Consider the following 135,075-nt stretch of genomic DNA (forward strand, 5'->3'; position numbering starts at 1 on the left):
ATATATATATTATATGATTATATATTAGTTAATTTTTTTGGACGTATATGTATATATATATGATTATCATATATAGTATATGTATATATATATGATTATATATATATATATATGATTATGTAATATAATAAATTATATTATATAAGGTAATATTATAATATACGTAGTAGTCAGTTAGGATTTAGGATTTATATATATGTATATATATATATAATTAAAGTAATAATAATAATAATAATTATTATTTTTTAAGAAAATAAGTAGGATTAGGGTTTGAGTTTTTATGCTTTGGGTTTTAGGGTTTAATTAAATCATATATAAGCATCCCCTCCTCTTCTTTTAACGCTTCTTTTCTACTCTCCCTCCCCCATCCCTCTCTTGGTTTGAAAAATTCGTAGCTCCAATTAGGTATGCTTTCTTTTCTCTCTCGCTCGGATTCCTTGAAAACGATTTCTTAAAACGCTTGTGCTGGTTTCAAAACAATTGTTTTTGCGTTGATTCTTTTTGGAAACGTTAGTTTTAAGTGTCTTCTATCTAAATCTGCAATCGAAAAATATTTTTATCAAATACAGAATATTTTCCGATTATTTTCAAATCAGCGCACAGACCTGAGACCTATTCCCGATTTTCAGACTTTAAACGCTTACTGTTGATTCAACAAATTTGGTTTTGCGTTGATTCTTTTTGGAAAAGTTAGGTTTAAATGTCTTCTATCTAAAGCTTTAATCGAAAAATATTTTTATCAAATATAGAATATTTTCTGATTATTTTCAAAATTGTACGCAGACAGTTTTTGACAAAAATTTTAAAGTTAGATTTTAGCACTTCTTTTATTTTTAATAAATAGTTAAAAAATTATTTTGGCCGTGATGCCTTTACAAAAAGTGATCCAAATTTTGGTTTATACGTGCTGTAATTTTTACAGATGTTTTCTCAGAGTTTTAGTTTTTCACCGAAACCCTAATAACCAAGGGTATTTTCGTAATTTCACGTTGAATTATGGAGCTACGGAGGTATTATGGAGAATTTCTCGGGCTACGGAGGTATTATGGAGAATTTCTCGGGCCGAGGCTCAAATGGGGAAATTTCTCGGGCCGAGGCCCTAATAAGTTTATTAGCTAGATTGAGCGAAGTGTGGGCTTTGCAACCCCATATCTTCGTCTCTAAAGTGATCACTGAAATATGTATGACTACCCTAGGGGCACCCCGAACTAAAAGTTGATAGGAGCAAGAAAAGAAAGATCAAGTCATCAATTAGTTTAAAATACTAATAACCGGTTCATGCATTGCATTACTCTTTTTTGTGAGCTTTATATTATTCTCGCTGAGCGTAAGCTCATCTCTTCGAAAAAAATATACGTCTGTGTTGTAGGTAAACAACTTGCAAGGAACTGAGCAGGGTGGACTAGCGGCGTCGATAGCGAGAGGGCGGGTCATGGTTTCCATTCACGAAATAAGTCTTCCGCTACAAGTTATTAAGAAATAAATTTTAAGGTTTTTGTTTTCTTTATTAAGAAATAAGTCTTCCGCTACAAGTTAAGATTTTCTAGTTCATTAAAGTTATTTTATGGATTACGTTTTATTTTTCTAGTATGTTGGTTTAAATTGAGTATCTCATAGTTTTCATATTTGGTTAAGTACTTCTCAAGATATTTTGAAATGCAATCTATATGTTTCTTTAATGCTTTTGTTTCTTTTTAAAATCTTTAAAATTTTGGTTCACCTTTGTACGATGCGTTTTAAAAAAAAAATTCCTCCAAGTTTTCTAAAGGATTTTCGAAAGTTTAAAAAGTAAGATAAGTAAGACGGTCCGAAAAGTCGGATCGTCACACTTTTGTCCACACTGACGATTGAGCTCATGAGATTGGGCATGTGGTTTCTTAGAAGGGATTAGCCAAAAAGATTGAATCATCTTGCACTTTCTACAGACCCAGCAAGAGTACATCTATAACGAAATAAAAATTTCTTTGATCGAACTCATTGTGAAAACAACACAAGCCCTGGAAGACTTGACGGGATATCCTCATAAAACGCTATTTTACTTGTTGAGATGTGAAATATAATTCAATTTGGGCAAAAATACTTGAAAAATATTTCATCCATGATTTAAATAGACCCGTGTGATTTTTTTAATTCATCATAAGTTGCATGTACTCTATCTTCTTTTGTGAAATCAATTTCTGAAATCTAGATTTATAAGGAAAAGTTTTGATTAAATCTTGGCTGATTTTTTTTTTAAAAACGAAATAAGAACTGAAGTCACTTTTAAATAAACTAACATCCAAAAAACTGCTCTTTTAAAAGATTTGACGTCGTTTTTTTAAAAAGCGACGTCTAAACCACTGTTTGGTGTTTTGGTGGGAAGGCTATTGGGTGCGACATGTCAAATTCCCGCCTTATTCTTGATTTCCCACGGAAAAATAGGTCCGACTTCAAGTGCGATAAGTCGCACCCAATAGTGTCGCACCCAATAGTATTAGCTGCGGACTATTAGGTGCGACTTAGTCGCACCGAAAGTCGCACCCGGTAGTACTATCGGGTGCGACTTTGTGGGCATCAGGTGCGACTTTTGTCGCACCTGATGCCCATATTTGTAGTAGTGCAACCCAAATCAATATACCATAACCTCTATCGTCGGGGCTCTGCTATAAAAACAAGGACACGAAATCAGTAACCCAAAACAACAACAAAGACGAGAATAGGAAAAATATCAATTACCTTGTATCTTGAACACCCATAAAAACGCCGACCAGGATGATCACATTTCCACGGCGTCCGCAGAACACACGCCATCTTGCATCGACACCGCGGCCTCTGCTTGTCATCGGAATGGCCATCGTCGACTCCGTCAGAGAAATTACTCATGGAAGACGACGCCATTGACGAACAACAAATTGGATTAGGGTTTTGTTTCGGGAAGAAGGTTTTTTTTTCGCGATCTATCGTTCAGCGGAAATTGCGATTTAGTTTTGATTTGGGATTTTCGATTTAAGTTCTTTCTTCTATTTATTATTCCAGCTTATTTCATTTAGATTTTAGTTTTCAATTTCTTTTTCACTTCAAATAAACTAAGTCAGGGGTAAAATCATAATTCCACCAATAAAGGCTTTAAAATCATGCCACATCATCAAACCGTTATAATTTAACGTCCAAATACTGACGGAAGTAGCAAGTTGTAACACGTGTCTAAGTTCTGAGATTAGTTCTGCAACATTTCCGAATCCAGGGGGTGAAATGTAACTGAGGTACGAGTCCAGGGGATAAAAATGAGATTATTACTAAATTTTATAATTTAGCTATTTACAGAAATTAATATTTTGAGAACATCATTTTGATACGCTCTAAAAAGTATATACATTCATTGTTCGTTAAAATAAATGTCTTTGCAGGGTACCTAGGCACATATGATCATTTCGCCATTGACGTGCTTCTCAACTACTTGACTATCTAGCGTTAAGAGTGAGAATATTGATATCATCACACTAAGATTTTTTTTTCTTCTTTTCTTATCTGTCTTCTTAAACATGTATTGTTTTATTATGGGATTGACAGGTATATAGGAATCCAATACCTAATTTTTTTAGGGTTCATTAGCTTAATAGCCACATTTATAGTTTGACATTGCTAAATAGCCAAGGTTTCGTAAATCTTAGATAAATAACCAATTTCATATATTTACAGACCTAAATCTTAGGTATATAGTCATTTTCATTTATTAGGTCACGTCATCTTTATGACTATGTACCTAAGATTTATGAAACATTGGCTATATAACAATTTCAAATATTTTAGTTAGCTATTTACCTAAATTTTTTTAATTTTTATCGGTCCTTTTAGAAAAATAGCCAACTTAAATGTTTGACATTGCTAAATAGCAATGTTTTGTAAATCTTAGGTAAATAGCCACAAAGATTATTTGACCCTATCATAAAATTTTATGCTTTCCAGGTTTGTCCCGCCTTTTTATTTATGAAATTTTATTTAAATTTTGATTATTAATTCGGTAGTTTATGTAAGACAATTTTTTTAAAATTTGAATTTTAAATTCTCTCTTATATTTTAAAAATATAGGAAGCAGTTATTTTTACATTATTTTGTAGACTCTTAACAGCATATCAATGCCCAAAATATACACAACAATTATTTTTATGATTTTGTGTTCTTTAAAATCGTAGTTCACATTTATAGGTATTAATAGATATTTACAAAATATTTACAGTTATTAACATATATTAACAGATATTAACACATTTATTATATGTTTTTATTTGAATATTTGGCAGTTATTCATTTAAATTTGAATTGTGTTATGTGTTTAGATTTAGAAAGTAATTATTTAGTTGACTTAATCGTGTTAAGAGTCATTATTCCCAAAATTATAGCAAATAATTATTTTCTACATAATTACGTGAATTGTGGAAATCATATTAGTGCCCAAAATATATGCAGTAAGTGTTTATACTATTATGTACACCTATTTAAAACTGATTACAACTATTATAAATTACATAAATTTACAAATTTTTACAGACGACACAAAACTCTCTATAGAGACTCAATATGCTTATTCCGGGAAGATCGTAACTGATCTCTGTCGTTCGCTCGATGGAGGCGTGCCTCTCCCCAATGAACCTATGTCAGGAATACTGTAACCTCGTCGGATCCCGCAGTCCTCGCCCTCTATCTGTCCTCATCAGATCACGCAATCCTTCGCCTCAGCCCTCGACCTCGGCCTCGTCAGATCTCGCAGTCTTCATCTCAATCATATGCCAGGAAGACCGCAATCGGCCTCAGCCCTTGGCCTCGTCGGATCCCGCATTCATGGCCGCCATCGACAAGTGGTACAAGACTATTTTGTCGTGAAAAACAGAGAAAAAACCAAGATTATTGATCACCTGTGCTTTTCGTCGTCTCTAAGATTCTAGTCGACGGTGATTAATCTTCGTCTTCTTGGTCTTTCTCTTTCTTTTTTTTTTTTCTATAGAAGTTCGTCATTCCTAAGATTCTTCTCGGCGGTGAGATTTTTTTTTCTCCGATCGTCTTTTGTTTTTTTATTTCTTTTCTTTGAAATCTAATGAAGTCGAATAAAGTTTAACGTGTGGTAATTGATTTGGTCCGTTAATGTCCTGATTTGCGCAATCTTTACCGATTTAAATTGGTTATTTTTTTTAATTTAAAATGAAAACAAAATCAGTTTTGGGCGGGAGTGCTATATATGAATATTCTTGTAAAATTACGCTTGCAAATAAAATATAGTGGCTATTTACCTAAAAGTTACGAAATGTTGGCTATTTAGCTAATTATTTGAATTTTTATTCCATGCTCTCACAAAATTTTTATTCTATTTTTAATATCTTATTTGTTTTTCTGATTTGCATCCTCCTATTTTCTAATTTTATTTTATATTCTTATCACTAGTACCTTATAATTATTTTCGTCTTTTAATTTATATTTTCTTTCTTCATGTTGTTCAATATATAAGTACATAAGAAAATTGCAAGATTGTCATGCTATAAATTTAAGTATGATTATTTCTGGAATTGATTGAAATATGAGTTTCAATCTTTATAATATTAAATTTTATATTTTTTAAAAGTTCTAAACTCATTTACCTTTTAAATATATTTCATATATAATTAAATTCACATCTTAATAAACATTTCAAAATATGTATTTTAATAAATTTAATATGATTAATCAAGGATTTTTTTTATGTATATTAAAAAAACAAATGTTAATCTTTTTTATTTTAACATGAGTCGTATTTTTAAATTTTATTCTTATCTCTTAATTAAAAATTGTTAATAAGCCAATAATTCACAGGAACTACACTGACTTGCACGTGGGGCCCACCATGTGCATCTTAAACATACTATAGAAGAGCGTATGTCAATACGTTTCGTAAGTTTTTTTACGTTTCCGTGTGCCACGTCACTACTGTTTTTATTAAGTTTTTATACAATTTTTTTTTTCGTTTTTTCACTTAAAAAATAGACTTAGACCACAGACCGAGAGACGACGAATTAAGATGACGACCGAGAGCAACAACGCCAGATAAAGAGGGGAGCCAGAGAAAGGAAGAAGAAGGAGGGAAGGGAAAGAAAGAGGATAAACTTTGAAATACAGACAGTGGTATAAAAAATTCATGTTCTTCATGAATTTCGTTCATTGTTTACGGTACTATTCTTTAGTCAGATGGCTTTTTGCTGATTTTTCTTGGATTTGCTTTCACTAAAATCGGTTTTCTGTGATTCTTGTACATTAAGCTTGGAATTGTGAATTTCAATCACTTAGTTTAAAACTCGAATTTAACTTGTTCATGAACGCTCATGAGGTGTTTGATAAAATGTGTACACAGTTGTGGTAACTCATTTTCCCTTTTAAATATAAACAGATTTTATACTGGATGATGAAATCAATATTTTATTTAAAAAAAAAACCCTTAGTCATTAAAGAGTAACTTTTTCATGAACGGTGAAATCTTATAGAAGCTTACACACGAGTACGTTGGGTTTTTTTTTTTTTTTATATATTTAAATTGTTTTTCAGCATTTTATTTTTATGTGTGTAACTCTAGGATATTAGGAAGGCCATGCCATACAAGTGAGGCTACGCCCAAAGGTACAATTGACACAAGGGATGCTCAGGTACTTGGTAAATTTTAATGTCTACTTTTTTTTTTAACTTTACCACTGAGACATAGATCATACCCTGCACTGTTGTTGTAGATGACTAAGGTGGATAACATAGTTCAGGTTATTAATAATTTTATTTTTCAGCCAACTCCTTCTGTTAATATATTCGCCAACTATATTACTTCAGTTAAAAACTCATTTTTCCATGATTTAAATGACATTCATAACATTTAACTTCAATTTTAACTTGAGTCTTTAATAGTTATGCTAGAAATCCAATTAACAACGAATCAATACCGATATGGATTGTAGATTATGTATTTGAAAGGTCTGTTCGCCTAAGCTTTGAAAAATTCTTTGTTATTTATAATGTAAAAGTGTACCATATTTACTTATATGTTATTGCTAGAAAATAATATTTAGGTATAACTCTCAAGTATGATTTAGTCGTTCATGCAGTTATGGAACGAGATCAATCAAAATGATATCTCAGTTCGATGGGTTGTGACGCCAGATGGAAAAACTTTATGACTCTGGAAAAGCTTTTCAAATGAATGCGTAGTTGTAAATTCTTCGAGTTCAATATCTGAACTTGATATTAATAACTTGTCTAGCAAAGATGCTACCTCCAAAATAATTGAATGGGCTGAGATAACTGGATAAGGAAAAAAAAATAGGTAATTTTTACATATCTAAGTTTTACAATTTATAAATTATGCGATTAATACGTTTAGAACAAACAAGTATTATTTTTACATGGCTCAAACTCTGCAATGTTTTTCAAGGATAAAGAACGCTAACACAATTATAGCTATTTCAAAAGGAAAAAAACAAAAAAATAAGTCTTGCTTATTTCACCACCGGCTTAAATTTAGTACACAATTCTGTATTAATATGTTGGTTTTGTAGTATGAAATTTGATTATGTTTTAATTTCACTACAGATATCCATGATGAGTTAAGTTAATGGAAGATGCTCATTTGAAATGAAGTTGATGTTTATCGACAATATCTCCAATGAGGTGATTTTTTTCCCCGTCCTACTTTTGATGTTATTCATATATGAAAGACATGTCTTTTGGCTTTGTGTCTTAAAAATAAATTACATTACAGGGCCATTAATTCTCTTTGACGCACGATAATTAAATACGATCATCTTTTAAGAAATTCGGCTTCGTCAACTACTTCAGGAGTGTTCAGAAAAAGTTGTCTACTCTTCTCAATGGCAGACCCAAACAAGTTATTCGATCTTATTGATGACAATAGTATTCAAATAATCATTCTATTACTCATCTATCCGAACATGACACTACTACACCGAACGACTCTCGTTATACTATGCAAAAGGATATCAGCAAAAATACAGTGCCACTCCAAAGAAAGTGGCGCTTGGTGCGCTCGTCAAAACAGGCGTCGCATGTTGGATATGAGACGAAGGAAAATGTTGCAAAATCGTTTACCTGCCGTATCAAAACACTATGCTCTTGCAATGAATGTTGAACGCAAATTAGCATACGCTAAACGAAAGACTTCTAGCAGCAATGGACATTACACCGCTGAATATGATACACTTTACTCAAAGAAAAAATGTAAAACATTATTTACACAACTATTCACTGCTGCATGTATTCGTGGCATTATTTTACCGTGGATCTAATAAAGATATAATTTCGGGATTTATTTTTACCTACTGTATAATTTTTGTAATTCTGCAGGCTGTTTGAACTTTTTTTATTTAATTCATGGTTCGATAGATGTTCTTAGCAGTAGCGACGTACCATCTTCATCTACAAATTATCAACAGATTGATCCTATACAACCACGAACTTCATTCATGTCTGATCATCCTCGTAAGTGATGTGGAGTTATTTACTTTTATACTCTAAATGTATTCCACTTAAAACTAAATGTATTCAACATATAGAGGTTTCTCTGCCTTCATAATCATTCTACTGTGGAAATAATTCTAGCTTTAGATTCTTGACCAAAAATAATAAAAAAAGAGAAAAAAAAGGTAAATGGATGGATCATGAACTGCTGCGTGACTAGGTTTTTGCCACTTCTTTTAATCTGTCTCTCAACTCTCAATTAATCAAATTGTATGTTGAGCAAAAAAAAGAAAATGCGCTTCTAGATATTTCTCCTATCCCTACAAAGTACGAACACATTTATATACATCTTATATTTAAGGTTAACTATTTTAAATAGAATCTCCAGCGTAATAGCAGCGTTAGTAGAAAGTTTGATGTATAAGTTGGAAATCTCTGCTTTATTCCTATTTCATATTAATTTTTACTTATTAAATTTCACTTGAAATTATACGCTATAATGACAATATACCATCTTCGTATGCCGATTCTGAATATCATAATCCTCGGGAAGCTCAGCCTTTACGCTTGTCCAAGCATCCTGGTAAGTCAGTGTATATTAATTACTTTACATATTCCATACTTAATTACGTTGATGTTATATTTTCAGTTAGGCTTATTTTGTTATATATCTGCATCGCCATTAAAGTTTTATTTTCATAATCTTTATATGCTATAATCCTTTACATCTCTATTTTTTTAGCCATATTTCTCCATTATATTCCTCTTTTTTGGGTTTTTTTTACTCAATTGAATTTTATTTTATGTTACCGCATGCCAGTTACTGCGATGAGACGAACTGTGAGATCGAAAAATAAAACAATTCAATCAAGGAATATTCCTAAAAAAGTTCATAAGCTTAAAGATCCCTGTTTTTGTCATCATTGTGGGGCCATGCTATTTCAATTCGAAAGCATCAAATCTTGTTGCTGGGAAAATTGTCTTGCAAATGAACATTGTCCCTCAACAACTGTTGGAGTTATTCCTTTCACAGACTACAGAATCACAACGATTCAGGCGATGTATAAGAATATACAATAGTAGTTTTTCACGTCGCTCTGTGTTAAATATGACATAGAATTGTGTGGTATGCACAAATGAATATACACTTTCAGAATGCAAGGTCAAGTGTATCATAATATTCAGCAGCTTCTCCCGTCTCAAAATTCACCATCTTTCTTCCAATTATATTTCTATGATACAGATCATGAACTATAAACCAGTATTTCACTTAATCAATCACACTTTTATATATTTCTTGAAAACACAAAATAATCAACTTCTCAATCTATAATATATTACACAATAATTATATCAGTATAAATTATATTCTCTAACAAAAGATTTATGGATTTCTCCCATTTTGATTTATCAATTTCTTACCTCTTATTTGTATAAATTTACTGCTCTTTATTATTGTACTTAAAATAAATTTTAAATTTTAATTCTAACTTACTATGTATTAAGTGAAAATATCATAATTTAAAGACATTTAAGTTTTCACACATATTATATTATATTTTTTTTTTTTGGGAGATTATATTATTTTTCACTATATTAATTTTTATAACATATGCCAATCAAATCATCAATAAAGGTTATAGCTACAAAATATAAGTAAATCAATGCCATGCGGGGCATGGCACAGCAACTAGTAGAAAAAAAAGCCAATATTGCTTTGTGCTTCCTTTATATTTCAAAAAACTAGTTTTTAATCGCGTTTTTGGATTAGCACTAAGAACCGTCCGTGGTTCGATCTAGGGCAGACCATATGACCGCACGTAGGTTGGGTTTGGTGAAGTTCTTCTCTTCTCGTCACGTTCATCATGTTCTTCAACCTTAATTTTTGGTAGGGTCTGACCATGCACAATGCTCGAACCTTCCTTGCCCATGGCAAGGCAGGGGTTTTCCTGGCCCTTGGCAGGGCTTAGATTTTTCCTTCCTGGCCCTTGGTCGGATTGGAGTTTTCCTCCTGGAGGTCGAACCTGGCCTGGAGGTCGAGCCTGCCTGGAGGTCGGGCTCGCCCGGAGGTCGAGGCTGACTGGAGGTCGAGGCGGACTGGAGGTCGAGGCTGACTGGAAGTCGAGCCTCACTGGAGGTCAAGCCTGGGCGCCAGGATGAGAGGTCCCCTCAGGGGTGAATGGGGGGTGTGAATGGGGGGTGTGACCGTGCTCCTCGTGAGCTGCCTACATACCCGCTTTGCGGGATCAGGTCATGACGTAGTTCAGGGCGAGTGTGTTTGCTATGTGAGTGGATTCTGCCTGGAGGTCGAGCTCGCCTGGGGGTCGAGATCTCCTGGGGTGTCGAGCTCGCCTGGGGGTCGAGCCTGCCTGGAGGTCGAGCTCACCTGGGGTGTCGAGATTGCCCGGAGGTCGAGCTAGCCTGGGGGTCGAGCTCGCCTGGGGTGTCGAGCTCGCCTGGAGGTCGAGCTCGCCTGGGGGTCGAGCTTGCCTGGAGGTCGAGCTCGCCTGGGGGTCGAGCTCGCCTGGAGGTCGACCTGGGAGTGAGCTCGCCTGGGGGGCCGAACTCGCCTGGAGGTCGAGCTCGCCTGGGGGGTCGAACTCGCCTGGAGGTCGAGCTCGCCTGGAGGGCCGAACTCGCCTGGGAGTTGAGCTCGCCTGGGGGGTCGAGCTCGCCTGGGAGTTGAGCTCGCCTAGGGGGTCGAGCTCGCCTGGAGATGATTTTCCAGATATTGAGAAGTACTCATGGGTCATGGGACCTGAGAGGTGGTCATGGGACCTGACGACGTGGCGCTTTGTCTTGATAGTTTGTCATGAGACCTGAGAGGTGGTCATGGGACCTGACGGCGTGGCACTGGTCTTCATGGCGGTTCACCGGCGTGGGGCTTTATGGTGGTTCGCCGGCGCAAGACTTCGCATGGCTTGCCGATCCGAGGCTTCACGGTGCTCGTTGGCCCGAGGATTCTCAGAGGATTCTCAGTTGTCTCTCCCTCTCCCGTCGAGAGGTGGCTCTCGGTCTTTGTTTACGACTCGGGATAATTTTGAAGTTGGGAGAGCATTTGGCTGAGAGAAGTCTGGGGTTGAGAGAAAAATAAGAGTTGAGAGGATTCCGAGTTTTTTTTTCTTGAGTTGAGAATGAATGAACTATTTATAGGAGAAAAATCGGTGCTTGGTTGGCACTTGGTGCTTGGCGCTTGGTTGATGCTTGGTTGGCGCTTGGCGCTTGGTTGATGCTTGGTTGGCGCTTGGCGCTTGGCGCTTGGTGCTTGTCGAAAATTCGCTTGTTTTTAGTCATGCATATTTTTAGCATTTGACTAAATTGTCCTTTTATATTGTAACGTCGTTTTTGCAATTGAGGCGTCGTTTTTACCATAAGAAAAATACGGCAAGTCACATGCAAAGTCACAATCTTGTTCTTTTGTCTTCTTCTTCTTCTACTTTCCTTTTACTATCCTCACACAAAATCTAATCTGCGCTTCAGGGAGCGATCGAGATATCGCCGATCTTGATAATCGTCTTCTCACAGATTCTCGGAGGTGTCTGGATGAGCTTAACCATATAGCACATTGCAAGAAGACCTACAAAGTGGACCCCACAAACATACGGAGCCATCTGGGAAGCCACAAAGCTGCGTTTTCAAGACATCAAAGGCGCTTCAGATCGAGAATCTCTGAAAATCACTGCGAATTAATACGGCTGGGATTTAGGGTCGAGGTAAACTGTTTTACCTTTACATATTAATCGCTGCGAATTTGTTTTTGTTGATGCAGAAACCTGAAGTCGAAATTTTTAAAGATTTTTTCAATGCGTGTATATGACAAATAACAAAACTAAGGGAGCAACTGCTTTTTATTACAAGAAAGTAAAACACTACTAAAAGTAAAAAAAAAAAAAAAAAAAGTAGAGGAGCGCACCTATTAATTTTATTGTTATAGCAGTAAACTATAAGCTTATATGTTCACATTATAAACTAATTACCTTCCATTTAATTTGCATAAACTAACTTCACAAAAAGTCACGATCTAATAAGCTTTTCTTTATATCAGTTGATATTTTTGGAGGTTGATCACTTATGGCTTCTTCTTCGAGTACCTCTGTAAAAACATACGATGTCTTCATCAGTTTTCGAGGCACGGACTACTCTGGGGCTTTACCAACACTCTTCACAAAGCCTTAGGCGAGAATGGAATTAAGGCCTTCATAGACTCGGGTGACCTCAAGAAAGGAGACGAGATCTCGCCTGTGCTTCTAGAACCAATCAAGGCATCGGCGATCTCGATAATCGTCTTCTCAGAGAACAATGCCCAATCTCGGTGGTGTCTGGATGAGCTCAACCACATCGTCCGTTGCATGAAAGAAGATAAACAGCGTGTTATACCCGTGTTCTACAAGGTGGAGCCCAGGAATATACGCCACCAAAAGAGAAGCTTCGAAGTTGCATTCTCAGAACTCGAAACATGCTTCGGACATGACTCGGAAAAGTTGAAGATGTGGCGGGAATCTCTGAGAACCACTGTGGATTTATCCGGATTCAATTCAGCAGACACGAGGTAAATTGCGCGTATTTGATATCGTTGAAAAATGAATTTAGTTGTCATAAACCTTAAGTACAGCTTTTAAATGATTTTTTCTATTATCATTGTGATTATTAAAACAAATAATTAGCTGTTTAGCCATCTAAAACACTAGCAATTTGGTTTTAGCCAACCTTTCGTTAATTTCCCGTAAATAGCCATCTTGCTTACGTGGCAGCTTATTAATTGATTTAGTTTTACCTTTTTGTCCTTACGCTATTTTAATTAGGCTTTTTTTTTTAAAAAAAATCGAATTAAATATTGAAACCGAATAGGGAAGTTTTCAAATTTGAAATTTGAATTTTGAGCAGATTTTGAAAGATATCAGCCATTAATTGTTATGTATTTGGAAATTTTCAACGTTGACTTGAGGTAATTAGTTTCTATTTTCGTTGCAATTCATTAGGTAATTAATTTCGAATTAATTTTTCATTCATTGATATTATTTTGTCTTCCATATATTCATAATTTCCAGAATTTTCGTGCTCAAAATATTTCCAGAATTTTTCAGTTTATTTATACGAATACACTGTAAATAGGCTTTGTATTTACAGTGAATATACTGTAAATAAGCTTCGTATTTACACGAATATACTGTAAATATGATTTCTATTTACACGAACATACTGTAAATAGGCTATCTATTTACACGAACATACTGTATTTAAAAAAAAACAACTCAACTCCTCTCTCACATGGACACAAAACAGGGAAAATGGCGTCCAGTTCAATCTCGCTCCTCTCGCCGCCGTCGCTCCGCCTTAGCCTGCGCACCCAGACGACCCAAGACGACCTCAGAAGGCTCGCCGCCGACAAGGCCGTCGAGTACGTCAAGTCCGGAACAGGCTCCACCGCCGCATTCGTTGTCGCCAAGCTCGGCGCCCTCCTATCCTCCGGCGAGCTCTCCGACATAATCGGCGTCCCGACCTCGAAGCGCACGGAGGAGCAAGCCAGATCGCTCGGAATCACGCTCTCCGTCCTCGACGACCATCCCCGCCTCGACCTCTCCATCGACAGCGCTGACGAGGTCGATCCTGACCTGAACCTCGTCAAGGGCCGCGGCGGCGCTCTCCTCAAGGAGAAGATGGTGGAGGCGGCGTCGGAGAAGTTCGTCATCGTGGCCGACGAGACCAAGCTCGTGGCGGGGCTCGGAGGGAGCGGATTGGCGATGCCTGTGGAGGTGGTTCAGTTCTGCTGGGAAGTACAATCTGCTGCGGCTTCAAGATCTGTTCAAAGAGCAAGGCTGTGAGGGTAAGCTCAGAGTTGAGCCCGACGGAAAGCCGTACGTCACCGACAATTCGAATTACATTGTGGATCTATATTTTCAGACGCCGATCAGGGACGCCGGAGCGGCGGGGCTGGAGATTTCGGGGTTCGTGGGCGTGGTTGAGCACGGGCTGTTCTTGGCTCTCTTTCTTCTTTCTTCTTTCTTAATGGTCTTAATTAATGATCTTAATGACATTAATGGGCGGTTATATCAGAATATTTTGTATTAAATGTTTTATTTTCAGCATGTTAATGGGCGGGAACGGTTGGGAGGTTATTTTGGTATTTTTATCTATGTAAATAAATTGGGCTGGCTATTAACACGAAATTAACCAAATGTTGGCTAAATCCAATACTGTCTAAATATGGGAGGCTATTTAGCTATATTACCCTTATTAAAACACAAAATTACAAAAGTTTTATTACCCAAAAAGAAAAAAAGCACATTATTAGAGGAGGTCGAATTAGTGATTATTTAGAGTATATTCGATCCAAATATTTTGAAATGCAACACAATACTCCATTTTTTTTAATCTAAATTCTTCATCTCTCTCTCTCTCTCTCTCTCTCTCTCTCTCTCTCTCTCTATATATATATATATAATATATATATTTTAAGTTTTAACAACTTTCTATTCATTAATTATTGTTCACATATATTTAACCTTTATATTTGTATCCAAATATGATAATATTTATATTTTTTTTAAGAGAAACTGAAAAATATATTAAAAAAGAGGGGAACAAGAAAGCTTCATCTAGAACGAAGCAAAATACATACTAGTTAGCACTTGGCCAATCGTGGGTAAGACAGAGAGGCTAAAACTCGAAAAATCATAATTTAGAGTAGATATCCAAAGACCAATACTCCTGAAAATACTGTCCCAGAGATATTCGAGGTGGAGATATATAATATTCTATATGAATTTACAAAAATTTTGTAGTTCTTATATATATATTGTGATAATTAGACTATAATATTAAATGAAGGACGCTATTTGACTAATTCATATAGTTTTTTTTTATTTTTATTATTTCATTAATTTTACAAGGTTTGACTATTTTACAAATCAAAAAATTTTAATTGGCTATTTAGTCGCAAAACCCGGTTTTTAATGCATATTCATTTTACAACGAGTAATAGATGTCTAGTTTTTTTTTTTTTTTTTATTTAATATTAATAAATATCTTTAGTTACTCATAAGGGTTTTTCAATACTGACCCTAAAAGTATAAAATATTTATATAAAAAATAAGTATAAAATAATTTAAAGGTTTGATATAATACAGTCATTAACTTTGTAAAAAAAAAAATTCGATGATATGTTTATTGACTACAGATAATATTACATTTTTCAGGTCCGGGTTCGAGTTGATAAAAGAAATTGTTGAATCTGTCATGGAAGAATTAAAAATGATACCCTCTACTTCTAGTTACGAGACAAATGGTCTTGTTGGAATTGATAACAATTTGCATGTTATAGAGCCATCTTTATGTGTCAACTTAACGAACAAGGACACTCGCGTCATTGGAATTTGGGGAATGGGCGGCATCGGAAAGACGACAATCGCCCGTGTCATGTTCAACAAATTCTGCAATGGATTCTCTGGTTTCTCTTTCCTTGAAAACGTTAGAGAGGAAGTTACGAAGCACCAATCCTCGGACCTGCAAAATAGAGTTTTCACGGAACTGTTGAAAGAGAAGAACTTGACACGCGTCACTCCTCGCGAAAAGGATAGACTCCGCCAAAGGAATGTTTTTTAGTCCTTGACGATGTCGATAACGTAAAGCAATTGGACCTTCTGGCCATAGATCGTAAATGCTTCGGTCCAGGTAGCAGAATTGTTGTGACGAGCAGAGATTCACAAGTGCTCAGGGCTATCAAAGCCGACGTGTTAGGAATCCCACATAGAAAGTGAATGGGAACTAATAAGAGCTTATAAAGATCATGAGTTACTCCTCTCATTACCAATTGGTTTTGAGATGGAACCCCATGATACTTTCACACGACGAAATACACGAAATTAAGGACTTGAGTTTTGGGGATGCTAGTCGGCTCTTTCTCTCGAAAGCTTTTGTAAAGAAGGAGATGAATCTCGTGCCAAGAGATACATGGAGTTGGCGGAGACAATTGTCAAGAAATACGCCAAAGGCAATCCGTTGGCTCTCACGGTTTTGGGTCAGCACTTGTGTTCAAGGAGCATCGAAGAATGGGAAAGCGGAATAGACTTACTTGACTCAACTCCAAACCATGAAGTCGAAGACATACTGAAAGTGAGCTACGACGGACTGAGTCAGAACCACAAGGACATGTTTCTCGATATTGCCTGCTTCCTTAAAGGTAAATATAGGAATGAGACCCAGAAAATACTCGGGTACAGATATAAAGGAGAACTTGTGGGAATCAAAGTTCTAATTGAAAGGGCTCTCGTAACTGTTAATGAGAAGGGTCAGATCTGGATGCATGATTTGATCCAAGAAATGGGCCAAGAAATTGTTAGTCGAGAATCAAAGGATCCGGGAGAGCGCAGTAGATTGTGGTCTACATCAGATATTTGCCATGTCTTGGAAGAGAATCGAGTAAGTCATGCTTATGAATATCAAGATCCTTTAAAACTTAATTGCAGTCACACTTTATTATCATATAATAATCATAACGTGGTCATTTTTTTGTATGAATTGTGATTAGGGGACACCAAAAATTGAAGGAATTTTCTTGAAGTATATGCCACAATCTGACATAAGCCCTCTAGTCTTTAAAGAAATGCGCAATATGTGGTTTCTCTATATTGATTGGTTATCGTACAATGGCGAGATTTTATTCCCTAAATATCTTGATTTCCTTCCTGCTACACTGAGATATTTCCGATGGACGGGTTGCCCCTTGAAATGCTTGTCAGAGAGTTTTAATCCGAAGAATCTTCGCGAGGTGTGCATTGAAAGTGGCAAACTTGAACGGGTTTGGAGCCAGAAATACAAGGTATTGTTTTCAGGTATTTTTTAACACAACAGTTAATATATTCTAGCGTTCAAATTATTGCAATTTGACCCTTAAAAGCTTTTTTTTTCTAGCGTTTACCTCCTTGAACTTCAATTCATATTTTCAATAAAAAGGGCACATTCCGAATACATAATAAATTTGTAATCCATTTTTTAGAAAGTATCTATTTATTCAACATAAATGCTAAATAGATGTTAAATAATTAGCTTATTTTATTTTTTTGTATAAAATAGTTAGTTATATCACTAAAGTATGCTAGAGAAGTTTGGTATTGGTTCGAATCACAATTTTTTAAAACTTCAAGGTTACTAAGAAGCGAATTTGGTATTTTCAATCACTTATACTGCCTGATTTATCACATAAATCACGGTTACTTTTCATATAGGATTTGGCAAAGTTGGAAATCTTGATTCTCAATGGTTGCTACAATCTAAGTCAACTCCAGGACCTCTCACAGACCTCAAACCTCAAGCACTTGAATCTTGCTAATTGCACCAAACTGAGTCAACTACCGGATCTCTCTCGCTGCTTAAATCTCGAGGAGTTGAATCTTTTTAACTGCAGGAGCCTGAGTCAACTATATCGGATCTCTCTCGCAACTCAAATCTCATAGTCTTGATTCTTACTAATTGCACCAGCCTGATTCAACTACCGGATCTCTCTCGCTGCTTAAATCTCAAGGAGTTGAATCTTACTAATTGCAGCAGCCTGAGTCAACTACCGGATCTCTCTTGCTGCTTAAATCTCGGGTACTTGAATCTCACTGATTGCAGTAACCTGAGTCAACTACCGGATCTCTCTCGCTGCTTAAATCTCAAGGAGTTGAATCTTACTAATTGCAGCAGCCTGAGTCAAATACCGGATCTCTCACGCTGCTTAAATCTCATAGTCTTGATTCTTACTAATTGCACCAGCCTGATTCAACTACCGGATCTCTCTCGCTGCTTAAATCTCAAGGAGTTGAATCTTACTAATTGCAGCAGCCTGAGTCAACTACCGGATCTCTCTCGCTGCTTAAATCTCAAGGAGTTGAATCTTACTAATTGCAGCAGCCTGAGTCAACTACCGGATCTCTCTCGCTGCTTAAATCTCGGGTACTTGAATCTCACAAATTGCAGCAGCCTGAGTCAACTACCGGATCTCTCTCGCTGCTTAAATCTCAAGGAGTTGAATCTTACTAATTGCAGCAGCCTGCGTCAACTACCGGATCTCTCGCGCTGCTTAAATCTCATAGTCTTGATTCTCACTGATTGCAGCAACCTGAGTCAACTACCGGATCTCTCTCGCTGCTTAAATCTCTGGTACTTGGGTCTCACTAATTGCAGCAGCCTGAGTCAACTACCGGATCTCTCTCGCAACTCAAATCTCATAGTTTTGATTCTTACTAATTGCACCAGCCTGAGTTAACTACCGGATCTCTCTCGCTGCTTAAATCTCAAGGAGTTGAATCTTACTAATTGCAGCAGCCTGAGTCAACTACCGGATCTCTCGCGCTGCTTAAATCTCATAGTCTTGATTCTCACTGATTGTAGCAACCTGAGTCAACTACCGGATCTCTCTCGCTGCTTAAATCTCTGGTACTTGGGTCTCACTAATTGCAGCAGCCTGAGTCAACTACCGGATCTCTCTCGCAACTCAAATCTCATAGTCTTGATTCTTACTAATTGCACCAGCCTGGTCAACTACCGGATCTCTCTCGCTGCTTAAATCTCAAGGAGTTGAATCTTACTAATTGCAGCAGCCTGAGTCAACTACCGGATCTATCGCGCTGCTTAAATCTCATAGTCTTGATTCTCACTGATTGCAGCAACCTGAGTCAACTACCGGATCTCTCTCGCTGCTTAAATCTCTGTTAGTTGGGTCTCACTAATTGCAGCAGCCTGAGTCAACTACCGGATCTCTCTCGCTGCTTAAATCTCGGGTACTTGAATCTCACAAATTGCAGCAGCCTGAGTCAACTACCGGATCTCTCTCGCTGCTTAAATCTCAAGGAGTTGAATCTTACTAATTGCAGCAGCCTGCGTCAACTACCGGATCTCTCGCGCTGCTTAAATCTCATAGTCTTGATTCTCACTGATTGCAGCAACCTGAGTCAACTACCGGATCTCTCTCGCTGCTTAAATCTCTGGTACTTGGGTCTCACTAATTGCAGCAGCCTGAGTCAACTACCGGATCTCTCTCGCAACTCAAATCTCATAGTTTTGATTCTTACTAATTGCACCAGCCTGAGTTAACTACCGGATCTCTCTCGCTGCTTAAATCTCAAGGAGTTGAATCTTACTAATTGCAGCAGCCTGAGTCAACTACCGGATCTCTCGCGCTGCTTAAATCTCATAGTCTTGATTCTCACTGATTGTAGCAACCTGAGTCAACTACCGGATCTCTCTCGCTGCTTAAATCTCTGGTACTTGGGTCTCACTAATTGCAGCAGCCTGAGTCAACTACCGGATCTCTCTCGCAACTCAAATCTCATAGTCTTGATTCTTACTAATTGCACCAGCCTGGTCAACTACCGGATCTCTCTCGCTGCTTAAATCTCAAGGAGTTGAATCTTACTAATTGCAGCAGCCTGAGTCAACTACCGGATCTCTCGCGTTGCTTAAATCTCGGGTACTTGAATCTCACTGATTGCAGCAACCTGAGTCAACTACTGGATCTCTCTCGCTGCTTAAATCTCTAGCAGTTGAATCTTACTAATTGCAGCAGCCTGAGTCAATTACCGGATCTCTCTCGGTGCTTAAATCTCATAGTCTTGATTCTCACTGATTGCAGCAACCTGAGTCAACTACCGGATCTCTCTCGCTGCTTAAATCTCGGGTACTTGAATCTCACTAATTGCAGCAGCCTGAGTCAACTACCGGATCTCTCTCGCTGCTTAAATCTCAAGGAGTTGAATCTTACTAATTGCAGCAGCCTGCGTCAACTACCGGATCTCTCGCGCTGCTTAAATCTCATAGTCTTGATTCTCACTGATTGCAGCAACCTGAGTCAACTACCGGATCTCTCTCGCTGCTTAAATCTCTGGTACTTGGGTCTCACTAATTGCAGCAGCCTGAGTCAACTACCGGATCTCTCTCGCAACTCAAATCTCATAGTCTTGATTCTTACTAATTGCACCAGCCTGAGTCAACTACCGGATCTCTTTCGCTGCTTAAATCTCAAGGAGTTGAATCTTACTAATTGCAGCAGCCTGAGTCAACTACCGGATCTCTCGCGCTGCTTAAATCTCATAGTCTTGATTCTCACTGATTGTAGCAACCTGAGTCAACTACCGGATCTCTCTCGCTGCTTAAATCTCTGGTACTTGGGTCTCACTAATTGCAGCAGCCTGAGTCAACTACCGGATCTCTCTCGCAACTCAAATCTCATAGTCTTGATTCTTACTAATTGCACCAGCCTGAGTCAACTACCGGATCTCTCTCGCTGCTTAAATCTCATAGTCTTGATTCTTACTGATTGCAGCAACCTGAGTCAACTACCGGATCTCTCTCGCTGCTTAAATCTCTGGTACTTGGGTCTCACTAATTGCAGCAGTCTGAGTCAACTACCGGATCTCTCTCGCAACTCAAATCTTATAGTCTTGATTCTTACTAATTGCACCAGCCTGAGTCAACTACCGGATCTCTCTCGCTCCTTAAATCTCAAGGAGTTGAATCGTACTAATTGCGGCAGCCTGAGTCAACTACCGGATCTCTCTCGCTGCTTAAATCTCGGGTACTTGAATCTCACTGATTGCAGTAACCTGAGTCAACTACCGGATCTCTCTCGCAACTCAAATCTCATAGTCTTGATTCTTACTGATTGCACCAGCCTGAGTCAACTACCGGATCTCTCTCGCTGCTTAAATCTCTGGTACTTGGGTCTCACTAATTGCAGCAGCCTGAGTCAACTACCGGATCTCTCTCGCAACTCAAATCTCATAGTCTTGATTCTTACTAATTACACCAGCCTGGTCAACTACCGGATCTCTCTCGCTGCTTAAATCTCAAGGAGTTTAATCTTACTAATTGCAGCAGCCTGAGTCAACTACCGGATCTCTCGCGCTGCTTAAATCTCGGGTAATTGAATCTCACTGATTGCAGCAACCTGAGTCAACTACTGGAACTCTCTCACTGCTTAAATCTCTAGGAGTTGAATCTTACTAATTGCAGCAGCCTGAGTCAATTACCGGATCTCTCTCGGTGCTTAAATATCATAGTCTTGATTCTCACTGATTTCAGCAACCTGAGTCAACTACCGGATCTCTCTCGCTGCATAAATCTCGGGTACTTGAATCTCACTAATTGCAGCAGCTTGAGTCAACTACCGGATCTCTCTCGCTGCTTAAATCTCAAGGAGTTGAATCTTACTAATTGCAGCAGCCTGCGTCAACTACCGGATCTCTCGCGCTGCTTAAATCTCATAGTCTTGATTCTCACTGATTGCAGCAACCTGAGTCAACTACCGGATCTCTCTCGCTGCTTAAATCTCTGGTACTTGGGTCTCACTAATTGCAGCAGCCTGAGTCAACTACCGAATCTCTCTCGCAACTCAAATCTCATAGTCTTGATTCTTACTAATTGCACCAGCCTGAGTCAACTACCGGATCTCTCTCGCTGCTTAAATCTCAAGGAGTTGAATCTTACTAATTGCAGCAGCCTGAGTCAACTACCGGATCTCTCACCCTGCTTAAATCTCATAGTCTTTATTCTCACTGATTGCAGCAACCTGAGTCAACTACCGGATCTCTCTCGCTGCTTAAATCTCTGGTACTTGGGTCTCACTAATTGCAGCAGCCTGAATCAACTACCGGATCTCTCTCGCAACTCAAATCTCATAGTCTTGATTCTTACTAATTGCACCAGCCTGAGTCAACTACCGGATCTCTCTCGCTACTTAAATCTCCAGGAGTTGAATCTTACTAATTGCAGCAGCCTTAGTCAACTACCGGATCTCTCTCGCTGCTTAAATCTCATAGTCTTGATTCTCACTGATTGCAGCAACCTGAGTCAACGACCGGATCTCTCTCGCTGGTTAAATCTCTGGTACGTGGGTCTCACTAATTGCAGCAGCCTGAGTCAACTACCGGATCTCTCTCGCAACTCAAATCTCATAGTCTTGATTCTTACTAATTGCACCAGCCTGAGTCAACTACCGGATCTCTCTCGCTGCTTAAATCTCAAGGAGTTGAATCTTACTAATTGCAGCAGCCTGAGTCAATTACCGGATCTCTCTCGTTGCTTAAATCTCGGGTACTTGAATCTCACTGATTGCAACAACCTGAGTCAACTACCGGATCTCTCTCGCTGCTTAAATCTCAAGGAGTTGAATCTTATTAATTGCAGCAGCCTGAGTCAACTACCGGATCTCTCGCGCTGCTTAAATCTCATAGTCTTGATTCTCACTGATTGCAGCAACCTGAGTCAACTACCGGATCTCTCTCGCTGCTTAAATCTCTGGTACTTGGGTCTCGCTAATTGCAGCAGCCTGAGTCAACTACCGGATCTCTCTCGCAACTCAAATCTCATAGTCTTGATTCTTACTAATTGCACCAGCCTGAGTCAACTACCGGATCTCTCTCGCTGCTTAAATCTCAAGGAGTTGAATCTTACTAATTGCAGCAGCCTGAGTCAACTACCGGATCTCTCTCGCTGCTTAAATCTCGTGTACTTGAATCTCACTGATTGCAGCAACCTGAGTCAACTACCGGATCTCTCTCGCTGCTTAAATCTCAAGGAGTTGAATCTTACTAATTGCAGCAGCCTGAGTCAACTAATGGATCTCTCGCGCTGCTTAAATCTCATAGTCTTGATTCTTACTGATTGCAGCAACCTTAGTCAACTACCGGATCTCTCTCGCTGCTTAAATCTTTGGTACTTGGGTCTCACTAATTGCAGCAGCCAGAGTCAACTACCGGATCTCTCTCGCAACTCAAATCTCATTGTCTTGATTTTTACTAATTGCACCAGCCTGAGTCAACTACCGGATCTCTCTCGCTGCTTAAATCTCAAGGAGTTGAATCTTACTAATTGCAGCAGCCTGAGTCAACTACCGGATCTCTCTCGCTGCTTAAATATCGGGTACTTGAATATCACTGATTGCAGTAACCTGAGTCAACTACCGGATCTCTCTCGCTGCTTAAATCTCAAGGAGTTGAATCTTACTAATTGCAGCAGCCTGAGTCAACTACCGGATCTCTCGCGCTGCTTAAATCTCATAGTCTTGATTCTCACTGATTGCAGCGACCTGAGTCAACTACCGGATCTCTCTCGCTGCTTAAATCTCTGGTACTTGGGTCTCACTAATTGTAGCAGCCTGAGTCAACTACCGGATCTCTCTCGCAACTCAAATCTCATAGTCTTGATTCTTACTAATTGCACCAGCCTGAGTCAACCACCAGATCTCTCTCGCTGCTTAAATCTCAAGGAGTTGAATCTTACTAATTGCAGCAGCCTGAGTCAATTACCGGATCTCTCTCGCTGCTTAAATCTCGGGTACTTGATTCTCACTGATTGCAGCAACCTGAGTCAACTACCGGATCTCTCTCGCTGCTTAAATCTCTGGTACTTGGGTCTCACTAATTGCAGCAGCCTGAGTCAACTACCGGATCTCTTTCGCAACTCAAATCTCATAGTCTTGATTCTTACTAATTGCACCAGCCTGAGTCAACTACCGGATCTCTCTCGCTGCTTAAATCTCAAGGAGTTGAATCTTACTAATTGCAGCAGCCTGAGTCAACTACCGGATCTCTCTCGCTGTTAAAAATCGTGTACTTGAATCTCACTGATTGCAGCAACCTGAGTCAACTACCGGATCTCTCTAGCTGCTTAAATCTCAAGGAGTTGAATTTTACTAATTGCAGCAGCCTGAGTCAACTACCGGATCTCTCGCGCTGCTTAAATCTTATAGTCTTGATTCTTACTGATTGAAGCAACCTGAGTCAACTACCGGATCTCTCTCGCTGCTTAAATCTCTGGTACTTGGGTCTCACTAATTGCAGCAGCCAGAGTCAACTACCGGATCTCTCTCGCTGCTTAAATCTCGTGTACTTGAATCTCACTGATTGCAGCAACCTGAGTCAACTACCGGATCTCTCTCGCTGCTTAAATCTCAAGGAGTTGAATCTTACTAATTGCAGCAGCCTGAGTCAACTACCGGATCTCTCGCGCTGCTTAAATCTCATAGTCTTGATTCTTACTGATTGCAGCAACCTGAGTCAACTACCGGATCTCTCTCGCTGCTTAAATCTTTGGTACTTGGGTCTCACTAATTGCAGCAGCCAGAGTCAACTACCGGATCTCTCTCGCAACTCAAATCTCATTGTCTTGATTCTTACTAATTGCACCAGCCTGAGTCAACTACCGGATCTCTCTCGCTGCTTAAATCTCAAGGAGTTGAATCTTACTAATTGCAGCAGCCTGAGTCAACTACCGGATCTCTCTCGCTGCTTAAATCTCGGGTACTTGAATCTCTCTGATTGCAGTAACCTGAGTCAACTACCGGATCTCTCTCGCTGCTTAAATCTCAAGGAGTTGAATCTTACTAATTGCAGCAGCCTGAGTCAACTACCGGATCTCTCGCGCAACTTAAATCTCATAGTCTTGATTCTCACTGATTGCAGCAACCTGAGTCAACTACCGGATCTCTCTCGCTGCTTAAATCTCTGGTACTTGGGTCTCACTAATTGTAGCTGCCTGAGTCAACTACCGGATCTCTCTCGAAACTCAAATCTCATAGTCTTGATTCTTACTAATTGCACCAGCCTGAGTCAACTACCGGATCTCTCTCGCTGCTTAAATCTCAAGGAGTTGAATCTTACTAATTGCAGCAGCCTGAGTCAACTACCGGATCTCTCTCGCTGCTTAAATCTCGGGTACTTAAATCTCACTGATTGCAGCAACCTGAGTCAACTACCGGATCTCTCTCGCTGCTTAAATCTCAAGGAGTTGAATCTTACTAATTACAACAGCCTGAGTCAACTACCGGATCTCTCGCGCTGCTTAAATCTCATAGTCTTGATTCTCACTGATTGCAGCAACCTGAGTCAACTACCGGATCTCTCTCGCTGCTTAAATCTCTGGTACTTGGGTCTCACTAATTGCAGCAGCCTGAGTCAACTATACCGGATCTCTCTCGCAACTCAAATCTCATAGTCTTGATTCTTACTAATTGCACCAGCCTGAGTCAACTACCGGATCTCTTGCGCTGCTTAAATCTCAAGGAGTTGAATCTTACTAATTGCAGCAGCCTGAGTCAACTACCGGATCTCTCTCACTGCTTAAATCTCGTGTACTTGAATCTCACTGATTGCAGCAACCTGAGTCAACTACCGGATCTCTCTCGCTGCTTAAATCTCAAGGAGTTGAATCTTACTAATTGCAGCAGCCTGAGTCAACTACCGGATCTCTCGCGCTGCTTAAATCTCATAGTCTTGATTCTTACTGATTGCAGCAACCTGAGTCAACTACCGGATCTCTCTCGCTGCTTAAATCTCTGGTACTCGGGTCTCACTAATTGCAGCAGTCTGAGTCAACTACCGGATCTCTCTCGCAACTCAAATCTCATAGTCTTGATTCTTACTAATTGCACCAGCCTGAGTCAACTACCGGATCTCTCTCGCTGCTTAAATCTCAAGGAGTTGAATCTTACTAATTGCAGCAGCCTGAGTCAACTACCGGATCTCTCTTGCTGCTTAAATCTCGGGTACTTGAATCTCACTGATTGCAGTAACCTGAGTCAACTACCGGATCTCTCTCGCTGCTTAAATCTCAAGGAGTTGAATCTTACTAATTGCAGCAGCCTGAGTCAACTACCGGATCTCTCACGCTGCTTAAATCTCATAGTCTTGATTCTCACTGATTGCAGCAACCTGAGTCAACTACCGGATCTCTCTCGCTGCTTAAATCTCTGGTACTTGGGTCTCACTAATTGTAGCAGCCTGAGTCAACTACCGGATCTCTCTCGCAACTCAAATCTCATAGTCTTGATTCTTACTAATTGCACCAGCCTGAGTCAACTACCGGATCTCTCTCGCTGCTTAAATCTCAAGGAGTTGAATCTTATTAATTGCAGCAGCCTGAGTCAACTACCGGATCTCTCTCGCTGCTTAAATCTCGGGTACTTGAATCTCACTGATTGCAGCTACCTGAGTCAACTACTGGATCTCTCTCGCTGCTTAAATCTCCAGGAGTTTAATCTTACTAATTGCAGCAGCCTGAGTCAACTACCGGACGTTTCTGGCAAAGTGTTATTTACAAAACCGAAGGTATTTACATTTCTTTGTTTTAAGACATGACAATTAAGTTTTAGTTTTTTACAAATATTATCTCCAATTAACAAATGATATTTTTTATAAAAAAAAATATACATTGACGTGAAAGTGCTGCTGCTTTGAAACCCAAAGTTAAAAAGGTAGCTGTAGTTCTCTATAAATCAATTTTTTTTTAGTAATATCTGGTCAGAATATATATTTATTTTTTTTACTTGTACTCTCAATACTGAAGAATTTAAGTGAAAGTGGTAGGACACAGGTTGAAACTAAAGTTTTTAGTGAAGTATTAAAAGTGAAAAAACAAAATTAACGAATAAATAAAAAAAAAAACTGTTTCATCAGTATTCATAATTTTGGATTTTATATATAATTAAAACTAGAAAGTTTGATACATGTTCAACGACCAATGTCTATTTAGATTAGTGTCCACAATTTCTGTTAATTATATAAATGTCCTGTCTTTCTCTTTGCTAAATCTGAAAAAATCTTAGCATATTATATACACCGCCATTTTCAATAAATCTGCTAACACTGCGAACTGCAAAGGTCTCAACGAGACAATTATTTTGATACAAATGAAGATATAGTTCTAATTACGTGGTATTTTTTTTTATTAACGGCGGGAAAAAATAACAATTTAAAAAAAAAGTGGATTTTTACATAATTTTTAAACATGCGATTATTTTCATTTTGTTATCTGGAAATAATAGTATATCTCTAATTTTGTGAACAGACATGCTTCGGTCCTTGAAGGCTTAGAGTCACTTACCATTCTAGTCTCTAATTAAACATTCATTGTCTGTATGTCACCATCTGAAGTAACAGATTAAGCCCTTCGATGTTTACGCGATTGTTGATCCTTTGAGCTCTTGATGCTGAGGTATGTCCAGTGGAATTATTGGACGTTGAAATCCTTGACAAACATGTAATCCGAAGAAACTCTGCGAACTAACCACTATTGGACGTTGAAAGTTTTAATGAATTTGGAACAGAAAATACAAGGTATTATTTTTAGCCTTTTTTAGCTGAACAGATGGCCCGTGAACTTCACTTTGACTCTCAGTTTTTTTTATTTTTCTTTTAGTGTTCACCCACTACTACAAAATACCCTTTTAGAGTCGCTCAAAAAGCGACGCGTTATATTTTGGGCGTCGCTTTTTGAGCGACGCATATGTTAGTGACGCCCAAAAGTTTGGCGTCGCTTGTGATCGAGCGACGCTCCACGTAAGCGCCACGTTGGATTGGCGGGTTTTTTTAATTGGGCATCGCTCGTTTTATAAGTGTCGCATAATAACCTGGCGTCGCTCATTTTTTAAGCGACGTCAGCTTGGCGTCGCTCATTTTTTGAGCGACGCCAGACTGGAGTCGCTCAAAAATTGAGCGACGCCAGACTTTTAGAGTCGCTCAATTTTTGAGCGACTCCGGGCTGGAGTCGCTCAAAAATTGAGCGACTCTAAAAGTCTGGCGTCGCTCAAAAAATGAGCGACGCGAGATTATTATTATTTTTTTTTAATATTTAAAAACTATGTTTTACCCAATTTTCCTGCTACAAAACAGACGAAACAATACTCAAACCAAGCAGAAAAACATATAGCAGCTCAAATTTTTCATGCTAAATTTCAAAATCAAGTTTTTGAACATAACGTAAATAACAGTTAATGCAGTTTTTACAATCAGTTACCATTTTCAGAATAATTCTAGTTCAATATAAAGACATTTAGACTAATTCTAGTAACTTAACGCATCATAGTTCATAGAAAGACATCAACATACCATCCACAATAATTCTAGCATAATCTTGTCGAAGTTCGTCCATGTCGGTCTCACTGTAAGTTTGCAACGATCGCAACTGAAATCAAAATAAATAAGCATATTAATATACATACATAACATACTAAAAAACTCTATTAATTAGATACTTACATGTGCGAGGGTATCACGGAATGATCTCCCTCTAAAAAAATCTCTCATCATTAGTAAGACAAAATATCCGCACTCCGTACTTGAAGGTTGTTTCGGGCCCTATATATGATAAAATACATCATTTTTATGAACATGTTTATATTAAAATTATGTATGTTTTATAGTACCTTTTCCTTATGCCAAGTGACCTTCAACGGCACGTTAAAATATCTTCCAAACGCTCTACATAAGATAAGTTTAATAAGTCTAAATGCACAATAGAATTGTAGTTGAAAAATGTCATATACGATAAAAAAGTTACTACTTACGTTGAGAGCACGGATTTGAGATCACTCGGAATAGCATGATGAAGAGGATCAAAATGGTACACATGACCATCTCCGTCCATGACCAAAAGTATCCAATGCCTCCTAAATAAAAAAATTCTTAACTTATAAACAATTTGAAAAAAAAAAATATAATAACTCATTAACGAACTTACGAATAGTTCCATGGCATAAGCAACATTTGTGTTCCTCTCAAAGCATCCAACCGAGATGCAATATGATTCACTCGATCATCGAAGCTCTTAGGTCTAACATCGATTGCAACTTCCACCGGGTTCACAAATCGATATTCGGCTTGTCGATTATTCGCGTACAAGTCCCTAATCAATGAACAAGTTATATACGATTTTTCGTTATTAAAATAAATAGTTTTTTTAGTATACATACCTCATGTATATCATAATAGTTGTGGCTCCAATCTCCTCGGATGCTAAGAACTGTTCAATATCTTCTTTTAAAACCATTAAATCCGCAGGAGTGCCAAATACTACAGGATCGGTGTCCATAGTGTATAAATGATCGTCTGTAGTGTTTGCCACAATATCCAACAACGTCGTAATTGGATTAGCGACATCTTGAGTGAGTGGGACAGTCGGAGGAGGAGGTGGGTGAGATTTTGGTTGCGTTCTAGGCGCGATCGGAGTTGATTTGCCTTTCTTCTTCGAGCTTCGTATGAGAACCTGCATACACTTTCAATTACATCTATAGTAATATAATATAACCAAAAACCAAAATATACTTACATCTTCATCATCTGGTATAACTAGTCTCTTTGGCCATGCAACAATAGATTTTATCGCGTCGGATAGAATCACCATCTCGTCATCTACAGGAATGGGAAGTGGATCGTTCATGTGCTTGTCTTCTACAAACATCACTGCAACTCTGACATTTTCTGCATCTAGACGCCTCGTGTGCATCATGGGATTCGGGTTCTCATCGACCATTAAAATTCCCGATGCGACGATATTGTCGATGTTCCCAATTGCAAGCAAACAAGTAGTTTCCTATAAGACAATAGACAATAATTATATTCTATTTGAGCGCTATTACGAACAAATCACGACAAATGTACTAACCTTAGTAGACGGAGTACGTGTCGCATTTTCAGCAATTGGAGATGGCACGTACGGCTCGGCTCCATGTGGATTAACAGGTTTTTTGGGTCTCTTAATCTTAGATTTACGTGGCGACGGTTGTGGCGAGACACCTTCGGCGACCATAAATTCTATTAACTCCTCATCTGTGAAATCCGGAGGATTATGAGAAACAAAAGGTGTGCGAGGTGATCCTTGTTCTTCGGATTCTGGATGTGGAACCTTCTTTTTCGATCCTTTGGTCGCCTTTTATTTTCGCATCACTGAGGGACCGGGTTCTTCCGTACACGTCTCCTAGTTTAAACAAGATAAAATTTATATTTTTATTTGATCCATGATAGGAAGGATATACCAAAACTACTTGATTTTATTACCTGACGTGGTTGTGAAGTTTGTGGTGTTTGTGATGCAAACAATGGAGAACTAAAAGACGGAGGATTAGGAGAAACATGAGGTGTGTGAGGTGGTCTTTGGTCCTTCTTTTTCGATCCTTTGCTTGCCTTTTGTCCGTGCCCGACTGAGGCTTCGGGTTCTTCCACAAACGTCTCCTAGTTTAACGATAGTAAAATTTATATTATTATTTGATATATAATAATATGATGTACCAAAACTACTTGATTTTATTACCTGATGAGGATGTGGAGTATCATGTTGTTGCGGCACCTGAAACGGAGTACGTTGGGGAGTATAGTGTGGTTGAGGCATATGAAACTGAGAACTGAAATCTCCATGATAGGAAGGAGCTTATTGCCATTGTTGAAAAGGAATACTGAAAAGAAGACAGACAGTACTCCACGATCCGGTATAGTTCCCTCTGGATGCTTCTTCCTCTATGTTAAGAACATGAATTATAGTAAATATATAAAAAATGGGACGATACATATACTATTAATGAAAAATAAGATACCATTTTCTCTCGTAACTCCGCGTATGATGTTTGCCCTAGTCGATGTGGAGTACTGTCTGTCTTCTTTCTCCCTTGTTGCACTTTTCGAAGTTCCTAAGTCAAAACGTAAATTTTTAGAACTAGATTGTATTTAAGAAAAATGGTTACATAATAACTTACCGCAAATTCTGAACTTAGCCGCTTCTTCACATATTTGATCCAATCATCTTTTGGAATACCGTACTCATCTTCGTGAGACTCTGCAAAACTTTCCGGATTAATGTCTTCTTTAACGATATCGTAGATCTCGCGTGTCAACCTATTCTTGAAATTACGCCACATTTTTCCAATTTTTTTCATTGCCTCATGTCGGTAAATATCGTCGATGTCAAAGGTTGTCTGAAAAATGAGTGTTAGATAATAAACAATTATGTAAACATCATACAAATAGTTGTATACTAAAAGAAAAACTTACATGAATAACGTTCCACATTATGTTCTTAAGGTGGAGAGGAACTTCGCGCCAATCATCGTAAAGAATGGACACTCTTCTAGCTTGAACACCCAAAAAGCTTGCAAAGCTTCTTGCCTTATCACCGATAGGCGCTCCGTACTCATCCACGTCAACTTCGAGTCTAGTTCCTTGACTCCTCACATGTACTATTGCCGGGAGTTTTGTTGGACCTCTTTTTGCTCTCTCACTAGGCGTAGCATCATCGGAACCGGAAGCTTCATTGTCGGACATTTTAAACCTACACAAACAATCAAATAATTATTAATCGATAATAATTCTATAATAACATCATACTGTTCACGATTCTCTTAAACAAATTAACTTACTTCATCATATGTTTAATCTACATAAATGCCCTCTCCATTCTCACGTAAATACAATAACTCCTCGTTGTCAACCAGGATATCATCTTAACATAGACCTTTGATAGGAGTTAACGTTTTAGCTAAAATATCATCATCATGCCCTTCATCCTGAAGTTCCTTTGCGTAATATTTACTCTGCGTAGCGAATACGTATGACCATCTTGACTTGCTCTGACTACGAACATAGAACACTTGTTGTACGTGTGTCGCCATCACGAACGGTTCTTTACGATGACCGATTCTATTTAGATCTACCACTGTAAATCCATTCTTGTTCACTTTAACACCATTATTACTCTCAACCCAATCACACAAAAAAACCGGCTGACGAAAGGACACGTAATCGATTTCCCATATCTCTTTGATAATTCCGTAGTATATCATGTCTGAATATATGGGATTTGTGTCTTTTGCACTCGATATCTGCATAGTCTTCGCAACCAAACTCACCCCGCTATTTTGCGTGACTCTCTTACGATCACGTTCCTCTGTGCTGAACCGTACACCATTAATGATGTAACCTGAATGCTTGATAACTTCTGTACTCGGTATTTTTGATAAACAACGAAGTGTACAAATAGCATCGTTCTTTGTCAAAACTCTCTCTTCTAACCATTTTGAGAATCTGCGCACGTGCTCGTTTTGTATCCATTTCGGAGTTTTATTTGTCGACGTATGTTGCAATAAATTCATGTGTTCTCTGCATTTTTTAAGATAAGAAGTTAATATATATATATATATATATATATATATATATATATATATATATATATAGAAGACTAAAAATATAGGAAAATATAAAATATGATAACTTACTCGATAAATGGCTGAACTAAATCGGAGTTCTCTAAGATCATATGATGCGCTTGCAAAAGCTGTGTATAGGAAACCGAACAAACAACCCCATTGTTTAAGCCTTTACTTGTAACACTATCTCGAACAACATCAGTGCGAAGTCCAACAGCTTCCAAATCGTGCAAGTATTCAGAACAACATTCCACAGATTCTTCAGCCAAGTACCCTTCAACGATACATCCTTCAGGCCGATTTCGATTTCTTACATATCCTTTTAACACTTGCATGAATCTCTCAAAAGGATACATCCATCGAAGATACACAGGTCCGCACAATTGCAGTTCTCTCACCAAATGCACTGTAAGATGAATCATTACGTCGAAGAATGATGGCGGAAAATATTGCTCCAATTTACACAACGTGGTCACAATGTGAGATTGAAGCTCGTCAAGTATCGATGTATCAACAACCTTGGAACAAAGAATGTTAAAAAATGCACAGAGTCGTATAACGGCATCTCTCAATCCGTCTGGGAGCATCGACTCAATGGCCACGGGCAAAAGATGTTGCATCAAAACATGATAATCATGAGACTTGAGTCCAAAGACTTTCAACTCCTCCAAAGAAACATAGCTTCGGATGTTAGCTGCATATCCCTCGGGCACCTTAATATCAAACAACGTTTGACAAAACTTCTTTTTCTCCTCTCTCGTTAGAGTAAAAGAACATGGTGGTAGATATGTACGATTTCCATTCTCCTTCGGAGCTAATTCAGTTCTAATTCCCATATGAACCAAGTCTCGCCGCGACGATATACCATCTTTTGTTTTTCCCGGAATGTTAAGCAGTGTAGAAATGAGACTATCGCACACATTCTTTTCAATATGCATGACATCAAGATTATGACGCACAAGTAGATGCTTCCAATACTCTAACTCGAAGAATATCGATTTCTTCTTCCAACTTCCTTCGACTTTCTCCCCTCTTCTCCTCTTTACAGACGTATCACTCTTCGACTTTTTCACAATTTTTCCCAGAGGCCTAAGTTTCATCTTCGACAACATATTAAAGGTTTCAACTCCTGACAATGGCTTTTTAACTGTACGAAACTCTTTTTTGCCATTAAACGCCGCTTGACATCTGCGAAAACGATGATTTAATGGTAAAAAGCGTCTATGATTCATATACACAACTTTTTGCCCATATTTCAGGTATTGACCTTCAGACCGTCTGCACAAATCGGACATCCCTTAAAGCCTTTGACAGAATAACCAGATAAATTTCCATAAGCCGGGAAATCATTTATGGTCCATAACAGAACAGCCCGAAGTATGAATTCCTCTTTAAGATGTCCATCAAAAGCTTGGACACCATTTTCCCACAACAACTTCAGTTCGTCTATCAATGGAGCCAAATACACATCAATGTCATTACCTGGTTGTTTGGGACCAGAGATGAGTAGAGATAACATCATGAATTTGCGTTTCATGCACAACCAAGGCGAGAGATTATACGTCACAAGAACCACGGGCCAACAACTGTATCTACTGCTTTGTAGACTATGTGGATTAATACCATCGGATGAGAGAGCGAGACGAAGATTTCTAGACTCTTTGCCGAACGTCGGCCACTTTGAATCAACATGTTTCCAGGCATGCGAATCTGCGGGGTGTCGAAGCTTTCCATCATCGATCCTTTGGTTAGCATGCCAAGTCAAACTTTGAGCGTGCTTAGGATTTCGTAATAATCGACGAAAACGCGGAATGATTGGTAGGTGCCACAATAGTTTTACAGGGATTTTAGATTGCTTTTCTGTATCCTTTTTCTGCTTCCACCTAGAAGCTTCACACATGGGACACTGCTCAAGAGTTTCATACTCATTACGGTAAAGGATGCAATCATTTGGACATGCATGAATTTTCTTATATCCCAAACCAATAGCCGCTAGAGTTTTTTTTGCCACATATACAGACGAGGGTATCTGATTATTTTCTGGCAATATATCTCGTAGCAAGCCAAGAAGTTCTGAGAACATAACATCGCTCGATCCGTATTTGGCTTTTAAGTTGAATAACCTTATTAAGGTTGAAAGTTTGGTGAACTTGACACAACCAGGATATAGAGGAGTTTCGGCGTCACTTAAAAGAGAATAAAGCTCGTCGGGATTGTCTTGAAGTTCATCTTGCAAATCATTAACCATCTCAGCAATGTAAGGGGCATCAACGTCTTCTTCATCAGAATTATCTTGAACGACAACATTATGTTCTGCCACATAATTTTCCCCATGGTGTATCCATATCTTATAGCTTTGATCGATACCCTTACATATCAAATGTTCTTTTAGGGTAGTAATGTTACCAAAGCTTAAATTCCCACATTTGACACACGGACATGGAATTCTCTCTATGTTTTCACATACACTAAGACAATGGTCCAAGAACTTTCTCACACCATCCACATATTGGTTTGAATCTCTACGAGCCGACATCCATAACTTATCCATAATAAAGCTATACACAAAAATTAAACCCAATTAAAAAAAAAGACATCTAAACTACATAACATATATGATCATCTCAACACAACAAAATCACACACAATTCACGTGCAAAAAAAAAAAGCGACATCTAAAGTCAAACCTACTAGGAAACATAACTTATATCATTACAAAACAACAAAATTCGCACACAATTCACACACAATTCATGTCCAACAAAGAAAAAGCGACGTCTAAAGTCTATAAACTACTAGTAAACATAACATATCAATACATATATCAAAATCACAAAAAAATAATCATTTTATATTATTAGTGACACACAATTTTCAAGCGACGCCCAATATAATATGTACAAAAAAAAAATTGACATTTTATAAAATAAAACAAAAAACTTACTTGGATGCTAACACGGGCGGCGGCGGCGACGGCGAGTGAAAACCGGATTAAAGGTGTCCACAAGCTAATGAGAGGCTGAAAATATGTAACAAAAAATTTAATAAAATGTTTATTAAAAAAAAAAAACTCTACCCGACGACGGCGACCGGACGAAATCGGAGTTGCGGAGTTACCGGCGGCGACTATGGGCGCGGGGAGGGCGGTAAATAACAACAAATGCACATCTTCACACCGAAATCAATAAAAAATAACCTAAGAATCTTAATATCATGAAATAAAAAAAAAACAAAAAAAACCTAGAGAAAACCCTAAAACTAACATCTTACCCGTGCGTCACGACGGAAAACGTTCACCAAAATCACGACGCCGGCCGGAGTAGAGTGCAAGAAATATGTAATGGTGGTGGAGGTGGTCGGTGGAGATGTGTAATGGTGGTGGAGGTGGGTTTCAATGGAGGTATTTGGGGGTTTTGGAGAGAATGTCGAATGAGGAAGATGAAGTGAGGAGAAAACTGTTGGGCGAATGGTTTTGTGCATTTTTTTTTAAAAAAAAAGGGGGGGCGTCGCTCGCTTTTTGAGCGACGCCAGGCCACGTGGCCCAATCAAATTAAAGTTGCTTAATTTTAATCTTTTCCACGTCAATTGAGCTCCAAAAAATAATGTTACGCGTCGCTCAAAAATGTACCCGACGCAAATATAGCGACTTCTAATAGGTATTTTGTAGTAGTGACCTCCTTCAATTCTCAAAAGTATCAACCAATATGTTATGGCTACCTATAAATTTCCGAAAACATGTTGTCAACCCCTTTGATAAAATGGCTAGGAAAACATGGGATAAAGTCATCCGAAGATAAGTGGCGGGATGGGATTTTGGAGATTCGAGGATATGAATGTGGTTCTTATGGCTGCTCAGACAGAAATATTTCCAACTCTTGTTATGTGATTGGGAGTGGTAACGAGGTTGGGGTTTTCACTGATTTCAAAGACCGGCTCGTTCCTAGTCTTGATCTGAATGCAGGGCAAGGCTTCAAGGTGACCGATATTATGGTTTCTGGAGATCGGGAATGGTATTCCAGGTAAGCTCCCTGACTGTTGACTTTATACGATAATTATGTTAGCGCGATAAGTTCTTGATTTGGCGATAATTATGTTGGAGAATCGTGTCAGATTGCTCGACAGGGAATCGTAGATTGCTGTCAAGTCTGTGGCAGTGAGGATGAAAGGGCTTCATTTGGCGCTGCTTCTTGCAAAATTTTCGCAATACTAAGAGAGTTATTTTCAAAGGTGACCGATATTATGGTTTATGGAGATCGGGAATGGTAAGCTCCGTGACTGTTGACTTTATATTATGTTAGTGCAATAAGTTCTTGATTTGGAGAATCGTGTCTGATTGCTCGGCGACTTCCTGGAAATTGTGTGTGGTTCAGTGAGGCATTTGGTTATGGAGGCTGAGATGAAAGGGCTTCATTTGGCTCTGATTCTTGCAAAATTTCACAATACTAAGAGAGTTATTGTCAAAGGAGACAATCAGGCTTTCATGGATAGCTTTATGAACGACAAACCGAGTCCAGATTGGAATAGCTTTGCTCTCCTTTTTACTTTAATTTTAAGTTTGTTAGTTGATTGATTTGAGTCTTGTAAGTTGTAAATGGACAGTGAGGAAGTCGATTTTCGTAGCTCATTCGCTTTTTAAATGGGCCGTGAAATTACGACTTTCCGATTTTGTATCCTTACCCGACAACCGGAGTTTTAATGAGGTGGTGGGGTACACTTTCCTCTTCGTCACACCTATTTGGGGACGGGGAGGTTTTAATGAGGCCCTGTTTTCTTAAAAAAAACAAAAAAAATCGACAACCCAATATCAACATTTTGTAGTAGTGTACGTTCATATTTTCAACAAAAAAAAAAAAATTGCATTCTTGGCACATAATTGTATTATAATGGATATTATTGAGATTATTTTATTATAAAAATAGGTAAAAAATCTGTTATAAATATGACTCATTTTATTTTAGTGTTTTTTTTTTTTTTTTTTTTTGTGTATTGATGAACTAATTAGTGACATCATTAATAGAGCTTGAGTTGATAACTTTTGTAATATTTCGGAACAGCAATTTTTTATTTTATTTTTTTAATATGAATGTAAGTTAATAAAGATGCTACCGGAGCAAAAATCAATAGCTCAAGAGGCCAATGCGAAAATGAAAAAAAAAAATCAAGGGTAAAAATGAAATTATCTGACAATTCAAGTTTTACCGTTGCCGAAAAGCCTACCTTAAATTTCCGGACGCTTATACTTCCTTACTAGTTTTCACATTTTTCTTTTCAATATTTTAAAAACTTTAGTCTTTGATCTCTCATAGCTTCCCAGAGCCTGGGTAAACTCTCGGATAATTTAAGTCTTGAATTTTTGTTTATCCAATAAACTACGAGAGCTTTTTTTTTTGGGGTAAACATGATCAAATGGAACGGACAGACGGGGACCGTTTATCCGTTTGATCACCACATGATATTTTACTGAAATAGAATTTTACTTTCATCTATAATTACTTAAACTCTAATATTTTTTTTGAAACAGTGACATGCCTTTATACACCCTGAATCATAGACCATGCACAAGTTGATATCAAACCCAAAATATTTTTATGAATCTAAGCAAGAACTTTGCTCCTATGCATATAACATGACACGAAGAGTAAGACATGATGTGAATGAATTAAGAATATAATCCACCATATTAGCTCTATTCCCATAAAGAGTGTTACAAGCTGTGACTTTGGTTTGGAACGCGGATTTTACTAGGAAGAATGCGGTAAGTAAAGGTTGGAAAAAAATTATATTAATAATTAGTACAATAAACAAATCACTCACATTTTATTAAAATTATAGAAAAAATTTAAATAGAACAACAATGAATATATAGCTGTATCAATATTAGATATAAACGTAATTTCGGAATTATTGACATTTGTTTGTATGAAAGATTTTCGGATACTCATATAACCACAATCATAAATCAACACTGAAAAACGCCAATATATATAAACTAAAACCAAAGAAAACCTTGAACAAATTTTTTCTTCAATATCCAAACACATCATAAAAATGAATAAACATATTTTTACTCCATCGTTCACAAGATTAATATGGATTTACTTAATAATAATCCATATAAACATGTTATTCCTCTAATTATTAAATAAACCTTCTCTTACTCTTTAAAAATCAAGTAAAAAAATCAATATCCAAAAACATCAATAATAGTTTATATTAAACAACACTAACCATCCATTCCCAGAAACAACTACAACAAAATCAGTCTATATAAACCTGATGCAACAATATGATAGACATTTCTAATGCAAAAAATATAAAAGCCATGTGTTAACACAAAAAAATAACGATCCTTACTCATAAAAAAATGGTAAAAATTGTATAACAATTTGTATATATAAAAGAATTAATGACATTTTTGGCCCCTCGTCTTGGACCTCTTTAACACTTTGGTCCCTGATTAAAAAACCCTGCAGTCTTGGCCCATTATGATAGTCATTTTTTCACTTTCAGTCCTTCTGTTAAAAAAACCGTCAAAACAGATGAAAAATGGATCATGTGCGTATCACGTGCCTTTTAAATGAGGACAAAATCGTAATTTAATAATAAATTAAAAAACAAATCATATTACTATTAAAATTAATAAAATAAAAAATAATAGTTAAAAAAAATAAAAATATCTTCTTCTTCTTCTTCTTCTCTCTCTCGCGTTGCTTCTGCGTTGCTTCTCCGTCGACGCAGACCATGATCATCGAGAACTAGGCTGGCTAAATCGAGCTTCGTCGGCCTTTGACTTTGATTGGAAAGGCTCGAAGAGCCCCGAAGAGCCGGTCTTCTCGTTCCTGATCCCGAGCGTGGCCCTGAATTGGGGTTTGGTGAATTGGGGGAAGACAGAGGCCAAAAATGACAGAGGTCAAAGACGAGGTCCAAGACGAGAGGCCCGCGAAACCCTCTCCACGATCCCGACCCCGACCCCAACCCCGATAACATGGAGACCTCGGTCTTCCCCCAATTCACCAAACCCTAATTTTGCTGACAATCCTATTTTCCGAAGATGAAGCACACGAAGAAGAACGCAAAGAAGAAGCGGAGCTCGCAACCGCCATCTCAGGCTCCGGCCAGCAAGACCATCGACGAACGGAGAAGCGAAGACGCCGGAGAGACGGAGATGAAGAAGAAGAGTGCGATCCACGCGCTCGCGGAGGCTTTCTGCTCCGCGTCGCTCGACGAGGCTGCGATGGCCTACGACGAGGCCGGCGGCGATGTCCACAGGGCGGCGGAGATCTTATCTGTGGAGATGTTGGAGAGCTCCGACGCGCTGTCGACGAGTTCGGTCTCCGGCGACGCCTCGAGCTCGAGCTCAGGATCGGGATCGGGATCGTCGGACGGGTTCGCCGAGAGTCTGGTTAATTGCGAGGCGGACTTCCGGAGGAGCAAGCAAAAGCGCGTGGTTGCCGCCACGGGCATGGTCTCGACTGTCATTGGCAGGCAGTACGCTGTGCCGAGCCCGAGGAAGTCGAAGCTCAAAGGTTTTGACAATGGCGTAAAGGACAGAGAAAGAGCTGAGCAATTTCTCTGCTCTATGCTTGGAGACGAGTCCGAGCTCAGCTTGGCCGTCGTTAGAGACGTATACTGTAAGTAATATCTGTTTCATTGGTTCACTGTGTTTAGTCTCTCCTTTTTTCGCTCTTTCCGAATAGTACCATTGAGCTGATATCAGTTATTCGACAAGATGTTACGCTAGATGTGAAACTAATCACGAGTCAGTCGTTTTGTTTTCATTGAGCTGATATCAAATTTGTTTTATAATCAAATGCTGACTTCTCCATTTTATTTATTTTTATTTTATTAATTTTAATCGTAATATGATTTGTTTTTTAATTTATTATTAAATTACGATTTTGTCCTCATTTAAAAGGCACGTGATACGCACATGATCCATTTTTCATCTGTTTTGACGGTTTTTTTAACAGAAGGACTGAAAATGAAAAAATGACTATCATAATGGGTCAAGAATGCAAGTTTTTTTAATCAGGGACCAAGGTGTTAAAGAGGTCAAAGACGAGGGGCCAAAAATGTCATTAATTCTATATAAAAAACAACTTCTAGTAAAAAAAACCAACTTTTTTTTTTATATAAATAAAGGGTGCAGTAGCAAAATAACCAAATGGAAATATTGAAATTTTAATATAGCCAACGTTTCATAAGTTTTAGTTTAGTAGCCATTCGCTGATGTGGAAAAATTTCAAAAACGTGTAAAAAAATCGATGTTGTCCTTAATTAGAAAAGGACATTTTAATTTATTAGTTTTCAGAAATTAAATGAAAGAGCGTCATAATTAAATCCCGCAATTTATGTAAGTGTCCCTAATGCACACATATTAATTTCTGAAGAAACAAAATTAATATTGAGAAACAAACTGAGTTTGAAAAAAATATTCCCGAAGAAGAAGATGAAGACGATTATGGGCCTCGTAAGACTCTTCGTCGGTCTCCTCCACGTCTGACGCCGTTTGGAGCCAAATTTATTCAAAACTTTTTTATAGCGATTATGATTATGATAAAAAAAAAAAAAAAGAATTATAGAGCTTATGTCGCAGTGACTTGAATTTGAATGTATTAATACGTGTAACATGGTGTGAACGGTAGATATTGTTTCTAAATGATCACTCTTTTTTTATATCACCTATCTTTTTTTCTTTTTTTTTTTAAATTTGAGTGAACCATTTCATTAATTTAGACAACCAAAATCACTTGCTATGACATGTTCGATACAAAGCTGGTACTCAGAGAGGCAACAAACAACGTTGGAATAATTAAACAAAAAATTGTCTGCGTAACCATCTTTAAGCCTAGCGATTTGGTTTTAGCCACCCTTTCGTTAATTTTCTGTAAATAGTCATCTTGCTTACGTGGCAGCTTATTAATTGAAATACTTTTACAAGTTTGCCCTTATTTATTACCTATATTCCCTAATTATAATTAGAGATTTTCTTATAAATTTTGAATCTTACCGATTTGGAAACATTGTTAGTGTATTTTGAATTTCTGGGCGTGAGGATATGGATTTTTTCAGCGTTGACTTTAGCAAATTAGTTTTTTCGTGGCTATTAATTATGGATAAAATCTGTAAATATATTTTTTTTATTGAATATATCTGTAAATAAAACATACATTTACGTGACTCATTAACATATTAACAGATATTTGTACTGTAAATTTCTTCCTTGCGCATTTACAATACTCATTTACAATAAACACTGTTAAAAAAAAACAAAAAACTCTGCCGTCCTTAAAAAGGAAACAAAAAGTGTGTATCGATCGATCGATGGCGGCGTGCGAGCAAGTGTCGGGCCTTCCTTCTTCCCGACGCCGACGCCGACACCTTCCCCAACGGGTTGAACGGCCCACCCAGGTGAAGCTCGCTCGCCCCCAGCGCTCCTCCCCCGGCAACCTCACCGTCGGCGACCTCAATGTCCTCCTCGACCACCTCGCCACGACTTTCGATTCGTGACGCGCCGCGGCCTGGAAGAGCTGTGACGGTGGTGGTGGTGGGGGAGTCGGTGTTTGTGCATGGAGGGATCCTGGCGGAGCACGTGGATTACGGCTTGGAGCGCATGAACAGAGAGGTGAGGGAAGAATTCAAATTTCTGAAGATTTGATTTTTCTTTTTCTTAGTTTGAAATTTATGGTAATTAATTAATGACATTTAATTTCCTTCATCGAATAGCGAGAACAGTTATTATGACCAAATTTATGTATTAATTTTTTAATTATTCTGCTTCAAAATGGGCGGGATATTTTTTACGTCTGTTTGGTCTTTTAACTTCTTGTTAATTGATGGGTGTTGCTATTTATGAAAAATTAACTAAAGGTTGGCTAAAACCAAAACCTTTATAGCCGTGTGGCTATATAGCTATATAACCCATAATTAAAAGATGACCTAGCCAGTGTGTGAGTCGCTTCGTTTATCTTGGGGTGAAGAGACTCGAGCAAGCACCAGCTTCAGATTGGCTATTTAAAAAAAAAAATTGAAATCTTGGTTGGAAAACAATTCCAACGTTTGATGTGGCTTAGTAAGTATAATTTCTCTTTTATAAATGCATTCAGCCAAATTGTTTAGACCACGATTTGGTTTTTTAAGAAATAATTTTATATCTTTTTGGACTGAAAAAAAGAAGGGAAAATGACACATATATTCCCTGTATTTTAGTGAAATATCGAGTTTAATATTTGATTTTAAAAAATGTTAAGTTCATATCCTCTGTTAAACTTAAATGACGAATACAATTCTAACGTTTGATGTGGCTTAGTAAGTATAATTTCTCTTTTATAAATGCATACAGCCAAATTGTTTAGACCACGTTTGGGTTTTTTTAGAGGGTTAAATAATTTTATATCATTTTGGACTAAAAAAAAGAGAAAATGACACATATATACCCTGTATTTTAGTGAACTGTCGAGTTTAATATTTGATTTTAAAAAATGTCGAGTTCATATACTCTGTTAAAGTTAAATGCCGAAATTATACCTTGAAATAGATAACAGTGACATTAATCTCCCTTTCATTGATGTTGACACTTATATAAGAAAAATCGAACCAAACCCCAAAATAATACCCTAACCTCCAAATCCCAATTTTGAAATAAAAATAGCCTTAAATCGAAATAAACCAATAAAATTCATACTTCTCAAGAGATGGTTTCACTCCCTCTTCGAATCGCAACTCCGAATCTTGGATTCCTTACTTGAATCTGTGATTTTGATAATTATCAATTGTCGATTTTTACCTCTTGACTTTATTTGTGTTCTCCACGATTCATAGACTGTTGTTTGTTTTCCCGTTTTTAAATAAATTACATATAAAGCGCGAATGAATAAAGGTAATTGGTATTTACATATAAATATTATAGTCAACGTAGATTGTGGTCTACAACGGATATTTGCCACGTTTTGGAAGAGAATCGAGTAAGCCTTGCCAATTATCAAGATCTGTTAAAACTTGTTTGCATCAACATTATACTATATCATCATATTATAAATATGCGGTCATTTTTTTCTTCTATAAATTGTGATAAGGGGACAAAAGAAATTCAAGGAGTTCTCTTGACGTGTATGTCACCATTTGACATAGCAGATCCATTGACTATAAGCCCTCTGAACTTTAAAGAAAACGTCCATTAGGAAAATAGTCAATTTAAACGTGTGATATTGCTAAATAGCCAACATTTCGTAAATCTTAGGTAAATAATCACAAAGATGGCATGGCCCTATCAAAAAAATTTATATTTTCCAAGTTTATCCCTCCTTTTTATTTCCGAATTTTCATTATTAATTCAACAATTTATTTAAAGCAATTTTTTTTTAATTTGAATTTTAGATTCACTTGCTTATATTTCCAAAAATATAGAAAGTAGTTATTTCTACATTATTTCATGGATTTCTGATAGCATATCAATGCTCAAAATATACGTATTTACAGATATTTATACGTATTTACTATGATTTTTACATTATTACTATGATTTTGTGTTCTTTAAAATCATAGTTCACATTTATACGTATTTACAGATATTTACAGAATATTTACAATTATTGACACATATTAATAGATATTAACACATTTATTCTACGTTTTTATTTGAATATTTTTGTGAGTCATTCATTTAAATTTGAATTGTGTTATGTGTTTAAATTTAGAAATTAATTATTTAGTTGACTTAATCGTGTTAAGAGAGGCGATTGATCAAATTTATTTAAATAGTCAACGTTTGAGCGGGAATGATGTGTATGGGTATTCTTGTTAAACTGCGCTTGTAAATAAAAAACAGTGGCTATTTACCTAAGATTAACAAAACGTTGGCTATTTAACAATATCAATCGTTTAAATTTGCTATTTTCCTAATTAATTGTTAAAAATGTGTAATCTATGGTTTCTTGATATTTATCGTGTGAGTGGAAGAAAACACTACTTACCGGAAGATCAAGATTCTCTTCCCGCTACGCTGAGATATATCCACAAGAGATGTTCTAACAATGCTTTCTCTTGTACGACAGTCGATATATCAGAGTAGTTTTGCCATCAAGGCTTCGCGGTCTGTGCTGTCATCTCATTCAGCCCAAATTTTAGCTACACACGAGCTAGCCTCGTGTGGGAATCACGTTTCACAATCGATCACGAAGAAATTAGCGCCGATCCACATCATATTTTTAACATGATCTCAGTCGAAGGCTATGGTCGTGTTGTGATGCAATCCTTTCACGTGGACTGCAGCGATATTTCTGGTGCAACGCAAGTATCGTTCGAATTCGCTGGAGTTATATCATGGACAATCTTGGGGTCAAGAAGGACTCCCAAATGAAAGCCAGAAAATGTGGGGTCCATTTGCTTTGTCGCCAAGATGCGGAAGAATTTCGAAGAGAATATCAAAAGGATGAGATTTCCCATTTGGCCGTTGCCCAAGGCCGGTCAAGTGGAGAAAACAAAAGAAACGAAAATGGAAAGAGAGTCTGCGGAGGAAGACGAATAAATCTGCGGCCGAGTTGGAATTTCAGATGTCAAATCTGCGGCTTTGAATTTAAAAGTGAGCAGAGAGTTGTGGTAATGAAGTCATGAAATATCAAGTGGTGGGACTTTACATATTGGGTTCATATATTTATATATATGTTAAATAAATATATTTCGTCCACAATTCATATACTACACAAGGATCGCCGTACTGTTATCGTTACCGTACCGGGACCCCAATTTTGGGGAGATACCGCGTACCGGAGAGGAAACCGAGGGGGATTCAGACAAAAAAAGGAAACCGGTACCGGTAGGAAACCGTGTACCGTAAAGGAAACCGACAAAAAATGTAAGAACCCGAGGGGTATTCAGACAAATATTTTGCAATAATAAAAATAATTTTCATAGTTCAAACTTCAAACAAAGGTTCATATCAAACATAAACTGAGTTGTTAAACAAAAAATACCATAAGTCCACAAAAAGATCTGGATGCATGATTTGATCCAAGAAATAGGCCAAGAAATTGTTCGTCGAGAATCAAATGATCCGGGAGAGCGCAGTAGATTGTGGTCTACATCAGACATTTTCCATGTCTTGGAAGAGAATCAAGTAAGTCAGGCTTATGATCACGATCCTCTAAAACTTGTTTCCAGCAATATTAAACTTTAATATCATATCATAAATTTTTGGTCATTCTAGCTTTATATCTTTTCGGCTTTGCCGCTCGATTAATAAAATGTCCCGTGTTTCTCTATTAGAATATAAATAATTTTGTGCTAATATTTTTTCTTCTATGAATTGTGATCAGGGGACACAAAAAATTCAAGGAATTGTCTTGAAATGTATGTCATCATTTGAGATAACCGTTTCATTGATAATGAGCCCTCTGGTGTTTGTATTGATTGGATTTTGTATGGAAGTAAACATTTGTTCCCTGAAGATCTTGATTTTCTTCCTGCTGCGCTGAAATATATCCGGTGGAATGATTTCCACTTGAAATACTTGATTTCCACTTGCTTGTAGCTCGATCGCATCACCGTAGCGACTGAGTTTCAGACCAGAGTTCTGGCTAGAAATTTCGAACCGGTTTCGTCAGAACCATTAAAGGTACTTGCTTTGATATGTTTTTAGACATGATAAATTTCTTTGAGTGTTGAAATAAGATCATCACTAATGTTATTATATACTACGACTAACATTATTATTTTGACTTTTTTTACAATATTTCCCTTTTGTGCACTGAGCATCTGTTGTAGCCGAGTGGTAAAAGTCTGATTAATTGCCAGAATATCATAAAACTAAAATCCTTCATTGCGGCACAAAAACTACATAACATTCTGAAAGTTCTATATCTTATCTTTAGAAGATGATATTGTCCAGTGGAGACAGTCGTTTTTTTTTTATTATTATTTTTTATATTTCCACTTGTATTGATACAATCCGTGTCTCATGCAAAACTTCATATAAATCTTGTATTTGGTATTTTTTATTTTACTATCCACAAAAGTTGTTCTTACAATTGTTTTTCTCTTGTACAACAGTTGAGAGGTGTTCCTAGAATCGGCATTTGTTCTCCAGGGAAAGAAATATCATAGTGGTTTTGCCATCAATACTTCCTGGGAATCCGGATTTCACAGGCTTCGCGGTAACGCACGAGGTAGCCCCGTGTGGGAATCTCTTCGGTGCAACACAAGTGTCGTTTAAAGTCGCGAGAGTGATTGACCGTTTTCGCGTCCAGAGGGACACCCAAACACAAGTCAGAAAATGTGGGGTCCGCTTGCTTTATCGCCTAGATGCCCAGAAATTTCGCAGAGAATGTCAAAAGGATGAGCTTTCCCATTTGGCCTACACCCCGGGCTGGTCAAGTGGAGAAAGTCAACAACAGAAAGGAAAACGAAAGAGAGTGTGGATTTCGGAGAAAGACGGATCTTAAAGGCAAGAGCAGGCTGAGAGGAGCTGAAGAGTCGTCAATGGCTGAGGTGGAATTTCATATGTCAAATCTGTGCCTTTGAATATAAGACTGAGCACTGAGTTGGGGTAAATGAAGTCACCAATGTCAAATGGTGGGACTTTTACATGTTGGGTTCACATAATTCATATAGTATACTACGTGTACGAAGTTACATCCTTTGACAGATTCACGTATATTATTATCCTAAACAGGCAAAAGCAAAAGAAACAAAAGACAACTAGGTTCTGATTCACCAAATAAACAACTGAGAGAGGGAGAGAGAGAGACCGCTGCAAACACTTATAAAAAAATCTTAAAAGTTGGTCACTGTCACCTTTTACACGCCGAAATAGTTAAAAAAAATTTCTTTTCAAAATTGGTTTTAAAACTATTATGTGAGTATAATTAAATTATTTTGGTTCTGAGCAACAACAGTATAGAATTAAAGACTGTATGATACTTTTTTTTTCTTCTGCATATAAAATAGTCCAGAAAGTGCTTCATAAACTTGTATCTACTATAAATTATTTTCCTGTTTCCAGTATACTACAACGTTTGATGATGTAAAAAGATAAATCCAGCTACTACTTTGTTTTGATTAGGTTCTTTCATACTAAACAAAAAATAATTAATGACTTAATTTTGAATCAGCTTTTTTACTTCTACGAAGGGTTTGTTGTACAAGATCTGAATCAGTGAACAGAGTTTAAAAACAGAACAATTCACAAAATAAATAACCAAGAATATATGAACACGTTCGATATGGTTATTTGATTAGTTAAATGCCCTATATAAAAAAGAAATAAAGAAAAAAAATTAATTCATTGGTGCTACGATCACCATTTCTGAGCAAAAGCGAAATGGTAAAAAAAAAATGAACAACAGATCCTCTTCTTAAAAACAATTTGACTGAATAGATAATTTTGTAACAATTTCAATTTTAAAGTAAACGTTTGTAGAGTTTGAAAATTATAAAGGCAGTTTATTAAATGTGTTGGAATTCAGTGAAAAATTCTGTAATTATTCATCTGCTATATTTATGTGGTAATTAGGCTAGTTAACAATATATTAGTTTTTGTTCTTTAGAATTTACATTTTTTTTTCAAGAAATTGGCTACGCAAGCCACTTAAACTATAGGAATTGTAAATTAGCCAACCTTTGGTAAATAAGTTGTAAATAGCCAATTTACATACGTGGCAGCCTATTAACTACCTAAAATATATGTTTGGTTGTGTTAAATAAGGCTTTTATTAATCTGTTAATAAATTTATTTGACTATTTACAAAAAATTAATCAAAGGTGGGTTTTATCTCAATCCACTATATCCGTGTGGCTATATAACTCAATAACCTTTTTTTTTTTTTTTTTGGTGGCAATTCCGTTAACAATTTATTATTGTTGGTAAAACATTTGAAGTTCAATAAAATCTGATCAGTCGACAACTGGGTTGGGTTCCGGGTCAGAAGAGACGGACATATATATGGGAATCACGACTGTCGTTTCGGAGAGTCCGTATCGGCCAAATCAAACGACTGTCGTTTTGGGCTGTGGGAGTGTCTGTTTCGAGCCTAACGACGGCGAAGCGGAGGCCAAAGCTTCTGGAACCACCGCGAGAGAGATCGGAGGCTTCTCAAGCTCAGAGAAGACAAGCGAAAGAGGGATTTAGATCGCCGGAAAACTCAGCTTTCATTTGGTCCTTCACGCGCATTACGATATCGTCAAATCAGGCAATTTCGAGTTCATGTTCTTCAATCATCAATTGAAAAAGGGCGAGTCTTTGATATGATATGATATGATGATGATAATGTGTGTCTGTTGTTTGATATCGCAGAAATTAGGTTTACTTTCTCGGTGCCGATCAGGTAAATTCAATTTCCCCTTTTCCGATCCCATCATTTTGATCCTTTTACATTGGAAAGAGCCTTGAAGTTGTGTAACTTACTTATTCAGTGTGTCACCATTACGTTTTCTAGTTTTGGAAGTTTGTGTTAACTCCAAAACTATGTCCATCCATATCAAATTATATATACATTGCTTCGTTTTACTTTCTCTCGATAATCTCAAATAAATATGGATTGGAATAATTGCGTTTTGATTGCTCTCGGCTTAAAACCCTTCCAAGTACAATATGCAAGCTCAAGTCTCTAAAAATTCTTTCAATTGAAAAGAGTTCAAAGTTGGAACACTTGACTGAAATTTAGGAGCCTATGGAATGTTTAGAAGAACTCTCGCTTGATGGGACTAGGATAAAAATATTACACCCATCGATCGAGAATCTGATAGGGCTTAAAAGTCTGAGCCTACAGAACTGTCAAAATCTTGAGAAACTTCCGAGCACGATCTTCAATATGCAGTCTCTCATACCAGTGAATATAAATGATTGTTCCAAACTCAAACTCCTTCCGAAACTTCCCTTCTCAATAAAGCGTCTCGATGCAAGAGGTTGTAATTTACTGGAGAGGCCTTCTAATCCATTGTATTTGGACTTGGAAAAACTCCAAATCCATGTCGAACAACATTTACGATTTACCAAGGCATCTCAATGCAAAATCTTGTAAGTCGGTGGAGAGGGCTTGGAAGCCATGGATTGCATTTGCAGAAGAGCTTTCACTCGATCAAATCGATGTTTGTAGCTGAATTTCTGAGCAGCGTTTTGGCTGGGGACGGAATACTTGTATCATCAGAACCGAAGGTACTTCTGTTTGTTTCTAGACATGATAAATCTGTTAGTTTATACAAAGAATATCCATTGCAATGTTGTTCTAGGAGTTCCAAATCACATGTTAGGTTTAAAATTTAAACGACAAATAATTATGCTAAATCATACACAAGAGATGTTGTTCTAAATTTAGTTTTAATATTATATCTGGTTTTTTATTTGATTTTATACATAGAAAATTACACTATATTGGAGTCTGGTTTTTAACAATGTGAGCTAAAATTTATTTCTAATTCCAACAGAGTTTCTCTAACACTGATTTATCTCAGTTGCTCCAGGTTCGCCAATTTCATAGGCTTTGCTGCTTCGTATGCCGTTTCATTCCACAGAAACTATTTCAGGGAGAGATTATCACAAAGTCACACCGAAATTTTGACACAAAGTGGATGAGGAACAAAGTTGGCCATGACATAGGACTGCTGTGATATTTCTGTTGCAACTCAAGTTTCGTTCGTAGTCGAATGAGTTATTGAGGCGGGTACCCGTATGCGGAAGAATTTCAAAGAGAATGTGAAAAGATAAAACAGTGGCGAATATATATATTTTTTTCATTCTAAATTTTACTCTTGATTTAATTGGCCAAGTGAGTAATCCGTTTTCTCGGGGATTTTGCTTTGCTTTGTTTTGGGTTCTTTGTACTCTTTTCTGGCCTTGCCGTCGTTCTTAATAAAGTCCCGTTGTTTCTTAAAAAAATAAATTAATTGGTTAAGTGAGGTTATGTTTGCTTTTCATTTGAATTTCACACACTAATTTTTTGTACATTTTTTTTCCGAGTATAACATATCATTTTAAGAGTGACATTAACGAGGGTTTAGAAATGTGGCACAGATCGAAGAGAGAGTTCGGAGAAAGGGAAAAGACATCACCAAATCGAAAACGGGCTCTGTTCTCTCTTTCAAAGTTAGCTTTAGAGAGTAATTTCTCTCACTCAATCATCTTGCCTTTTATTTATCTCTTATTATTTTGAATGCTTTCTAATTCTGATTTGTACTATTCTTTGGTGTGGTTGATTTTGCAGCTTCAATCCTATTGATTCGTATATATGGTTTGAACTCTACGGCGCACCGTCGGATCGAGATGTTGAGCTTATCGGGAGTGTAAGTTCATCATCGAACCATGTTCATCATTGTTCTTTAGATCCAAAAAAAAAATGAAAATAAATTGTTAGATTATGTTTATAGCTTCTGAAATATTTAGTAGCCTGTATCTTAGGATAGTTGTTATTTCAGAGCATACTGTTAGGATGTTAGTAGAATGAAATATTTCTCAATTGCAAGTGCTTTATCCTACTTTGCATCTTGTGAGCTTTCTACAAGTATCACTCTATATTTAAATTTTAGATGTTTGCCGTTATTCGTTACTGAGTATGAAATCATGTTCATGTTCAGGTTTTCCAGTCGTGGTATGTTATGGGTCGCTTGGGTTCGTTCAACTCTTCCAATCTTCAGGTTTGGATCTTAAAATATCTCTAGTAACACAAAACCAACTTAGTCTGTTTGGATATTCACATAACTGTCATTAATACCCACACAGATCATATGCATAAAATCAGGTGACGTATGAAGTTATGAACATTTTGACAAACTAAAAGAGTAGTATTCGAAATCATAGACTGAAATTTCTAGACTAAGTTGTGATGTAGCCACTAACACACAGCAATGCCAAGTCTTTCAATTATAATAAGAAAGTTAGTCGGAATATACTTAGCATGATAAACATAACGGGAAAGTGCTGACAGCTGGCGAACGTATCGGTGTAGAAAGTTAATCAGTTTTGGCAAAAACACCTGTATAAGAGACCTGAGCATCGCCTTCATTTTTGTAATGAAAAGGTTGTTTGTGATGAAATTATGAAAAGAGGCTAATAGGCAAGTGTTTGACAGCTGGCAAACGTATCGGTGGAGTTTGATCCTTCGTACGATGAACAAAAGGGCTCCAAAGCGATGCCCTCGTCGTTCCATGACATCGGTGATGTCGAATTTCAGGATAATTGGGGCCGAGTCTGGTACTACAATCTTATCAGCATCATCTTTTTATATATATAACTATTTTCATAATACGGCGTGTTTGGCTTCAACTTTGATAAACCGTTTTTTTATAAAATCAGAGTTGAAGAAAACTAATATTTTGAGCCTTCAAAAAAAAAAAAAACTAATATTTTGAGAACATCAATTGATTTTATAAAAATTGATGTTTCACATTTAAAAAAAAAAAAAAAAATTAATTTCACATTTTCAAAAAAAAAAATTGATGTTTTCTTAAAAAGTAAATACATACGTTGGTCTTTAGCGATGAATGTCTTTGCAGGGTTGACCTAGGTACATCTGATCATTTTGCCATTGACGTGCTTCTCAACTGCTTGACGGTCTTGAGTTCAGAGTGAGAAATTAATATCACAACATTACGTTCTATTTTTCCTTTTTTTTTCTTTTTTTTTTAATCTGTCTTATTAAACACGTATTGTTTTGTTATGGGATTGACAGGTATTTAGGAATCCAACAAGTAGTTTTTGGAGGTCGAAAGATTGGTGATTGGGAAGAAGGGATGAGAAATCCGGAGTTTGGATGAAAATAAATTGTTAGATTATGTTTATAGCTTCTGAAATATTTAGTAGCCTGTATCTTAGGATAGTTGTTATTTGAGAGCATACTGTTAGGATGTTAGTGGAATGAAACATTAAATATTTCTGATGAATAAACTCAATTGCAAGTGCTTTATCCTGTGAGTTTTCTACAAGTATCACTCTATATATTTAATTTTTAGATGTTTGCCTTATTCGTTACAGAGTATGAAATCATGTTTATGACGATGGATGCGCAGGTTTTCCAATCGTGGTATGTTATGGGTCGCTTGGGTTCGTTCAACTCTTCCAATCTTCAGGTTTGGCTTTTAAAATATCTCTAGTAACACAAAACCAACTTAGTCTGTTTGGATATATCGCATAACTGTCATTAATACCCACGCGGATCATCTGCATATAAATCAGGTGACGTATGAAGTTATGTACATTTTGACTAAATAAGAGTAGACTAAGTTGAAGATCAAAATTACAGACTGAAATTTCTAGACTAAGTTGTGACGTAGCCAGTAAGAAAGTCAGTCTTTCAATTGACAACTGGCGAACGTATCGGTGTAGAAAGTTAGTCAGTTTTGGCAAAAACACCTGTATAAGAGACCTGAGCATCGCCTTCATTTTTGTAATGAAAAGGTTGTTTGTGATGAAATTATGAAAAGAGGCTAATAGGCAAGTGTTTGACAGCTGGCAAACGTATCGGTGGAGTTTGATCCTTCGTACGATGAACAAAAGGGCTCCAAAGCGATGCCCTCGTCGTTCCATGACATCGGTGATGTTGAATTTCAGGATAATTGGGGCCGAGTCTGGTACTACAATCTTATCAACATCACTCTTTTTATATATATAACTATTTTCAGAATACGGCGTGTTTGGCTTCAACTTTGATAAACCGTTTTTTTTTTATAAAATCAGAGTTGAAGAAAACTAATATATTGAGAACATCAATTGATGTTTTCTAAAAAAAGTGAATACATACGTTGGTCTTTAGTGATGAATGTCTTTGCAGTTAGAGACGTGTTTATGTATTGGACATATTTCTAATCATGCTCGATTATCCTTTGGCTTAAATGCATCAAATGCTCAACAAACATTCAACCATCAGGATAAAATTGAATTGAATTCTCGGTTCTGTTTTTTTTTTTTTTCTAATCTTTCTTGCATGTAGTAATTCTAACCATTGTATTTTTCCGTACCTTGCAGCTATTGGAACTTGAAAACCAAATACAGAAGAAAAATCTCATCTTGAAATCCTTAGAAGATCTGGATTGTATATTTAAATGGTATTCCTAATTCTTTGTCACATAAGTATGTTTTCTCAGTAAAATGGAAATCATTTACTTGGTTTTAATTGCAGGTTTGATGCCACAGAGCATTTCGAAGATTCATTTACAGGTTTGAAAGTCATCGCACTTGATGGAAACTGCATTCGGTTGTCACTGCAAACATACATCCCTGTATCAGAAAGTTTGTTGTCCCAACAATCACTTGAAACAGTCAGGTGACGTACGAAGTTATGAACATTTTGACTGACTAAAAGAGTAGTATTCAAAATCATAGACTGAAATTTCTAGACTAAATTGTGATGTAGCCACTAAGACACAGCAATGCCAAGTCTTTCAATTATAATAAGAAAGTTAGTCGGAATATACTTAGCATAATAAACATAACGGGAAAGTGTTGACAGCTGGCGAACGTATCTGTGTAGAAAGTTAGTCAGTTTTGGCAAAAACACCTGTATAAGAGACCACACCTGTATAAGAGACCTAAACGTCACCTTCATTTTTGTAATGAAAAGGTTGTTTGTGATGAAATTATGAAAAGAGGCTAATAGGCAAGTGTTTGACAGCTGGCAAACGTATCGATGGAGTTTGATCCTTCGTACGATGAAGAGAAGGCTAATAGGCCTTCGAATTTCAGGATAATTGGGGCCGAGTCTGGTACTACAACCTTATCAACATCACTCTTTTTATATATATAACTATTTTCATAATACGGTGTGTTTGGCTTCAACTTTGATAAACCATTTTTTTTTTTATAAAATCAGAGTTGAAGAAAACTAATATTTTGAGAACATCAATTGATGTTTTCTGAAAAAGTAAATACATACGTTGGTCTTTAGTGATGAATGTCTTTGCAGGGTTGACCTAGGTACATCTGATCATTTTGCCATTGACGTGCTTCTCAACTGCTTGACGGTCTTGAGTTTAGAGTGAGAAAATTAATATTACAACATTACGTTCAATTTTTCCTTTTTTTTATGTCTTATTAAACACGTATTGTTTTGTTATGGGATTGACAGGTATTTAGGAATCCAACAAGTAGTTTTTGGAGGTCGAAAGATTGGTGATTGGGAAGAAGGGATGAGAAATTCGGAGTTTGGATACAAGTACTTCAAAATATGAAGCTACAATTGTTACATCTTTGTATTTACAAAACTTCTTTCGTGTATGTGCCTAATATTTTTATATTTTGAAAGATGAGCTATCATTGTCTTGTCAGCTTCTTCTGTGCTGTCCCAATGTGAACAAGAGACCCTAAATCGAAAAAGGAGATCTAAATTATTGGATTCTTTTCTTGCATCATTGTTGGTCCACCAATGGAAAAAAAAGCTTCATTAATTTTACCAGCCAAAATAAAGAGTAAACAATTTAAGAAAATAATACCGCGTAGAAAATAAAGAGAAATTTCATTTTCTAGACTCAAAAACTATGAAAATATCACAATTAGACCCGTTACTTTTCGGACAAAAATACCCTTGCAAGACCATATAACACTACTAAAAAAATTCATTCTCTACTTCTCTCATTCTCTCTCATTTTTTCATCATTTCGCGTATCCAATTGGTGTAATTCCTTCAAAATGGACAAGTATGCTTCTCCATTCATCTTTTATTGCTTTAGTCATATAGTTTGTATCGAAAAAATAAAGTTGGTAGATGTAGGTTAAAGTTTCCGGAATTTAACGTTATTTCCGATGAAATCCGACCTTTTTGGATGAAATTCATATAAAAATTCCGATGAAAATCAAGCAAAAATTCCGACAATTTCCGACAATTTCCGACAATTTTCGACAGTTTCCGACAATTTCCGACAGGACCAATTTTCCGACATTTTCTGACATTTTCCGACCGGTTCCGATGAGTTTGGAAAAAATCAAAGTTTAATACATTTTTGTGATATTTCTTGCAGTTTTATTGATGGTTAACGGCACGTGGGAGAGAAATGGACACTTATACGTGTTCAAAAACGCGAGAACATTTCCGCTTGAAGTTTCGAAAGAGACAACCTACATGGAGTTAGTCGACAAGGTGTACAAGAGAGTCGATATAGACAGATCAAAGTATGACTTAAAGTTTGAAGTTCCATATGAGGCGGGTAATATGCCAATCGAGCCTGCTTTGTTGAAGGACGATATGGACGTTAAGTATTATACGAAGAATAAAAGTCGTAGAAGTTATGCACTTTGTGTAACTTTGGTATCGAAAGAAGTCAAGGCGTTAACTCCAAAAAAAAGATAAAGGGAAAAATGTGATGAACGAAGAATTGTCTCGTGTTGAACTCAACAAGAGACAACATAATCTTATTACAAATGACCGAGATGATAATGATGTGTTCAACAGTCGAATAGATGACCGAGACGATGAAGTATACAAGCGTGATAGATATGACTACCACAACAACGATCTGGATGATGAAGACAAGTTTGACGTAGATGATGGACACAACTGTGACAAAGGAACATAATTTGAAGAGTTCGTGAACACTGAAGAATATGAAGATTTTGTAAAACATTTTACAGTACCATCGGGACAGGGTGAACCATCATGTAACCCTCATAAAGTTGTATCACCAACAGATTGCATGCCTTACTCATGGAAAGCCCCCGACTTCACAACCGATGATTTTGACAAGGAAGAACATAATGACGGTCCAAGTCAGTTGCCAAATTCTTCGACAGGTATTAAGAATGAGATGTACTTATATTCTTAAATGAAAAATGTTATGTTATATGTATTATAACCATTGAATGCAATAGGTAGCACATAAGAAATATACCTCGGGAAGCAGTTTGAGTCCAAGAAGCAGATGAAGCAAGAGATTCATGTTTTTGCTCTAAAAAATAATTTCGAGTTTAGAGTGAAATCCTCTTCGAAAAGTAGATGGTATGTCATATGGAAAAATGAGATGTGCACTTGGAAGCTGAGGGGTGTTGTGCAGTGGTCTGATATGTGGCAGATTACGTTGTACGAGAGTAGACATTCTTGTGCGCGTGTGGTTCGAACAGAATGACATAGAGGAGCTGCACCTTGGGTTATTGGTCACGTCTTTAAAGATAAGTACAGTATTAGCTCTATGGCTGAGTATTCGGCACATAACGTAAGAGAGGAAGTCAAGACAAGATGGGGTGTTAACATCTCGTACTGGAAAGCTTGGAGAACCAGGGAGAAAGCAATTTCATACGTAAGGGGTACGCCAGAAGAATCTTATCAGAAGTTAGCATCTTGGCTATACATGTTGGAGCAGAAGAACCCTGGGACTCTGACTGCGTTTGTGAAAGATGGCGATAGATTCAAGTACGCGTTCTTTTCTATTGGGGCGTGTCGTAGAGGATTCAAGTCTTGTCGACCGGTGATATCATTAGACGGTTCATTTTTTAAGACAAAATACGGTGGACAGTTGCTATGCGCAATTGCGATGGATGCTAATTCACAATTATATCCACTTGCATTCGGGGTAGTAGATAGCGAGTGTCATGCTTCGTGGATTTGGTTTTTTGATAAAGTTGAGAGAAGCTATCGGTGAAGACGTTGAAGAGTTGGTGTTCATATCCGATCGACATGTCAGCATCATACATGGCCACTACAACATTTACCGACGATTTTATTCGTCGGTAATAACCCTAAAATCGTCGCTAAATGTATTTAGCGACGATATTAGCGACGATAAAAATCGTCGCTAATTCGCCGTGCCTAAATATATTTAGCGACGATTTAATCGTCGGTAAATATTTAGCGACGATATTAGCGACGATAAAATCGTCCGTAAATGTTGTGACCATAAGTTTTTTTTCATTTTGAAACAGACAATTAGCGACGAATTTGTCGTCGCTAATTACCGCGGGAAAAAATCCCGCATCAATTAGCGACGACAAAGTCGTCGCTAAATGTTGTGACGAGAAGTTTTTTTCGTTGTGAAACAGAGTTTTAGCGACGATTTTGTCGTCGCTAATTCACGCGGGAATTTTTCCCGCGCCAACAAAGTCGTCGCTAAAACGTTGTGTGAATGATATTTAGCGACGATTTTATCGTCGCTAATTATTATTATTATAATTTTTTTTTCGTCGTTAATTATTTATTTTTTACGGTTTTTTGGTTGTGAAATTCTAAAATGAAAAATCATATAAAAACTAAATTATATTATCCAAATCAACAACTATATAAAATCCGGTTACGTACATTTTCGGTTATCGAGAAATATGTAAATAATAAATACACAAAACAACTAATAAACCACTAGTCGCGACGTTTGCTTTGTCGTCCCGCCACTCGTTTTCCCCCTCCTCGACGAGAAACGCTCTTCTGCTGGCGCTGAAGTTCTGCAGGCTGCGGCGTCGGAGTAGACTGACTTGGTCCGCCGGGCGTCGTCTGCTGGCTGGCGTCGGGAGTCCTTTGCTGGCCGCCCGTCGGAGTGCGGACGTCGGGCGTCGGAGTGTGGACGTCGGCCGTCGGAGTCTGCTGGCTGTGGGATGACGGAGCCTGCTGCGAACTCTGCGGAAATTGGGACATGAACGAGCTAAGGTTGAGGCCGGGCACCTGACTCTGTATTGTCTCGGCGAACGCGGCGAGGGTCGATGCCAACACCTCCTACGAGACATATCCTGGTTGCGACGTCCCAGCCTCCGAACCGTAGACTTCGGCGACTTCAGCCGCCATCCGTGCTCCCTGTGGCACCAAACGTCCGACGCCGGTCAAGTGATCAGTCCGCGAACCCATAATATCGCGGATCGCCTGCTGCTCTAGAACGGAAATATCAACGTCCGCTCCTTGGTGCTCAACCTCCGCTCGCAACGTGTTGAACCTAGCGACCAGTCGATCCTGATATAATTAACTAGTTAGTATCTATTAATCGAAAAATAAGAAAAATAAATGTAAACTTACATAACGTGCGGAGGCTTCAGGAGTCAGCCATTCAGACTTGTCGGACTGATGTTGGCGCTTGTAGTTCGCAAACAAGCTCTCGAATGCGCCTGTCTCGACGCTCTTCTGCATGTAAACAAAACTTCAAGTGTTAGATAATTTTAACGATTTGATGTATCATATAAACATAAAACTTACGTTTTTCATGCGGTGGGTCGAGAACCCAATCGTCCCCTGTCGAGTCTTCGTCTTCTTCTTCGCGCGATTCGCCTTATTCTTCGCTTGTATAGCCTGTTGTAATATAAGTAAACGTACACGTAAATAACAAATCGTTTAATAAACATTCGAGTAACGTAAATGATTCGATATTACCTTAAATTCATCGCTCGTATATCGTTGTATCAGCGTCTCCCATTCGGTGTCGAACTTAACGGTCTTCGGTTTCAGCGACCGCGCCACCTGTACGCTGCTCTTGCAGTCAATGTCGAACCACGACCGCAATGTATGCCTCCAATCGCGAAGACGAGTCTTCGCGTCTCGAATGATTGCCGCATCGACAATGGCCTTCTTCTTCCCGGTTGCATAACCATCGACTCGAATGTCGTACTTGTCTCGAATCGCTGCTCGGATCTCGGCCTCCTTCGCCGGCCCCACGTTCGCATTCGTCCACCTTGGGACCGTAGGCGAGATCTTGTCTCGGACGACCAACCCGAGCGTGTTCGCGAACGTCGCGAGATCCGGATCCATCTCGCGCTCTGGCTGCAAGAACGACTGAAAGTCCTCGTTATAAATAACGACTTCCTTCACCCCGGGGCGCCGTGCACGCTCAGATCGAAGCCCGACCGTCGGCCCACGCACGGCCGGTTCGATATCCTCGTCTTCTTCTTCGACGCCATCACGTACGGGCGCCGACTGGCAATAATTCGGGAGACGGGCTAAGAAGTCATCCCCGCCTCCGCTGCCTCCAGCTCCTGTAGCCGCAGCCATCTGAAATTCAAAAAAAAAAATTATTTGGTTATGCATTCTTAATGATTTAAATCAGTTAATTTAGTAAGTAAATGAAAAACGTTATATACTATCAATCATCGTCGTCTGACAAATCATCTTCTTCCATCAAATCTTCGTCCTCAGTTTCTTCATCATCGATAAACTCTTCTTCTTCAATATTCTCCAACAAGTTAACTGCGTCGTTGCTCACGGGCTCTGGTATCGCAGACTGATGACGCGTTGACAGTGAATCTAAATCTAACGGTTCTACTGACAACTGAACTGAAGACGAAGATTGACCAAGAATGAGGTCAATATCAGGAAGATCCCACACATTTCGATGATTACACTCTTCGACGATTTGCCAATCAGGACCATTCAAGTTATCTTCCAAGTAGAAAACTTGTTTCGCTTGAGTTGCCAAAATAAATGGCTCGTCTTTGTACCATTCTTTTGCCACATACACGCTTGTCAAGTTATTGTCGTTGCGTGTCCTTTTCCTCGGATCTTGATCACCGAACCAACAACATTGAAATAAGACGACGCGACAATTGTTCTGATACGTCAAGACAATGACGTTTTCTACTTGACCGTAGAAGTCGTGACCTCCTTCACTTGGTACACATACCCCGCTATTCTGAGTTGTTCTTCTGCTATCACGTTGACGAGAGATAAATTTAACCCCGTTCACTACACAACACGGATACGTCTGTGGTGCGAAATGTGGTCCCAATGCCAATGCATATAATTCGGAGGTAACGGATAATCCGTCTTGGCTCATGCGAAATACCTACATACAACCATTAACGAGTCGGTTAGTAATTATCTCATATTTTTTGAGTTTGGTAGTGAAATACCTTTTCCCAAAACCACTTTGGGAACTCAAGTCGATGCGCTTCTTCAACATCTGGCCGACCTTCTAATTCCATGAGATCTATGTGTTCACTGAAATAAAATTCATGTTCATTTAATACATCACTTCGTATAAATATAATTCAAGTTCATTTATTTCACTCATTTACCTCATGAAATCGTCAATTTCGAGACAATTTCGTAAAATGTACCACTCAGCGAGCAATCGTATATTCTCATCTAAGCGTATCGTGGCCATCTTCCCGTAAGGCCGACAACTTGATGACTGAAACACCGATAACTCCCGTTCGACACCTTCGAAGTTAGACGCGACGTCTGTTCGTTGGGGCATGTTGAAACGATTCTCAACGCCTTCTAGATACCTTGAGCAGAATGTCAATGCTTCATCTACAACATAGGCTTCGGCAATTGAACCCTCTGGTCTAGCTCGATTACGCACAAAGTTCTTGAGCGTTCCAAGGTATCTCTCAAATGGGTACATCCACCGCATATGAACTGGACCTCCGTTAATTGCCTCCTCCGGTAGATGCATTACCAAATGAACCATGATTGTGAAGAAATCAGGCGGGAAAATTCGTTCCAACTTACACAATATACCAGCGTTCTAGAGCAAATAAGTCTGAAGAAGTTGCAGAGCTCTATTATGGCATCTCGAATTGTTCGCTCCAGAAAAGGACGAATAGCAGGAGCCAATAGGCGCTGCATAATCACGTGACAATCGTGAGACTTCAAACCCGTCAACCTCCCATCCGCGGTAACATTCTTCTTCAAATTCCCCGCAAAACCATCTTGAAATCTGACAGATCTCAAGAACTCAGTAAACCGCTTCCGTTCTGAAGGTGTCAGAGTGTATGACGAAGGCGGTTTCATCCATCTATCTCCTTCTTGGTATAAATGAAGCTCGTGCCTTATGTTCCAGTCCGCCAAAGTCAACCGCGCCTTATCTGTGTCTTTCGTCTTCCCCTCGATGTTCAGCAAGGTACCCAGAAGATTGTCGCATACATTCTTTTCTATATGCATTACATCGAGGTTATGCTTCAGCGTAAGACTCGACCAATACGGCAACTCGAAGAAAATACTTTTCTTTGTCCAATTCAGCTCACTCGCATCGCGCTTTCGTTTCTTCCCGCTGAAGTCAGGGTGATTCCCCGGGGTTGCATCTCCCACTAATCGCAATTGTCGAAGTATATCGCTCGCTGATTTTCTCACTGGTGGTGGTCGTTTCTCATTTCGTACCTTGTACAGTTTGCTCTTCCTCATCGGGTGTAACAACGGCAAGAATCGACGATGATCGCAGTAAACAATCTTGTTTCGAGCCTTGAAAGATGGTGTGTCGTTGTTACACGTCGGACAAGCAAGGTACCCTTGACCACTCCATCCCGACAAACTGCTTCTCGCTGGAAAATCATTCACCGTCCATAGAAGTACGGAAAACAACCTGAATAGCTCACCGGTCGAACCATCTCTCAACACAACACCGGTTTCCCACAATTCCTTCAGCTCATCAATCAGCGGTCGTAAGAAAACATCCATGTCTTTACCCGGTGCACTACAACCTGGTATAAGCAATGTTAACATCAAGTACGATGTTTTCATGCACAACCACCACGGTAAATTGTACGCAGTCAAGACTACCGGCCACATACTGTACGATAAACTCATGTCACCAAATGGGTTGAAACCATCGGCGGCAAGTCCAAGCCGGACGTTCCTCAGTTCTGTCGCAAACATGGGATATTTTCGGTCGATCTCCTTCCACGTTGCTCCGTCAGCAGGATGTCGCAGTACACCATCCTCTTTACTGCGTTCATTCTCGTGCCACTGCATCTCTAGAGCTGTGTGCCGACTCGCGTACAGTCGCTTAAGTCGATCTTTCAGTGGAAAGTAGCGCAACACTTTATGCGCTACTTTTTTTCCACCGTCTTTCATCAGCCACCGACTCTCATTACAAACTGGACACTCGTCTAGATTGGCGTTGTCCTTCCAAAACAACGCGCAATCGTGTTTGCAAACGGGAATCGACTCGTAACCCATACCAAATCGACGCAATTTCGCCTTTGCTTCATAATGTGACTCTGGAATCGTGTTGTCGATCGGATGAGATTTTTTCAGTACTTTCAGAAGCTGATCAAACGACTTATTCGTCCACTTGTTCATCACTTTCAAATGCATCAACGTGACAACAAATGAGAGTGACGAATACTCCGTACAACCCGGCCATAATTCTGTGTTCAGGTCGCTGAAAAGGTCATCGAACTGTCCACTCTGGTATTCTGCATTCGGGTCAATACTGTCATCGTCACCGTCTACGTCGTTGTGATCTAAGATATCGTGTACAGCATCAAACATCCCTCCTCCTCTGTACTCCGTCTGATACTGCATTACGTCATCTTCTTCCTCCCCGTGAAAGTTCCACCTCGTGTAATTCCTCTTAAATCCTCTGATAAAGAGATGATTCTCTATATCAGGAATTTTTTGCATCAACACGTTGTTACACCTCTTGCATGGACACTTAACTCGTCCTTCGACATTTACGTGTTGTCGGGCCATTGCCATGAACTCTGTCATGCCAGCCGCAAACTCAACGCTTAAACGTTGGTCCTCGATTATCCAATTCCTATTTGGATAACTCATTTTACCTATAGATTGAACATTTCAAAATTTAGTAGTTTTCGGATTTTATTTTATAATTTCACGATCGATCCTACCGAAATTTCGACAGAACCTCCCCTATAAACTTAACAACCCGGCATCAAGCCTTTAACTTTAAAACCTGCATAGAAACATCCTAAAACTAACAATAAATCCAACCTCAGTGGTTCGATTATTAAAATTCATAATCCATCACATTTTTAATCATTTCTAACAACAATTAAATACAATTCCATTTAATTTACATAAACTAACTAATTGTTTTTACATAATTTTACCAAATATAAAATTTATAACAAATATATAATTCATTTATAATTTATAAAATTTATAACAAATATTTATAATTCATTTATAATTTATAAAATTTATATTTGGTATAACAAATATATAATTCTAAAAATATAAATTATAACAAATTTATAAACTAAAAATATATAATTCATTTATAACTAATTTATACTTATATAATTCATTTATAACTAAAATTATAACTAAAAAATATATAACAAACATTTATAACTAAAATTATATAATTCATTTATAACTAATTTATAACAAATATATAACTAAAGTTTATAACTAATTTATACTTATATAATTCATTTATAACTAAAATTATAACTAAAAAATATATAACAAACATTTATAACTAAAATTATATAATTCATTTATAACTAATTTATAACAAATATATAACTAAAGTTTATAACTAATTTATACTTATATAATTCATTTATAACTAAAATTATAACTAAAAAATATATAACAAACATTTATAACTAAAATTATATAATTCATTTATAACTAATTTATAACAAATATATAACTAAAGTTTATAATCCTATAACTAATTAAAATAAATTTATAACTAAAGTTTATAATTCTATATATATTAATCATATACAACTATATAACTAATATATACATAAATTTATAACTAATATATATTAATCCTATAACTAACTAACTAATATATATATATATATATATAGTTTTTAAAAAAAAAACTTACCGATCAAGATCAAGAGGGAGAGCGCGCGCGGCCAGAGAAGGGGAGCGGCGTCGGCGTCGGTGGTGGAGCGGCGTCGGCGTCGGCGGCGGAGCGGCGGAGGAGCGGCGGAGGATGAGCTGTAATGGGAGAGAGAGGGACTTTAGGAGAGAGATGTGAGGAGAGAGAGAGAAGTAGTGAGGAGAGAGACTTACCGGCGAGGCACACGGCGGAGGAGCGTCGGCGACACACGGCGGTCGTTTCTCACAGCGGAGGAGGGAGAAAGTAGAGAGAGAAAGTAGAATTTAGGGTTTCTGAGCGAATGGGGAGCTGGGTCGCGTTTCTGGTATTTAAAGACCTTTACCGACGATTTTTTCGTCGCTAAATGATTTCGGTTCGTCGCTAAATGAACTTACGTTAACAAGACATTTAGCGACGATGAAATCGTCGCTATTAGTAAATTTCATACGTTTAGCGACGATTTTATAAAATCGTCGCTAAATCATTTCGTTTTAATTTAATGGGAGGGATTTTTCCCTCTTTAAAATTCGTCATAAACTGGATGACCTTTAGCGACGATTATTTCGTCGCTAATTTTATAGCGACGATAAAACAATCTTTAGCGACGATTTTATCGTCGCTAAATGTTTTCGTCTTAATTAAATTGGAGGGATTTTTCCCACTTTAAAATTCGAAATTAATTCAACATTTTTAGCGACGAAATTGTCGTCGCTAAATGAATTCAGAAATAATTAGCGACGAATTTATCGTCGCTAATTATTTTCCCGCGAACTTAGCGACGACAAAAAAGAATTAGCGACGATTAAGTCGTCGCTAATTATCTTTGCCGCCAAACTTCAATATTTTTCGCACCAAAGAATTAGCAACGATTTTATCGTCGCTAAAAGGGTTATTAGCGACGATTTATTAGCGACGATTAAGTCGTCGCTAATAGTTTCGTCGCTAAATGTGGTATTTCTTGTAGTGGGCGTCGAAGTGGTGTTTCCCGGTATCCCTCATGGAGCATGCTTCCATCATCTCAAACTAAACGTCCAACACAAATTCAAGATCGATCATTGTGAAATTGAAATGTATGATGTCGTTTATGCCTTCAATAAGCGGGCTTTCGAAGCTCATTTTCAGCAATTGAGGAGAAAAGATGTCGAGATGGCTAAGTATCTCGAGGAAGTCGGATTTGATCGGTGGGCAAGAGCATTTTTCCCTGGAAAATGGTAAAACTAAAACTTTTCCCTTTGTCATTACAAGTGTTTTAACTAGAACGTCGCTAATATGTAACTGTTTATATAGGTACGATATAATGACAAGTAATAATGCAGAAAGCTTCAACGATAAGACGAGAAATGCTAGAACGTTTCCAATTACCACGTTGCTTGAGTTTATTAGATTCACACTTCAAACGTGGTTTTTTGATCGAGAAGAAATGGCTAGAAAATGTGATACAAGACTGTCCCCGAAGTTTCAAGACAATCTCGCCCATCTAAACAAAAAGGCACAATTCGTCAATACCTATGGACTCGGTATGTATGAATGTCATGTCAAAGACGAGAGATGTGACTTTGATGTTGATTTGTTGAGAAAGACATGCACGTGCGGGCTACCACAACTACTTGAAATCCCATGCGAGCATGCCATTGCATCTGCACAACACAGGAGTGTCGACGTCTATTCTTTATGCAGTCATTTCTATTCGAAGGAGGCATGGATTGAGATGTACAATGAATCCATATATCCTGTTGGGAATGAAGACCAATGGAACGTTCCGGATGACATAAAGAATATGAAGGTGTCAGAACCAATTGAAAAGAAACAAGCCGGTCGATCGAAGAAAAGTAAACAAGGCGTAGGGTCAATTGGCGAAAAAATTGTTATTCACCGCAAATGTGGTAAGTGTGGTGGTATGGGCCATAACAAGAAGACATGCACTTGGAGAGTGACAACATTTATCTTTTATTTTGTTTGTTTTGAATTTATGACATATTTTTATGTTGACAACTTTTGTACGTGTTTTGTTGAAGACGTGCTTATGCTTATATTTATATTTACTATTTATCATATAATTTCATAGCGAACATTAAAATAACATTTTGAAATATTTAATGACACACAAATATCCAAATATTTAATGAATACATATCATCGCGCTTCTAATTGGAAAAATAAATCGGTCGACCATTTCTTCCTGAACGTCCTCATGTTCTCGCTTAGAAGTGTATCGAACCCCGCGCCAACAAGGATGTGCTCCACATACTTGATTGCGAACATCCTGCAATCACCACTGAAAGACAAAACCACAAAATTTATACACAAAATACTCTTAATCTTGTTCTTATTCAAATTACATACCTTGTCACACATTGTGGCACTTTTTGATCGACTAGCCATAGTAACTGTGGAAGTCGAATTTGGCCGCCATCTAGTTCTCGCTCCGCCCTTGGATGCTGTTGAACATCCCCGACTCTGCCATAACCGTCGGCAACGCTCGACTCCAATTCTACGTTAACATAATAATGTTATAATAATGTAAGATAATAAACATAAAGTTCATGAGAGTATTTAAGATTTTACTAACCTCCATCATCGTGTTGAAATCAACTGAATTGTGTTGCATATGTTCAATATCTTTCTGGCAATCCAAGACGGTTATGGTCCACTCTTGAAGATCGACCCGGAACGTGAACCAATGCACGTTCTTGAAGTTGACGACATACAAAATCTCTCGCGCTCTAGTCCACGGAATGACTTGGGAATCTCTGCAGCCAGTCATCGGGTCCAACACGACTCTGTGATCCCATTCTACGAGCTACACCTCTGTGCCTTGTTCTGTGGCTATCTTCTTGTTCTCCTCTTGCTTCGTATAATGACCGTATACGTTTTGGACCCACCGGGTATCCATGACACATACGTCTTGACGATACTCCGCATACTGTCGTTGGCGTCTCCGAAGCATATCCAGAATAGCATCAATATGCTGTGATCGTGTATGAAACAACAAACATATTAATTAATTTTTTATTTATAAACGTATTCAAAACAATGTAATTCGACTTACCGTATCTGTTAGCCATTTTCCATTTTCCAATAGGATCTTGAAGAAGTCGGTCTCCACATCAACGACCTTCACATAAACTCGGCCCAAGAACTTCCCCTCAAGTTTAGAAGTGCGGGTCCACTTTACGCAGTCATGCCAATCAGAAGTTTTTGGTTCCTTCAATGGTCTGAACGGCGTTACCCGCACCTCTGAGGAGTATTTCGGCCGCGTCGGGTCCGTGAAATCGGAGGGAAAAGTATCTTTTCGGTGACGCTTCTGAGATGGCGTTCGTACCGAGTCGCTTTCCGATCTCAGCCTCTTCTGCGCTAGGGTTGACAATGGTAGCGTCTTTTCCGATACATCAAGTCGTCGTGAACGTTTCCTTCTCGGAGAGGGTGGCTTCTTTGACGATAGAGTCAAAGAAGGCGGCATTGTCGAAGAGGACGGCTTCTTCGACGATGAAGTCGAGTAAGGCGGCTTTGTCGAAGAGGACGGCTGTGAAGGAGGAGGAGGATGAGGAGGAGGAGGAGGTGGTGGAGGAGGACTAGGAGAACTAGGAGGACTAGGGGGATCAGGAGGACCAGGAGGAGGAGGGCTACGCGATCGATGTCGACGGCGTGAACCACCTTGCGTAGTTGGTAACGGCCCCGGAGGTAAACCTGTCACGTCCTCGAACATGATGTTTATCTTCTCAAGCATGTCAATCTATAAATTGTGATACAAAATACTGAATAAGAAACTAAACATTTATAGAAAAGACTGATTAGAAACTTATTTATTAAACGAAAATTAATACTAACCTGGTCTTGCCTCATTCTTTCTAGCCTGCGACCGTTCGTACTCAGTGCTCTCAAGACGGTTGCCTGAGAATGTATCATTTGATTCCACATATCCTCCGTCAAAGCCCACGGAGCAGGATGATCGGGTCGAGCGGGAGGTGCGGGATGATCGTGACTTTCGGGAGGAGCGGGATGATCGGGACGAGCGGGAGGTGCGGGATGATCGGGACGTTCGAACTGAAATGAATAATAATAAACTACTTACTCATTAATAAATGATAAACTAATCACTTATTAATAAATAATCTACTAACTAATTAATAAATTATATGATTATAAAATTTATTAGTAAATAATCTACTAACTAATTAATAAGTTTACCGCAACAAGTTTACCGAGAGGGAAGACATCGTCTCAGCCCACGAGATGTTCCCCCATGGCAGAGAATAGAAGAACGACAAATCCTCAACCATGTATAGGTACTTGTCGTTGATTGCCTTGTTGTGTTCTAGTCCGAGGAGATATCCCAAGACAAACACACATAATCCAAGCTTGTACGCGTCGTTTGGATCTTGACATGTCTTGAACGCGCTAATCAAGACGTCGAACCTGGTGTTTGACACGCCATTCAAGTAATCTTTAATGAGCCTATCGCTCCTCCGCTCATTCTGCTCCTCCTTCGATGGACCATCTTCCATGCTCATTCCGGTTATCAATGCGTATTTGAGTCTCCCGAATCTCACGTGTTTATTTCCTATTCCGAAATGAATCTCCCCCTTTTTTGTTGGGTGGATCTTACGTAGAAGAAGAGAGTGTAGAATTACCGTAGAAAAGTTTAGTGTGCTCCCTTCGAAGAATTGAGCGAACGGATTCTCCGCGACCCTTTGAAGTAGACCGAGATCGGTGAATTTTTCTTTCACCGTCTTCAAATGCCCCGAACAACCGTATGTGATTCGACCGGCAAAGTCGTGGTCGAATAAATACATCAATTTATCCTACATATTTAATTATCACAAAATATTAATATAATTAAACATAACTCCAAGAATTCATTTCAATCTTTTTAATATAAGAAAATATATAACATAAGAGAAACAACTAATTATTAGTATGTTCATAATTAAAAAAAATAATTACATAAAACAACTAATTAGTATGTTGTTCATCATTTAAAAAATCTACTTACAAAAAACAACTAATTAGTTTGTCGTTCATAATAAAAAAAACAATTAATCATTAATTAGAAAAAGAAAACAACTATTTATGATGTTCATAGTTAAAAAAAACAAATAATCATTAATTAGACAAACAACTAATCATTAATTAGACTAATTATGTTGTTCATAATTAAAAACAATACAAAAAACTCTTTTTATTTATCTTAAATTATTTTTTTAAAAAAAACTGTCGGAACTCGTCGGCCATCGGAATGCGTCGGAACACGTTGGAAGACATCGGAATCGGTCGAAAATTTCCGATGAAGACCATCGGAATTCATCGGAAACTGTCGGATCCGACAGTTTCTGATGAATTCCGATGGTCTTCATCGGAAATTCCCAGAAATTTTAAAAAAAATATTTCACCTCCAAATCTCATTCAAATCAACCTAAAATAACTAATAACCACTCAAATCTTGTATCCTATCATTCCTACACTAATCAAACCATGAAAAAACTATAAAAAACTAATATTTTTGTCATTTGGTGAAGGTTGGAGCGTCGGAGGTGTGTCGGAGCTTCGGTCGGAGGTGTGTCGGAGCTTCGGTCGGAGGCGTGTCGGAACTCGTCGGAATAGGTGTGGTTGGCGTCGGAATGGCGTCGGAATGGGTGTGCTTGGCGTCAGATTTGAGGGGGGTATGGGTTGAGATTTGGTGTGGAGAGAAAGTGAGAGTGAGAGAGTGAGAATGAAAGAGATGAGGGTTTATTTTGAAATGAGGGTATTTTTGTCCGAAAAGTGTCCAAAAGTCCAATTTTATTTTTTAAGTAACGGGTCTAATGGTGATATTTCCATAGTTTTTGGGTCTAGAAAATGAAATTTTACCGCATGATAAGTCCTATCTTTTTGTGTGTACATAAAAAATCAATAGTTTTTGCTTTTCGGCTTCTTTTATATTATAAGGAGGAAAGACCCTAAATCGAAAAAGGAGAACTAATTATTGGAGTCTTTTCTTGCATGCATTGTTGGTCCACCAATGGAAAAAAAAACTACATTAACTCGACGACCCGCAAGACCAAGACCAGCCAAAATAAAGAGTAAACAATTGAAGAAAATAATACTGCGTAGAAAATAATACCGCGTGATATCTCCTCTTTTTGTGTGTACATAAAAAGTCAATAGTTTTTGCTTTGCGGCTTCTTTTATATTATAAGTCAATAGTCATTAGCGAATTTCAAACACAATTTTAAAAATATAGTCAACGATGATGTAGTCAATGTTTTGTAAATTTTATAATCTAACTATTTACATAAACTAATATTTGAGAACATCATTTTGATGCGCTCTAAAAAGTATATGACACTCATTGTTCGTTAAAATAAATGTCTTTTCAAGGTACCTTGGCACATCTGATCATTTCGCCATTGACATGCTTCTCAACTACTTGACGATCTCGAGTTAAGAGTGAGAATACTGATATCGTCACACTAAGATTTTATTTTCTTTTCTTATCTGTCTTCTTAAACATGTATTGTTTTGTTATGGGATTGGCAGGTATATAGGAATACAACAAGTAATTTTTTAGGGTTCATGAGATAAATAGCCACATTTACAGTTTGACATTGCTAAATAGCCAAAGTTTCGTAAATCTTAGATAAATAACCATTTCAATATATTTACAGACCTAAATCTTAGGTAAATAGTGACTTTCATTTATTAAGTCACGTCAACTTTATGATTATGTACCTAACATTTGCGAAATTTTGGCTATATATAGTAATTTCAAATGTTTTAGTCGACTATTTACCTAATTTTTTGAATTTTTTTTTATGTGTCCATTAGGAAAATAGCTAACTTATTAAACGTTTGACATCGCTAAATAGTAACGTTTTGTAAACCTTAGGTATATAGTCACAAAGATGCGTAGTCCTATCAGAAAATTTTTTGCTTTTCAGGTTTGTCCCTCCTTTTTATTTATGAAATTTTATTTAAATTTTAATTATTAATTCGACACTTTATGTAAGGCAATTTTTTTTAATTTGAATTTTAAATTCTCTTTTATGTTTCCAAAAATATAGCAAGCAGTTATTTCAACATTATTTCGTGGATTTCTAATAGCATATCAATGCCCAAAATATACGCAACAATTATTTTATGATTTTATGCTCTTAAAAATCGTAGTTCACATTTACACGTATTAGCATATATTTACAAAATATTTACAGTTATTAATAGATATTAACACATTTATCATACGTTTTTATTTGAATATTTTTGGCAGTTATTCATTTAAATTGTGTTATGTGTTTAAATTTAGAAAATACTTATTTAGTTGACTTAATTGTGTTTATAGTCGTTATTCTCGAAAATATAGAAAATAATTATTTTCTACATAATTACGTGAATTTTTGAAATCATATTAGTGTACAAAATATGCGTAGCAAGTATTTATACTATTATGTACACATATTTAAAACTGATTACAACTATTATAATTTACATAAATTTACAACTATTTACAGACGACGCAAAACTCTCTATAGTGACTCAATAGGCCTATTCCGGGAAGACCGTAACTGATCTCCGTCGTTCGTTCGATGGAGGCGTGCCTCTCCTCATCGACCTTGTCGGATCCCGCAGTCCTCGCCCTCTATCCTGACCTTGTCAGATCCCGCAGTCTTCGTCTCAATCATATGCCAGGAAGACCGCAACCGGCCTCGTCGGATCCCGCAGTCCGCGCCCTCTGCCTCGTCGGATCCCGCCATCGACAAGTGGTACAAGACTATTTTGTCATGAGAAACAGAGAAAAAAAAAACAAGATTATTGATCACATGTGCTTTTCGTCGTCTCTAAGATTTTAGTCGGCAGCGAGTAATCTTCGTCTTCTTGTTATTTCTCTTTTTTCTATAGAAGTTCGTCGTTCCTAAGACTCTTCTCGGCGGCAAGATTTTTTTTCTCCGATCGTCTTTTTTTTTTAAATTTCTTTTCTTTGAAATCTAATGAAGTCGAATGAGGTTTTAACGTGTTGTAATTGATTTGGTCAGTTAATGTCCTGATTTACGCAATCTTTACCAATTTAAATTGTTTATTATTTTTCTCATTTAAAATGAAAACAAAATCGGTTTTGGGCGGGAATGTTATATATGAGTATTCTTGTAAAATTACGCTTGTAAATAAAATTTAGTGGCTATTTACCTAAGATTTACGAAACGTTGGCTATCTAGCAATTTCAAACGTTTAAATTGGCTATTTGCTAAGTATTTGATTTTTTTTATTCCATGCCCTCTCAAATTTTTTATTCTATTTTTAATATCTTATTTGTTTTTCTTATTTGCTTCCTCATGTTTTCTAATTTTATTTTTATATTCTTATCACTAATACCTTATAATGAATTTCATATTTTAATTTATATTTTCTTTCTTCATGTTGTTCAATAAGTACATAAGAAATTGCAAGATTCTCATGCTATAAATTTAAGTATGATTATTTTTGGAATTGATTGAAATATGAGTTTCAATCTTTATAATATTAAATTTTATATTTTTTAAAAGTTCTAAACTCATTTACCGTTTAAATATATTTCATATAAAATTTAATAAAATTCAAATCTTAATACACATTTCAAAATATGTATTTTAATAAATTTAATATGATTAATCATAGTTTTTTTTTATGCATATTAAAATAGAAAATATTAATCTTTTTTATTTTAACATGAGTCGTATTTTTAAATTTTATTCTTATCTCTTAATTAAAAACTGTTAATAATTGTTATTGGCATACACTTATATTTCACAAGAACATTGACTTGCGCGTGGGGCCCATCGTGTATTAGACATCATCGTTTATCATTTTTTATTTCACGAAAGATAATTTTGGGCCTAATTCAGTCTCTGGATACGTCAAGGGAAATGACCGGATCTAATAGTCATTTTATTGTTTTGGACCAAAATATTAAATTCTTTGTTTTTGACACTTTTAGTAGTTGCTCATGTGAGCAAGTACAATGTTGCCCTTTACTTTTATTTTTTATGTTGAAAATAACCTAAGCCAAAAACCCACTCACACAACCCATATGAACACACATTTACAGAAAGCCTTCAAAGCCCAAGCCAAAACCCCCTGAAAACTCTTAGCTGCCGCCAGATCAGCCTTCAGATCCGCCGGCCGATCTGCATCGGCACCGAGATTCTCTACCACGACCACCAGACCTTCCTCTTCACCCTTCGGAATCCCGAAACAAACTCAAAACCTTCTCTTTCGCCCCGCGTCCCTCAGGCCTCAGGTAATTCAATTCCCTTCAATTTCGTTCGTGCATGCTATCTCTAAATCTTTTTGTTTCCTTAAAATTTCTCTGTGACCACTGTAGTTTTGGTTTTCTTGGTTTTTTCCCTATGTTATCCTCAATGGAGAATATTTTGTAGACCGATTTGAAAATTGAGGTTTTTCCAATTACGTTATCGCCTTTTCTTTGGGATTTTTTTTCTAGGTTTGAAGAGATTTGGGTAATTTCACTTTAATTTGAACCAATTAATGTATCGGTCATTCTTTAATGATTTTTGTGTTTGGATCGCCTTTTCAAGCTTCTCTGCTGATGGTTATTCCGAGTTTAGTGATCAGTGAACAGTTGAGGAAGGTGTGGAATTGATTTTCTGAGAAAAGGTGGTGGAAAACACTCTAATTCATAAGTAGAAATCACTAAATTATACACAAACCTCTTGAATGGTTCTGGTAACATTCTTAGGTCCCTTTTTCTGTTTGTTTCATAGGGAGTTTCCTCTACGGGTTTCTAAGAATTAAACCTCTAAAATTGTGCAAATTATTGATATCGAGAACTTGAAAAAAACAAGGAAAGTCTTTCTTTGAATCCTTAATCATGTTGGATGATGAATTATTCGGACTTTTGCTTCTCGAGAACTAAATAATCTATAGCGTTGTTAATATGTTTCTCATTTTGGTTGAGATGATTCTTAGTACTTCGGTGCTAATAATTTTTCACTTTTGGTATCTAGGTTCGTAGGTAATTTGTTAGTCTAGAGTTTGGTGCCTTCTGATATATGCTTTGCTTTGAGGTTGTTTGTTTCAGATTTTGATCTTGTGTTGTGTTGAATAATTGTAGACATATATGTCTACAAATTTCTAATATGAATATCAAAAATTGTAGACATATGTCTATAATTATACAAATTTTACACATACATGTCTACAATGATAAATTATAGATAACATGTCTATAATTATCGAAATTGTAGACATATACGTCTAAAATTATAATTTTTTCAAAAATATTTTGTAACATAAAATTGTAGACATTTAAAACTATAGTCACAAGAATTTTTTCATACCATTTGTGTAGTTATAGACTTTTATTTTTGACATTTATAATTTATGCAATTGTAGACTTTTATGTCTACAATTCTTGTGAATGTAGCCATTTATATCTACAGTTCATATAATTGTAAACTTGTAAGTCCACAATTATATGAACTGTGGCTACAATCACAGGAATTGTAGACATAAAAGTCTACAATTTCAAAAATTGTATACTTTTGTTTTATACATTACATAAAATCTTAGATTAATTTTGGTGATATGAGGACTGTTTGTGTAGAGTTTCATGTTTTTTTCTTGACATATGCATAGATTTGTGAGAATTGTCCCCGAAGATGAGATAGTGGACCTATGTCATTGTCTTGGTTTCGAGTTTCAGCTGCGAATGTATGCTCTTATAACTTGCTAACAAGTTGTTGTAAACTCGATCACGTTTCTAAATAATTTCTAAATAAGTGGATTTACACTCACTTACAGACACAATTTCAAATTAATACTTATTCTTTTGTTATTTTCACACTGATTATTGTCCTTATAAGTTCATGCCAGTGTTAAATATTCTTTGTTTTGTTGTGTCGCCACCAAAATTTTCTTTTGCGAGTAATAAAATAGTTATTGTATCGGATAATCTATATTGAATAATTTGAAGTAGTTGGACTTCATAAAAATACAAATCTTTTGACTGTTAATCGGATCAAGTAAGACAAAAAAAAATTATATTAAGAAAAAGAAACAAGCCCTCTAAAATAGTTACCCTCTAAGATAATAAATGTAAACGTTTATGTCTACAAGTTAAATAATTAAAGACATGTTATCTATAATTTTGTAATTGTAGACATGTATGTCTACAATTTGTATAATTATATACATATGTCTACAATTATCGATATTTATATTAGAAATTTGTAGACATATATGTCTACAATTATCGAAATTGTAGATAGAAAAGAGTAGCAAGAGCATGATAGTAAGCTATATGCAGGCTTGCCATGCAGGTTAGCCTAAAAATCCAAATTCAGTAACAGAGACAATCAAAGTCACATGTACCTAAACTTTTCCATAAGATCAGTAGAGAAATAAAAAAAATTAAAATAGTTGATTTTATGTATTTAACTGCATACAACATGAGTAATCTTTGAATTAAAGTAGCCGTTCACTGATCTGCTTCTCGAGCTCCTCATTTTCCAGCAAAGGACATTCCCTGATAACCCATTCATGTTCAGTGTCTCCGGACTTGAAAATCTCCAAATATAAAGATGAGTGATGGATGTGGGCAGTAATCCTTCCTTCGGAAAACACATTATCTCTGAAGAGCCATATATTTAAAACCAAAATATTCGCAAATTTCATAACTTCATAATAGGAATTCCCGATAAGAAAAAGAAGAATGAAATATTGAGGAATGTGTAGAGCACAACAAATAACAAAATTCCCAATTTTTATTTTTTATATAACAAGTCATGAAGTATATCAGCATTTTCTTTTTTGGTTTTGCTATGAATAGTCATCAATAAGTTCAAAAATAATAATAAAAAAGATTAAATAAAGAGGAATGCCTTTGAAAGTGGAAACGGAAAGTAGCATCGAAATTTCTCTTCTTGATATCGCGTCAACGTTAAGCTTCGTTTTGCAGCCAGCAAGATAAAGTTCATGTTGGAATTGATCTAGGGTTTAAGAAAAAGTTTAAACGCTTCGCAAAGCGGCGGAATTTTAAAAAATTTCTTTACAAGTAAAAACAGTTTTTTACTATCCTAGACAAAGAGCAAGTACATATAAATAAAAACCAATATGAGCATAGAAGTTTACTAACCTTTTAAGATGCTTGAACGTTGAGAAGCTTTTGGAAAAAGGTTGCAACGTTCGTCTCTCCTCGCAGCACGTCTCTCTTCCTTCCTCGGCAACTCGAGCAACCACGACAGTTTCTATCACTAAATCACTCGAGAAAAAAGGAATTAGTGTGTGGGCACTTTTAAACACTACGACTTAAGAACGAGTCTTGAAGTCGCAGAGCTAAACACTAGGTCAAATGAGGACCTAGGTGCCAAAACAAAGAAATCGAAAATGAAGAGAGAGAGAGAGGATTTTCGGCCAAGTTCTAGAGAGAGAGTCTCTCAATCTCTTAAACTTGGGATGAATGAAAAGTGAAGAATGAGGCTCCTATTTATAGGAGAGGTCTCACCTTCAATAATGTAGTTTCCTCTTCTATAGAATATCACATATTCATGAGCCAATTTCCTCTTTTTCCTCTTGAGATACTCGGCCAACACAAGGCTTCTAGAAGCCTTGATTTGTTTCCTTTTTTGTTCCTTTCTCTAGCTTGGCCGATTCCCATGTGCATCTATATGCAAATTTGTTTCCTCTTTTTTTTGGGCAAGTATCTTGATACATTTATGCACAAAATATTCTCTCTATCCTTGGGTATGTTGGGCGCCTATTATGCTATCTAGAAGGAGCTTCTAGAAGCTTCTTCATTTGTTCATGACAACATGAAATAGGCCCATCAAGAATTTTCAATAAAATTCTAATGAAATGAAATTAATCCACAAGGCCCAATTAATCTTATTAAGGCCGAGTGACATTAAGTCATCAAATGAACTTGTCAAAATTTATTGACATCCATTTCATCCTATGTCTCAAAAGACAAAAATACCCTTTTGGCAATTTTCGTTCTTGTTTTGACTTAGCTTCCAGTTTAACTATTCCTACTCGATGTGATTCGTGACAGTGACCTCATGGACCCAAATGAACAAAGCTTGAGCTAAACACTTGGACTCAAAAGTTCACAAACCTTTTCCAAGTTTAGCTTAATGCCAACTGACTCCACTGAAGAGTTGACACTGAAAATCTCTTGGTTCAAATGAATTTATTTTCTACTCAAGAATTCAACCTAATTATGATGAGCGGATCCACTGAATATTAGCTATGTTTACCCTTCATGAATGTCATCAGCAAGTCGGGATTTACTAAATTACCATTTTACCTTTCTAGCTGTTATTTCCTCAACTCTTTTGTCGCTTGTGAATAAGTTAGAAACAATGTATTGAGGAGGAGCTAACAAGTCACATTGTTTCATCCAAAAAAAGTCAGGACTCAATTTGGACACTGGCCAGTTCATTTATTCACACTCCAAGGAACAAAGCATGAGGTGACATACATTGCATTTCAGCAATCTTGTACATGAATTCCATATCTATGAGAAATTCACAAAGTCACTCATGACATTCTCACAACTTAGTATTTCACCAATAGGCCTTGTTCGGAATCACATAGTGAGTCCGAACTCTGACTTTCTCAAATGAGAATACTAAGGTGTGAAATAACATGTCTCATTTCAGGATTAAGGTAAGCACGATGCAATTCATACGTAGTGACTTCGAGACATAAGAGGTTAAATGGTTTGTTCTTATCTTGTCTCTAGAAGTGCACTGGTCAATTCAGTACCTTCGGAAGATACCTAGAAGAACTATAGAGTCTCCAACTCTCAATGCCTCATAACCAGACATCATAGATTCTTCTAACAATCATACTGAGGTCAATAGTCATTTGACCCTAAGATTGCGAATATATCGTTTTAAGCAAACTACGAAGAGTTTGTTCATGCAAATCTACATTTGACTCTTCGTAAGTTGTTTGGTTTGTTTATGGACTAAAGACTAATGTTTTATCATAAAGCTTCAAACAGACACGGAAGAATGAATGAATGTTTCAACTTTTATTAATGAATAGGCAAAATACAAGCAAGAGTCTTCATGAAACTTTATTACATCAAATGTATAACATAAAGATTACAACTCTTCTTGTGGGCACCATTGACAACAGTTCATAACTGGATGAGATATACGCAGTAAGGCTAACATAGCTGGATAAGATAAAGTTCTTCTTGATATGAATAACATGGCTGGAAAAAAAGTACTTGCCTTAAGGTTATGGACACTACTAATCAAGGAATATATCGTTGGGGCATTCCTTGATCTTCTTCTTGAGCCCATCACTCTGTTCCGGCAACAAGGGACATCTCTTAATTTGCAAACGTCACCAGAATCTGGTACAACATGTCGTCCGGTAAAACTCAAACCTCTTGGGAGTTTCGTCGAACAGTTGGGGTGCTTTCTCGAAGAGCTTCGAGTTGTTGCACGCAGCGAGTACTCCGGCGGGGACGGATGGTTTTAGGGCTCCGTCGAGGTCGTTCTCGGATCGGAGCTTGGGAGATGGCGGAGATAAGACGAGGAGGCCATTCTAGGAGCTCGCGTTCTTCAGACCCACGACCATGGATGCCTCGAAGCTCGACTCAACCCAGGCCCAGATTGCCGATCTCCACGCCGAGCTCGATGTCGAGCACATAGCACGAAGGAAGCTTACGAAGGAGCTCAGCGACGAGCGACGCGTGAGGAAATCGGCGTAGCGCGTGTGCGAGGGCTTGGCGCGAAATGGCGGGAATGAGGAGCGAGTTCTAGGACAAGAGGAAGATGCTGATGATGTGCGAGGTATTGAGAGAAGAGAGGATTCAAATCCAGACCGAAATAGAAAAAGTCTCTGACATTCAGGGCTTTAAATGAACAAAAATAGAAATTAAAGGACAAATCGGATATGAATTATTTATCTCTCTTAAACTCACTACTAAAAGTGTACAAAAACAATGAACTCAATATTTTGATCCAAAACAATAAAATGACTATTAGATCCGACCATTTTCCATCCCAATAGTCAAAAGTCGACGACCCATCAAACAAGCAAAAAAAAAAAAAATTTGAAGAAACCGTGTGATATCAATAAAATATTAAAAACGAAGTTTCTCCCTCTTTTCTTGTGCATAGAAAAAAAGAGAAATTTCATTTTGTAGACCTAAAAACTATCAAAATATCAAGACTAGACCCATTAGTTTGATAATATCCGAAATTGGACTTTTGGACACTTTTCGGACAAAAATACCCTTGCAAGTCCATATATGTATAAAAAGCATAGGATTTCATCGGATTTTGAACACAAATTTTGGGTTGAAGGTCATCGGAAAAATCCGATGAATCTCATCGGAGATCATAGGATTTCCGATAAAATCCGATGATCTCCGATGAGATTCATCGGATTTCATCGGATTTTTTCATGTTTTTTTTAGAAATTCAAACTATGGAATTTTATCAAAAAACGATGCGAAACCCTCAAAATCGAAGCTGAACATATGGGTTATTTGATGAAGAGGATTTAAAAATGAGAGAGGAATATGTGTTATTTGAATTTCAAGGGCATTTTTGTCCGAAAAGTGTCCAAAAGCCAATATTGCTTTCTGCAACGGATATAAGACACCAAAAGAGAAGCTTCGAAGTTGCATTCTCAGAACTCGAAACACGCTTTGGACACGACTCGGAAAAGTTGAAGATGTGGAGGGAATCTCTGAGAACCGCTGCGGATTTATCCGGATTTAATTCAGCAGACGCGAGGTAAATTGTTAGTTATCCGGATTTAACCGTATTTCATAAATGGTTTTAGTTGACGTAAACTAGTTTTCTTCTGTGATGCCCCAATGTGAACAGAGCACTAATTATTCGATTCTTTTCTTGGGCCCGCTGTGGAAAAAACTCAAAAGTCCTTAAATTCGAGACAACTACAGATGAACCCAGCCAAAACAAGACTACACAATTGAAGAAAATACCGCGTGATATGAATACATATCCCAACTTGCAAATTTAAAGAAATTTCCTCTCTTTTTTCTGTGTACATAGAAAAGTCAATATTTTTATGCTTTGTGGCTTCCTTTATATTCTAGGTACAGCTAAGACACAGAAACTAGCCACGCACATAGTCACAGTCTTATCTCCGTAATCTTTCTTCTTCTTCATTCCTTTACTATCCTCACATAAAATCTCATCTGCGATTCAGGGAGCGATCGAGTTATCACAGATTCTCGGTGGGAAGCTACAAAGCTGCATTTTTAAGAACGCAAAAGGCGCTTCAGAAACGACTCAGAGTTCATCCGCCTGGGATTCAGGGGCCAGGTAAATTGTTAGTAACTAATCACTGAGGATTTGTTTTTGCTGAATTAAATCGAAATTTTTAGACATATTTTCAACTGTAATATGTAGAGGTGTGCACGGTCCGGTCCGGTCTAAAACCGGTCAAAAGATCAAACCGAACCGGTTTAAATGGTTTAAAAAAAACCAGACCGGACCAAATAAGAAAAAAAACGGGACCGGACCGAACTGGTTAAAATGGTCCGGTCCGTTTTAAACAGGAGCGTTTTCGACCGTTAGATCGTTTTAAACCGTACCGTTTTATATCAGACTATTTTTGTTTATATTTTTCTTAAATAATAATCGGTACGATTTTCTTTTAGACCGTTTTGGATCATTTTAGACCGGACCGTCTTAGACCGCACCGTTTTAGACTTATATTTTTTTATTAATTTATTTATTTAAATACTAACCGGTCCGGTCCGGTCTAAACTGCGGTTTAGACTTTTTAGACCGGACCGTTTAAAAGTTCAGACCGGACCGGACCGATGAAATTTTAAACCGTTTAAAACCAGATCAACGGTCTAAAAACTAACGGTTCGGTTCGGTTTACGATTTTACCGGTTTTTTTGCGCCGCTCTAGTAATTTGTGAGAGTATGAAAAATAACAAGACTAAGGGAGCAACTGCTTTTTTATTACAAGAAAGTAAAACAGTACTAAAAGTAAATTAACAAAAGTAGAGGAGCGCACCTAGTAATTTATTATTGTAGGAGTAAACTATAAAAGTTTGATAATTGATGAACAGACTGGAATCCAAAAAAATTCATATTGAAATAAAATGACACCAAAAGAGAAGCTTCGAAGTTGCATTCTCAGAACTCGAAACACGCTTCGGAAAAGAAAATACGAAGTCATATAGTATTAGACATCATCGTTACTTTATCATTTGTTATTTCACGAAAGATAATTTTGGGCCCAATCTGTCTTTTGATCCGTCAATAGTAAAAAGAAAATAAAAATAAAAATAAAATCCTAAAACTCGACGACCTATCAAACAACCCAAAACAACGAAGTTGAAGAAACCGTGTGATATCAAATTATTATTATTTTTTTTTTTTTGAGGAAATGTGATATCAATAATTCAAAAGCGAAATTTCTTCCTCTTTTCTTGTGCATAGAAAAAAAAGAGCCAATATTGCTTTGTGCTTCATTAAAAAACTAGTCACATGAAAAAGTCACACTTTTGTTCTTTTTTCTTATTCTTCTACTTTCCTTTTACTATCCTCACACAAAATCTAATCTGCGCTTCAGGGAGCGATCGAGATATCGCGGATCTTGATAATCGTCTTCTCACAGATTCTCGGAGGTGTCTGGATGAGCTCAACCATATAGCACATTGCAAGAAGACCTACGAAGTGGACCCCACAAACATACGGAATCTAGATCTGGGAAGCCACAAAGCTGCGTTTTCAAGACATCAAAGGCGCTTCAGATCGAGAATCTCTGGAAATCACTGCGAATTAATACGGCTGCGATTTAGGGTCAAGGTAAATTGTTTTACCTTACATTTTAATCGCTGCGAATTTGTTTAAGGGAGTAACTGCTTTTTATTACAAGAAAGTAAAACACTATAAAAGTTAAAAAAAAAAAAGAGTAGAGGAGCGCACCTATTAATTTTATTGTTATAGCAGTAAACTATAAACTTATATGTTTACATTATAAACTAATTACCTTCCATTTAGTTTGCATAAACTAACTTCAGCAAAAGTCACGATCTAATAAGCTTTCCTTTACATTTCTGATAGAAAACCCTTGATTAATATATTTGGAGGTTGATCACCTATGGCTTATTCTTCGAGTACCTCTGTCGAAAGATACGACGTATTCATCAGCTTTCGAGGCACGGACACACGCAATGGCTTTACCAGCTTTCTTTACGATGCTTTGCGCGATAAAGGAATAAAGGCGTTCATAGACTCTGAGGACCTCAACAAAGGAGACGAGATCTCGCCTGTGCTTCTAGAAGTAATCGAGGCATCGGAGATCTCGATAATCGTCTTCTCAGAGAACTATGCCCAATCTCGGTGGTGTCTGGATGAGCTCAACCACATCGTCCGTTGCATGAAAGAACATAAACAGCGTGTTATACCCGTGTTCTACAAGGTGGAGCCCAGGAATATACGGCACCAAAAGGGAAGCTTCGAAGTTGCATTCTCAGAACTCGAAACACAATTCGGACACGACTCGGAAAAGTTGAAGATGTGGCGGGAATCTCTGAGAATCACTACGGATCTATTCGGATTTAATTCGGCAGACGCGAGGTAATATCGTTGATTAATTGTTTTTGTTGACATAAACCTTAAGTCCAGCTTTTAATTTATTTTTTTTATAATACCATTTGTGAAAATGAAAATATAAAATCGACGGTAGTAGTATTTCAGTTTCAAATTAGTGATTATCTGGAACATGTTAGGGAAGTAGTTTTTCAATTTATATTTAGAGTCTTCAGTTTTTCATTATTTTCCCTAAAATAGTACTTGAGAACACTTAGGTGATCCGTCACGATGTCAAAAATCAAAACTAATTTATAAGTGTCATGATGGTTTAATATACAACAATACTCCATTTTGAATAGTAAAAAAAAAACAAAAAGAAATTGCGTGTATTTGATATCGTTGATAAATGAATTTAGTTGTGATAAACCTTAAGTACAGCTTTTAAATGATTTTTTCTATTATCATCGTGATTATTAAAACACAAAATTACAAAAGTTTTATAACCCAAAAAGAAAAAAACACATTATTAGAGGAGGTCAAATTAGTGATTATCTGGAACAAATTAGGGAAATAGATTCTCGTTTATATTTTAGGGTTGTCAGGCCCCCACTTGAGAACACCCAGGTACGTCTCAGAGATATATAATCTTCTATATGAATTTACAAAAATTTTGCGGTTCTCATATAAATACGAAGTCATATATATATATATATATATATATATATATATATATATATATATATATATATTGTGATAATTAAGCTATAATATTAAATGAAGGACGCTATTTGACTAATTCATATAGTTTTTTCATTTTTTTATTTCATTAATTTTACAAGGTTTGACTATTTTACGAATCTAAAAATTTTAATTGGCTATTTAGTCGCAAAACCCGGTTTTTAAATCATATTCATTTTACAACGAGTAATAGATGTCTAGTTTTTTTTTTTTTGGTGTAATTTAATATTAATAAATATCTTTAGTTACTCATAAGGGTTTTTCAATACTGACCCTAAAAGTATTAAATATTTATGTAAAAAAGAAGTATAAAATAATTTAAAGGTTTGATATAATACACTCATTAACTTTGTAAAAAAAAAAATCGATGCTATTTTTATTGACTACAGTTTATTTACGTTTTTCAGGTCCGTGTCCGAGTTGACAAAAGAAATTGTTGAATCTGTCGTGGAACAATTAAAAATGTTAACTTCTACTTCTAGTTATGATACAAATGGTCTTGTTGGAATTGATCACAATTTGCATGTTATAGAGCCATCTTTATGTGTCAACTTAACGAACAAGGACACTCGTGTCATTGGAATTTGGGGAATGGGCGGCATCGGAAAGACGACAATCGCCCGTGTCTTGTACGACAAATTCTACAATCGATTCTCCGGTTTCTATTTCCTTGAAAATGTCAGAGAGGAAGTTATGAAGCACCAATCCTCGGACCTGCAAAAGAGAGTTTTCTCGGAACTGTTGAAAGAGAAGAACTTGACACACGTCACTTCTCACGAAAAGGATAGACTCCGCCGAAGGAATATTCTTTTAGTCCTTGACGATGTCGATGACGTAAAGCAATTGGACCTTCTGGCTATAGATCGTGAATGCTTCGGTCCAGGTAGCAGAATTCTTGTGACGAGCAGAGATTCACAAGTGCTCAAGGTTATCAAAGCCGACGAAATACACGAAATTAAGGACCTGAGTTTTGGGGATGCTCTTCGGCTCTTTCTCTCGAAAGCTTTTCGTAAAGAAGGAGATGAATCTCCGCCCGAGGAATACTCAGAGTTGGCGGAGACAATTGTCAAGAAATATGGCAAAGGCAATCCGTTAGCGCTCACGGTTTTGGGTCGGCACTTGTATTCAAGGAGTATCGAAGAATGGGAAAGCGAAATGGAGTTACTTGACTCAACTCCAAACCATGAAGTCCAAGACATACTGAAAGTGAGCTACGACGGACTGAGTTAGAACCACAAGGACATGTTTCTCGATATTGCCTGCTTCCTTAAAGGCGAAAAGATGGATGAGATCAAGAGAATACTTGGGTACAGATATTCCGGAGTTGTTGCGGGAATCAGTGTTCTCGTTGACAAGGCTCTCATCACTGTGGATGAATATGGTTTTATAAGCATGCATGATTTGATCGAAGAAATGGGGCAAGAAATTGTTTGTCGAGAATCAAAGGATCCGGGAGAGCGCAGTAGATTGTGGTCTACATTAGATACTTGCCGTGTCTTGGAAGAGAATCGAGTAAGTCATGCTTATGAATATCAAGATCCTTTAAAACTTAATTGCAGTCACACTTTATTATCATTTGTATAATAATCATAATGTGGTCATTTGTTTTTTTGTATGAACTGTGATTAGGGGACACAAAAAATTGAAGGAATTTTCTTGAAGGATATGCCACAATATGACATAAGCCCTCTAGTCTTTGAAGAAACGCGCAATATGTGGTTTCTCAATATTGAATGGCCTTCGTACCTACGCATTTTATACCCTGAATATCTTGATTTCCTTCCCGCTACACTGACATATTTCCGATGGACGGGTTGCCCCTTGAAATGCTTGCCAGAGATTTTTAATCCGAAGAATCTTCGTGAGGTGTGCATTCGAAGTGACAAACTTGAACGGGTTTGGAGCCAGAAATACAAGGTATTGTTTTTAGGTATTTTTTAACACAACAGTTCATATATTCTAGCGTTCAAATTATTGCAATTTGACCCTTAAACTTTTTTTTTCTTTTTTTTTTTTCCTAGCGTTCACCTCCTTGAACTTCCATTCATATTTTCAATAAACAGGGCACATTCCGAAACATAATAAATTTATAATCCATTTTTTAGAAAGTATCTATTTATTCAACATAAACGCTAAATAGAAGTTAAATAATTAGCTTATTTTATTTTTTGTATAAAATAGTTAGTTATATCACTAAAGTACGCTAGAGAAGTTTGGTATTGGTTCGAATCACAATTTTTTAAAACTTCAAGGTTTGATATCACTACCTTAAGGTACTAAGAAGCATATTTGGTATTTTCAATCACTTATACTGCCTGACTTATCACATAAATCACGGTTACTTTTTCATATAGGATTTGCCAAAGTTGGAAGTCTTGATTCTCAAACATTGCCACAATCTAAGTCAACTACCGGATATCTCTCGCTGCTTAAATCTTGAGGAGTTGAATCTCACTCGTTGCAGCAAGCTGAGTCAACTCTCAGATCTCTCTCGCTGCTTAAATCTCAAGCATTTGAATCTCAGTTATTGCAGAAACCTGAGTCAACTCCCGAACCTCTCTCGCAACTCAAATCTTGAGGTGTTGAATCTCGGTTATTGCAACAACCTGAGTCAACTACCGGATCTCTCTCACGCCTCAAAGCTCGTGCGCTTGGTTCTTAGTGGTTGCAGCAACTTGAATCAACTTCCAGATCTCTCTTGCTGCTTAAATCTCAAGCACATGGATCTCAGTTATTGCAGCAACCTGAGTCAACTTCCTGACCTCTCTCGCTGCTTAAATCTCAAGGAGTTGGATCTCACTAATTGCAGCAGCCTGAGTCAACTACCGGATCTCTCTCGCAACTCAAATCTCAAGTTCTTGTATCTTACTAATTGCACCAACCTGAGTCAACTACCGGATCTCTCTCGCAACTCAAATCTCAAGAGCTTGGATCTTAGTAATTGCAGCAGCCTGAGTCAACTACCGGATCTACCTTGCAACTCAAATCTCGAGAGCTTGGATCTTACTAATTGCACCAACCTGAGTCAACTACTGGATCTCTCTCGCAACTCAAATCTCAAGAGCTTGGATCTTAGTAATTGCAGCAGCCTGAGTCAACTACCGGATCTACCTCGCAACTCAAATCTCGAGAGCTTGGATCTTACTAATTGCACCAACCTGAGTCAACTACCGGATCTCTCTCGCTGCATAAAACTCGATAATTGTAGCTAATTGCACCAACCTGAGTCAACTACCTGAGTCAACTTGTGTCTCGCTAATTGCAGTAAACTGAGTCAACTCCCTGACCTCTCTTGCAACTCAGATCTCAGGAAATTGGATCTCACTAATTGCAGCAACCTGAGTCAACTTCCGGACGTTTCTTGCAAAACTAGAGTTTTTTACTAAACCGGAGTTCTGAGGACTGCAGCAATGTTTCTGGTGCAACGCAAGTGTAGTTCAAAGTAACCGGAGTTATAGAGCGTCTTGACGTGAAGCTAGTAAGAAAATGTGGGGTTCTCCTGCTTTATCGCCAAGATGCTGAAGAATTTCAAAGAGAATGTCAAAAGGAGGAGATTTCCCATTTGGGTTGCTAAAGATATTTCCTGAACAGCAATTCATATACTACGAACATGAAGATACATTCTGGTGCTGTGCCTGTCGGAAAATGTGGGGACCACTTGCTTTATTTCCGAGATATGGCTAATCTTGGTAAAAGTGCTGCTGCTTTGAAACCCAAAGTTAAAAAGGTATCTGTAGTTCTCTTTAAATCAATTTTTTTTTGTTAGTAATATCTGGTCAGAATATATGTTTATTTATTTTACTTGTACTCTCATACTGAAGAATTTAAGAAAAAAAATATCAACCAATATGTTATGGCTACCTATGAATTTCCTAAAACATGTTGTCAACCCCTTGATAAAATGGCTAGGAAAACATGGGATAAAGTCATCCGAAGATAAGTGGCGGGATGGGATTTTGGAGATTCGAGGATATGAATGTGGTTCTTATGGCTGCTCAGACAGAAATATTTCCAACTCTTGTTATGCGATCGGGAGTGGTAACAAGGTTGGGGTTTTCACTGATTTCAAAGACCGGCTCGTTCCTAGTCTTGATCTGAATGCAGGGCAAGGCTTCAAGGTGACCGATATTATGGTTTCTGGAGATCGGGAATGGTATTCCAGGTAAGCTCCCTGACTGTTGACTTTATACGATAATTATGTTAGCGCGATAAGTTCTTGATTTGGCGATAATTATGTTGGAGAATCGTGTCAGATTGCTCGACAGGGAATCGTAGATTGCTGTCAAGTCTGTGGCAGTGAGGATGAGACCGGTGTTCACGTTTTTTTTTTTTTTTTTTTTTTTTTTTTTTTTCACTTGAGCCGCGGCGAAGTGTGTGTGGTTCAGCATTTGGTTATGGAGGCTGAGATGAATGGTGTCAGATTGCTCGGCGACTTCCTGGAAATTGTGTGTGGTAAGTTTTGGTTGGAAAAAGTATACTAGTAACTAGTACAAGGTCAAGCACTCCCATTTTATTATAATTATAGAAAATTTGAATTGAACAACAATGAATTATAGTTGTATTATTAATGATATATATAAACTTAATTTCGGAAGTATTAAATTTTGTATGCATGAAAGATTTTTGGATGCTCATGCAAACCACAATCATAAATCAAAACTGAAAAACGCCAATATATATAAACCAAAACCAGAGAAAACCTCCAACAATATTGTTCATCAATATTTAAACACATCACATAAAAATGAATAAATATATATTTACTCCAACATTCACAAGATAAATATGGATTTACTTGATAATAATTCATATGAACATGTTATTCCTCCAATAAATAAACCTTCTCTTACTCTTTAAATCAATACCCAAAAACATCAATAACAATAAGAATTAGTTTATATTGAACAACACAAATCATCCATTCCCAAAAATATCAACTACAACAAAATCGGTCAATATAAACATGATGCAACAATATCATAAACATCTCTATGCAAAATATTGTAAAAACCATGTATTTACACACAAAAATAAGACCCTTACTCATAAATAAAAATAAATATATACAGTTTCTGTTTCGATCCCTAACGACGGCGAATCGGAGGCCAAAGCTTCCGGAACTACCACAACTATTATTTCTTCTTGATAGAGTTCTTGAAGAAGCTTCAAGAGATGATGATGAACTCCGAGCTGTTCTCGGAGATAGCATTGGAAAACCCGAGCTTATGAGGAAAAAAGGTAATTAATATTATTATTTGTCAAATAATTATTAGTCCAAGAATAGAAAGGCATGTAAAACTTGTTTTTTTCATCATCCAATGCCGAGGTTTTATCCTGAATTCATTTTGAATTTCACTCTTTTTTTTTTCATATTCAAGTAGGGTTATTTCTGTTTGCTATTGGATTTTTATTTGTTATGTTTTTTTTTTGGAAAAGAAAGTAGTGTTTTATTTATTTATTATTGGAAATTAAAAATCGAATTACAAACTGTAGCTAAAGAGCAATAAAGGGTTCGATCATCTTGGGCAAAGTGTTAAAATTCCTCCATCTAATCTTCACACACACTAGTATTTTCTACATTTTCTCAATATATCATACCATATTTAGATGAATTACTTAGATGACATTGTTTTATAATTTATAAAAATTAATTTCTCGCCAGAATCGACCCAGGCACATCTGATCATTTCGCCATTGATTTGCTTCTCAACTGTTTCATGGTCTTTAGTTCAGAGTGAGATAATTAACTGATATCATCACCTTTTATTTTCCTGTCTTGTTAAACATTAATTTTTTTGTTATGAAGATAAGTCCGAAAATTGGGTGATTAGGAAGAAGGATGAGAAATCCGGATACAAGTAGTTTAAAATATATTCTAGGGACGTAAAAAAGTCAAGATTTTTATGATTTGTTGCCACCTTTATATTCTAGGGACAGCCAGGGAAAAAAACTATCCTCACACAAAGGCTCAATCTTGGTATCGGTGGATATTTTTGGAGATTGAGTTATGGCTTCTTCGAGCAATTCTGTCAAAAAAATACCATGTTTTCATCAGTTTTTGAGGGAAGGATACACGCAGAGGTTTTACAAGCATTCTTTACAGCCACTGCGGATTTTTTTTACCTGTACATATTTTTTTGTTAATAAATTGTTTATGCGGACATAAACCTGGAGTCAGACTTTTCAGATGATATTTTCCCTTTCATTTTAATTTGTGATTAACTACAATTTGGTTTATTTACATATACAGTTCCGAATCCAGCTTAATCAAAGATATTGTTGATATCGTCACAAAGAAGCTAAGAGAGCGTATATCTTCGCAAGTACTCAGAAATATCAAAGCTGAAATACTCTAAATTAAGGAACTGAGTAACGACGACGTTCATCAGCTCTTTTCCTTGAAAGCGTATTCCCAATAAAGAATCTCCGGCCAAGGAATACTCTGAGTGAGTTAGTGACAACAATGGTTGAAAAATATGGCAAAGGCAATCCGTTGGCTCTCACGGTTTTGGGCCGGTACTTGTATTCAAGGGGCATCGAAGAATGGAAAAACAATATTGAAAGTGGCTACAAGGGACTGAGTAGAGACCGCATGGGCATATTTCTCAATATCGCGTGCTATTTTAAAGGTTCAGAAATTCTACGCAGACAATACTCGGGTATAAATATGAGAAAGTGGTTATGGGAATCAGTGTTCTCATTGGCATCTCTATTGATAATCAATATAGTGATATTTTGAAATACGTATTTTGGTATCTCTTCATTCCCATACCAAAAACTGAATGAAGAGAAATAGTGTTTTTTTTTTTTTTTGAGGTTTCATTTTCAACAAAGAACAGATGAAGAAGGAAGACACCCAAAAAAAATTGCAAACCTTCTTTTTTTAATTGATGAGTGGTTTTTATGCAACGTGCTACAATTGATGATGTGGATGAATAAAAAATGAAGAATATTTTTATGATGTATAAAAATTTGGCGACTTATGCATTGGAGTTGTTTTATAAAGCCTATATTTTAATTGTCGTTCACTTGGACTGCATGACTAGTCAAAGGAAATCACAATTCACTTTTCATGTAGGATTTGCAAAACTTGAAAGTGTTGGATCTCTCTGCTTCAACTCCCAGATCTCTCTTGCAACTCAAAACTCGACTACTTGAACCTCTATCGCTGATCGACAAGTTTTTATTGCTTGGATTTCCAAGCAACATTAAGTATGTTGACTGTCTTACACGTCTAGGTGGTGGTCTCGTCGACATAATGGCTGAATTTCAGAGCGGAGTTTTGGCTGGGTTCGTTACACTCTATGCTTATTTCCAAGTTACAAGGCAGTGTATTAAAGGTCTTGAATTTCATTGAAAAATTCTGTAATTATTCATCTGCTATAATTATGTTGTAATTAGGCTAGTTAACAATATATTAATTTTTGTTCTTTAGAATTTACATTTTTTTTTTTGCTAGCAATTCCGTTAACAATTTATTATTGTTGGTAAAACATTTGAAGTTCACGACGGGTCAGAAGAGACGGACATATATATATGGGTATCACGACTGTCGTTTCGGAGAGTCCGTATCGGCCAAATCAAACGACTGTCGTTTTGGGCTGTGGGAGTGTCTGTTTCGACCCTAACGACGGCGAAGCGGAGGCCAAAGCTTCTGGAACCACCGCGAGAGAGATCGGAGGCTTCTCAAGCTCAGAGAAGACAAGCGAAAGAGGGATTTAGATCGCCGGAAAAATCAGCGTTCATTTGGTCCCTCACGCGCATTACGATATCGTCAAATCAGGCAATTTCGAGTTCATGTTCTTCAATCATCAATTGAAAAAAGGGCGAGTCTTTGATATGATGATGATAATGTGTGTCTGTTGTTTGATATTGCAGAAATTAGGTTTACTTTCTCGGTGCCGATCAGGTAAATTCAATTTCCCCTTTTCCGATCCCATCTTTTTGTTCCTTTTACATTGGAAAGAGCCTTGAAGTTGTGTAACTTACTTATTCAGTGGGTCACCATTACCTGGAAGAGTAACACTTTGATCATATACCATTACGTTTTCTAGTTTTGGAAGTTTGTGTTTAACTCCAAAACTATGGAATGTTTAGGAGCCTATGGAATGTTTACAAGAACTCTCGCTTGATGGGACTAGGATAAAAATATTACACCCATCGATCGAGAATCTGATAGGGCTTAAAAGTCTGAGCCTACAGAACTGTCAAAATCTTGAGAAACTTCCGAGCACGATCTTCAATATGTAGTCTCTCATACCAGTGAATATAAATGGTTGTTCGAAACTCAAACTCCTTCCGAAACTTCCCTTCTCAATAAAGCGTCTCGATGCAAGAGGTTGTAATTTAGTGGAGAGGCCTTCTAATCCATTGTTTTTGGATGAGGAAAAACTCCAAATCCATGTCGAACAACATTTACCAAGGCATCTCAATGCAAAATCTTGTAAGTTGGTGGAGAGGGCTTGGAAGCCATGGATTGCATTTGCAGAAGAGCTTTCCCTCGATCAAATCGATGTTGTAGCTGAATTTATGAGCAGAGTTTTGACTGGGGACGGAATACTTGTATCATCAGAACCGAAGGTACTTCTGTTTGTTTCTAGACATGATAAATCTATTAGTTTGTACAAAGCATATCCATTGCAATGTTGTTCTAGGAGTTCCAAATCACATGTTTGGTTTAAAATTTAAAACGACAAATAATTATGCTAAATCATACACAAGAGATGTTGTTCTAAATTTAGTTTAAATATTATATCTGGTTTTTAATTTGATTTCATACATAGAAAATTACACTATATTGGAGTCTGGTTTTTAACAATGTGAGCTAAAATTTATTTTTAATTCCAATAGAGTTTCTCTAACACTGATTTATCTCAGTTGCTCCAGGTTCGCCAATTTCATAGGCTTTGCTGCTTCGTGTGCCGTTTCATTCCACAAATCACATGTTGAGAGCAAGCTACGAGGGACTAAGTCAGAACCACAGGGACATATTTCTTGATATCGCCTGCTTCTTTAACGGCGGAATCAGGAATTCTACAGAGACAATACTTGCACTACTACAAATGTTGGATTATACAACCCACTTTCTACAACGCTTAACATAAGCGTTGTAGAAACTAGGGATTCTACAACGCTTAACATAAGCGTTGTAGAAACATAGTGTTTCTACAACGCTTATGGCTAAGCGTTGTAGAATCTCGGTGCTTCTACAACGCTTATGGATAAGCGTTGTAGGATATGATAATTTCTACAACGCTTAAAGCTAAGCGTTGTAGAAGTACATAAATTTCAGATTTTCCACAACGTTTACACTATCCGTTGTAGAATCCTCGCCGCGGCACCACGTGATTTATGCCTCGGCGAGAACTTTCTACAAAGCGTTGTAGAAGGATTGGTCTCGCCGCGGCACAATTTAAACATCGCCGCGGCGACTAGTTCTACAACGCTTGTTACAAGCGTTGTAGATTCATGTCGCCGCGGCGAGAAGTATTTCTCGCCGCGGCGAGTTAATTTCGCCGCGGCTAGAAATATCCTCCGCCGCGGCGAGGTGGATACCGTGGCCAAGCAGTTTTTTAAGAAACTGTCTCGCCGCGGCGAGTGAGGTATCTCGCCGCGGCGGCCTGTTCCTACAACGGAAATTGAAACCGTTGTAGGACCGTCTCGCCGCGGCGAAGACATATTTTCGCCGCGGCGAGGGTTTTTAGGTTTTCACTATAAAAGGCCGTTTTCAGTTTTTTTCTCATTTTTTCCAATACCCACACACGAGACAACCATTTTCGGCCGCTTCTCTCCAGTTTTTTTCTTTCAAAATCCCTCGCCACGTCCTCGCCGCCCCAAAATCTCGCCGTCGCCTCGTCCTCGCCGCCAACTCTCTCTCGCCTCGTCCTCGCCGTCACTTTTCTCTCGCCGAGTCCTCGCCGTGCTTCCTCTCGCGCCTCTCTCTCTCTTGCCGTGTCATTGTAAGGTATGATTTTAAAAGTTTCTTAAGGTGTATATTGATTTAATTTGGTGTTGTTGATATGGATTTCTTGTTGTTTACCCGAATTGCATATAGTTTGATTTTTTGAATTCACAAATTTAGGGTTTTGTTTGATTTTCTCTTATTAGAACAAGAAATTAGGGTTTGGGTTAGTGGAATTTGAATGAGTGAATTTAGGTTAGTGGAATTTGAATGAGTGAATTTGAATGAGAATTTGAGTTAAATTGAAATGTCCGGATTGTGTTTGACATATTGTTACATAGGTTAGTGGTTAAAATGGTTATGTATATTAATGTTGAGATTGAATTGTTTATGAATTTGTGATTGATCGAATTGTTCATGAATTTGTGATTGGTCGAATTGTTTATGAATTATTTGTGATTGTTGGAATTGTTTTAATTTGTCATGTACTTAAATATATATTCTTGGAATTGATATATAATTTGTTATATGTTAATTGTATAATTGTTTATGATTATGTTTTGTAGGAGCTTGAAAATGCCTCGAACTAAAAACACGGCCTCCAAGGCTCCGAGCTCTTCCAGAGGTCAGAGTAAAGTAAAAAGCAAGCGACCTCGTCAACAGTCTCCCGAAGAGGAATACAACTCGAGTATCTTTACTAGCAAGGTCGCAGAGGAACGCTACGACAAAATCTTGCCGCGTAACATTATCCATGAGAGAGGATTCAATGTAAGCAATACGTCGGATATAGGAAAGCAAATCCGCAACAGCATAGTTGGTCATGATTGGGGGAGATATTGTGCTGTACCCGAGTTCGATTCGAACGTCAACTTCGTGTACGAATTCTACGCAAACTTGCCGGACTCCCAAGCTGATGTTGTGACGGTCCGTGGGAAACCGGTCGATATGAGTATCGAAGCTATCAACGATCTTCTTGGGACCCCAGATGTGCCTTTCGAGAACGAGGGCTATCGAGAATGGCTAAGAAGTTGCAGCCATGAGGAGATGTCACGGGTGTTGTGCATTCCGGGAGAGGATTGGGTCACTGAAAAAGGAAAAAGGGTACTCAAGCGTGACCAACTCACCAGGATCGCTAAAGCGTGGATATACTTTGTTTGCGCTCGTCTCTATCCAATCAAGCACTTCACCACTCTCGACGAGGATCGTATCCAGGTGTTGTTCTGCATTGTTAAAGGCCTTTCCATTAACGTCGGTCGATTCATCTATAATTGGATGAAGAAACTCGACTATACTAATGAACGACACGGTTTGCCATATCCGGCGATCATTACCGGCCTTTGTACAAATGCGGGGGTACCACGCTCGAAAAGGGATACGATACACAGTTCAATGGGGCCTATTACGGATTCCATTATCGAGCGGTACAAGATTAGGGAGGATCCACAAGCGGAGGAAGAGGAAGAAGCGGAGGAAGAGGGTGAAGAGGGGGAAGCGGAGCCCCTATTGCGCTTACCAGCGCCTCCGGTAATCGACCCCGCCACCATCGACTACATTGCTCATTGCTCCAACTATCTCGTCGGCGGGTTCCAACACACGCAACAGTACATGCACCAACAAGCGGAGTATGGCGCCTCTCACATCAATCAGTTGAACGATCTCTACTCTCGGTGGGACATCAACCAAGAGAATCAGGTGTTATTTCCTCCATATCCTCAGTACTTCGACTATCCGTACGCACCACCACAGTGGCCACCGCATATGGCACCTCCTCAATATCCGGCGAGCCCACCACCACCACCACCGAATGACGAGTAAATTTCAAGAACCAACAACACCAACTCTTCCATATAAATTTCAAACTCTTTTTAAATTTAAGTTTCAGTTTAAGACTCGCTTGGTGTGTTTTATTTGTGTGTTTGAGACTCGTTTGGTTTGTTTTATTTGTGTGTTTGAGACTCGTTTGGTTTGTTTTATTTATTGTAGAAATTTTAATGGAATGATCATTTTTAGTTGGAGAATTGGTTAAACATTGCAAAAAAGTGAATGAGTACCTGGTAGAGTGCTTCTTCGCCGCGGCTAGGTACCTTTCTCGCCGCGGCGTGACTATTCTCGCCGCGGCACAGTATATTTTCCGCCGCGGCGAGTGATCTACGCCGCGGCTAAAATATCACCTCGCCGCGGCGAGAGTTTGATTTTTTTTATACCGAGAGTCTGTATTTTTTAAGAACTTGTCTCGCCGCGGCGAGTTGATATTCCCGCCGCGGCGGGATACCCTCGCCGCGGCACGTAATATACGTTGCCGCGGCGAGGTTTCTACAACGCTTGTTTAAGCGTTGTAGAAGTGTCCTCGCCGCGGCAGGATTTATATTTCGCCGCGGCGAGAAATTGATTTTTTTATACCGAGAGTCTGTGTTTTTTAAGAACTTGTCTCGCCGCGGCGAGTTGATATTTCCGCCGCGGCGGAATGACCTCGCCGCGGCATGGAATATACGTTGCCGCGGCGAGGTTTCTACAACGCCTCTTTAAGCGTTGTAGAAGGGTCCTCGCCGCGGCAGGATTTGTATTTTGCCGCGGCGAGATTTTCATTTTTTTATACCGAGAGTCTGTGTTTTTTAAGATCTAGTCTCGCCGCGGCGAGGTAATATTCCCGCCGCGGCGTGATATCCTCGCCGCGGCATGGAATATACGTTGCCGCGGCGAGGTTTCTACAACGCTTGTTAAAGCGTTGTAGAAGGGTCCTCGCCGCGGCAGGATTTGTATTTCGCCGCGGCGAGATGATCCTGCCACGGCGAGAATTGTACTCAGCCGCGGCGATGTCGGAGAAATGTAATGTTAATGTAAATGACATTGTATAGAGAAATTTTGAATGAAAAATAACGTTGTCCACAGGAGAATAACATAAAATCCAAAATGAAAATACATTATCTAAATGTTCAATATCAAACAAAAGTAGGATCTATATCCTTACGAAGTAGATGTGAAACATCGTCATCATTAAAATCATCCACCTCTTGATCAATTGGCGGTAATCCTGATGTGAACGGAGGAATGCTAGACATGTCTTCGTCTTCTTCTTCGTTACCGTTTCTCGCTTTCATATGAACCACTAACGATAACTCAGGATTTGCTGGATCTGAAACATAAAACACTTGACTTGCTTGCGAAGCCAAAATAAATGAATCATTCTCGTAGCCAATCCGTCTAAAGTCGACAATTGTAACTCCTTCATTATCAACTTTAACGTGATTATTGTCTGCCCATTTGCACTTGAATAATACGACTCGCAACCCGCAATAATCAAGTTCCCAAATATCTTCAATGTATCCGTAATACTTCATAAAAGCATGTTTTGGATTCTTATCTTTTGCCGACGAAACATGTAAAGCTTCAGCAAACAATGTAACACCGCTATTTTGTACGGGATGCTTGTTGTCTCGTTCCCTTGTGTAAAATGTAAAACCATTAACAGACCAAGCAGTGTACCTTGTAACCATTGAGGACGGCCCGCCAGATAGTTTACTCAACGTAGATGAATGTCCTGCCTCTATAAATATGCGTTTTCCAAGCCAGTTCTGAAACAAACGGTTGTGCTCTTCTTGCAACCATTTTTCATTTCTACCCTTCTTTGGATTATTCACTCTCAACTCATTCAAATGAATATCCACAAATGGCTTGACCTCGGAAACGTTGTGTAGCACATGGAGACTTGCTTGCTCCCATTCTTTTCGGTTGACGATCGAATAACTACCTATATATAATGAAACAAATACTTAAAAATAATGTTCATATATAATTTAAATAAACAAATAAAGTGTTAAAAAAAAATACCTTTAGATAGAGCTTTTGAATCAAAATTGGTATTCTTGGGTAACCCAATTTCGTCTGTTTTAGCTAAATACTCAGAACAAAACTCAACCGACTCTTCTGCTATGTAATTTTCAACTATGCTCCCTTCCGGCCTATTGTAGTTCTTCACGTAGCTTTTCAACACTTTCATATAACGTTCGATTGGATACATCCACCGTAAAAACACGGGCCCTCCTAATTTCACTTCACGTACCAAGTGGACGGTTAAGTGGATCATTATGTCGAAAAACGAAGGTGGAAAGATCTTTTCGAGCAAGCACAGAGTTTTCACCAATTCTGACTGCATTAAATCCAATCGAGTTGGATCGATGACCTTCGAGCAAATCGAGTTAAAGAATACACATATCTTTGATATTGCAAACCTCACATCTTTTGGCACAATTCCTCGTAAAGCAAGAGGCAACATTTGTTGTAGCAGCACATGACAGTCGTGCGTCTTCATTCCAGTAAGTCTCAAATCTTTCAAAGACACGAACCTCTTATAGTTTGACGAATGACCTTCGGGGACTTTAATAGAAGCAAACCAGTTACACAATTTCTTTTTCTCCTTTCGATCTAGAGTGTACTTTGCCGGTGGTAATTTTGTTTTTTTCCCACCCCCCTCCTCGGGATGCAAAATGCTTCTTATATTCATCTCTTTGAGATCCAATCGAGATTGTATTCCGTCTTTCGATTTATTTGGATCATCAAGAAGTGTACCAATAAGCGATTCGCAAACATTTTTCTCGATGTGCATAACATCCAGACAATGCCGGACGTAGTGTGTCTTCCAATAAGGAAGGTCGTAGAAAATCGATTTCTTCTTCCAAGGATTCTCTTTGAACGATTCTTTAGTACTAGCACTCCGCTTTCTTTTCCCAAGCACTTCATTGACGTTTTTAACCATCTCATAGACATCTTCACCAGACAAAATTCTAGGAGGGGGTCGTTCTTCTGAATTTCCATCAAACGCTTGTTTCAATCTTCTATACGAGTGATCTCTTGGTAAGAATCTTCTATGACCCAGAAAAACAGTTTTCTTACCATGCTTCAAACGGATGGAAGATGTGTCTTTCATGCAAATCGGACAACCAATCGAGCATTTCACAGAGTATCCTGACAAGTTTCCATAGGCCGGAAAATCGTTAATAGTCCACATTAACATTGCCCTTAAGTTGAACGAATCTCCACGGTAAGCGTCTTTGACTTCCATCCCTTTCTCCCATAACATCTTCAAATCATCGACCAACGGTGCCAAATAGACATCAATATCATTTCCTGGTTGATTCGGTCCTGAAATCAAAATCGTTAACATCAAGAACTTTCTCTTCATACATAGCTTTGGAGGGAGATTGTAGTTCACAAGTATAACCGGCCAAACACTGTATTTACTGCTCATCATGCTGAACGGGTTCATTCCATCAGAAGCTAGACCAAGGCGCAAATTTCGAGTATCAACACTGAAATCCTTATACTCTAAATCGAATGATTTCCACTGTGCAGCATCAGCAGGATGTCTCAACATACCATCATCGATACGCTTTTCGGAGTGCCAAACCATGTTCTTCGCGTGTTTGACACTATTAAACATTCGACGAAAGCGCGGCATTGGAGGAATGTACCATAACGACTGAAATATATTTAACGAAAATCAGTAATAAATAATGAATATGAGCTACATGTATTTCCTAATCAAGTGATGAAAATGTACGTACCTTAACTGGAACTCCTTTAACCCTGTTACATGGAATTTTACCCTTCTTCCACCGTGACTCTTTGCACGTCGGACATTCATCTAGATCTTCATACTCGTGTCTATATAAAACACAATCATTTGGGCACGCATGGAATTTCTCGTACTTCATGCCTAATGTACCCAAAGTCTTCCTTGCTTCATACATACTTAAAGGTACTTTATTGTCTTTCGGAAATGCTTCTTTCAGTGTTTCCAACAATAGAGTAAAACTAGTGTTAGTCCAACCCCCCGACGCCTTCAAATGAAATAATGTAACTAAAAATGACAACTTCGAATAGCTTGTACACCCTTCATATAATGGTGTCTCCGCATCATTCATCATGGACTCAAACAATTCCGGTCGCTCAACAAAATCGTCCTCCAAATCATTCATCATGCCGCACATATCATCAATATCATCTTCAACATCATCCTCATTTGCCGTAGAACGAAAAACCTCACCATGGTAGAACCATCTTTGATACGAGGTCATTATTCCATATGCAAACAAATGGGTCCGAACGACATCAATCGAAAAATGTCTATGATTTCCACATTTAATACAAGGACAACGAATAGATTTCAAATCTACCATGTTCTCTCTAGCAAAATCACAAAACGCATCTACACCTTTCCGATATATCTCATTCAATCTATTCTCCCACATCCACTTCCTCATATTCATAGAAAAACCCTAATTATACAAAAAATTACCAATTCTAATTAGTATAAACTATCAAGAGAACAACAATTAGAAGAAGTTAAAGAAGAATTTACAAGATTTGAATGTGTAGATGAGACTAGTAAACGAGGACGCTCTAGAATGAGTAGAAAAGGTACTGGAAATATTTTTTCGAGTGAGGTTATGAGAGAGTTCAAAGTGAAAAAGACCAGAAATGAGAATTTATATCACCAGTCTCGTGTCACTCGCCGCGGCGAACTTTCTACTTCGCCGCGGCGAGACATTCTACAACGCTTACCAGAAGCGTTGTAGAATGTCCTCGCCGCGGCAAAAATATGCGTTCGCCGCGGCGACATATCACGCCGCGGCGAGGTATAAATCCCGCCGCGGCAGGAGTCCTGCGCCGCGGCGGGAACAAGTCGTCGCCGCGGCGAAAAACTTACCGAGAGCACCATGTTCCAGACATATACTCTCGCCGCGGCATCATACAATTCCCGCCGCGGCGAATGTATTCCTCGCCGCGGCGGGAATTAGCCTTCGCCGCGGCGAGGCTTCTACAACGCTTACTTAAGCGTTGTAGAAAGGTCTCGCCGCCGCGGACATTGTATACTGCCGCGGCGAGGACATCTAGGGTTACCTCGCCGCGGCGATGACACATTTTCGCCGCGGCGAGACGTTTCTGGGTAACTCTCGCCGCAGCGAGAATTTGGGTTCGCCGCGGCGAGGCTCCTACAACGCTTATTCTAAGCGTTGTAGAATCATCTCGCCGCGGCGAGAAATACACTTCGCCGCGGCGAGCTCCTACAACGCTTAGAATAAGCGTTAAGCGTTGTAGGAGCGTTAAAAAATCTGAAATTTTCAAATTTTTTTAACTACCCGCGCCCATTCATATCTATACTTAGCGTTTTTTTTTCCTCTCATTTCTTCTCATCTCCACTACTATCTCTCTCGTCCTTCTCTCTCTCCGCCCGTCCCTCTCTCTCTCCGCCACTCTCTTGCCGCCCGTCCCTCTCTCTCTCCGCCACGCTCTCTCTCTTGGCCCCTCTCTCTCTCTCCGTCCCTCACTTCGCTGAACTACCGCGCCCTCCCGCGCGTTCTTTCCGACCCTCAACTCCCTCTCCTCGCCGCGCGCCGCGCCCACGCCGCCCTCTCTCACCTCGCCGTGCGCCCACGCCGCCCTCCCTCGCCGTGCGCCCTCACCTTGCTCGTGCCCACCCTCGCCGCGCGCCCTCACCTCGCCTCACCACCTTCTCTTCGCCGCCCTTTTGCTCGTCCAACTCCGGGTAATGTTTTTGAACATTTTTACATGAACTTATTTAGTGTGAATTCGATATTGATTTGAAATTAGGAGATATTGTATTGGATTTGAGTTTATTGAATTGAAGTTTGATATTGATTTGATTTGAGAAATATATTTGATAGTAGATTGAATTGGGATTGAAATTGTGTTTTTGTTTAGAATCGGATTGGATTTGAGTTTATATTGTGATTAGAGTTGAGTTTATATTTGATTTTTGTTACATTTGAGTTGAAATTTTGATAACATTTGAGTTGAAAATTGAAATTATGATTTGAATTTTGTTTATTAGATTCAATGTCGTCCACTACTACTACTTCTAGCGGTAGTGGTAAAAGAAAAATTAGAAGACAACTAGCGCTTAACTCCGATGAACAAGGAAAACGAAGAAACACTCTTATGGGTCGGGTTAATAAGGCTAAAACACTTGGTAAAAAAATCCCGGTACAATTTGATGATAAAGGGCAACCAATCGGTAAAGAGGGTGATGAGTTGTCGAGTTACTTTGGCGTGTTAGCAAGAGAACACGTTCCACTTTCGATGCGTGATTGGAGATGTAAAGACAACGCCCAAATTAAAGAACGGATTTGGAACGAAATGCAAGAAGGATTTACGATTCCTATCGAACAAAAACACGATTGCCTTATGAGAGTCGGAGAAGCCGCAAGGTTATTTCGTCATGAGATATACAACGATCTACTCAAAGACATAATCAACGAACCAATCGCCTTAAAGAGACCGGCTTGTATTTTGAAATACTATACAAGTATCACCGAAGAAGATTGGATAGCATTTGTTGAGTATAGACGAACCGAAATGTTCAAACAAACATCGGAACATGGGAAATCAAATATCGGAAAAAGTGTGTACAAATCTCGAACGGGCCGAAATGGATATCGAAAGCTTGATCAAGAAAAGGTTAGATTCATTTTTTTCTTTTAGTTATTTCAAATGTTGCAATTATTTTTTAATTTATTATATAATTACTTCTTACTAGCATGACGAAACGGGGGAATGGCCTACGAAAGAGGAACTTTGGATTGACTCGCGAATGAAAGACGTAGATAACTACAAGGATGAGAAAGACAAATTGATGGGAGACAAAATCGTAAGTTCTTTACCTTTGTTATAACAATTAACCTTGTAATTTTATTTTCAAATAATTTTATGTGTAGAAAACGTTATCACAACAAGCATCGCAAGGGACATGGTTGCCGGAATCGGGAAAGAGTGTTTTGCAAGAAGCTTTGGGAACGTCGCGAGTTTGCGGTCAATCCAAACACACGTCGCGTTTTAAGTACTTTGTTCCTCCAACGCCCAACGAAGAAGTAATGAAGATGCGTCGGGAAATGAGCGAGTTAAAGTCTTTGGTGATGAAGGCATTCGGTGGAAATGGTAGCATTAATGTCGAGTCGCCTAGTGTCGAGCAAGTGAAAGAGAATCTCAACGCGAAGGTTGTTGATGATAAAGAGATGGCAAATGTTGAAGAACACGTCAATGAAGCGGTCTCTTTAGGTATGTTCAATTTTTTTTTTATCTATTTATTAAAGATAAATGTTTTGGTATTAAGTTATTGATAAAATTCTTGATTCGCTTAGAACACGACGATGTTGACGATCGTCCGAAGATCGATCCTATCATTGTTGATGATCGTCCGAAGATCGATCCTATTGTTGTGGAAAAACCAAATAGTGTCCGTGCTAGTTGCTCTTTGAATCCAACCACGCCGGTGACACCGAGTTCGGATGAAAGCGTCGAGTGTCTTCTTTTCATTGATGACACCGAGTTCGGAGGCACAATTCATGTTGCAAATGGGCGAGCGTACATGTATGGAGGCGTAGTTCATTTCTCACCTTTGGAGGAAGGAAATTTACGCGTGGCCGTTTTGGGGGTTTTGATTAAAAAAGCAAAATTGCCAATTCCCACCGAAGAAGCTCAAACCGTTGAAGATGCTATAGGCGGGTTTGTCTCGTGGCCGAAGAGACTCATGGAAATTGACTCGGGAATAGAGAGTCGCGGTCCGGTTGTCAAACAACTCTCAAAGCTCGGTTTTGAGAGTGAAGCTAGCATCGATGATGCTAAGAAGATTCCGTACAAGGTGATTAATCCAAAGTATCGATTGCTCGCTCAACATGCCAACAAAGTAATGTTACCGGAAGGGGATGTGATTATGGTCAATGTTAGTCCAAGTCTCGCGGCTATCCCGATTCCGGTGTCATTTGAAGACATTTCCGATTTTTTGCAATACTTGGAAATTGGCGCGGGGAGCATAACGGTTTATATGGAGTAAGAGTTTTCTTTATATGCGTTTTTTAATATCAATATTCAATATTTAGTGTTTTGATCAACTAAATATTTGTTTGTCATAGCTATCTACGATCGAGGCTAGAAAAGGCGAAGAAGACTCGAAATTTTTGTTTTATAAATCCGAGCTTAAGTTCGTATATACAAAATGACGACGAGGAGGCTTATTTGTCAAAACGAGTCAAGGACGTTGGAAACGTGGTACGACATTGCAAATTTGGTGAACTAGTTTTGATGCCGTATAACAAAGGTGCGCATTGGATGCTCGTTGTCCTCGACCTTTGGAGAAATAGCGCTATGTTCTTTGACCCGTTGAGAAATAAAATCCCAACAGATTTAAATCGATTGATAAAAAGGTAATATTTTGATTTCTTAAATAATTTTTATTATAAACCGTTCTAGATGTTTTTTCTCTTATAATCTCCGTGTTATATAGGGTTCTTGTTGATTTCAAGCTCGAGCATCAAAACGCCAATAGTAACGGGCAATCAACGTACATCAAGGCTTGGGACGCTCCGAGACAAACGGGAAACACGGAATGCGGGTATTTTGTCATTTCTTATATGCGTGATATAGTCGTAGGAGGTGTAGGAAAATTAGAAAATAAGAAATCCTATACAAAAGAGGATTTAGAGAGAGTTAGGGAAGAATGGGTAACTTATGTACAAACATTTATTAACTGTGACGATTAGCTAGTTTTTTCGAAGATGTATATATTAGATTTTGAATGTTTTAAAGATGAGGATATTTGAGATGAATGTATATATTAGATATTTTTTGTATTGAAGATTATTTTCAGGTGCTAGTATCGTGTAAAAAACAAATTGTGGATTGAAAATAAATGATTCTCGCCGCGGCGAACTATACTTCTCGCCGCGGCGAGACAAGATACCGAGAGCAAGCAAATTAGATATCTTAGTCTCGCCGCGGCGAGATTTTTTCTTCGCCGCGGCGAGTTTTTAAAAAAAAATTCATCGCCTTCCTACAACGCTTTATATCCGTTGTAGAATCATCTCGCCGCGGCAAAGATTTGACTTCGCCGCGGCGAATTTATCGCCGCGGCGAAGTATATTTTTCGCCGCGGCGACGAGCTTCTACAACGGATTGAATATCCGTTGTAGAATGTTCTCGCCGCGGCTCGGAACGTACCTCCCCGCGGCAAATAACTCGCCGCGGCGACGTATAATTCTAGCCGCGGCGAGGTCCTTCTACAACGGAAAATCAATCCATTGTAGAAGCACGTCGCCGCGGCGAAAAATATACGTCGCCGCGGCGACATGTGTGAAAATATTTTAAAATTACACAATGGAATTAGACCGTTGTAGAAGCTTCTACAACGCTTAAGATTCCGTTGTAGAAGCGTAGTTTCTACAACGGATAATAAAGCGTTGTAGAAAGCTGTTGGATTCTACAACGGATTTTTAAGCGTTGTAGAAGCTTCTACAACGCAGGATTCTACAACGCTTAAGAAGCGTTGTAGAATCATTCTACAACGTTTTTTAAGCGTTGTAGAATCCTATTTTTGTAGTAGTGTTGGTTACTATCGTGGCTGAAATGACCACCAAAAGATCTGGATGCATGATTTGATCCAAGATATGGGCCAAGAAATTGTTCGTCGAGAATCAAATGATCCGGGAGAGCCCAATAGATTGTGGTCTTCATCAGATATTTTCCATGTCTTGGAAGAGAATCGAGTAAGTCATGCTTATGATCACGATCCTCTAAAACTTGTTTGCAGCAACATTAAACTTTAATATCATATAATAAATTTGTGGTCATTCTAGCTTTATATATTTTCGGATTTGCCGCTCGATTAATAAAAATGTCCCGTGTTTCTCTATTAGAATATAAATAATTTTGTGCTAATATTTTTTCTTCTATGAATTGTGATCAGGGGACACAAAAAATTCAAGGAATTTTCTTGAAATGTATGTCATCATTTGAGATAACCGTTTCATTGATAATGAGCCCTCTGGTGTTTGTATTGATTGGACTTTGTATGGAAGCAAACATTTGTTCCCTGAATGATTTTCTTCCTGCTGCGCTGAAATATATCCGGTGGAATGATTTCCACTTGAAATACTTGATTTCCACTTGCTTGTAGCTCGATCGCATCACCGTAGCGACTGAGTTTCAGACCAGAGTTCTGGCTAGAAATTTCGTACCGGTTTCGTCAGAACCATTATAGGTACTTGCTTTGATATGTTTCTAGACATGATAAATTTCTTTGAGTGTTGAAATAAGATCATCACTAATGTTATTATATACTACGACTAACATTATAATTTTGACTTTTTTACAATATTTCCCTTTTGTGCACTGCGCATCTGTTGTAGCCGAGTGGTAAAAGTCTGATTAATTGCCAGAATATCATAAAACTAAAATCCTTCATTACGGCACAAAAAATACATAACATTCTGAAAGTTCTATATCTTATCTTTAGAAGATGATATTGTCCAGTGGAGACAGTCTTTCTGTGTTTTATGCTATATTTCCACTTGTATTGATACAATCCGTGTCTCATGCTAAACTTCGTATAAATCTTATATTTGGTATTTTTATATTACTATCCACAAAAGTTGTTCTTAAAATTGTTTTTCTCTTGTACAACAGTTGAGAGGTGTTCCTAGAATCGGCATTTGTTCTCCAGGGAAAGAAATATCGGAGTGGTTTTGCCATCAATACTTCCTGGGAATCCGGATTTCACAGGCTTCGCGGTCTGTGCTCTCATCTCATTCGACCCAAATTCTAGTAACGCACGAGGTAGCCCAGTGTGGGAATCTTTTTTTTTTTTAAATCCAATCAGGCCTTTCGTATAATCACAAGAAGATATACGCTCTCTTAGCTTCTTTGTGACGAAATCAACAATGCCTTTCGTATAAGTTGGGTTTGGAACTGTATATGTAAATAAACCATATTGTACTTAATCACAAATTAAAATGAAAAACAAAAAAATCATCAGAAGAAACTTGTTCATGATCGGAAAAACAATTTATTAACGACAATTTACCTTGCCTTTGCCGAATCCCAGCCGGATAAATCTGCCGGTGCAACACAAGTGTCGTTTAAAGTCGCGAGAGTGATTGACCGTTTTCGCGTCCAGAGGGACACCCAAACACAAGTCAGAAAATGTGGGGTCCGCTTGCTTTATCGCCTAGATGCCCAGAAATTTCGCAGAGAATGTCAAAAGGATGAGCTTTCCCATTTGGCCTACCCCCGGGCTGGTCAAGTGGAGTAAGTCAACAACAGAAAGGAAAAAGAAAGAGAGTGGATTTCGGAGAAAAACGGATCGTAAAGGCAAGAGCAGGCTGAGAGGAGCTGAAGAGTCGTCAATGGCTGAGGTGGAATTTCATATGTCAAATCTGTGCCTTTGAATATAAGACTGAACGCTGAGTTGGGGTAAATGAAGTCACCAATGTCAAATGGTGGGACTTTTACATGTTGGGTTCACATAATTCATATAGTATACTACCGTGTACGAAGTTACATCCTTTGACAGATTCACGTATATTATTATCCTAAACAGGCAAAAGCAAAAAAAAACAAAAGACAACTAGGTTCTGATTCACCAAATAAACAACTGAGAGGCCAGGGAAAGAGAGAGAGAGACCAATGCAAACACTTATAAAAAATCTTAAAAGTTGGTCACTGTCAAAACCAGCCAAGATAAGAGTGCACAATGATTAAAGAAAATGGTTCTGATTTTTTTTTTCTTTTCAAAATTGGTTTTTAATCTATTATGCGAGTATAATTAAATTATTTTGGTTCTGAGCAACAACAGTATAGAATTAAAGACTGTATGATACTTTTTTTTTCTTCTGCATATAAAATAGTAAACTCTTTTGTTGTCTTACTCTATGCATTTTCGTTGACTTTATATTCTAGGGACAACTGGGAAGATAAACTAACTTCGAACAAACTCATGATAAAACCTTGATACATCATTCTTTACAATATAAATGTCAATTTAAATAATTTATTAATATCTCTGGAACATCAATTGGCCATAAAACGCTCTCTACCATTACAATATTCCAGTTTAGAGACCGAGTAATAACATCTGCAACTTTTAGCGACTGTACCTCGTCATTTAGGATAGTAATCAGCTCCCTTTCCAATTTACAGTTATCTTTTCAATTTTTATACAAAAAATTGGCTACGTAAGCGCCACCTAAACTATAGGAATTGTAAATTAGCCAACCTTTGGTAAATACTTTGTAAATAGTCAACTTACATATGTGGCAGCCTATTAACTGCATTTTTTTTACATGTTTAGCTGAGTTAAATAAGTCTTTTATTAATCTGTTAATAAGTTAACTTGGCTATTTACAAGAAATTAATCAAAGGTGAGTTATATCCCAATTCACTATAACCGTGTGGCTATATAACTTAATAACCCTTTTATATTTATATATGTGTTAGTCAATTTGTTTATTTAATAATCTTGTTATACTCGCCACATGTATTTATCTTTTTCATGCAACCCACCACTAATATTTGGTGTATTTTATGTACACAAAAGATTAAAACAAATAAATCCTTTAGTATTAAACAAAAATGGTCGTCAAATATAAATTGTCAACTAACATAATGCATTCGACTATAAACTATAATGGAAATTTAAAAACTTTTATTCGTAGCTTAGATATTATTGTACTTTAATATTTTGTGGCCATAATGAATATGTATGAAACTTCTGGACTGCTCGATCCTTTTAAAATACATATTAGAGTTAAAGGAAAAAATTAATCTAAGGGAATTATTCAAAACACACACACACACACACACACACACACACACACACACACACACACACACACACACACACACACACACACACACACATGTGTGTGTGTGTAATATGTTTGAATATAAGAATGACCGAAACTCAAGTTTTGTTGTTATGTTTGTGTTGACTTATTTTTTATTGCAAGTTGTTTTGGAAAGATGTCGGTCAACATGCTCCAGGATATGTTGAGACATATTGCTCTCTGAGCGCATACTGTATTTCTTGTAAGTTTCTTGTTTTACTAGAATGTTTTGCGGGAGTCTTTACTCGAAGGATCTTCACGCGTGTATGGGCAAGGAAACCCTAGATTGGCCTCCTGCTTTGTTTGACTACTATAAAAGCTGTGCGCCTCTCCTACGGTAGTTCTTGACGGACACATCAAACTTTTAGGGTTCTTAGACGTGCAAGACCGGTGGACTGAGAAGCTAATCGTTTGATTTGTGTGGTGTGAACCTCTAAACACTTTTCCAGATATCTGAGTGTTTGAGAGAGTTTGGGTTTGTAATTGCGTAATTGAATTCTTCATGAACATTGATATTGAAGGTGACCAAGCATCGAGAGTGTGCTTGAAGAGTGGAATTGAGAGGGGTCTCAAATTCAAGGGAGCCTTGTTTTGGTATTCACAGGTAGTAATAATAAAATGACACTGAGTCCGGTGTTGTTCATATAAGTCATTGGTTGTACTATTGACTACTTATTGTTTTAGTGAATTCCTTTCCACTGGGCCCCAGAGTAGGCGACGTTGCACTGAATTCTTTGTGTCATTTCTTTTTATCGCACTGTTATTTATTATCCATCGCTTGCTTCAGAACAAGTTGTCGAACACATTAGTTCTACATTGTGTGCGACATCTTTCTTCTATCTAAACATAATTTCAATTGGTATCAGAGCGAGCACCCAGATTTCAGGGTGATTTTTCTTGTTTTTAATCAATTCTGTTCGAGATGGATAGTTCCACGTAAGGAGGATCCGTCAACCGTCTTCAAATGCTTGATGGAATAAATTATGAATATTGGAAAGCTTGGATTGGATGTGCGCTTTCTTGATGGAACAACTTTTAGCGACTGTACCTCGTCATTTAGGATAGTAATCAGCTTTAAGAACGGTGTGCTCGAAAACCAGTGATCCAACAAAACTCGAATATTATATCTTTTTCATGCAGCTCCCTTTCCAATTTACAGTTATCTTTTCAATTTTTATATTTATATGTGTTAGTCAATTTGTTTAATTAATAATCTTGTTATATTCGCCACTTGTATATATCTTTTTCATGCAACTCACCACTGGATTATCATTTACATGCAACCCACCACTAATATTTGGTGTATTTTATGTACACAAAAAATGAAAAAAATAAATCCTTTAGTATTAAATAAAAATGGTCATCAAATATAAATTGTCAACTAACATAATGCATTCGACTATAACTATAATGGAACTTTAAAAACTTTTACTCGTAGCTTAGATATTATTGTACTTTAATTGTGTGGCCATAATGAATATGTATGTAACTTTGTGGACTGCTCGATGCTTTTTAAATACATATTAGAGTTAAAGGAAAATATTAATCTAAGGGAGTCATCCAAAACATATATATATATATATATATATATGTTTTGGTGTGTGTGTGTATTATATATGTTTGAATATAAGAATGACCAAAACTCAAGTTTGCTGGAGACAAATAGTAATATTATTTCACTTTTTATGGGTAAGATGCGGGATCAAATCCCACTAGCAGTATTGTGCATTTTATTCATTTATGGGGTGTGTTTGTGTGATAATACAGTAGATTTTTCCCATATTTATATATATATCTTCTTATCTTGTATGGAATATATTAGTTTGAAGATTATTTCTTAAAATATTAGTTTCATTACCGCGTTATACTTGTTAAGAGACTTAGACTAAAATAGCCAAAAAAGACAGTATGATATTATAATATATGTATTAATATCGCAAGTTGCAATTCTTCTCTCCTATTTTTTTTTCTGTATATAAAGAATGTCACTTTGAAGATTATTTCTTAGTATATTAGTTTCATTACCGTGTTATAGTTGTTAAGAGACTTTGACTAAAAAAACCAAAAAAAGACTGTATGATATTATGATATATATATATATATATATATATATGTATTAATATCGCAAGTTGCAATTCTTGCCTGTATATATATGTATTAATATATATATATATATATATATATATATATATATATAATTGAAATCTTCCCTATATAATTCGTTTAATATTTTTATTTGTTTACAATTTTTCCATATTCTAAATGAGGCGGTAAGCATATAAAAAAACAAAATTTTAGGTAATTAGTGAGTTTAGATGTTGGAGATTGTTATTTAGCCAACGTTTAGTAAATATTTGATAAATAGCTACAAATATGACGTGACATTCTTGATTTGCTCTTTTATACAATGAAATGGTGGAGTATTTACGTTAATTTAAACGTGTAAATATGTGGATGTGACTATTTATCAAATATTTATCAAACGTTGCTTAAATAGCGCCATTTTAAAATGTGAATATGACTATATACCTAAGATCTTAGATACCAAAAGGCTAAATAAATGGACAAATTGCTTTAAAATAAAAGTTAAATAAAACGGTTGACAATGAATAAGAACGAATTTATGGAATAACATAATTGTTTGAAGATTATTTCTTAATATATATATATATATATATATATATATATATATGTATTAATATAGCAAGTTGCAATTCTTCTCTCCTTTTTTTTCTGTATATAAAGAATGTGATTTTGGAGTCTAGTACACCATGAGCGTTTACTTTGAGTAAACTAACCTCGATATACACTGATTATATTTGCCAAATATTATTTGGAGATCGAGTTATGGCTTCTTCGAGCAACACCTCTGTCAAAACATACGACGTATTCATAAGCTTTCGAGGCGAGGACACACGATGGGGATTTGTCAGCATTCTTAACAATGCACTGTGCGAGAAAGGTATAGAGACCTTCATAGACGAGGATGATCTCGAGAAAGGAGACCAAATCTCGAGTGTGCTCTTAGGAGCAATCAAGGCGTCGGCGATCTCGATAGTCGTCTTCTCACAGAACTATGCCGATTCTCGGTGGTGTCTGGATGAACTCAACCATATCGTCCGTTGCATGAAAGAAGATAAACAGCGGGTTATACCCGTGTTCTACAAGGTGGAGCCCGGGAATATACGCCACCAACACGTCGGAGATGCATTCTCGAAACTCGAAGCACGCTTCAAACACGAGCCAGAAAAGTTGGACAAGTGGCGGGAATCTCTGAGAGCTACAGCAGATTTATCCGGCTGGAATTCAGCTGACGCGAGGTAAATTGTTGTAATTATTTATCGTTGAGACATTTATTTTTATTGACCTTATTGCTTGCTGGTTACAGTTAAAAATTATAAGCTTTTCTTCAAAAACACAAACAGTTACAACGCACACAAAGAATAACAACAGGGCATAAAGATGTGGAGAATTTTCATATAAACAAGGGATATGCTAGTTTTTTAATTTTACTAAAAAAACAAATTACTTAAGGAATTGCTGAAAAGAATATCTTGGTGTGCTGCCCTTCTAAACTTAATTCTTCAATTATAGGCTAAAGTTTTATAATTTCATAAAATTCAGATTGTCTTTTTTTTTTTTTTTTTTTTTTTTTTTATAATAAATGAAACCGTATGTCATGAACATATGCAAACTAAAGGACTAAAAGTAATAGAATATTAAAATTACGGTTTGAGAGCTCATAGGCTCTTATTTATAGGGGTATTCATGAAAATCACCAAACCGAATACCTCGATCATTCAAACCAAACCGTTCTCTTTTATAAACCATCCCATTAAAACCCGATGAAGTTTATGTTGTAACCAACCCAAACCACAATTGTTTCGGGTTGGTTTGATTTTTTATAATTGTGAGATTGGATCGAACCAAACCAACCTGATGGTGTTAATCATTTAATTTTTTTTTAGATTGCAAGTATTTTATATGTATTATTGTTAAAAAATATCATTTTTTCAATAATATCATAATTAAATAAAAAAAATACTCAGTATTATACTTTATTATTTGCGAATACATGAAGATTTGGTAATTAAAAATATGGCGTACTTTTTATTTTTATATGTAAACTTTCTAACGATAGTAAAATTTTGATTTTATTTGACATAACATATTAAATATAATATACATACATGATTTTCATTCGAGTTATAAAGTCATTTATCGAGAATTATAATCCGAAAAAACCAACTCAAACCAACCCGATTGTTTTTGGGTTGATTTGCTCTGGTTTTTACCTTTCAATCAGGTTGGTTTGAGTTTTAAAACTAAAAATTAGTTGTAGCGGTTTGGGTTGATAACACATGAAAAAACGACTAACCCAAACCGATTACACCCCTACTTATTTATGTCATGATTTTATATGATGTTAATTAACTGTATATGTTTTTATTTTTGGTCTTTTAGCTATATAAACATTTGACTTATAGCGTTTTGTATGATAGCCAATATTTTTGTAAATTTTTTGTAAATAGTCACATCAACTTATTTACGGCACTAAAAAAGACAAAAAAACTCAATATAGGCATAAATGTTTTTGGGTATTTTTGTCTTTTTTAGTGCCGTAAATAAGTTAAGTGGTTATTTATCGAAAATTTACAAAAAAATGGCTATTTAGTAATTCTTAGACTTTCGGTGACTTATTTGATTACTTTTTTTTTTTTGGGTACATTTCTCAGTTCCGCCACCCAATTTGTTGAAGCTATAGTTAACGATGTGAGGGAGAGATTACGAGGCCGTAAATCTTCCCATGATGATACGAAGGGTCTAGTTGGAATCGAAGACAATATGCAGAAGATTGAGAAGTCATTACGTATCGCCGAGAAGAACGAGACGACTCGTATTATCGGACTTTGGGGAATGGGCGGCATAGGAAAGACGACTCTTGCTCGTGCCTTGTTTGATAAAGTCTCTTTTCGATTCTCCGGCTCCTGTTTCCTTGAAAACGTCAGCGAGGAAATGAAGCATAATCGTCAACACGCAGACATGCAGACGAGAGTTTTCTCGCAACTGTTGAAAGTGAAGGACTTGCAGAGTGTCACTGATTTCGAAAAGGATAGCCTCCGCAAAAGGGATGTTCTTTTAGTCCTTGACAATGTTGATCACGTGAATGAATTTGAATATCTGGCTAAAGATCGTTCATGGTTCGGTTCAGGTAGCAGAATCATTGTGACGAGTAGAGATTTGCAAGTGCTCAGGAATATCGCAGCTGATAAAATACGTGAAATCGAGGAACTGAGTTTCGACGACGCTCTTCGGCTATTTCTCTTGAAAGCATTCGGCGAAGAAGAGGAATCTCCAGCCGAGGGATACTCAGAGTTGGCGAAGACAATGGTCAAGAAGTATGCCAAAGGCAATCCATTGGCTCTCACGGTTTTGGGTCGGTGCTTGTATTCAAGAAGCATCAAAGAATGGGAAAACGAAATGGAATTACTTGATTCAACTCCAAACCAAGAAGTCCAACACATATTGAGAAGAAGCTACGAGGGACTGAGTCAGAACCACAGGGACATGTTTCTGGACATCGCGTGCTTCTTTAAAGGCGACGACAACTACGAGACGCAGAGAATACTCAGGTATAAATATAAAGGAGTAGTTATTGGACTCAGTGTTCTCATTGACAAGGCTCTCGTAACTGTAAATCACTACGATAAGATCTGGATGCATGATTTGATCCAAGAAATGGGTCAAGATATTGTTCGTCAAGAATCAACAGATTCGGGAGAGCGCAGTAGATTGTGGTCTACACCAGATATATGCCATGTCTTGGAAGAGAATCGAGTAAGTCATGTTTATGATCAAAATCCTTTAAAACTTATTTGTAGCAACATTACACTTTATTATCATATATATAATACATATGGAGTCATTTTGTTTCTACGAATTGTGATCAGGGGACACACAAAATTCAAGGAATTTTCTGGAATTGCATGTCATCATCTGAGATGACAGTTTCATTGACCATAAGCCCTCAGGTATTCAAAGAAATGCGTAATCTATGGCTTCTCCATATTCATCCTCCGTATGGAAGCGAACTTGTGTTCCCGGAAGAACTTGATTTTCTTCCCACTACGCTGAGATATTTATGGTGGAAGAATTGCCCATTGAAATCCTTGCCAGAGAGTTTCAATCCGAAGAATCTCTGCAAGGCGGTCATCGATCATGGAAAACTTGAATGGCTTTGGAGCGGCAAATACAAGGTATTGTTTTTAGGTTTTTAGTGGCTCAGCTTTTCAAGTTATTGTACACCCTTAAGTCCTTTTTCGAGCGTTAACCTCCTTGAACTTCGATTCATATTTTCAATAAAATTCACATGCCTAACACATAATAAATATGGTTTTCTGACTTACTAGTTTTACAAAATAGTCAACGTTTAGTATATATTGCTTAATAGCCATTACTAAAATGACGTAATAGCTAATATTATGAAATACTCATTAATTTCCAATAATATGAAATTAATAATGTTAATTTAGGTATATATGTTTTTTTTTTATAATTGACGCATATAGAAAATTTGGCTATTTATTACAAAAAAATTGAACCATGGGCCATTTAACAATTTTTGAGTTCGGAGTGGCTTAATTTATATGATTTTTCTAATAAATCTGTAAGTCACATTCAAGAAAGTATCTAATTACTTAATATAAGACGCTACGTAGTTGTTAAATAATTAGCTTATTTTATTTGTTGTATGAACTAGTGATATCACAAAAGAATGCTAAATATTTGTTATTGGTTCGAAGCATGCATGTAAATTTTTCAGAAAACGTTTAATGGGTATAAGTTACTAAAGGGGCTGCAAAGTCAAAAATTAAGTGTTCGAGGAGGTGAATGCAAAAATGAATAAATATAATGACCAAAGGCAATTAGCACAAAATCATATGAATTAAGCCACTTCAACCTTAAATCAAGGGTCCCCGTTGCTAAGAATCCTATTTGTTATTTCCCATCACATATACTGCAAGGCAATTAACACATAAATCATGTCTTACTTTTCATATAGGAAATGAAAATGTTGGAAGTCTTGGATCTTAGTCGTTGCAATAAGATTAATCAACTCCCGGACCTGTCTCTCGCCTCAAACCTTAAGAGCTTGATTCTCCATTGTTGCTCAGAGTTAAACCAACTCCCAGATCTTTCTCGCAACTCAAATATAGAGGAGTTGGATATCAGTGATTGCAGCAACCTGCGTCAACTCCCGGATCTCTTTCTCGCCTCAAACCTCAAGAGCTAGAATCTCAACGGTTGCTTCAAGCTGAAGCAACTCCCAAATCTCTCTTGCAACTCAAATATCGAAGAATTGGATCTTAGTTTTTGCGACGAATTGGACCAACTCCCAGATCTCTCTTGCAAATCAAACATTAAGATATTAAATCTCAGTTATTGCAACAACTTAAGTCAACTCCCTGATCTCTCTAGCTACTCAAATCTTGAGATATTGGATCTCACTGGTTGGTTCCACTTGGACCTGCTCTCAGATCTCTCTTGGAACTCAAATCTCACGCACTTATATCTCACTAATTGCATCAACTTGGACCAACTCCCGGATCTCTCTTGCAACTCAGACCTCTTTAACTTGAATCTCAGTGGTTGCAGCAACCTGAGTGAACTCCCAGACCTAACTGAAAACTCAAATCTTCATATCTTGAATCTAAGTGGTTGCAGCAACCTGACGGAACTCCCGGATCTCTCTCTCAACTCAAATCTCCATATCTTGGATATCATTGGTTGCAGCAGCCTGAGTGAACTTCCGGATCTCTCTCGCAACTTAAATCTCTTGTCCTTAGATCTCACTGATTGCACCGACCTGTACCAACTCCCGGATCTTTCTCGCAGCTCACAACTCTGTAAGTTGAATCTCACTAATTGTAGCAACCTGGACCTAAAAACATTGGATCTCTCATACGCCTTTGATATGGATGTGTTGAATGTCAGCTCTTGCTCTAGCATCAACGAATTTCCATTGCTTCCGAATCCAAGCAAAATAAGAGATTTAAACATGTCTAATACAAAAATAGAGCAAGTTCCTATATCCATCGAGTGTCTCACTCGTGTCACAATATTGTGTTTAGATAGTTGTTACTTGCTTAAAACCCTTCCAACTACCATATGCAAGCTCAAGTCTCTAAAGTCTCTTTCTATAAATTCATGCTTAAGGTTTGAACACTTCCCTGAAATTTTGGAGCCAATGGAGTGCTTAGAACAACTCTCACTCAATCAGACTAGGATAAAAGAATTACACCCATCGATTGAGAATCTGATCAGCCTTAAAACTCTGAGCCTACAGCACTCTGAATATCTCGAGATACTTCCAGACACGATATTCAATATGCGGTCTCTCGATTTAGTGAAATTAAATGGTTGTCCCAAACTCAAATTCCTTATGAAGCTTCCATTCTCAATAAAGCATCTTGATGCAAGAGGTTGTAAGCCACCAGAGAGGCTTTCGAATCCAATGTTTTTGTGCAAAGAAAAACCTCAAATAACCCTTTTCGAAGAACATTTACCGAGGCGTCTCAATGCAAAAGACTGTAAGTCAGTGGAGAGGGCTCGGAAGCCATGGATTACATTCGCAGATCGACTACAGCTAGATCGCATCAACATAGTTGCTGAATTTCAGAGCAGAGTTTTGGTTGGGAATGACATACTAGTATCATCAGAACCAAAGGTACTTACTTCTATTTGTTTTTAGAAATGTTAAATCGCTTTTACTTTTATAAAGAAAACTTCCAATATACTAGTGCTATTTTTTTTCTCACTAAAACATACACAGAAGTTTTGACATACGATCATCTATGTTTAATTAGCATCTCCAATAATATTGTTCTAAACGTTGCAAATCACAAGTTTGGTGTAACATTTAAAACAACAAATAAGATTATGCTAAATCTAAAAAAAGAGACGTTACTCTGTTGTTTACCGACTGGAGATGAGTCCCATCTTTAGAAGTAAATATAGAACAGAAAGTAGAATACTCCATTAAATAGCACAAAAACTATAATATTATAAATATTCCAGATCTTATTAGAAAATATTTTTGCGTATATTGTCTCTAATTTTATTATTGCAACATTTGGTCCCTAGCCTATTTTTTGTACTTTTTTGCCTCTAACCTATTAATTTTGTAGCTTTTGGACCTTTTGATTTTAAAATTGAAAATACAAGACCTAATCAACTTAAAACGCGTTGCAACTTAAAATATCTTGTATGCTAGTGCTGTAAAAGAAACTAAGTTGATTATGTTTTGATCCAAAAAGGAATATCTAAAAGTTAAACAGCTTTAGTTTACTAACAAGCAAATTAGTTTGTCATTATGTTTTAAGTTGTATAGGTGTTAAATTCCACGAACTTATTGGACAAGGACCTAAATACTAAAATATCAATAATTTAGGGACTAAAATATTCCAAAGACTAAAGACCAAAATGACACAATCGTAAGATGACATTGGCTGCGTTTGATTCAGATTAAAAAGCCCTGTTTTTGTTTTTAGAAAAAACTAAACTGTTTATTTGGTGTTTGACAAAACTGCTTTTACAAAAAACTTCAAAAGCGATTTTAGATTTTGTATATGAGATGGAAAAGTTAGGATTCTTAGCTTTTAGAAAAAGTGTTTTTAAGTTTGGTATATAACTTACTGTAATATCCTCGTACAAAATATTATTCACATATATGTATATAAATAAGCATATTAATAATTATTATTTAATTATTAAGAACATGTCTATTTTAGTCTTTTTACTATAATATATTTATTTTACCAACGCTAAATCAAGACTGTTTTTCTGTAGTTTGTTGTGTATGGAACTAAAGTCTTAGTCGTTTCTCTTAAGCGATAGGTCGTTTTTCTTTTCTTTTGTTACCGTTGTAACAATTAAGTATTTAAAAGACTTTATCTTTCTTTTCCATTAATGAATACATTCTTTTTCCTCTTCTTAGAGAGAGAGAATTTTCTTTCCATCTTTGTTCATCTTCATCTTCTTCGTAAACCTCGATTCCCAGATTCAATAGTTTATGCTAAATTTTGGGTAAATAATATATCTCAATTTTTCATTTGATGTTTTACAAAAAAAATGACATTATATTGGAGTGTGGTTTTTAACAATGTGAGCTCAAACTTCTTTTCAACTCCATTAGAGATGCTTTAACGCTGATTTATCTCAGTTGCACCGTGTTCGCGAAATCGATTTTATGTTTACGGGGGACGAAATCTCGGAGTGGTTTTGCTATCAAAGCGAGGGATCTTCAGTGACGGTGGATCCAGGGTGGTATAACCCCAATTTCATAGGCTTTGCGACGTGTGTCATTTCTATCCGCACATATTTGAACCGGGTTAGCCTCGAGTGGAAATCGTGTTTCACAATGGAACGGGGAGACATTATCACAAAGTCACACCGCCCTTGTGACATGAAGTATTTGACGGAAAAGGATGATCATGTTGTGATGCAATCCTTTCATATGGACTGCAGAGATGTTTCTGATGCAACGCAAGTGTCCTTTAAAGTCGCGGGAGTTATAGGCCAGACGAACACCCTTGTGCAAGTAAAAAAATGTGGGGTCCGCTTGCTTTACCGCCAAGATGCAGAAGAATTTCAAAGAGAATGTCAAAAGGAGGAGATTTCTCATTTGGCCTTTGCCCAAGGATGGTCAAGTGGAGAAACACAACAACATAAAAGGAAAAGGAAAGATGTTTCGGATGAAGACGAATAGACGCGAGATGGCGAGGAGCAGGAGCAGGCCGAGCGAAGCTGAGGAGATCGTCCCGGAGGACGTGAATGAGCCAGCTACTCAGGTGATTTTATTTCATTTATGTTATAATTACAGTTGCAAGTGTGGGTACATATAGCATGTTGAATGTAGTTCCTCAACAGAAATTCATAGTTACATCATTTGGGTAATTCACGTCTCTTTTTTTCATTATTCCAATCCTAAACAGGACAAAATAATAATAATAAAAAAAAACAAAAACAAAAACAAAAAGACAACTAGTGCTCTTCTAATTTTTTTTTTTTTTTTTTTCAGTATCTACTGATTGGATTTTGTTTATATAGAAAAACAAGATTGTTACAAGAACTTATGTTTTCCCTCTTTGCAACAGGAGTCATCCATTTATCCTCCTTGTGTTGGTTAAGCGTCTCTGAGTTCTCAAGTGTGGAGAGAAAATTGTCATCCGTCTCGCTACAATATAAAATTGTTTTTCATGATAATGTAAAGATCATTTTATAAACATAAATCAAACACTTGATGAGTGATTTGAATACAGCGAAGGGACTCAAATATATGAGGTGCTTGAGCCGAAATTTACGGGTAGATATCATTAGCCGGAGTAAATTACCATTCTCGTTGTGTTCTGTTATATAATTTATTATTATTTTTTTTTTGAAGGCTTGTGCCTATTATTTATTTGGGAAATTGCCATATCTACTACCAAAATAATAACTTTTTCCAATTTCCCACCAAAACCATAATTTGGCCAAAAATGCCACTAACTCATTTGTACAACTACCATTTTACCCTCAACTACATTTTTTCTTACAATCTCAAACCAACCCACACCAAATCGTTTTAATGAGCAAATATTTAAGTCTGAAACATTTTCTCTTCCTCTCTCTCTCCGTCGCTCTCTCACTCTCTCTCTCTCTCTCCTGTAAATCTCGTCCAAGGTCGGTCACCCATGAAACCCCCACACAAGCATTGAAACCCTCTGCTTCTAAAAACCCACACCCAAGCGTTGAAACCCTCACCCAAGCTATGAAATTGTGGCTCTGAAATCCTCGTCCAAGTTCAGCCACCGCACAACGTCCTCGCCCAAGTTCCGACCCCAGATCCTCGCTGAAACTAAAGCTCAAGGTTCGTTGTTTCTTCCTTTTTAAAAAAAATTGTGGTTTAAAAAGTTTTATGTCATTTTTATAGATTGTTTAAAGAGATTTAAATGTTCTGTTTGGTCTGGGTATGTTCACCAGGTTTTCTGAAATCGTCAACGAAGTTCAATAATTGTTGACTTTAGATGTCAACAATGGACGTCAACTGTTGACATCTGAAGTCAACAAATAATGAACTTTGTTGACATCAATGTCAACAATGGATGAAAATTGTTGACGTCTAAAGTCAACAAATACTCTGCATATGCTTTGTTGTACGTAGTGATGGCGGCTACAAGGCTCTGAAACACTCTTGGCCCTGGGTATAGAAGACACCAGTTCAGCGCGGTTCAAAGTCGAAACCTACGCCAACATGAGACTAAGAGACTGGATCACGTCTGATCATCGGTGTCGAAAGTGTTATGAAAGAAGTCTTCGGAGACGACTGAGAGACTAAGTTGAACGAAAAGGGAGATTTTATGGAAGTCGTGCCCTTGGGGACACGACTGTTTATGCTGAAAAGCCAGAGAGAGGAACTCATCTTCTATAGGAGGATGAGGATTAAGAAGAAATGGCCCTTAACTTGAATGCCTGAAACTTCTTAATATTTATATAAAAATTTCTGTATCGGTTTGTATGACTTGAATGCTTGAAACTTCTTAATATTTATATTTGTGTATGATTTGAAAGCCTGAAACTGCTTATTATGTCTATTTACACTATGTTTTATATATCTGTAATGTTATGAATTGAATGCCTAAGTGAAGAACCAAATTTAAATTCATCCATTATATGTCAACAATTGATGTCAATAGTTGACATTTGATGTCAATTGTTGACATCTAATGTCAACAGTTGACGACAATTGTTGACATCTAATGTCAACAATTGAGGTCAACTGTTGACATCCAATGTCAACCGTTGACGTCAATTGTTGACATCAATGTCAACAATAGACGGGTTTTGTTGACATCAATCGACAAAAAAAGAAAATGGACATCAATGTCATCATGTTTAACACAACAAAAGAGTACTTAATCTATTACATGAACAAACCAAATGAAGAAGAAGTCATAAATAAGTGCTTAAATATTTACTTTAACCAATCAAAATAAAAAGTTTCCTAATCATCATCCATCTCCATGTCCGAATTTGAACCTCGCTGAACTGGTGTCTTCAATACCCATGGCCAAGAGTGTTTTAGAGCCTTGTAGCCGCCATCACTATGTACAACAAAGCATATGCAGAGTATTTGTTGACTTTAGACGTCAACAATTTCCATCCATTGTTGACATTGATGCTAACAAAGTTCATTATTTGTTGACTTCAGATGTCAACAGTTGACGTCCATTGTTGACATCTAAAGTCAACAATTAATGAACTTCGTTGACGATTTCAGAAAACCTGGTGAACATACCCAAACCAAACAGAACATTTAAATCTCTTTAAACAATCTATAAAAATGACATAAAACTTTTTAAACCACAATTTTTTTTAAAAAGGAAGAAACAACGAACCTTGAGCTTTAGTTTCAGCGAGGATCTGGGGTCGGAACTTGGGCGAGGACGTTGTGCGGTGGCTGAACTTGGACGAGGATTTCAGAGCCACAATTTCATAGCTTGGGTGAGGGTTTCAACGCTTGTGTATGGGTTTTTAGAAGCAGAGGTTTCAATGCTTGAGTGGGGATTTCATGGGTGACCGACCTTGGACGAAATTTACAGGAGAGAGAGAGAGTGAGAGAGCGACGGAGAGAGAGAGAGGAAGAGAAAATGTTTCAGACTTAAATATTTGCTCATTAAAACGAGTTGGTGTGGGTTGGTTTGAGATTGTAAGAAAAAATGTAGTTAAGGGTAAAATGGTAGTTGTACAAATGAGTTAGTGGCATTTTTTGCCAAATTATGGTTTTGGTGGGAAATTGGAAAAAGTTATTGTTTTGGTAGTAGATAGGGCAATTTCCCTTTACTATCGTGCATCTAATTGGTTATAACCAATTATCGGGTGTAATCCACAATCACAATTATTATCGATAACATCATTTGTGTAATTTCACTATTTAACAATATTTAATTGTTATAATTATTATTCAATTCTTTACCCATGAATATTACGGTTTTGTCCTTAATATTTAGTTTTTTGTTCACAAATGATGAGACTACTTCAATTCATTTTGGTAAACGAAAATCACGCCGGCGACGAGGGGATGAGACCACTACGATCCATTTTGGTAATTTCATCAACTTTGGAAAGTAGTTTGTTTATGAATCAGCATTTTGCCTCGTTTTCTTCGGTGATCGTCGATAGGGAAGATTATGGAAGTGGTTGAAATGTGAATATTAATGTCTCTGCAGGGTTGACCTATGCAACATCATCTGATCATTTTGTCATTGACGTGCTTCTCAACATCATCTGTGAGAGAGAGAGAGAGAGAGAGAAAGAGCAATGCAAACACTTATAAAGTCTTAAAAGTTGGTCACTGTCAAAACCAAACCAGCCAAGATAAGAAAAGGCCTTTTACACGCTGAAATAGTAAAATTTTAAATGGTTCTGATTTTTTTTTTTTCTTTTCAAAATTGGTTTTTAAACTATTATGTGAGTATAATTAAATTATTTTGGCTCTGAGCAACAACAGTATAGAATTAAAGACTGTATGATACTTTTTTTTCCTTATGCATATAAAATAGTCAACTCTTTTGTTGTCTTACTCTATGCATTTTCGTTGACTTTATATTCTAGGGACAACTGGGGAGATAAACATACTTCGAACAAACTCATGATAAAACCTTGATACATCATTCTTTACTATATAAATGTCAATTTAAATAATTTATTAATATCTCTAGAACATCAATTGGCCATAAAACACTCTCTACCATTACAGTATTCCAGTTTAGAGACCGAGTAATAAAATCTACAACTTTTAGCGACTGTACCTCGTCATTTATTAAGAACGATGTGCTCGACAACCAGTGATCCTACAAAACTCGAATAGTATATCTTTTTCATGCAGCTCCCTTTCCAATTTACAGTTATCTTTTACAAAAACATGGTTTTTTAATCTCGACCAAACGTAGCCTATATATCTTCTTTATCTTGTATGGAATATAGTAGTTTGAAGATTATTTCTTAAAATATTAGTTTGATTATCGCGTTATAGTTGTTAAAAGACAGACTAAAAAGGTCAAAAAAGACGGTATGATATTATAATATATGTATTAATATCGCAAGTTGCAATTCTTCTCTCCTATTTTTTTTTCTGTACATAAAGAATATCATTTTGAAGATTATTTATTAATATATTAGTTTCATTACCGTGTTATAGTTGTTAAGAGACTTCGTCTAAAAAAACCAAAAAAGACTGCGTGATATATATATATATATATATATATATATATATATATACATATATATATATATACATGCAAGGGTGATTTAGGAAAATAGCTAATTTAAACGTTTGATATTGCGAAATAGCCAACATTTGATAAATCTTAAGTAAATAGTCATTTTCATGTATTTACAGACGCACATCTTAAATAAATAGCTACTTCCACATATTATGTCATGTCATTATTTACGGTTGTTTACTTAAAATTTATCAAACGTTTAGCTATTTAGCAATGTTAAATGTTTAAATTGACTATTTTTCTAATTTTCTCTATATGTGTATTAATATCGCAAGTTGCAATTCCTCTCTCCTCTTTATTTTTGTATATAAAGATTATATAAAGTGATATAAAATTAAATGTTTGATGTTATATAGTTAAAATAGTAGTTTGATTACGTAGGTGTACCGTGTTATAGTTGTTAAGAGACTTCGGACTAAAAGCCAAAAAAAGACTTCTATGATATATATGTTTAAATATCTCAAGTTGCAGTCCTTCTCTCCCCCTTTTTTTTTGGTATATAAAGAAGGTCATTTGGAGGTTGGACTTGGAATACACCATGAGCCTTTTCTTTTCACCTTTACATTTCTGATAAAAATAAAAAATAAAAAAACCTTTGATATATTTGGAGGTTGATCAACTTAATCATGGCTTCTTCGAGTACCTCTGTCAAAAGATACGACGTCTTCATCAGCTTTCGAGGTACGGACACGCGCTGGGGCTTTACAAAGAGTCTTCACGAAGCTCTGTGCGAGAAAGGAATAAAGGCCTTCATTGACGAGGACGACCTCGATAAAGGAGACCAAATCTCGCCTGTGCTTCTAGAAGCAATCAAGGCATCGGCGATCTCGATAATCGTCTTCTCAGAGAACTATGCCCAATCTCGGTGGTGTCTTGAAGAGCTCAACCACATCGTCCGTTGCATGAAAGAAGATAAACAGCGTGTTATACCCGTGTTCTACAAGGTGGACCCCACGAATATAAGACACCAAAAGAGAAGCTTCGAAGTTGCATTCTCAGAACACGAAAAACACTTGGGACACGACTCGAAAAAGTTGAAGTTGTGGCGGGAATCTCTGACAGCAACTGCTAATGTTACATAAACTAACATCACAAAAAGTCACGTATCTAATAAGCTTTCCTTTACATTTCTGATAGAAAACTCTTGATATCAGTTGATATATTTGGAGGTTGATCAACTTAATCATGGCTTCCTCGAGTACCTCTGTCAAAAGATACGACGTCTTCATCAGCTTTCGAGGTACGGACACGCGCTGGGGCTTTACAAAGAGTCTTCACGAAGCTCTGTGCGAGAAAGGAATAAAGGCCTTCATTGACGAGGACGATCTCGAGAAAGGAGACAAAATCTCGCCTGTGCTTCTAGAAGCAATCAATGTAAGAATATTTCTATGAAATATTCATTAATGAGAAAATATTCTTTCCTTGGTCCATATATATTAAGATTGACCAAGTAATTAATGGCCAAATTCGAGCTCAAATAAATGCCCAAGAATCAAGTAATTGCCCATTATAATGGGATTGTGATTTTTCTCATTGATGGCAATGAGACTATAAATAAAACGTTTTGGGGTCCCTAAACTCACTCACACATTCGGAATACCAACGTCATCTAAGGGTGAGAGCGAGAGTTTAGAAGATCCTCAAAGCAACTCGCCGGAATCGGAGTCCGGAGCTCGCCGGAAAAACACAACAATGGCCGGAGGTAAACCGATCATTTTCGCTTCCGCTTTAACGTGTTCATATTGCTAGAACACCTTTAGTATGTGTAAAAATATCTTACAATCAAGGCATCGGCGATCTCGATAATCGTCTTCTCCGAGAACTATGCTGATTCTCGGTGGTGTCTTGAAGAGCTCAACCATATCGTCCGTTGCATGAAAGACGAAAAACAGCTTGTTTTACCGGTGTTCTACAAGGTGGAGCCCACCAATATACGGCACCAAAAGGGAAGCTTCGAAGTTGCGTTCTCGAAACTCGAAACACGCTTCGGACGCGACTCGGAGATGTTGAACATGTGGCGGGAATCTCTGAGAGCCACTGCGGATTTATCCGGATTTAATTCGGCAGATGCGAGGTAATTATATCGTTGATTTTTTGTTTTTGTTGACATACACCTTAAGTCCAGCTTTTAAATTATTATTTTTCTTTTCTATAGTACCATTTGTGATAATGAAAATATAAAGTCGACGGTAGTAGTATTTCATTTCAATTTCAAATTAGTGATTATCTGGAACATGTTAGGGAAGTAGTTTTTCAATTTGTATTTAGAGTTTACAGTTTTTCATTATTTTTCCTAAAATAGTACTTGATTACATATTAGTCATTTTTCGTTTTGTTGATTATTTTAGAATTTATTATTTATTAGATGCCGGGCCACCCACATAAGAACACGTAGGTGATCCGCCATGATGTCAAAACTCAAAACTAGTTTATAAGTGTCATGATGGTTTAATATACAACAATAATCCATTTTGTATAGTAAAAAAAACAAAAACAAAAAGAGCATATATTCTTCATTTCTCCATTACTTATATAATTTTAACAAATTTCTATTTATTAATTGTAGTTCATACATACTTAACTTTTATTGTTTATATCTGATTATGATATATAATTTTTTTTAATATTTCATATGAATAGAAAAAGATTTCGTGATTTTCAAATAAATATGAAATAATATTTTTTTATATATAAACAATCACACATTACATATAACATTGAAATAATTGATACACAGTCTCCTAAGGTAAATTACATAATACTATTATTATTTAAAACTTGTATAACAAATCCTAAAAAATCAAATGAACTAATTATCATTTAATGATATTTTCCCAAAAAATTAAATGAACTTGTTATTTAAATAGATAAACTAGATAGCAAATCCAACAATTTAACTTCATTTATCTCATACCACTCCATTATCAAGCGGGTCGGAGATGGTCTTGCATTTTTCTAATTATGGATCCCTCTCTATCGCAAAAACTCTTGAGGATGTTAGGGAGAAACTGTGAGGCTTTATGTTTTACATTTTAACGAAAAAAAATTAAAAAAATAGTTTTTTTATAAACGAAATGGATTATTAAAATTGGCAAAAGTTTAAGTTTTTAATAAATTGTCAAATTTCATTAACTAAATATTTGTTAACATTAATAATAAAAATAACAACTCTTTTATATAAGCAATTGATCACCTTTTTAAGAAAATATTTAAAAATTATTGACATAGTAAAAAAAGATTATTGATGGATGGTGCTTGAATAATTTCTTAAAGTTAAATTATATCACTAATTTTAGAAAAAAAAAATTGACTATTTTACAAATCCAATAATTTTCAGTTAAGAGTATATAGCTTAAGTGCTTTTTTTTTTTAGGAATATAGCTTAAGTGCTTTATTTATGTTTAAACGAGTAATATTCATAGATGTTCATATATTTTTCGTAATCTAATATTAACAAATACATATGTTTAGTCACCTTCATAAGGGTTTTTCAATACCAACAGTAAAACATTAAGGAAGTATAAAATATTTATATAAACAAAGAAGTATTACTAATTTAAAGGCCACTGAGAGTGTCCAAATTTATTTCCAAGCGTCGTAATTTGTTATGATGTTTATTGACTACAGTGTACTTACATTTCTCAGGTCCGAATCCGAGTTGATCAAAAATATTGTTGAATCTGCCATGGAAAGACTAAACATGATTCCTTTTACCTCCAGTGATGATATGAATAGCCTTGTTGGAATTAAGAACATTTTGCAGGAAATTGAGCAATCTTTATGTATCGACTCGACGAACAAGGACACTCGTGTCATTGGCATTTGGGGAATGGGTGGCATCGGAAAGACGACACTCGCCCGTGTCTTGTTCAACAAACATTATTCTCGATTCTCCGGTTTCTTTTTCCTTGAAAACGTCAGCGAGGAAGTTGCGAAGCACCAATCCTCAGACCTGCAAAAGAGAGTTTTCTCGGAACTGCTCAAAGAGAAGAACTTGAAAGAAGTCACTCCTCGTGTAAAGGATAGACTCCGCCACAGGAATGTTCTCTTAGTCCTTGACAATGTCGATAACGTAAAGCAATTGGAACAATTGGCCATAGATCGTGAATACTTCGGTCCAGGTAGCAGAATTGTTGTGACTAGCAGAGATTTGCAAGTGCTCAGGATTATCAAAGCCAAACTCTCGAAAACGTTTGGAAAAGGAGAGGAATCTCTGGCTGAGCGATACTCGGAGTTGGTAACGACAGTGGTCAAGGAATATGCCAACGCAAATCCTTTGGCTCTCACGGTTTTGGGTCGCCACTTGTTTTCAAGGAGCATCGAAGAGTGGAAAAGCGTAATGAAGACACATGGCTCAAGCCAGAACAAAGAAGTCCAAGCCACATTGAGAGTGAGCTACGAAGGACTGAGTGAGGAGGAGATGGACATGTTTCTCGATATCGCCTGCTTCTTTAAAGGTGAAGATAGGAATTCTGTGCAGAGAATACTCGGGTACAGATACAAAGGAGTGGTTATCGGAATCAGTGTTCTCATTGACAGGGCTCTCGTAACTGTGAACGAACGCGGTCAGATCTGGATGCATGATTTGATCCAAGAAATGGGCCAAGAAATTGTTTCTCAACAATCAAATGATCCGGGAGAGAGAAGTAGATTGTGGTCTACATTAGATATTTGCCGTGTCTTGAAAAAAAAAAAACGAGTAAGTCGTGCTTATGATCCGTTAAACTTATTTGAAGCAAGTACATTGCACTTTTTATCATATACAGATTCATTGACCATAAGCCCTCTGGTCTTTAAAGAAATGCGTGATCTATGGTTTCTGGATATTGATCCTTTGGATGGAAGAAAACTTTTGTTCCCTGAAGATCTTGATTTCCCTCCCGCTACGCTGAGATATTTCCGGTGGAATAATTGCCCGATGAAATTGTTGCCACATAATTTTAATCCAAAGAATCTTTGCGAGGTGGCCATCCATGGGAGAAAACTTAAACGGGTTTGGAACCCCAAATAGAAGGTATGGACCCTAGACACAAGTACTATTCATTCATACCGATTTTTTTTTAATCAGTAAGATAAAAATGTCTCCTAAAAACATTAAATTCATTTTTTATGAACTAGATATTTCTGAACAAGTCTCTATATATTTTCTCCTCCAAACTAAAATATATTAGTTATTCCGCTGCAAGTGCGGACCATACTGCTTGAGTTTATTAAAAGTGCACAATTCGAACACATAATGAATTATGTAATAATCCATTTATAAAGTATCTATTTATTCAATATTAAACTCTAAATAGCTGTTAAATAATTAACGTATTTCATTTGGTGTATAAAATAGTATCACTAAAGTATGCTATAGAGACGTGTGTTATTGGTTCGAAATGCAATTTTTTTGAAGTGTTATGAATATAAGTTAATGAAGGGGCCACAAATGCAACCATCAAGAGCTCGAGGAGGTGAATGCGAAAAATAATAATAATTAAAGAACAAAGTTAAATTATCTCTAGGTGCTAAAAAGACACTATTCTTTCTAATCACTTGAACTTCGTTGGCTTTTCACATTAATCACGATTTACTTTTTCATATAGGATTTGCAAAAGTTGGAAGTCTTGAATCTCAGTGGTTGCGAGAGCTTGAATGAACTCCCAGATCTCTCTCGCAGCTCAAACCTCACGCATTTAGATCTCAGTTATTGCAGCAACCTGGGTGAACTCCTTGATTTTTCTCACAACTCAAATCTCAAGCACTTGGATCTCAATGGTTACGACAACCTTAGTCAACTCCCGGATCTGTCTCGCAACTCAAATCTCGAGAGGTTGAGTCTCAGTGGCTGCAGTAGCTTGAGTCAACTCCCGGATCTCTCTCGCAACCCAAATCTTGAGTACTTGGATCTCACTAATTGTAGCAATCTTAGTCGACTCCCAGACATTTCTCTCAACTCAAATCTCAAGCACTTGGATCTTGATGGTTGCAGCAACCTAAATCAACTCCCAGATCTGTCTCGCAACTCAAATCTCAAGCACTTGATTCTCACTAATTGCAACAACTTGAGACAACTCCCAGATCTCTCTCGCAACTCAAATCTCGAGAACTTGAATCTAACTGATTGCAGCAACTTGAGACAACTTACAGACCTCTCTCGCAACTCAAATCTCAAGCACTTGGATCTCGATGGTTGCAGCAACCTGAGACAACTCCCGGACCTCGCTCGCAACTCAAAACTCAAGCACTTGATTCTTACTAATTGCAGCAGCCTGAGACAACTCCCGGATCTCTCTCGCATCTCAAATCTCGAGCACTTGGATCTCACAAATTGCAGCAACTTGAGTCAACTCCCGGACATCTCTCTCAACTCAAATCTCAAGCACTTGGATCTCGATTGTTGTAGCAACCTGAGACAACTCCCGGATCTTTCTCGCAACTCAAATCTTGAGAAGTTGGGTTTAAGTGGTTGTAGTAACCTGAGCCAACTCCCAGATCTCTCTCGCAACTCAAATCTTGAGTACTTGGATTTCACTCATTGTAGCAACCTCAGTCGACTCCCGGACCTCTCTCTCAACTCAAATCTCAAGCACTTGGATCTCGATGGTTGCAGCAAGTTGAGTCAACTCCCGGATCTCTCGCTCTGCTCAAATCTCAAGTACCTGGTTCTCGCTAATTGCAGCAAACTGAGTAAACTCCCGGATCTCTCTCGCAACTCAAATCTCGAGCACTTGGATCTCACAAATTGCAAGAACCTGAGACAACTCCCAAACTTCTCTCTCAACTTAAAGCTTAAGCACTTGGATCTCGATGGTTGCAGTAACCTGAGATAACTCCCCGATCTCTCTCGCAACTCAAATCTGGATGCAAAAGGTCGATTGCATCAACACAGTTGTTGAATTTCAGAGTAGAGTTTTAGCTGGGAATCATATTGTTGAACCTGGTTGCGGAATCTTGACAACAATGATGAAGAACAAACACACACACAACGACACACACAAATTTACCCTGGTTCGGTCAAAATACGACCTACTCCAGCTTTGCTCCACTAACCAACAACGCTCTGAGAATCGTCCAGAGATTTACCAGAAAGACGATCCGAATACAATTGTACAACACTCAAGAACTCTCAAGTAATCGATCAAAAGTTGATTCGATTACTTCCTCTCTTTTTTCTCTCGTGTTTCCCAATGCCTAAACGTCTCTACTCTGTTTTTCCCCAATTCCCACTTTGTAACGAATGAATTCAAAAAAATTAACTTCCTATCTCTATCGAACCTTTATATACCAGGTCCAGACAGAGTTACATTACCATAAAGCCCCTACTTAACTCAAGAGCCTTCCTTAATGTACAAGTCACCAAAAAACCCACCGAGTTTTTACATCAACTTTAACAATCTCCACCTTGATGTAAACACTCCGCTGCTGGTTAGTCTTCGAGCAATGTTCAGTGCTCAACCAAATTTATCAGTTCCAAGCAGTGATTGAACTTTTCGCTTGGAACAGATTTGGTAAGCATGTCTGCAGGATTATGTTCTGTAGAAATCTTCAGTACCTGCACTTCACCTAAGCTGATCACATCTCGTACAAAATGCATCCGTACATCTATGTGCTTCGAGCGTTCATGAAAAACTTGATGCTTTGAGAGATGTATAGCTCCCTGGCTATCACAGAACACGGTCAGGCTCTCCTGTTCATAGCCTAATTCTGTCAAGACTCCTCTGAACCACAAAGCCTCCTTCACGGCTTCAGTCACCGCTATATACTCAGCTTCCATAGTTGAAAGAGTTACTACGGATTGTAGACAAGCCTTCCAACTAACAGCTGTTCCAAACATGTTGAAAACATAGCCTGTTTGTGACTTCCTTGTGTCAATACACCCTGAGTAATCAGAATCAACAAACCCGACTACAGTGTTCTCTGACTTGTTAACTCCACCATAAACCAAACCCTTCTCAGTTGAGCCATTGATATATCTCAGGATCCATTTAACTGCTTGCCAGTGCTCTCTTCCTGGATCTGCCATGTACCTGCTCACTTGACTCACAGCATGTGCCAAGTCAGGTCTAGTACAGACCATGGCATACATTAAGCAGCCTACCACACTTGCATATGGCCTTGACTTCATATAAACTCTGTCTTCATCATTCTGAGGCTTCTGATCAATACTCAATCTGATATGTTGTCCGAGTGGAGTTTGAACTGGCTTAGCGTTTGACATCTCAAACTTTGACACTACCTTCTTGAGATAGTCTTTCTGTGTCAGTATAAGTCTCTTCTGAGCTCTATCTCTGTAAATCTCCATGCCAAGAATTTTCTGTGCCTTGCCCAGATCCTTCATCTCAAAGTGCTGATTAAGCTGAAATTTTAAAGACTCTATAGCAGCTTTATTGTGACATGCTATAAGCATATCATCAACATATAACAACAGGTATATTCTAGAGCCATCACTCAACACTTTATTATAAACACACCAATCATAGCTAGACCTCTTAAACCCATGACTAGACATAAACTCATCAAACTTCTTATACCACTGTCTAGGACTCTGCTTAAGACCATACAAAGACTTTTGAAGCAAACAAACTCTACTGGACTTATCCCCTATTTCAAACCCCTCAGGCTGAGACATAAAAATAGTTTCTTCAAGGTCACCATGAAGAAAAGCTGTTTTTACATCTAGCTGTTCTAACTCAAAATCAAACTGAGCAACAATAGACAGGATAATCCTAATAGACCTGTGTTTGACCACTGGAGAATATATCTCATTGAAATCTACACCCTATTCCTGAGTAAAGCCTTTAGCAACTAACCTAGCCTTCCATCTAGGTTTCTCTATACCCTGAATCCCTTCTTTTTTCTTGAAAACCCACTTAGACCCAACTATCCTTTTTCCAACAGGCTTGTCAACTAAGATCCAAGTAGAGTTCTTATTTAGAGATTCCATTTCTTCTTCCATAGCTTTCTGCCACAACTCCCTATCACTGGATTCTATGGCTTCCCTATAGGACCTAGGCTCGGTATACTCAACCTCTTCAGCAACACTAAAAGCAAAAGCAACTATATCCTCATACCCAAATCTAACAGGGGCCTTAGAGATTCTTTTCTGTCTATCTCTAACTAACCTATAGTTCTCTGTATTATCATCTACCTGATCCTGTTCAGCAACTATAGGCTCTACCCTGTTTTGACTCTCAGGCTCTCCTAGCTCCACCTCAAGGTTGACTTTCTCACTCATACTAGGATCTGTGCTAGCCTGATCTTGTGTGTTATTTTTGTCTTTTAAATAAGGAAATTCCTTCTCATTAAAAGTAACATCACGGCTGATAATGGATTTCTTGTACCCGGGTTCTAAACACCAAAGCTTATACCCTTTCACACCCTCTGGATATCCTAAGAAGATACACTTCAAGGCTCTAGGTTCTAACTTATCCTGTCTCACATGTGCGTATGCAGCACAACCAAAAATTCGAAGCTTGTCATAGTTCTCAAGATGATCAGACCACATTTGCATTGGTGTTTTAAAATCAATAGCAGACGATGGACACCTATTGATTAGGTAACAAGCTGTTTGAACAGCCTCACCCCAAAAAACCTTTGGCAGACCAGCTTGAATAAGCATACACCTAACTCTTTCCAAAATGGTTCTATTATATCTCTCAGCTAATCCATTCTGTTGAGGTGTTCCCGGGACAGTATGATGCTTCACAATTCCTGAACTTTTACACAAGTTTAGAAAATCTTTGTCCAAGTACTCCAACCCATTGTCAGTCCTAAGTCTCTTAATCTTCTTGCCTGTCTGGTTTTCAATGAGATTTTTCCAGGTCTTAAAGGTCTCTAAAGCATCAGACTTATTTGCTAGAATATACACCCAAACTCTCCTAGTATAATCATCAATAAGAGTCATAAAGTACCTTCTACCCCCATGAGTACCAGTCCTAGTTGGACCCCAGAGATCAGAGTGTATGTAATCAAGAGCACTCTGAGTTCTGTGTGTGGCTTTCCCAAATCTAACCTTGCTAGACTTTCCTAAGACACAGTTCTCACAGAAATCTATCTTACCAGAACACTCAGTTCCTAGACACCCTTGTTTATTCAACTCAGACAAGCCAACTTCACTCACGTGTCCTAGTCTCAGGTGCCACAAAGTGGCCTTATCCTTCCTTGACTCTGTGAGATTCAACTTCGAGCAAACAACAGTGCTTCCAAGAAGGATATATATGCCATTGGATCTTGTACCTTTCATCAATATAAGAGAACCCTTTCCTACTCTCATAACACCTCTCTCGGCTCTAAAGAAATATCCCTGTTGTTCAAGCATGCCTAGAGAAATTAAATTTCGCTTAAGTTCAGGGACATACCTTATTCCTGATAGCAATCTTTCTTGCCCATCGTACATCTTCAATCTTATTGAGCCAATTCCATGGACATTGCACGCCTTGTTATTTCCAAGAAGCACCTTGCTGTCAGTTTCTTGACTGAATTCCTCGAACCAGGACTTGTTTGGTGTCATGTGATACGAACATCCGCTGTCCAGTATCCAATCAGTGTTGGAGTCTTTTTCTGTGACCGCAAGAACTTCAACACTCTCATATCCTTCATCTTCAACTACCGCTGCTTCTCCTTGACCATTTTCTTTGACGTTGCCCTTCTTTCTCTCTGGACAATTTCTTCGAAAATGTCCTTCCTTGTGACAGTGAAAGCACTTGTAGACCTTTTGTTGACCGCTGTGGCTTGTTGAGTCCTTTGACTTTGAGCAATTCTTGTTCTTGTTCTTGGAGTTGCTTCGCTTTTCAGGTCTTCCTCTTGCGAATAGTCCTTCGGCGTGTTCAGTGCTCGACCGTGCTTCAATTTGTTTTGACTTGAGAGCAGCGAGCACTTCTTCTAGGGTTAGACTCTCTCTGGCATATTTCATCGTCTCCACAAAATTAGAATATGCCTTTGGGAGGGAATTCAAGATCATTATTGCCTGATCTTCATCTTCAATCTTTACGCCGATATTCTCGAGATCAATAACGATCTTTGAGAAATCATCGATGTATTCTTCAACTGGCTTATCTTCTCCCATTGTGAATCCAAACAGACGTCCTTTCAGATAGACTCGATTTGTCAGCGTCTTTGTCATGTACAGGGACTCCAATTTCAGCCAGATACCAGCCGCAGTTTTCTCCTTTGCGACCTCTCTCAAGACTTTGTCTCCCAAATACAGTACGATCGTACTGTACGCCAATTCAAGCATATCGGCTTTCTCTTCATCTGACATTGTCGCTGGGAGATCTTTCTCTCCTCCAAGAGCCTTCGCCACTTTCATCTGGACTAGTACGGCTCTCATTCTTTGCCTCCATAAAGCGAAATCCCCTTTGCCGTCGAAGCGTTCGATTTCAATCTTCGCAAAACCCATTGCGTCAATTCAGAAGGCTCTGATACCAATTGTTGAACCTGGTTGCGGAATCTTGACAACAATGACGAAGAACAAACACACACACAACGACACACACAAATTTACCCTGGTTCGGTCAAAATACGACCTACTCCAGCTTTGCTCCACTAACCAACAACGCTCTGAGAATCGTCCGGAGATTTACCAGAAAGACGATCCGAATACAATTGTACAACACTCAAGAACTCTCAAGTAATCGATCAAAAGTTGATTCGATTACTTCCTCTCTTTTTTCTCTCGTGTTTCCCAATGCCTAAACGTCTCTACTCTGTTTTTCCCCAATTCCCACTTTGTAACGAATGAATTCAAAAAAATTAACTTCCTATCTCTATCGTACCTTTATATACCAGGTCCAGACAGAGTTACATTACCATAAAGCCCCTACTTAACTCAAGAGCCTTCCTTAATGTACAAGTCACCAAAAAACCCACCGAGTTTTTACATCAACTTTAACACATATAATGATATCATCATAACCAAAAAGGTACTTACTTCTCTTTGTTTTTAGACATGCTAAAACAATTTTAGTTTCTTACAAAGATAATCTCCAATGAACAACTAATGCTCTATAATATACTAAAGCATATATTGAAGTTTTAACTCCATTAGAGATGCTTTAACATCGATTTATCTCAGTTGCGCCATGTTCGTGAAGTTGACTTTTTGCTTTTGGGGGACGAA

The 135,075-nt window shown here is 37.4% G+C and overlaps 5 protein-coding genes, 1 long non-coding RNA gene and 3 pseudogenes across 10 annotated transcripts; 7 read left to right on the top strand and 2 right to left on the bottom strand.

Annotated features, from left to right (window-relative positions):
* Window positions 1-13,724: 13,724 nt before the first annotated feature.
* On the top strand, window positions 13,725-14,630 carry LOC149394362 (putative ribose-5-phosphate isomerase 3, chloroplastic pseudogene; annotated as a pseudogene).
* Window positions 14,631-15,714: 1,084 nt separating this feature from the next.
* LOC149394363 (TMV resistance protein N-like) lies at window positions 15,715-46,016 on the top strand. Its single transcript, XM_089618320.1, has 4 exons — window positions 15,715-15,910; window positions 16,066-16,193; window positions 16,354-16,881; window positions 45,724-46,016. The coding sequence occupies exons 1-4, from the start codon at window positions 15,715-15,717 to the stop codon at window positions 45,880-45,882; spliced, it is 1,011 nt and encodes a 336-aa protein (XP_089474446.1). The 3' UTR covers window positions 45,883-46,016.
* LOC149394364 (uncharacterized) lies at window positions 27,523-37,145 on the top strand. Of its 2 annotated transcripts, XM_089616724.1 has the most exons (3): window positions 27,523-27,554; window positions 36,177-36,429; window positions 36,781-37,145. In XM_089616724.1, exons 1-3 carry the CDS (start codon window positions 27,530-27,532, stop codon window positions 36,803-36,805), a joined length of 303 nt encoding a protein of 100 aa, XP_089472850.1. In that variant the 5' UTR covers window positions 27,523-27,529; the 3' UTR covers window positions 36,806-37,145. The 2 variants fall into 2 exon arrangements, 1 of the variants encoding a protein (XP_089472850.1); XR_016299711.1 differs by lacking the exons at window positions 27,523-27,554; window positions 36,781-37,145 and adding an exon at window positions 36,521-36,585 and having other exon boundaries at window positions 36,086-36,429.
* On the bottom strand, window positions 32,476-33,965 carry LOC149394365 (uncharacterized). 2 transcript variants are annotated; one of them, XM_089616719.1, is made up of 2 exons: window positions 33,468-33,935; window positions 32,476-33,431 (listed from the first exon to the last, which is right to left on the bottom strand). In XM_089616719.1, the coding sequence occupies exons 1-2, from the start codon at window positions 33,703-33,705 to the stop codon at window positions 32,476-32,478; spliced, it is 1,194 nt and encodes a 397-aa protein (XP_089472845.1). In that variant the 5' UTR covers window positions 33,706-33,935. The 2 variants fall into 2 exon arrangements, with proteins under 2 accessions (XP_089472845.1, XP_089472844.1); XM_089616718.1 differs by having other exon boundaries at window positions 32,476-33,965.
* Window positions 46,017-48,347: 2,331 nt separating the features above from the next.
* LOC149394366 (uncharacterized) lies at window positions 48,348-54,703 on the top strand (annotated as a pseudogene). Its single transcript, XR_016299931.1, has 8 exons — window positions 48,348-48,650; window positions 48,699-48,729; window positions 50,402-50,500; window positions 50,605-50,683; window positions 50,975-51,034; window positions 51,469-51,590; window positions 51,893-51,964; window positions 54,460-54,703. The product of XR_016299931.1 is annotated as an uncharacterized LOC149394366 (transcript).
* A 3,514-nt stretch (window positions 54,704-58,217) lies between these two features.
* On the bottom strand, window positions 58,218-58,589 carry LOC149394367 (uncharacterized). Its single transcript, XR_016299713.1, has 3 exons — window positions 58,495-58,589; window positions 58,318-58,422; window positions 58,218-58,254 (listed from the first exon to the last, which is right to left on the bottom strand). It is a non-coding gene; the product is annotated as an uncharacterized LOC149394367 (long non-coding RNA).
* Window positions 58,590-81,886: 23,297 nt separating this feature from the next.
* LOC149394368 (TMV resistance protein N-like) lies at window positions 81,887-88,219 on the top strand (annotated as a pseudogene). The gene is made up of 9 exons (XR_016299932.1): window positions 81,887-82,380; window positions 83,481-84,585; window positions 84,703-84,990; window positions 85,428-86,148; window positions 86,377-86,447; window positions 86,690-86,800; window positions 86,895-87,235; window positions 87,494-87,525; window positions 88,143-88,219. The product of XR_016299932.1 is annotated as a TMV resistance protein N-like (transcript).
* Window positions 88,220-110,496: 22,277 nt separating this feature from the next.
* On the top strand, window positions 110,497-116,491 carry LOC149394369 (TMV resistance protein N-like). The gene is made up of 5 exons (XM_089618321.1): window positions 110,497-110,969; window positions 112,386-113,487; window positions 113,601-113,906; window positions 114,965-116,377; window positions 116,483-116,491. Exons 1-5 carry the CDS (start codon window positions 110,497-110,499, stop codon window positions 116,489-116,491), a joined length of 3,303 nt encoding a protein of 1,100 aa, XP_089474447.1.
* Window positions 116,492-123,573: 7,082 nt separating this feature from the next.
* LOC149394370 (TMV resistance protein N-like) lies at window positions 123,574-129,787 on the top strand. The gene is made up of 6 exons (XM_089618322.1): window positions 123,574-124,045; window positions 124,242-124,346; window positions 124,760-125,046; window positions 126,618-127,648; window positions 127,739-127,965; window positions 128,561-129,787. The coding sequence occupies exons 1-6, from the start codon at window positions 123,599-123,601 to the stop codon at window positions 129,785-129,787; spliced, it is 3,324 nt and encodes a 1,107-aa protein (XP_089474448.1). The 5' UTR covers window positions 123,574-123,598.
* Window positions 129,788-135,075: the final 5,288 nt, after the last annotated feature.

Source organism: Urtica dioica, chromosome 6 (genome assembly GCF_054948205.1).
Source record: "Urtica dioica subsp. dioica isolate 48M chromosome 6, U.dioica_male_clone48M_v1_H2, whole genome shotgun sequence".
Lineage (NCBI taxonomy): Eukaryota > Viridiplantae > Streptophyta > Magnoliopsida > Rosales > Urticaceae > Urtica > Urtica dioica.

What these genes read in the sequence shown, in the direction of transcription:
- LOC149394363 (XM_089618320.1), top strand. Translation starts at nt 15,715, where the DNA reads ATGATACCCTCTACTTCTAGTTACGAGACAAATGGTCTTGTTGGAATT. An exon ending in TCAGGGCTATCAAAGCCGAC is followed by an intron (nt 16,194 to 16,353) that starts GTGTTAGGAATC and finishes TGGGGATGCTAG; the next exon opens with TCGGCTCTTTCTCTCGAAAG. An exon ending in ATGTCTTGGAAGAGAATCGA is followed by an intron (nt 16,882 to 45,723) that starts GTAAGTCATGCT and finishes AATTGTGATCAG; the next exon opens with GGGACACAAAAAATTCAAGG.
- LOC149394364 (XM_089616724.1), top strand. Translation starts at nt 27,530, where the DNA reads ATGAATTTGGAACAGAAAATACAAG. An exon ending in TTTGGAACAGAAAATACAAG is followed by an intron (nt 27,555 to 36,176) that starts GTATTATTTTTA and finishes TAAAATGGCTAG; the next exon opens with GAAAACATGGGATAAAGTCA. An exon ending in GATCGGGAATGGTATTCCAG is followed by an intron (nt 36,430 to 36,780) that starts GTAAGCTCCCTG and finishes TGTGTGGTTCAG; the next exon opens with TGAGGCATTTGGTTATGGAG.
- LOC149394365 (XM_089616718.1), bottom strand. Translation starts at nt 33,705, where the DNA reads ATGTCCGATTTGTGCAGACGGTCTGAAGGTCAATACCTGAAATATGGG.
- LOC149394369 (XM_089618321.1), top strand. Translation starts at nt 110,497, where the DNA reads ATGGCTTCTTCGAGCAACACCTCTGTCAAAACATACGACGTATTCATA. An exon ending in TGGAATTCAGCTGACGCGAG is followed by an intron (nt 110,970 to 112,385) that starts GTAAATTGTTGT and finishes TACATTTCTCAG; the next exon opens with TTCCGCCACCCAATTTGTTG. An exon ending in ATGTCTTGGAAGAGAATCGA is followed by an intron (nt 113,488 to 113,600) that starts GTAAGTCATGTT and finishes AATTGTGATCAG; the next exon opens with GGGACACACAAAATTCAAGG.
- LOC149394370 (XM_089618322.1), top strand. Translation starts at nt 123,599, where the DNA reads ATGGCTTCTTCGAGTACCTCTGTCAAAAGATACGACGTCTTCATCAGC. An exon ending in TGCTTCTAGAAGCAATCAAT is followed by an intron (nt 124,347 to 124,759) that starts GTAAGAATATTT and finishes CTTACAATCAAG; the next exon opens with GCATCGGCGATCTCGATAAT. An exon ending in GTCTACATTAGATATTTGCC is followed by an intron (nt 127,649 to 127,738) that starts GTGTCTTGAAAA and finishes TATCATATACAG; the next exon opens with ATTCATTGACCATAAGCCCT.